The following is a 144,179-nucleotide window of genomic DNA, read 5'->3' on the forward strand; positions in this document are numbered from 1 at the left end:
AGCTCATGTGGAATAGGGCAAAGCTTATGTGGAGTGTTAGGCAATTTCAGAAAAGGCAGGCGGTCCCAGCACAAGCATCTATCTACACGAGTACTGAACTGAATGTTCGCCATGCCATTGCATTGCCTTTATTGGCCGAAAGGCATTATCTTTTCTTTCCAGTCATTGTGTAAGGGGCTATGGATACAGCCCTCAGCTGTGGGCTTGCATGTAGTACACATAAATTCATCCCTGCTCATCATCAGCATTTCCTCAACTGTTCACATGGATGCATGTGCCAGAGTGGGAGAACATCTCGCCTCTCGTGCTTCAGCTGGACTTTTATCGAACACTCTACATTTACAGCACACGCATTCATCAGTTTGATCTGCGAAGCGTAACTTAGTCTGTATTTGTTTTCACCAAATATCAATGCTATCGACACAGTCCTCAGATGCTAATATACTACTCCTTCTCCAGCACAGACATCTCGTCCATTGAACATAGTAAACAGTTGCATCCATCCTCCCAGTCCAGCAGCTACACACAGACTTGAGTCCTTTCTCACCATTTTTCCTCAGATCACCATCTTTGATTACGTCATGGGTGGGGAGAGGGGGAGGGACGACTGTGGTCTACGGTGGCGATACTGTGAACTTGGTCAATTGGACCTGGACCTCATGGTGAACATACTGTGTGGAGCTACTGTCTGTAACAACTCATACTATTTAAATAAACAATGCAATGCAAAATAGAGGCTAACGTCCATGCGATCCAGCAGCCCAGCATAGACTGAGTACTTCTCCTGCCAATTTCCAGATGGTGCAGGGGAATATAAGGCTGGTGAGGGGATGAGAGAGGGGAAAGGGGGCAGGGGGAGGGGAGGGAAAGTGAGTTAGGCTAGTGGAGATAGCCCAAATGTCCTATTTTCCCGTCAAAATTTGAATTTCCCGTCACAACGTCACTGCAACGTTGCCACAGCTATGGGTGTCATCTTGGATTCGCCATGTTGAATAAATTTGGCAACAATTCAGAGTGGGGTGACGCTGGCTTTGACCTACTACTACTACATGTTTTACTCTCACAAACAATTAAAATTTTAGTGATGTCTGATGACCTCTTCACACCAGTTTTTGTGCGAACAGTTTCCACAAGAAAATTAGATCTAGTAAAAGTATCACATTTAAGACACCCCTTGAAGTTTGATCTGTAGGTCTTATGAACAGTTGAATTCTCTCTTATACAAATAATGAAATTAATTTTGTTCTGCCGACTTCTGCGAACCACGAATTGCACAACCAATATATACTCCCTTCTTGTACTAAATTGTGCCTCCCTACTTTATCACATACATTTTAAATTCATGAATATATCATACAAAACAGAAACTCTTAAAAACTATACATGGAAAGACCCTTATTTATACACAATGTTTTTCACACTACACTCTTCATCCATAAGGTACAATTCGGTTGCCGTTGACACACATAATATTTACCTCCCCAGTTTGGATATCTTTTGAATCTCACTTTTTCCGCTTTTCGCCTGCTGTAATTCGAGCCCTCTTACCACCGGACTTTTGCGTTTACAGACAAATTTTGTGACTACCGCTGGAACACCATTTTTAGTTACGAGAAATCTATTTCAGCTGAATATCATCATTAGCGGATAACCCAACACATTTTATCTCTCTTGCTCCGTTTTTGTGGTTACGCTGCTTAAAATTACTCAGCATTTTATCCATATTAGTGGCATTTTTTCTATTCAAACGTCGAGAAGTTCGGCGATTCGTGGAATCGACATGTACCCCGTTTGCAGTATTTGTCAGCTGCTCTCTAAAATTGCGCTTTTCCCAGAAGTTTACAATTTTGCGTTGTCCGTCGATACGTGTATACATATAAATTTTTGACCAATTTGCATAAATCTTTCGTGATGCGTCGTTTTTTGTCTTAGAGTATATTTATGTTTTTTGTACACTGAAGTACCAAAGAAACTGGTATAGGCATGCGTCTTCAAATACAGAGATATATAAACAGGCAGAATACTGCGCTGCGGTCAGCAACGCCTATATAAGGCAAAAAGTGTCTGGCATAGTTGTTAGATCGGTTACTGCTGCTACAATAACAGGTTATCGAGGTTTAAGTGGGTTTGAACGTAGTGTTATAGTCGGCGTGCGAGTGATAGGACACAGCGTCTCCGAGGTAGTGATGAAGTGGGGATTTTCCCATACGACCATTTCACGAGTGTACCCTGAATATCAGGGATCCGATGAAACATCAAATCTCCGACATCACTGGGGCCAGAAGAAGATACCGCTAGAACGGAACTAACGACGACTGAAGAGAATCGTTCAACGTGACAGAAGTGGAACCCTTCTACAAACTGCTGCAGATTTCAATGCCGGGCCATCATATCATCGATATGGGCTTTTGGAGCCGAAGGCCCACTCGTCTATCCTTGATGACTGCATGACACAAAGCTTTACACCTCGCTTTGGCCCGTCAGCATATACATTGGACTATTGATGAATGGAAACATGTTGCCTGGTCGGACGAGTCTCGTTTCAAATTGTATCGAGCGGATAGACACGTACGAATGTGCCGATAACCTCATGAATCCATCGACCATGCATGTCAGCAAGGGAGTGGAGGGTCTGTAATGGTGTGGGACGTGTGCAGCTGGGGTGATATGGGACGCCTGATACGTCCAGAAAGGAGTCTGACAGGTGACGCGTACGTAAGCATCCTGTCTGATCACTTGCATCCATTCGTGTTCATTGTGCATTCCGACGGACTTGGGCAATTCCAGCAGGACAATGCGACACCCCACACGTCCAGAATTGCTTCATAGTGGCTCCGGGAACGGTCTTCTGAGTTTAAACACTCCCACTGGTCACCAAACTCCCCAGACACGTACATTACTGAGAATATCTCGGATGCCTTGCAACGTGCTGTTCAGAAGATGTTAAATCCAACCTTGTCGTCAAATATGGGTGTCTAGGAAACCTTCATTCTCGGATCGCTACACAACATTCAAAACAATCGTTTTAATAAGTTTTATTACAAGAGGAAAAGATTACAATACTTTGTCAGCTTCACAGATGTGTCGCAAGCAAAGGGTGACATGAAAAATAAGCAATGTTGTTCAGTATAAACAATTCCCAAGTCTGTGTTACATAGATTGTACAAGCAAAGTAAGTAGAGTCGATGCTGCTACAGAACTCGCTAATCTTGGACTCTTCAACTGGGCCGCGACCAGTCGGGAGCGTGGACGCCTTGACGTCCTGATGAGCTGGAAGCTGTGGCTGCAGGGAACCTCACTTTCAGTCGTACCCCACCACCCGGTTTTCGCTCTGTTGGAAACGTGCCTGGAAAACAACAAGAAGCGTACGCGTCCACCTCTTGAGGCCCATAGCTAGATGTAAAGGGCGTCGGTTGCTGCGGCGTGGACGGCTCCAGGTGCATCGGTAGGACGAGAGGAGGCGAAGGCTCCGTCTCCACGGGATCGTCCCGCGTTGTCGTGATGACACCGTCTGGCGGCTGCTGTGGCCGCGCCGTCTTCATAATACGTGAATCTGGGGGAAGAGACACAGGAGGATCACCGCACACATGACAGTGGCGAAACTGACTGTGATATCGGCGCTGCAATCCGTCTGGGCCTGAAATAAGGTACACGCATGCTCCAAGTTGACGAAGGATCTCGCCTCGCGCTCACCGTGTGCTGCGGCAAAGAACCCTGTAAAAGACAATAACACACGGCACGAAGCGGCACTTGCGACCTTCCTTCGGCGCCGGGCTCAGAGGAGGGTGGAACAGGTAGAGCGGTGTCCGATGGTGGCGGCTGTGACAATTCCGCCGGCGATGGTCCATCTCGTGGATGCGAACGATAAGAGGCGAGAAACAGTTGCAATGCTTGATCCCTAGTGTGTGCGGAGTGAAGCTTAGCAGTCTGCTGCTTGAGGGTTCTGACAAAACTTTCCGCTTCGCCGTTTGACTGTGGGTGGAACGGTGCACTAGTTAGATGCTGTATGCCATTGGGCTGCGTTCACAGAATGTTTCAGATTCATTTGACGTGAACCGAGTGTGCCGTGCGCGACTCGTGTTCGCTCCGTATCTTATTTTAAATCCTGTTTCTAACCATACTGACACCTCGTTATGTTAGTTTCAATTTCTGTTGTCACTGAGTTGTTGCTTTGCCTGCCCTTGAGCGGCAGCAGCAGTGCTTATCGATATAGCCCTGCCGTATTATCTTTGCTGTCTGCTACTACTTCCCAGTTGACGTCTGTCGTGCAGCGTGTACGAATGCGCCTGCAGTGCAGTCCGGACGCGGCAGCCGTAGAGTTGGGACGCGGTGGAAGTCAGTCGGGTTGGAGCAGTAGTGAGGCTTCGACAGCCGTGACTCACCCGGCCGTCGCCGGCACACGTGGCTTGAACTGGGGACGGTCTCGATTCATCGTCGGTTGGTCGTCTTACCAGACGACGTGTATTTGCTCTCTGCGGTTGGTTTGTGAGTTGGCGGTGTGTGTCTCAACTTGTGGGTCGACCGTGTCATTGCTCGGTCACTGCTTTTAGCATTGGTTGCGTTCTTCGTCCTAGTGTTTGTGAAATTGTGTGTAGCTTGTGATCTCAGCTGCTCTGTTAGTTTAGTGCTGTCTCCGTGCTGATGTGCGAGCAGTCGGTTGGTTGGTGTGGGTTAACCAGGAAATTCCGCGCGGCACAGTGGGCAGGGCCCGCTGGCGGTCTACACGCAGTGTCGGAGTGTGTGGGAGCTGTTCCGATTGCTACGAGGTTCGTGGCTCACATCGAAGCCAGTCTGTTCACATTGAGCCGTTGGTTTTCATGGTTGCCTGTTCCAGACTGAAGCGAGGGGCCGGTCAAAGTCTGTGTCACGGCTAATCGGAAGACGTGAAAGTGCGTCCGCATTACCATGTTTAGCTGTCGGCCGATACACAATCTCGTACTCGGATTGAGACAACAACTAAGCCCATCTTTGCAGTTTTTGGGCGGTTCGCGCTGGATGCAACAAGGACTGCAATGGCTTGTGATCCGTTACTAAGCAGAATTTTCTGCCATACACAATAGCCAATGCCTCTTTCTCTACTTGTGAATAGTTACACTGAGCCTTGGAGAACACTTATGGTGCGAAAGGAATACGCCTATCTTAATCACCAGTTCTGTGCGACAGCACTGTTTCTATTCCGTAAGAGGAAGCGTCGTCTTGCAACACAACTGCTTTGTCAGAATCGGAGTGAACCAAGCATCGATCACTGAGCAATGCTTCTTTAAGTTTTGAGAAAGCTTCTTGGCACTCATCTGTCCAAACAAAGGCGACGTTCTTTCGACGCAAGCGATGCAAAGGAGCTGCGATTTGTGCAGCATTCGGTATGAACCGAATATTATAGTTCATTTCTCCTAAAACTAACTGCAATTGTGACATTGCGCGGAACTGGCAGGTCACGTATGGCTAACAAATGTGATTGTAGAAAACGTACACCGTGACTGTTTATGACATGACCAAGATACTGCAACACTTGTCCAGTCTACATTTTAGTCCTGCATCAGGTAACACTCGAAACAAAGCAAGTAAACTTTCAATACGATCTTCAGGTGTACGGCCTGCTACGACTATATCGTCTAAGTAGTTTGAACAGTTGGGCTCTTGTGCAGTCAGCTGTTCCAAATACCGTTGGAAAATGGTATGTGTGGAAGTACTGTCAAAGGCAAATACTGAAATAAGCGCAAATGAGTGTTCACAATACACACTTTTTGACATTCTTCATCTAGTGATATTTGAAGATAAACGTCGTGCCAATCAATTTTTAAAAAGTAGCGACCAGCACTTAAGCTGTCCATGAGATCCTCTGGGCGTGGCAATGTATAAGTATCATTGACAGTTAGTGGGCTGACTGTTTACTTAGGCAACACAGAGGTGAATGCGACCTAAAGGTTTTGGGAGCAAAACCAGTGGACTTGCCCATCGACTAGCTTGTGCAGGCGCAGTAGCTTCACTGCCTTCCAATTCTTTGAGTTCCGCAGCGACTTCATCACGCAATGCAATTGGAACAGTTCTGGCCCGATAACATTTCGGCTGCGCATTGTCTTTCTTACAAGGGAACCTCCCCATCGCACCCCCCTCAGATTTAATTGCAAGTTGGCACAGTGAATAGGCCTTGAAAAACTGAACACAGATCAATCGAGAAAACAGGAAGAAGTTGTGTGGAACTATGAAAAAAAAAAAAAGCAAAATATACAAACTGAGTAGTCGATGCGTAAGATAGGCAGCATCAAGGGCACTATAAACTCTGAAGCGCCGTGGTCCAGTTGTTAGCGTGAGCAGCTGGGAAACGAAAGGTCTTTGATTCAAGCCTCCCTCGAGTGAAAAATTTTTTATTTTCAGACTATTATCAAAGTTAAGGCACTCAAACATAATCAACTTCGCCCCCCAAAATTCCAGGACATGTTCAGATTTGCTTGGACACATGCAGGATTTGACGGTCTACACACGGAAAAATTTGAAAACAAAAAACATATGTTTTGACATAGCACAGGGAAAATTGTGCGACTGTGAAACTGTTGCATTCATTTGTTGCAGTTCATGCGACAAACTTTTTTTTTGTTTTGGTTTTAGGGCTCAAAACTGCTATGGTCATTAGCGCCCGGTCAATGACTTAGGAAACCGTAAAAAACCGAAATTGAAAACCAGCAGCAATGGGAACGAAAGTCAAAAAATTATAGAAACTAAAAGCAGAAGGAAGGCTTAAAAATCCACTACAGAAAGGGGTTGGTTGTCCCCAAAAAAAGCTTCAAATGACTGACGTCATTTCACTGGCACTAATAAACTGGAGAACGCGGTCGGCTGAGCGCGTGTCATCTGCTAAAATCGACGATATATCAGGCGATAGCTGTAGACGGGAGCGTAACGGATTAAAATAGGGGCACTCAATTGAAAGGTGTCTTACCGTTCACAGCTGTGAGCAGTGGGGGCAGAGTGGGGGAGGATCGCCGCTTAAAAGATGTCGATGGCTAAAAAAACAGTGCCCTATCCGGAGACTAGTTAAAATTACCTCCTCCCGACGACGCGTTCGGGAGGAAGAGGTCCAAGCACAAGGAAGAGCTTTCACGTCTCGCAATTTATTATGGGGAAGTGTCGACCAATGCGCGTGCCATAAATGAACAACATGACGACATAAAACGCTCCGTAGATCGGCGAAGGGAATCGATTGAATAGCTGGCCGAAGAAGAGAGACTGCAGCCTTGGCTGCAATATCGGGAGCCTCATTTCCACAGATACCAACGTGTCCTGGGAGGCAGAGGAACGCCACTGAGACCCCCCCCCCCCAGGTGGAGCAAGCGCAGACAGTCCTGAATCCGGTGGACCAGAGGGTGCACAGGATAAAGAGCTTGGAGACTGAGGAGAGAGCTGCGAGAATCTGAGCAGATAACGTACTGTATCCGCTGATGGCGGCGGATGTAGTGGACAGCCTGGAGAACAGCGTAAAGCTCCGCAGTATACACCGAACACTGGTCGGGAAGCCGAAAGTGATTTGGGGTGTCGCCAACAATATAGGCACTCCCTACACCTAACGATGTTTTCGAGCCGTCGGTGTAAATAAATGTGGCGTCCGTCATTTGTGCACATAGAGCAGCAAATGCCCGACGATAAACAAGTGAAGGGGTACCATCTATGGGAAATCGACAAAGGTCACGGGGCAGGCAAATCCGGGGCCGGAACCAAGGCGGTGCTGTACCCCAAGTTGTCAAGAAGGTTTTAGGAAAGCGGAAGGAAAGAGAATGGAGCAGTTGACGGAAGCGGACTCCCGGTGGTTGTAGGGAGGAGGGGCGGCCTGCATACTCTACATCAAAGGAGGCGTCGAAAAAAAGGTCATGGGCTGGATTAGCAGGCATGGAAGACAGATGGCTAGCATAACGACTCAGAAGGACTGCTCGCCGATTGGACAGCGGAGGTTCAGCAGTCTCAGCATAAAGGCTTTCCACAGGGCTGGTGTAAAAAGCTCCAGACACTAAACGTAATCCACGGTGGTGGATAGAGTCGAGACGCCGAAGAATAGACGGCCGAGCAGAGGAGTAGACTATGCTTCCATAGTCCAATTTCGAGCGCACTAAGGCGCGATAGATGCGGAGAAGGACCACTCGGTCCGCTCCCCAGGAGGTACCATTCAGGACACGGAGGGTGTTAAGGGATCGCAGACAGCGAGCCGAAAGGTAGGAAACGTGGGAAGACCAGCACAGTTTTCTGTCAAACATAAGACCCAAGAATTTAGCGACGTCTGAAAACGGAAGGTTGACAAGACCTAGATGTAAGGAGGGCGGAAGAAACTCCTTACGTCGCCAAAGATTAACACAAACGGTCTTACTGGGAGAAAAACGGAACCCGGTTTCGATGCTCCAAGTGTGGAGGCGATCGAGACATCCTTGAAGACGTCGTTCAAGAAGGCTGGTCCGTTGAGAGCTGTAGTAGATCGCAAAACCGTCCCCAAAGAGAGAGCCCGAGACATCAGGAAGGAGACAATCCATAATTGGATTTATGGCAATGGCAAACAGTACAACACTCAGCACGGAGGCCTGGGGTACCCCGTTTTCTTGGGAGAAAGTACGGGAGAGAGTAGTGTTCACCCGCACCCTAAATGTGCGCTCTGCCATAAATTCGCGAAGAAAAAGGGGCAGCCGACCTCGAAAGCCCCAAGAGAACAGTGTGCGGAGGATGCCTGTCCTCCAACAGGTATCGTATACAATCTCCAGATCAAAAAATATTGCTACTGTTTGGCCTTTACGGAGAAAATTGTTCATGATATAAGTGGAGAGAGCAACAAGATGGTCAACTGCAGAACGATGCTTTCGGAAATCGCATTGGGCAGGTGTTAGAAGACTTCGGGACTCCAGCCACCAATCTAAATGGTAATTCACCATAAGCTCCAAAACCTTACATACACTGCTCGTGAGAGCAATGGGGCGATAGCTAGAGGGGAGATGTTTGTCCTTTCCAGGTTTCGGAACAGGAACGACGATAGCTTGCCGCCATCGTCTGAGAAAAGTACTGTCGGTCCAAATTCGATTACAAAAGCGAAGGAGGTAACGCAGACTATGGGGTGGTAAATGCAACAACATTTGGACGCGGATACCATCCGGTCCTGGGGCGGAGGAGCGAGAAGAAGAGAATGCATGTTGGAGTTCCCGCATGGAGAAAACAGTATTGTAGCTTTCGCGATTTTGAGAGGAGAAAGCAAGATGTCGCACTTCCGCTGCACGTTTCTTCGGGAGAAACGCTGGCTTGTAATTTGAAGAGCTCGAAATCTCAGCAAAGTGCTGACCCAGTGAGTTAGAAATTGCGACGGAGTCCAGTAATGTATCATGCGCGACAGTGAGCCCAGAGACCGGGGAGAAACTAGGCGTGCCTGAGAACTGTCGAAGCCGATTCCAAACTTCCGAGGAGGTAGTGATGGTGTTAAATGAGCTAATAGAGAATTTCCAGCTTGCCTTCTTGCTATCGCGGATGACACGTCGGCATCGCGCTCGGAACTGCTTATAGCGGATACAGTTGGCCAAAGTAGGATGGTGGCGGAAAACGCAGAGAGCACGTCGCCGCTCACGTATTGCATCACGGCATACCTCGTTCCACCAAGGAACTGGGGGGCGCCGGGGCAATTCGGAGGTGCGTGGTATTGAATGTTCCGCAGCTGTAAGAATAAGGTCGGTAATATGTGTGACCTCATCGTCGACGCTGGGAAAGTGACGGTCATCGAATGTCGCTAGAGACGAAAAAAGTGTCCAATCGGCTTGGGCAAACTTCCAGCGTCGCGGCCGCATATATGGCAGTTGAGTCTGCAGTCTAAGGACACATGGAAAGTGGTCACTTGAGTGTGTATCATCAAGGGCGAACCATTCGAAGCGCCGAGCTAGCGGAACAGTACCGACCGCAAGGTCCAAATGAGATAAATTTGTCGTGGAGGCAGACAAAAATGTAGGGACCCCAGTGTTGAGGCAAACTAGATCCGCTTGGTGGAAGACGTCTAGCAATAGTGAGCCACGTGGACAAGGATGTGGAGATCCCCAAAGCGGGTGGTGGGCATTGAAGTCCCCAACCAGCAAATAGGGGGGTGGAAGCTGACCATGAAGATGAAGGAGATCAGCTCGTGCCATTGGTGTAGACGATGGAATGTATACAGTACAAAGAGAGAATGTGTATCCGGAAAGGGAAAGACGGATGGCGACAGCTTGGAAGGAAGTGTTTAAATGGATTGGGTGATAATGGAGAGTTTCATGGAGAACAATCATGAGTCCCATGTGCTGGAGTGCCTTCAGCAGAGGGAAGATCATATCGGATGGACTGAAAATGAGGGAGAACAAAGCAGTCATGGGGACGCAGCTTTGTTTCCTGAAGACAGAAGATGACCGGCGAATAGGATCGCAAGAGGATCGACAATTCATCCCGATTGGCTCGAATACCGCGGATATTCCAGTGGATAATGGACATAGGGTGAACAGAAAATGGAGGAATGTGACCAAGGTCGCTGCCAACTCAACGACTGCTCAGAGCTTGCGACCGATAGCATGGAATGGCATTCAGCCGAAGGCAGAAGATCCTGATCCATAGGTTGGTCAGGAGCAGCTCCTGCCACAAGCGATCGGCCGGTTGATCGGCCGCTAGCAGTGCGCCTCGGCGACACAGAAGACGACCGAGGGCGATATCCGCCAGGTGGTGCTGTAGATGGGACACGCCTTGGCGGAGAAGGAGATGAACTGGGTTTCTTTGTAGCCTTCTTGGAAGTATGATGTTTAGATGAAGGAGGAACCGATGGTTGGGAAGTTGCGGTACGTAAAAACTCGCCACGAGTATGCTCTTTTTTCGAAGTCTTGGTGTCTGACTTTTGGGCTCGAGATTTAGCAGAACCTGACGAAGAGTGAGCCAGAGAGTGGGCAGGCGAAAGTGGTGAGGTTGAACGGGCGATCTTTGCGCTGGCTGATCTGACGACCGTGGTACTAAAGGTGAGGTCGCAAGAGAAGCAAGGACAGTGCTGTATTTTCCTGTCTGAGGCACGGTGGGCTGTCGACTGGCGAATAATTTTCGAGCATCAAAGGTCGACACCTTTTCCTTCACTCTAATTTCCTGGATGAGCTTTTCGTCCTTAAAAATGGGGCAATCTCGAGAGGAAGCAGCGTGGTCACCCATACAGTTGATGCAGCGAGGGGATGGAGGTGGACAAGCACCCTCATGGGCATCCTTGCCACACATAACACATTTGGCGAGATTGGAACAGGACTGGCTGGTGTGATTGAACCGCTGACACCGACAGCAACGCGTAGGGTTTGGGACGTAAGGGCGAATGGAAATTATCTCATAGCCTGCTTTGATTTTCGATGGGAGTTGAACTGTGTCAAATGTCAAGAAGACAGTGCTGGTTGGAATGATGTTCGTGTCAACCCTTTTCATAAACCTATGAACAGCCGTTACGCCCTGATCAGACAGGTAGTGCTGAATTTCTTCATCAGACAATCCATCGAGGGAGCGTATGTGAACGACTCCACGCGAGGAATTTAAAGTACGGTGCAGTTCCACCCGGACAGGGAAGGTGTGTAGTAGTGAGGTACGCAGCAATTTTTGTGCCTGGAGGGCACTGACTGTTTCTAACAACAGGGTGCCATTCCGTAATCGGGAACAAGACTTTACAGGACCTGCAATTGCGTCGACACCTTTCTGAATAATGAAAGGGTTGACCGTGGAGAAGTCGTGACCTTCGTCAGACCGAGAAACAACAGGGAACTGTGGCAACGATGGAAGAACTGTCTGTGGCTGAGACTCAGTGAACTTACGCTTGTGAGCAGACATAGTGGAAGGTGAGGAAACCATTGCGGAAGAATCCCCCATGATTACCGGCGTCTCCGATGGCGCGCTCCTCCCTTGTGGGGGCCCTCTCTGAGGGCACACCCGCCTTAGGTGATTGTTCACACCTGAGGTCACACCTCCCGACAAACGGACGGAGGGACCAATCGGCACTTTCGGAAGGTATCAGCTCGGGTAATCACCCCTCCCTGGGCCTGGCCGTTACCAGGGGGTATGTACGTGTCCTACCTGTCTACCCGGGGCGGGGAATTACGCGTTACCCCCGTCACCGGCTACGCATGGAAGTGCGTCGGTCGGCCTTCAGACACGCACAGGGAGGAAAAAAGAGAAAGGGAAAGGAAAGAAGAGGGGTCTCAAACGCCGCAGCGGAGAAAAGTGCAAAGAGAAGAGGGAAGGAAAAGCGAAGGACAGAGGAAGGACAAAGACTTGCTAGTATAGAAAGCAAGGAATTTGTAACAGTTTCGAGCGTCCTTCTCCAGACGTAGGCACAAACCATACTCCCAGAGGGGGAGGAAGGGAAGGAAAGAGCCAGAGGTGAGGGGTGGGGGGAAGATGGGGGACAGGGAAGGATGCGGAAAGGGAGGGTATGCAGCCTGAAAAGGAAGGAGGACCACATTAGCTCGGGGTCCCGTGCTCGCTACGCTCGTATCCACAAAAGAGTTGTGGACCCCCTGGGGGGATTACAAAATCTGAGGGGGGGGGGGGTGCGATGGGGAGGTTCCCTTGTTAGTAGTATGTGCAACAAAACTTTCAGCCTTTCCTAAAACTTCAGGAAAGAGTTCAGGGAACTCTTTCAGTAACTGAGCTACACTCTTTGGCATTGAGTGCAGTCATTGACAACACATTGTCCTGAATTTGAAAACAAAACAAAACAAATCAAATGCATCAAGGCGAAATACATTCTCATAATCGCGTGATTGTAGCACAGTGAAAGTCACAGTTCGCGTATGCGAGTGATACACGGCAGGCAAAGTACATTTTCCGAGAAAGAGAATGTCTTGTCCATTCTGAGCCATCAGTTGCGTGCTAGTTTTAGACAGGCGTAGGGAGCCTAACAGTTCGTGTGTGTTCAAATGGCTCTGAGCACTATGGGACTTAACATCTGAAGTCATCAGTCCCCTAGAACTTAGAACTACTTAAACCTAACTAACCGAAAGACATCACACACATCCATGCCCGAGGCAGGATTCGAACCTGCGACCGTAGCAGTCGCCCGTTTCCAGACTGAAGCGCCTAGAACCGCTCGACCACTGCGGCTCATCTATGTTACACAATTCAGCAATGTAACAGAGACACCCGTGTCCAACTAAAATTTCACACATTTTCCACCAATATGCAAATAAACAAAGAGTTTGTTGAACTGGCGTAGCTTTGAAGAAACTGTTTCCTGGCTAGTTTTTATGAATACACTTTGAATACACTGCATTGATCACATCGGCCTTGTGACGAGATTTTTGTGAGTGAGCAGAATTCTTGTTTGTTCCGTTGCAAACATGCGGATTTACGTAACCTTGCTTGCCACAAGCCTAACACTGTGCTTGCCTGGATGGGAGATTTTGGCGTTTGTGCCGTGAATAGCACCGAGCGCACGACCTAATTCTGTTCACCTGTGTAGGGAAGTGTTTAGGTGGGGTGGCTCAGGTGGGCTGTTGCTATCTAATGGGCAGGTCGTAAGCAAGGGATGACAAATTGGTGGCTGCTCAAATTTATCGGCTGCTGCTGCTGTTGCTGCACCTCAATCACTCATCTACAGATTTTACAAAGTGCTGAAATGATGGATCTGACTGTTTCACAACTTGTTCTCTAATCCTGATTTAAGTTACGTTGTACATGATCGCATCACGCAGCATTTCATCCCAATATAAAGCACGACATGTACATCTGATTTTGCATTTCCTCGTCACACCGTGTAAATCTGTTACCCACTCGCGATGAGTTTGTTCTGACCTTTTCTTGCAATTAAAGAATTGGTACCTAGCTGTCACCACATTCACTTGTTGGTCATAATAGCTAGTTAGGGAATCTTCAAACTGATCATAGGAAAGTTCACTCGGAGTGGCGTTAGGGAATCAATTCTGTATGAGGCGAAAGACTGATCTTCCTATCATGGGCAAAAACTAATGTAGGTTCACAGCACCTGGTACATTATGAACGTGGGCTCCGTCTGTCCCCGGTAGCTGAGCATGTTCGGTCAGAGAGCTGGTTGGCCTCTGTAATAAAAAACTACGTGGAAGGATCAACAAACGAACATGAACGGATGTCATGTGACGTCCGCAACAACCAAACAACGAAAAAAAAAAAAAAAAAAAAAAAAAAGCGGTCACCGCGACAGAATGCCAGAATGTCAATACTAAGGGCCCGGGTTAGATTTCCGGGAGGGTCGGCGATTTTCTCCGCTCAGGGACTGGGTGTTGTCTTGTCCCAATCGTCATCATTTCATCCCCATTGCCCGCAAGTCGCCGAAATGGCGTCAAATGGAGACTTGCACCCGGCGAACGGTCTACCCGACGGGAAGCCATAGTCACACGACATTTATTTTGCGGGGCTTCATATTATTGCTACCACTGGAGCCAGTCCTCGAATTTTTTGTTAGACTGGTGTAAAGGTGGAATGACCGTCGGAGCCACAATTGTTGCCTGTTGCTCTGTACTGGCGGCCTGATTGGTGAGCAGCTGCTGTACCATGTTTAGCAGCGTGGCGACCTGCTGTGTCTGCATTGTATCTGTCGGTTGCAGCTGTGGCACCTGAGCAGGGGGTGGGAGGGGTGGGTTGTTCATACTGCAATAGACAAATGCAATAAACAAACAATGTAAACAAGGAAAAGAAGCACACAAGCAAAGAAAATTTCTGCAACGCCCACCTGAAAACACTGACTAGCAAAGACACTATAAATACTGCAAAGAAAAGACCAGGTTAGAATTAAAGCACAAGCAAAACACCAAAGCCCACAACAAAAGAAAATTCATGGTAGCCAGGCTCTGGGATCTTCTTACGCCTCGTCGCCAATGGTTAAATCAAGCTTAGTCGTGAAATATGCCAGCGGCCTTGTCGCAGTGGTAACACCGGATCCCGACAGATCAACGACGTTAACCGCTGTCGGGCTGGGCTAACACTTGAATGGGTGCACTCAGTCCTTGTGAGGCAAAGTGAGGAGCAGTACTTGATGGAGACGTAGTGGCTCTGGTCTCGTAAACTGACATACGGCGGAGCGGTGTGCTGACCACATGCCCCTCCGTATGCGCATCCAGCGACGCCTGTGAGCTGAGGACGACACGGCGGCCGGTCGATACCGTTGTGTCTTCGTGGCGTGTTCGGGCGGAATTTAGTTCGTTTTAGTCGTCAAACACTGTGTGTCGAGGAAACCTGCTTTCTTGGATCTCCAGACAACATTCAAACAAATCATATTAATGAGTTCTATTACAAAAAGAAAAGATCACAATACAAACTTTGTCAATTACACAGATGTGTCGCAAGCAAAGGGCGGCGTGCAAAATAAGAAATGTTCTTAAGTATAAACAATTCCCAAGTCCGTGTTATATAGATCCTACAAACAAAGTAACTAGTGTCGATGCAGCAATAGAACTCGCTAATTTTGTAGCTACTCTCCAACTGGGCCGCGACCTGTCGGGCACGACGCTTATGTCCTTTTCCCATAGGGACCGCTGCTGTCGCATTGTCGTCCTGGAGAGGGGTCAGTCAGCGTGCTATTAGCTGACCTCTTCTCACAGCCATCTCTTCTCTGTCGTTCCCGACTGGCTCTCCGGCGCTTGACTATACGCCGCAACAGAAGAGATCTCCATCGCCTCGTGCTTTTACTGATTTATGGCTAGCCCTACAGGATTCATAGTGCCAGTTTCCTCCGGAAATACTTCAGACATAAGTCGAGTCCATGTCACGTCGTGTTGCGGTATTTCTGCGCGCCCGCTTGGACCCTACACGATATTTGCCAGGTGAACCAGTTTCTTTGGCTCTTCGGTGTATATAACTTATGTTTTTCTCGTACTAATTTGACAAACACTATATCACCATGAGACGGCACTTGCATGATAAATTTCTTATCCTAATATTAGTGGCATGGCTTTTAACTCCTAACCATTAATAGACTTCGTAATTATGTTCATCGTTTCTAGCTTCGTTTCGTAACGTTACCTGCAGTGCCTAAGTGGTGTGAACGACTACAGAATAGGTCTATCAGTACATCAAGTTGGAGATCTCCGTCGCCATTTTACACATTGCGGTAGTCATCAAGGCATGGAATCGCTTGTGTGCAACAGCGTCCCCCGAGAAACGATTCACGTGACCTGAATACATGTGAGGTCTTCTAACAGTTGCTCACTGTCGATGCAATGTTAGCTTTGCTTCTGTCCAGCGTTTCTTGTCGCGTGCATTTAACCGTGATCTTCCTTTGTGGTCACTATCCCCCAGTGCAACAGTATTCAGTTATGGCTTTTCTTTCTGGGATATCTTTTGTAAAAAAAAAAATGTACAAACATAGCTGTCGATAACCACTCTTCCATCGTCGCACCCGTAAATACTACATCAACAAATGCATCTACATAGATACTTCGTAATCCACCATACAGTGCGTGGCGGGAGATACCTTGTTCCACTACTATTTTCCTTTCCTGTTCTACTAGCAGACAGAGTGGGCGAAAAACGACAGTCTACATGTCTCTGTACGATCAGTCATTTCTCTTACCTTCGTGACCCTTACGTGAAATATATGTTGGCGACAGAAGAATCGTTCTACAGTCAGCTTCAAATGTCGCTTCTCTAAACTTTCTCGATATTATTCCTTGAAAGAAAGAACGCCATCTTCCCTCCAGCGATTCCCATTTGAGCCCAAGAATCATTCTCCTAACACACTATGTGATCTAAAGTATCCAGACACATGGCTGAAAATGACTTACAAGTTCGTGGCGTCCTCCATGGGTAATGCTGGAATCCAATATTGTGTTGGCCCACCCTTAGCCTTGATGAGAGCTTCCACTCTCGCAGGCATACGTTCAATCAAGTGCTGGAAGATTTCGTGGGGAATGGCAGCCCATTTTGACAGAGTGCTGCACTGAGGAGAGGTATCGATGTTTGGTCGGTGAGGCATGGCACGAAGTAGGCGTTCCAAAACATCCCAAAGGTGTTCTCTAGGAATCAGGTCAGGACTCTGTGCAGGCCAGTCCATTATAAGGATGGTTCAAATGGTTCGAATGGTTCGAATGGCTCTGAGCACTACGGGACTTAATATCTGAGGTCATTAGTCCCCTAGAACTTGGAACTGCTTAAACCTAACTAACCTAAGGGCATCAAACATCCATTCCCGAGGCAGGATTTGAACCTGCGACCGTAGCGGTCGTGCGGTTCCGGATTGAAGCGCCTAGAACCGCTCGGCCACAGCGGCCGGCTACAGGGATGTTAGTGTCGTGTAACCACTCCGCCACATGCCGAGCATTATGAACAGGTGCTCCATCGTTTTGAAAGATGCAATCGCTATACCCCAAGTGCTCTTCAACAGTGGGAAACAAGAAGGTGCTGAAAACATCAATGTAGGACTCTGCAGTGATTCTGCCACGCAAAACCAAAAGGGGTGCAAGCAAGGTGTGGGTGATTCGTCACTCCACACAACGTTTTTCCGCTGTTCAATCGTCCATTGTTTACGCTCTTTACACCAAGCGAGCCGTCGTTTGGCATTTACTGGCGTGATGTGTGACTTATGAGCAGCCGCTCGACCAGGAAATCCAAGTATTCTCACCTCCCGCCTAACAGTCATAGTACTTGCAGTGGATCCTGATGCAGTTTGGAATTCCTGTGTGATGATCTGGATAGATGTCTGCGTATTACACATTACGACCCTCTTCAACTGTCAGCGGTCTATGTCTGTCAATAAATGAGGTCAGCCTGTACGCTTTTGTGTTGTACGTGTCCCTTCACGTTTTCACTTCACTATCACATCGGGAATAGTGGACCAAGGGATTTTTAGGAGTGTAGAAATCTCGTGTACAGACGCATGACACAAGAGAAACCCGATCACCAGACCACGCTCGAAGTCCGTCAGTTCCGCTGAGCGCCCCATTTGTAACACCATATCTCTCATACTCTACTGATTTATTTTGCTTTTGTTTTATTTAATGTTACGTCGTTGAGCTTCTGTAAATGTTTATTGATTGAATTTACAACACGAAACTGTATACTCCTTCCTTTGTAAGAACTTTGATGTCATGGTTTGATTCTATGCAATGTAGTGTATCTGTCATTTAAATTGTTTGTCCTATTTGGAGGGAACAAAACGTACTATATATAATTGTAATTTCTGTGTGAATAATTTTTTGTAGAAATGTCGATATGTGCAAATGTTCTGGTTTATTGAAAATGTTTGTTTGCTGTTATGTAAACTGCTAACCTTCACTTTGGATTTTTAGTTAGTTTGTATGTAAAAGGTGTAGTGGTTCCCCTCCGGAACGGAACAGTGTAGCGCGCGCAAATTGTGGCTGGCCTAGGTAGAAAAGGTGGAACCAAGAGTCAGTCGGGGACGAGCTACCAAACTGTGCACTGCCTAAGTAAAGGTTGCATATTGTGGTGGTTCCGAGAGAGGCTTTTTCTGCTACTTTCCAATGCCTCGTATGGATGGATAAATAGCTGGAACGATTCTAGAATTGGTATTCATCATCGCCACCAAGAAGGGCCAGAGTCCAGCAATTCTGTCTGCAAATCCGCCTACCAACATACAGTTGCCACCACATTGCGCAATCACTGTAAAGGAGTGCTATAATAATGTACAGTGAAGGATCAGCTTATTGGGCGATTTAGTGTGCACAAATATAAGGTAACTTATAACAATTTATGTACCTACCTTAATTTTTTCCCTATTACAATAGCTCTGAGGCTCCTCTCCATTTGAACTATGATTACCGAGTGTCCTAGTTTGTGTAAAAAATGAAAGCCTAAAAAAATTAAATGATGTTTGATCTTTGGTAATAAGAGAGTATTCAGGTTTACTGTGGATTTCATGAAATTATGGGAGGTAGTAAATGTAGTTTTGTGAAAGCCTCCCAGTGATGGAAATACACTCCTGGAAATGGAAAAAAGAACACATTGACACCGGTGTGTCAGACCCACCATACTTGCTCCGGACACTGCGAGAGGGCTGTACAAGCAATGATCACACGCACGGCACAGCGGACACACCAGGAACCGCGGTGTTGGCCGTCGAATGGCGCTAGCTGCGCAGCATTTGTGCACCGCCGCCGTCAGTGTCAGCCAGTTTGCCGTGGCATACAGAGCTCCATCGCAGTCTTTAATACTGGTAGCATGCCGCGACAGCGTGGACGTGAACCGTATGTGCAGTTGACGGACTTTGAGCGAGGGCGTATAGTGGGCACGCGGGAGGCCGGGTGGACGTACCGCCGAATTGCTCAACACGTGGAGCGTGAGGTCTCCACAGTACATCGATGTTGTCGCCAGTGGTCGGCGGAAGGTGCACGTGCCCGTCGACCTGGGACCGGACCGCAGCGACGCACGGATGCACGCCAAGACCGTAGGATCCTACGCAGTGCCGTAGGGGACCGCACCGCGACTTCCCAGCAATTTAGGGACACTGTTGCTCCTGGGGTATCGGCGAGGACCATTCGCAACCGTCTCCATGAAGCTGGGCTACGGTCCCGCACACCGTTAGGTCGTCTTCCGCTCAAGCCCCAACATCGTGCAGCCCGCCTCCAGTGGTGTCGCGACAGGCGTGAATGGAGGGACGAATGGAGACGTGTCGTCCTCAGCGATGAGAGTCACTTCTGCCTTGGTGCCAATGATGGTCGTATGCGTGTTTGGCGCCGTGCAGGTGAGCGCCACAATCAGGACTGCATACGACCGAGGCACACAGGGCCAACACGTGGCATCATGGTGTGGGGAGCGATCTCCTACACTGGCCGTACACCACTGGTGATCGTCGAGGGGACACTGAATAGTGCACGGTACATCCAAACCGTCATCGAACCCATCGTTCTACCATTCCTAGACCGGCAAGGGAACTTGTTGTTCCAACAGGACAATGCACGTCCGCTTGTATCCCGTGCCACCCAACGTGCTCTAGAAGGTGTAAGTCAACTACCCTGGCCAGCAAGATCTCCGGATCTGTCCCCCATTGAGCATGTTTGGGACTGGATGAAGCGTCGTCTCACGCGGTCTGCACGTCCAGCACGAACACTGGTCCAACTGAGGCGCCAGGCGGAAATGGCATGGCAAGCCGTCCCACAGGACTACATCCAGCATCTGTACGATCGTCTCCATGGGAGAATAGCAGCCTGCATTGCTGCGAAAGGTGGATATACACTGTACTAGTGCCGACATTGTGCATGCTCTGTTGCCTGTGTCTATGTGCGTGTGGTTCTGTCAGTGTGATCATGTGATGCATCTGACCCCAGGAATGTGCCAATAAAGTTTCCCCTTCCTGGGACAATGAATTCACGGTGTTCTTATTTCAATTTTCAGGAGTGTAGTCCAATTTACAGTTTTGTGGAGTTTCAAAGTCACCTATTTAATCATTTATTTGCAAGTAGAAGACATTGGTAATAAAGACAGTTTGCTGTTTCTTTTAAAGATTAGAAGTTCATAAAACTGAGGCTTATAAAGTTTTTCTAAGCAAATGATCAGATTGCTGCCTGTAGTAAATTTTAAAAGGTGAGTCAGTTTCTTGCAATTTTGTCAACATTGTGTTTCACTGTAGTAAAAGTGGAAAACTGCAATAGCAGAAAATTATATGTTCATGATTGCTAAGTGTTTGTCTCTCTTGTGTATTATAAGTGCATATTAATAGTATAACAGGATCCACAGTTTGTCTATTGTACTAATGCTAGGTAACAAATAACGGGAAGACCACTATTAATGAAAACCATAATTTCTTTATTCGAAAGAAAGTGAGAAGCAACCTGTTAGTAGATCCCAATTAGCTTTCATTTTAAATAGTAAAGTATTTAACTGAGAGAGACTTAACCTATGTCCAATTTATGGTCCTGCAGTGAACGTTAATAGTAATGTTATAAAGACCATTCACTTTGAACAATCTCTGAATGTAATAGTGTGTTTCGGTATCTGTTATATTTTCGCAAATAATTTGTGCTGCTCTAGCTGTTAGTTTCAATCTTATCGTACACATATGTATGTGTCAGGGTTCATTGCACTCGCGTGTGGCCAAGTATAGGTTGTGTTTGTCCGTTAAAGTTGCTCACACCTACTTTCTTAAACGAGAACGTTCATCTTTCTCTTGCCTAATTAGGCTGGCGACCGTTTTCCTTATTCTTTAAACAGTATTGCTAGGCAAAAATATTGTTTGTTACTGTTCAAATATTTACGTAATTCTGACTTTCACTTGCGATGTCTTCCTTCAGTCCGACCTGGCGACAATACCAAACGCTCTAGCAGTTCTCAAGAATGAGTCACACTAGTGCCATGCCGGCAGCTGTGGCCGAGCGGTTCTAGGCGCTTCAGTCTGGAACTGCGTGGCCGCTACGGTCGCAGGTTCGAATCCTGCCTCGGGCTTGGATGTGTGTGGCGTCCTTAGGTTAGTTAGGTTTAGGTAGTTCTAAGTTCTAGGGGACTGATGACCGCAGATGTTAAGTCCCATAGTGCTCAGAGCCATTTGAACTAGTGCCATATATGCGCCCTCCTTTACAGACGAACGACACATTCCTAAAATTCTCCCAATAAACTGAAGTCGGCCATTCGCGTTCTTCATGCCATCCTTACACGCTCGCTCCATTTCATATTTCTTTGCAACGTTATGGGTAGGTTTTTAATCGACGTGACTGTCAAGCAGCACACCACTACCGCTGTATTCAAACATTATGGGTTCGTTTCTCCTACTCATCTGTATTCTATTTCTTTAGATTTAGAGCTAGCTGCCATCATCACACCGATCGGAAATTCTGTCTTATCTGGCGTCGACTCACAGTCACTCAACCACGACACGTCCCTGTACACCGCAGCGTCATCAGCAAACAGCTACAGATTGCTGCCCATCCGTTCCGCCAGATCGTTTACGTAGACAGAAAGTGACAGACGTCCTATCACACTTCTCTGGGGCAATCCTGACGATATCCCCGTCTCTGATGAACGCCCGCGGTCAGAGAACTACGTAATGGATTCTGTCACTTTATAAGGCTTCGAGCCACTCACGTCTCTGGGAACGTATTCCGTATACTCGTACTCTTCGTTAACAGTCTGCAGCGGGGCAGCGTGTCGAACGCTTTTCGGAAAGCTAGGAACATCGAATCCACCTGTTGCCCTTCGTCCATTGTTCACAGGATGTCACGTGAGAAGATGGCACGCTGAGTTTCGCAGGAGCGAAGGGCTCTAAAATCCTACTGATTCGTGGACAGAAGCTTTTCCATCTCAAGTAAATTTATTATATTCGAACTTAGAATATGTCAAGAATTCTGCAGAAAACCGATGCTAGAGTAATGATGTGTAATTTTGCGGGTCCGTTCTTTTACCCTTGTCATATACGGGAAACACATACTGTGTTTTCCTTCGCTGGGCGAGAGATTCGCGATAAATGCAGGCTAAGTAAGGAATCATTACCGTAGAGTACTTTGTACAAACGGACTGGATATCCATCCGGACTTGGCAACTTATTTGCTTTCAACTCTTCTAGATACTTTGCCACGCCGCGGATGCGCATTACTACGTACTCCAAGACCGTCAAACAGCGGTATGTTTGTACGATTCTGCTACCTGAACGATATCCTAAATGTGAAATTTTAAACTCGGGTTTTCCTTATGCTATCTTCTACTGCCCCACCAGACTGGTCAACGAGTGACTGGATAGAAGCGTTGGACCCGCTTAGCGAGTTTACTTACCAACAGATTTTTCTCGGTTTCTCGATAAGATCTTTTGCTAAGGTAAGACGGTGGTAGTTGGCTTATGCTTGGAGCATCGATCTTTTTACAGCCGCAAGAATTTCTACAAACTATTGTCCCTCTGTTCTATGCGAGGGTAAATGTTGTCGGTATTTAAATATTTGAACTACTGGGTTAGTTACTTAATTTCTTTGTTCACTTGTAACTAGTTTTAATGCACGACTACGTTCCCTTTAATGATGCTGATCGGTCATAGCGTGTAATTTAAGGACCGATGTCATCAGCACCTCATGCATAATTAAGTTTGGTTTCTTATGTGTTATACATTTCTAAACAGGCGTGAATACAAAACTCCTGCATCACGTCACCAGTAATAAAAGCTTCCGGGTGAGGTCTGTGTAACTCAGGATATTTTTCTGCAGTGACGATCCCTGGGAAAGTTCGCAACAATGCACAGTCGGTGTAAGGGGTGTGTGTCGTTGATTAGCAATACTGCGATTTCAGCAGAGGCTGTAACAGCGGCGTTGCGAAATCGTGCGCTTACTGAAACCGAGAAGAAGCTGTCGATGTTGCTCACTGAAGTGATACAGCTTATCTCACAGCACGAGAGCCGCTCTCTTAAAAACTCTTTTCGGGCTTGGGAGCTTTTCAGGAAGTCTTAGCTCCACCTTTTGGGCCGCGGGACACATCAGTGCTGATAGGTACGACCCAAGAAGCTTGCTGTCAGCCTGTTATTCTTCTTACAACACGAGTTATAAACAGGGTGGTCCATTGATAGTGACCGTGCCAAATATCTCACGAAATGAGCGTCAAATGACAAAACTACAAAGAACGAAACTTTTCTAGCTTGAAGGCGGAAACCAGATGGCGCTATGGTTGGCCCGCTAGATGGCGCTGCCATAGGTCAAACGGATATCAACTGCGTTTTTTTAAAATAGGAACCCCCACTTTTTATTACATATTCGTGTAGTACGTAAAGAAATATGAATGCTTTAGTTGGACAACTTTTTTCGCTTTGTGATAGATGGCGCTGTAGTAGTCACAAACATATGGCTCACAATTTTAGACGAACAGTTGGTAACAGGTAGGTTTTTTAAGTTAAAATACAGAACATAGGTACGTTTGAACATTTTATTTCGGTTGTTCCAATGTGATACATGTACCTTCGTGAACTTATTTCTGACAACGCATGCTGTTACAGCGTGATTACCTGTAAATACCACATTAATGCAATAAATGCTCAAAATGGTGTCCGTCGACCTCAATGCATCTGGCAATACGTGTAACGACATTCCTCTCGACAGCGAGTACTTCGCCTTCCGTAATGTTCGCACATGCATTGACAATGCGCTAACGCATGTTGTCAGGCGTTGTCGGTGGATCACAATAGCAAACATCCTTCAACTTTCCCCACAGAAAGAAATTCCGTTTCCCAATAGTGCATATTATGCCGGTTTACGTTACCGCTGTTGGTGAATGACGCTTCGTCGCTAAATAGAACGCGTGCAAAAAATCTGTCACGTCCCGTAATTCGTAATTTCTCTTGTGCCCAGTGGCAGAGCTGCGCACGACGTTCAAAGTCGTCGCCATGCAATTCCTGGTGCACAGAAATATGGTACGGTTGCAATCGATGTTGATGTAGCATTCTCAACAGCGACGTTTTTGAGATTCCCGATTCTTGAGCAGTTTGTCTGCTACTGATGTGCAGATTAGCCGCGACAGCAGCTAAAACACCTACTTGGGTATCGTCATTTATTGCAGGTCGTGGTTGACGTTTCACATGTGGCTGAACACTTACCGTTTCCCTAAATAACCTAACTATCCGGAGAACGTTCCGGACACTTGGATGATGTCCAGGATACCGAGCAGTAAACATAGCACACGCCCGTTGGGCATTTTGATCAGAATAGCCATACATCAACCCGATATAGACCATTTCCGCAATTGGTAAACGGTCAATTTTAACACGGGTAATGTATCACGAAGCAAATACCGTCCGCAGTGGCGGAATGTTACGTGATATCACGTACGTATACCTTTGTGGCTATTACAGCACCATCTATCACAAAGCGAAAAAAGTGGTCCAACTGAAGCATTCATATTTCTTTACGTACTACACGAATATGTAATAAAAGTTGAGGGTTCCTATTTTAAAAAACGCAGTTGATATCCGTTTGACCTATGGCAGCGCCATCTAGCGGGCCAACCATAGCGCCATCTGGTTTCCCTCTTCAAGCTAGCAAAGTTTCGTTCTGTGTAGTTTTCTCGTTTGACGCTTATTACGTGAGATATTTGGTCCGGTCACGATCAATGGACCACCCTGTATTTGCAGTCGTCACAACGTAGATGCTTCTCTTTGACTATGTGTATAGAAAGTTACTATTGGTAAACTAAAGGTTTGTTTTCGGATGCAGATGAAAGTTCCAGACACCTATTGGTAACTTGATTTCGTATGATAAACTTTTAAGTCAGTTTTGTACATTGCAGCACTTGTTGGTAGCTCGTGACTCAGTTGGAAAACTTCGTTGTTTGAATTTGTGTGACCTGCTTACTAAATTTGTGACTGTATATATGTAATGTATTCGATTATCATCAAATTGTGTCAGACGTTTAATGGCATAAAGTGGGAATTGAGACACTGTATGTCTACTCGTATATGGTCAGCGATGTAATCAGCAAGGTGACTGTGCATCAGACTATGTATTCAACGCGATAACAAATTTCTGGCAATCTTTTGGACTGTTAATGAAAGGTTGAGTTTTCATTACAGGAATTATATCAAGACGTGAATGAGAATATTAGATACAAATACGGTATTCAGTCTTAGATTAATAGTACGAGACAGAGAAGACGAATCGAGTACAGCGAAGAAAGCTGCACAGCGGTGCAAATTTTTATTTTTACCACAGAACACTATCGTTCCTAACACATTGCCAAGACAAAACAATTTATCTCGACATCAGCAAAAATGTGGAGTCGAACAACGCCATAGAGCATTTCAGTTCTAAGTGTACTACGCGAGGTGACGTCACAAGAAGTCAATAATATTCTGTCACAGGTCAAAACTGTGTATTTAGTAGTATCGCAAATTGCTCTTTAATCTTTTCAAGTTGTCATACTGCCATTAGCCGTTTCCCCTGGTCGATGACATACGGATAATCCATGTGACCATTCTTGCACCGCGATACTGCCGTTTTCTTACATCTGTCAAGTGGTAGCCATTACAGCTGGATAGCGCCATGTCGAGTTGAACCGAAGTGTTTTCAGCTGCAGTCAAATAGGCGGCGAGAACATTTGCCACAAAGTTATCGGGGCTACAACAGCGGTGGTGAGCACTGTGCCAGGTAAATGTTCTTTATTGCCACTTTACTGGGCGTTTTCTCACTGCAAAATTCAAGTATTTTGTCGCGTGTGTAGATGTTGTGCCTGCACGGTGGCGAACGTTTCACTCGGACATAGGGTCGACACTGTGTTCTTTGGGAGTACTCTGGGAGACAGAGCAGGGTGGGGTGTAGGGGCCGGCCATCGGCAGTGCCGCGAGTGCCCAGCCAGGCCCTCCAGACGCCGTGGAGACGTCCGTGGCTCGACTCGCTGACCTGTGAGCCCACGTCCCATGGAACACGCTGCCAGCGGTTCTGTCAAGTCGCGGCACCGCTCTGACTCGGCGGCGCTGTGATGAGCGGTGGCACGTTAACGCACGTCTCTAGGGAACTTAGACGACTGTGGCGTTATGCTAAGGTTTCGCTTTTGGAAACAGATGCATCTCCAGTTGTAGACGTCTTTGCGTACCAGCTATAATTACTCGGGGACCTCCAAATAATATGGAGTCTATAGATGCGTAATAAATTTTAAAGTGTGCTGACGAGAAATATGTGCAGTTTCTTCGTGATACATAAATTAAATGGGGTTAGTGGTAAGGGGTATCGTCATCTAAATCTCTGTTTTATTTCAGTTTCCATCAACACCGAATAATTTTGACACAATCGCTTCTGCCATTCATTGCATAACTCTTATGAATCTGTGTGAAAGATCTTTACCCGTAACAGATGGGGTGATTTCTGTCTGGTTTCCTTGGAAGAAGCTGTTCCATAGCCAGTTAAGGCAATTTTTATGTTATTCTTTAGCTTATTACACATACATATTTATATACCACCGTATCCTGACGCTTTTTTTTCTTAATGTTGATCAGTTCATGTGTTCAGAATGAGATTTTCACTCTGCAGCGGAGTGTGCGCTGGTATGAGACTTCCTGGCAGATTGAGATGTGTGCTGGACCGAGACTCGAACTCAGGACCTGTGCCTTTTGCGGGCATGTGCTCTACCAACTGAGCTACTCAAGCATGACTCACGCCCCAGCATCACAGCTTTACTTCTGCCAGTACCTCGTGTCCTACCTTCCAAACTTTACAGAAGCTCTCCTGTGAACCTTGCAGAACTAGCACTCCTGAAAGAAAGGATATAACCTCTAGTGGCAGTACTGTGTGCTAGGCCAGCTGGACTCAAGACCTTATAACGAACACACTGGATAGAGCTGCAGCCTATGAAAACTCAAATTGTTTAAATGTATACTTCATGCAAAGTGAACACTTACAGCCATCCTATCCAGCAGTCCAGCAAGGCTGAGTCCTTTCAATGCCAATTTCAAGGAAGAGGTGGAGGGTGGATGACTTAGGTTAGTGGAGGTAGCCCAACTGACCTCTTTTTAGCGTCAAAATTTGAACTTCCCGCCATTTTGTTTCTGAACAGAGTGGTGGGATGGGAGGAGATGGATAGGTTAGTGGAGGTAGCCCGGTTGACCTGTTTCCACGCAAAAATTTGAACTTATATCATGACATCATTGTGAATTTGCCACGTCCGTCGCCGCCATCTTGGAACCGCGATCTTGAATAAATTTGACAACAGTGCAGAGTGGGGTGATGCCCCTCTTGTCCCACTACTTGGGTATCTGAGAAGTGACAGGTAGGAGTTTATTTTCTCAAAATTATACACACCAGAAGGCAGCCCATTGGATAACTTGTAAAACACTTGCAAAATGGTGTGTTGGACTAGCTGGCCAATATTTAGTAGAGCCTTCTCATTGGTGTACTATACTTTTGCACTGGTTTTGTGCAGAACCTAGAGGAAACAAAGAATTTTTTTTGGATGGATGGAGACAGGGAAGCAGATGTTCGATGCTTCGAGATGGGCAAAAGCAGACGTTCTGACTCTGCTGGCACTGCAGAGGCCGGACTCGCTTTTCTGGGGGTCAGCCGATCACACGGCGGGCGGTGACCAGCGGCTAGCAGCAGGCTCCGCTGTGTGACGAGCTCGACGCTCCGACACGTCGCCTGCAGTGGGAATATCTCCCAGCGCAGCCTGACTGGGAAGGAAAGCAGCATCGCGCTTTTCGGTCTTGCTTCTGAACCTGATTAGGTTCCGTCATTCAACGCTAGATCAAGAATTCGAGTGCTCCTACGTGACTGACCAGCTTTTGTCAGTTGCATGCACAGAACATCTTTCTTGCACGATCAGCGCGCGGTGTAGCTGCGCGGTTTGCTGCGCCATGTCACGGATTGCGCGGTCTCCCCCGCCGGAGGTTCGAGTTCTCCCTCTGGAATGGGCGTATGTGTTGTTCTTAGCGTAAGTTAGTTTAAGTTACTTTAAGTAGTGTTTAAGTTTAGGGACCAATGACCTCAGCAGTTTGGTCCCTTAGGAATTCACACACATTTGAACATTTTTCTTTTTCTTGCACGATGGAGTCAATCATTGCACAGACATATGTTTTATATTTTAGAGAATGATCTATTTCGACGATGGTCACTCCCAAACAACTTGTTTCTTACGGACGTTGCCAAAGCAATCCACCTCTGGTTCAAGTGCGCCTCGTTGTTCGTAATTCGTAGTCCCTCTAACCTCGTAATTCGTTGCTCACATCAATATATAATTATTGCTTTCTTGCTTGTCTATGTACTTACATGGAATGATTGTAACATATTGGGGTTAATTCGGTAGTTCGATAAATCCTCTTGTAATTAATTACACGTTTACTTATCTGTGGAAGAACTGACATCCAAAAGTCATTTACGAGGGCCATTCCATTCACAAAATTCAGGCCGTTGTGTGACAGTCATTCCCATTTCCGAGTTCGTGGGGAGTGATTTTCTCTCGGTCGTCACAGCAGCCAATACGGCTTGGTAGTTCGGTTGGCATCTTAAGCTGCGAAAGCTTCATCTTGACACAATTTTTGAGACCGCTCACCTATTCGTTACATTAAATTGCGAAGTTTTACTAACTGGTACAGAACATAAGTGGCTAGAAAACATGATTCTACCAACATACTGTCAATCTCATGTGAACCTACTGCATCTCATACAAAACGAACAGTGAGCGAGACACAATTATCTATGAGCATTACAGCTAGTAGTAACAACTCTGTTAGCGAAGTGCACTTTTTCCTGTTGTATGGAAAGAACCTCGCTGAGGGAGTTTAAATTTTTTTTACAGTTAACTCCCCTGCCCCGTTTTAAGCTCGTCATGGCTGATATGTTCTTTTCTTTAAACACAGCAATTACCGTTACGTTTGTGACACATTTGAATGGAGGATGTGTTTACATCACTTGGATTTCCGTGAATTTGATTGCGGGAAGCAGAGTACCTATCGCATCTAGTACTTAAGGCAACAGTTAAAGTAGTAAGCATGGAACAGGGAACCTCACGCATACTTAGCAAGAACAAATCCGCCAAAGCATTCGCAGCCCGATATACAATGCGGAGAACTCAGTCCTCACGACGATCGTCATGTACTCACATCACGCATCTTTTCCAAAAATCAGGCACTGATTTGAGAAGTGCGAACAACAAAACCAAGGATGCTGTGTAGCATGTAGGAAGTAACATTTCGTGCTCAGTATTCGAATCATCGACTTTCTTAACTTAGTCGCAATCGTAACGTGTGGAAAAAAAGAGAGTTGAATGATTCGCACGCTGATCTCTTAGATTCGGAATGTGAGACTTAGTCTACTGCACACGCTTATATACGAGGGGTCTCAGGAAGTACGTAGAAACCAAAACCAAGATTTCTTGTCAGCGGTCAAAGGTTAAGTCGTTTCGGATGGCGTATGTCACTTCTGGATAAATGATATCTTCCTCCATTCGCTCACGCATTCGATTCACTTTTAAATATACTTCAAGTTCATGGCCTAGACTTGAAAATAGGTAGAAGCATAAAGCACAATTTTGTATCAGTCTCGAGAAAATCTCATTAAAAATTATTGATGCTGTTCGTAACAGATAATACTTTAAGATTATGTTTGGAGATTTGGTGGCGCGGATATGAATGTATCTATGTGTAAAGCAAGGTCCTAGGATCGAGCCCGACCACCGGTAGGTTTTTCTTAAAATGTGGACACATTTATTCGAGTAAAATATTTTCACTCCATATGTTTGATATTTAAAATACATAACCATATGTCCAATAACCACTTTTTAAGTTCACACAATGGATCACGTAATCAAATATTGGACTAATAACCGAAATACGTTTTTCAATGCTAGATGAAAATAGTGTTGTTACTTCACTCTCCACTGCGTATGCAAAATCTGTTTGTGGGCGGATGTTCTGAGCAGATCACCACCACAGAAGGAATGGAACGGAGATACTATGATTCATAGTATGAATAAATAGATAAATAATATATATCACTTTCTAAGAAATATTTATAAATCATATACACAAACCTACCCCGTGAACCAATCTATTAACTAAAGCCATACCAAAATATTTACAGTGGTCCCTGAGAATTGCCTGAAAATAGACATAAGCTGCAGTGGTTGACTTTAATTTATTATTAAAAGAAATAGATCGTATCCGTACGGAACTAACTTTTGGCATGTGTTTATTCCATGTCGTTATGTATAAAAAATAAATAATGGGAGTTAGATCGTCACAAAATGGATCATTCGCTTGTATGCAAAATTACAGATTATAAGTTGTTGTTATACCCAATAACGTGGTTACAGGTTTGAGGGTCCTTGCTGCTGTTGGCAGTTTCCACGAGAACATTGCAGTCGTGCAGTTGAGCGACTGAGAATCGAACAAGTGTGTCTCCCTGTGACAGTGCATTCGCAGCAGATAGTGTTGACTGAATCCTCCAGTGCATTTAATAAGCGCCTTATTTGGCTGAGGCAGCAAGGGTGCTGTGACAGCACTACAGGAGTAACGGTTTCCGTTCGAATGGCTGTAGGTCAGTGACTGTGGACAAGTCTGTACTTAGGATTCATGAGACGCCCCTGAGCAAAAACATCTCTGCTGCCGCCGCCCACCACCACCACCACCACCACCACCACCACCAACCCACCGATATGAAACACAGATAATTATTTAAGATTGACTTTCGAACTTAAAAGAGTGATTTTAATAAAAATACGAACAGAAAAAATTAATAAACATTCACACAATACATATAAATGTCAACATTGAAATTGTGCTTTTACTCAAATTAAACAGAAACAATACAAACAATTTGCATTACATTTAGGAAGGTATCAGGACGCAAAACACTGACTACTGAAATAAGAAGGGATTTTGTCCTGCCGGCCGTTGTGGCTGAGCGGTTCTAGGCGCTTCAGTCTGGAACCGCGCGACCGCTACGGTCGCAGGTTCGAATCCTGCCTCGGGCATGGATGCGTGTGATGTCCTTAGGTTAGTTAGGTTTAAGAAGTTCTAAGTTCTAGGGGACTGATGACCTAAGATGTTAAGTCCCATAGTACTCAGAGCCATTTGAACCATTTGATTTTGTCCTTGCTCTGTCATTGGAAAACAAATTTACGATTTTCGCTTACTTCAGTTTCACTGTCAAATCTGACTCGACAGTAAAGCCACCGAAATAATTAAGACGATCCTGTTTTTGTGATTTTCTTAAATAATTATTTGTGTATTTTACAGTGGAAGAAGACCTTACTGTGGAGTGTGCCAGAGTGTATTTGAAGAGCAATGTTCAGTTTTGGCTAAAGATTCGCCAAGTTGCTACCTTTTGGCATCTCGCAGAATCCTGAAAGAGTTTGACTCACTTTCATTCTTTACTTGAGAGGTGTCGTGTATGAAGTGCAGTATCTCGAGTACAAATGCTTGTGGGGACGACGGCGTCGCTGACCAGTGAAGGCAGCTGTGTGGACTCGCTCTGACTGTTTAGTTCGCGCAATCCTCGGTCGTGTCAACATGTCCCGTGACACTTGTGTCGACAACATCATTATTACTACATGTACGGGGTGTGTACCGCGTGTATTGTGTACTAAACTGCGGTCCTAGAAACGACGGAGACGGTTCTTCCCGCCGTAACACCCAGTGGTCCACAACCCCACAGCAGTCCACCCCTCCGCCGCCCCACACTTAACCCAGGGTTATTGTGTGATTCGGCCCCCAGTGGACCCTGCCCCCCCCCCCCTTCCCAGGAACATCTCGTACCTCGTACCACAAAAGTGGAACCCGAAATGTCTGTGTGGTAGTGTAATGATGGTGTACGCGTACGTGGAGACAGTGTTGGCGCAGCAGTCGCCGACATAGTGTAAGTGAGGCGGAATAAGGGCAACCAGCCCGCAATCGCCGCGGTAGATGGAGAACCGCCTTAAAAACCATCCACAGGCCGGCCAGCAAACCGGACGTGACACGAATCGGCCGGACTGATTCGTGCCGGGGACCGGCACGCCTTCCCGCTCGGGAAGCACGGCGTCAGACCGCGCGGCTAGCCGGGCAGGCGTGTACCTCCTACTCTACACCCGTCCTCCACTGGTGGCCCGCAACGCAACACTCGAGCCGCCACGGCAGCCACTGTGACCCTCCCACACCTCCGACGTCACGGACCAGAGGAGCGCCCCCTTGACACGCCTACAGGACCTGCAGCGCCACTTGTTCCTCCTCCTCCTCCACCTCTGCTGGTCGCCTCGCCGCACAGTGCTCCGGCCTCCAGGCAGGCGGCTCTGTGCAGACACCCGTCCCAGAGCGACCCGACATCTTTGTACGAGGGCCGGTGTGGAAGCTCGACGAGACAGCGCGACGCGACAGGGCTGCGAGCTGGACAGTGCGGTGGACCAGACGCTGTGTACCAGTGCTCGGTTTAGTTTTCCTTCCAGTAACTCGTACTGGCTCCATGTGGGTAAAGAGACCGACTTATGTTGTTGGTGGCTCAGGCCGAAAGTGGTTCATTTGCTAAACAGAAGGTGTATATACGTTTCTTTCCCATAATTCTGTAAACATGTTTAGGTGGTTGTGTTTTTTTTTAAGTCAATTGAATTGTTGTTCAGAGGTTACTATGTATGGCCATTAACTTATGCAGACATTTAATAGCAATGAAGTGCACTCATTTCTGGTTTCAAGTTGTGGATTATGTGGGAAAATTGCTTTGAACAGATATTAATTAGTAAACAACTGAATGCTATTTGTGAGTTGAAGTTTATTGTGTTTCAAAACATATTAACGATTATTTTTAGTAGTTCACTTATGCAGTTGGGCGATTTAGAAGGCGCTACGGTCGCAGGTTCGAATCCTGCCTCGGGCATGGATGTGTGTGATGTCCTTAGGTTAGTTAGGTTTAAGTAGTTCTACGTTGTAGGGGACTGGTGACCTCAGAAGATAAGTCCCATAGTGCTCATAGCCATATTAATTTACAAGGCCTGTTGTGTTGTTTCCTTTTAAAAGTATTATCAATGTTATTAATAAAGAAGTGTGTTGTAAAAAAAATAAACAGTGAAGGAAGTACCTCAAATGTCCTTGGTCCACACCTTCCGTCATTCACCCTTGGGTGGTATTAACAAACCATGGAACCCCATTTCAGTTCGCAAATCTTGTTTCTTCTCCGTGGATTTTAATTCCTACTGCAAATTTTTCTTTTATTTCCTTTACCGCTTGTTCAATATACATATTGAATAACATCGGTGATAGGTACAACCCTGTCTCACTCCTTTCCCAACCACTGCTTCCCTTTCATGCCCCTCGACTCTTATAACTGCCATCTGGTTTCTGTACAAATTGTAAATAGCCTTTCGCTCCCTGTATTTTACCCTTGCCCCCTTTAGAATGTGGAAGAGAGTATTCCAGTCAACATTGTCAAAAGCTTTCTCTAAGTCTACAAATGCTAGGAACGTAGGTTTGCCTTTTCTTAATCTTTCTTCTAAGATAAGTCGTAAGGTTAGTATTGCCTCACGTGTTCCAACATTTCTACGGAATCCAAACTGATCTTCCCCGAGGTCCGCTTCTACCAGTTTTCCATTCGTCTGTAAAGAATTCACGTTAGTGTTTTGCCGCTGTGACTTATTAAACTGATAGTTCGGTAATTTTCACATCTGTCAACACCTGCTTTCTTTGGGATTGGAATTATTATATTCTTCTTGATGTCTGAAGGTATTTCACCTGTCTCATACATCTTGCTCACCAGATGGTAGAGTTTTGTCGGGACTTGCTCTCCCAAGGCCGTCAGTAGTACTAATAGAATGTTGTCTACTCCCGGGGCCTTGTTTCGACTCAGGTCTTTCAGTGCTCTGTCAAACTCTTCACGCAGTATCTTATCTCCCATTTCATCTTCATCTACATCCTCTTCCATTTCCATAATATTGTCCTCAAGTACATCGCCCTTGTATAAATCCTCTATATACTCCTTACACCTTTCTGCCTTCCCTTCTTTGCTTAGAACTGGGTTTCCATCTGAGCCCTTGATATTCATACAAGTGGTTCTTTTCTCTCCAAAGGTCTCTTTAATTTTCCTGTAGGCAGTATCTATCTTACCCCTAGTGAGAAAAGCCTCTACATCCTTACATTTGTCCTCTAGGCATCCCTGCTTAGCCATTTTGCACTTCCTGTCGATCTCATTTTTGAGACGTTTGTATTACTTTTTGCCTGCTTCATTTACTGCATTTTTATATTTTCTCCTTTCATCAATTAAATTCAATATTTCTTCTGTTACCCAAGGATTTCTATTAGCCCCCGTCTTTTTACCTACTTGATCGTCTGCTGCTTTCACTACTTCATCCCTCAGAGCTACCCATTCTTCTTCTACTGTATTTCTTTCCCCCATTCCTGTCAATTGTTCCCTTATGCTCTCTCTGAAACACTCTACAACCTCTCGTTCTTTCAGTTTATCCAGGTCCCATCTCCTTAAATTCCCACCTTTTTGCAGTTTCTTCAGTTTCAATCTGCAGTTCATAACCAAGAGATTGTGGTCAGAGTCCACATCTGCCCTGGAAATGTCTTACAATTTAAAACCTGGTTCCTAAATCTCTGTCATACCATTATATAATCTATCTTATACCTTTTAGTATCTCCAGGATTCTTCCAGGTATACAACCTTTTATTATGAATCTTGAACCCAGTGTTAGCTATGATTAAGTTATGCTCTGTGCAAAATTCTACAAGGCGGCTTCCTCTTTCATTTCTTCCCCCCAATCCATATTCACCTACTATGTTTCCTTCTCTCCATTTTCCTACTGACTAATTCCAGTCACCCATGACTATTAAATTTTCGTCTCAATTCACTACCTGAATAATTTCTTTTCTATCGTCATACATTTCATCAATTTCTTCATCATCTGCGGAGCTAGTTGGCATATAAACTTGTACTACTGTAGTAGGCATGGGCTTTGTGTCTATCTTGGCCACAATAATGCGTTCACTATGCTGTTTGTAGTAGCTAACCCGCACTCCTATTTTTTTATTCATTATTAAACCTACTCCTGCATTACCCCTATTTGATTTTGTATTTATAACCCTGTAATCACCTGACCAAAAGTCTTGTTCCTCCTGCCATCGAACTTCACTAATTCCCACTATATCTAACTTTAACCTACCCATTTCCCTTTTTAAATTTTCTAACCTACCTGCCCGATTAAGGGATCTGACATTCCACGCTCCGATCCGTAGAACGCCAGTTTTCTTTCTCCTGATAACGACGTCCTCTTGAGTAGTCCCCGCCCGGAGATCCGAATGGGGGGACTATTTTACCACCGGAATATTTTACCCAAGAGGACGCCATCATCATTTAATCATACAGTAAAGCTGCATGTCCTCGGGAAAAGTTATGGCTGTAGTTTCCCCTTGCTTTCAGTCGTTCGCAGTACCAGCACAGCAAGGCCGTTTTGGTTAGTGTTACAAGGCCAGATCAGTCAATCATCCAGACTGTTGCCCTTGCAACTACTGAAAAGGCTGCTGCCCCTCTTCAGGAACCACATGTTTGTCTGGCCTCTCAACAGATACCCCTCCGTTGTGGTTGCACCTATGGTACGGCCATCTGTATCGCTGAGGCACACAAGCCTCCCCACCAACGGCAAGGTCCATGGTTCATGGGGGGAAATTGTTGAATGGTTCAGGATTCGATCCGGCGACCTTCGGATTACGAACCTCAGCGCTTACCGCTGCACCACGACGCTGCGGAATACATATAGCTCACTGAAATCCTTATAAGACTAAAAATTCTTGTTCTGTTCTTCAGCCAGTTTATCCAAAATCAAAAGGATATCTGCACCTCATCTAATCCATTAGCTTCTTTGATATCCGAATCATATTCGTCGAACAATTTCTTCGTTTTTCTTATCGTGTTTCTTGTCCTAACTTCACTTTCTCGAACTTCGAGCAATTTTACGAAGTGATTCAAATTTCTTCTGACATTGATTCTTGAAAAATTGGTATCCCATTTTAATTTCTTCCGAGAGACTAACTACGGAACTGTGCAACTGCGGAACACTGGCTGACTTACAACACTGAACCTTTCGAGAATTGTACCCCAACTCGCAATCGCAAAGGATGTTTCAAAACTACACAATTTCTCCGTTATGCCTTTAGCTTCAGAGTTCAACAAAGGCTACACACTTTAATTCCCAATAATTGACTGTGATGCTCTGACCACTGCCTCGCTATCTATGTTCGAAGTTTTGCAAACTTTTTCTCTTGCAGCCAGCCTGTCCAGTTGTAGAGAGGGATTTAACAGTCAAACTGTATTTGACGAAAAATGTGCTTAAGTATTCGATCGCTGACTACAAGCACTGAAAGAATTAAATACAGCGTGTCCATAAGTTTTTACCCCACTTTGTATATTAAATATCTATGATGGTATTTTTTTGTTACAGGTCTGCTAGGGAACCCATTAAATTTCTATAGCACTGTGTCTCATTCGACACTTTTGCGAAAAGTAGCGCCTTGTGAGCTACAATGTAAAAACGGTTCCCCCCGCCACCACAGAAAACAGTGTGTTGTGTGGCTAGAAGAAACTAAATCATCGAACACAGTGAAGCGAAACTGTGTCCCATTTCAAAAAAAAAAAAAAAAATCACCTCAAGCTGCGGCAGACCACTTGTTTCGGGTGATTCTGGGCAGGTAGCTCAAACTGCATTCACGAGGTCGCCACCGAAACCGATTAGACAAGCTTCGATCGCCCAAGAATACAGTTCATAAAGCTGTTCGCAAACGTCTTAATCTTTATGTATACGAGGTCCCAATTTTTCACGCAATATAAGCAGATGATGACCCAAAACATGAACGATTTGCAGTGTAGATGCTGAACGGTTTGGATGAGGACAATGATATCTTGAAGCGTATGTGTTTTTCCGATGAAACTACATTTCACGTTTGTGACAGAGGTAACAAATGTAATGCCCGGATCTGGGGATCAGAAGATCCTCGTATTGTACGAAAACAGCTTTGGGACATTGGAAACGTTATTTTGCGGTGTGGGTTGTGTGTGATCGAGTGACTGGCTTAATTTTCTTCCTCGAAATCAATGTAAGTGAATATGTAAACCCCCAGACATGCTGGTGAATTATGCCGTACCCCATCCATGGGATATACAAGACACTGTCATCTATCAAGGAGATGTCGCTCCCCATCACTGGGCTCCAGGGATCCCTTAATGAAAGCCTCCCAACAGGTGGACAGGCAGAGGGAGCCCAGTTCCGTGGCCGCCGCCGTCACCTCATCACATCACCATCGCCTTAGATTTCTTTCTTTGGGAATGTGTGTACAAAACAGCAGTTCGTGATATTGTGACAATGTAACACCGCATCAGAGAAGCCATTAGTACAATCACACCACACGTGGTGTAGAATGTGTGGCAAAAGATAGAATACTGTCTCGATATTTTGCGTTTACCAGTAGTGCACACGGTGAAGTTATTTCAGTGTTGAAGTGAATACCTATATTAAATGTCTATGTAATGTTCGAACCTTGATGAGTAGACACCCATGTGGATACCAAATCTTTCATTTGTCGTATTCAGTGAAGAGTTACACTGTTTGTTATCAGGGTAAACGATGGATTTATCACAAAATGTCAAAAAAAGAAGTGGAATGATAGCAACATTTTACTGTACTTCAGCCCACTAAATAGAATGTGTGTGCTGAATAAGGAATATAGTGAGTGTACAGAGAGACAGTTTTAATTGTCGCTTCCAAGACAGGGTAAATACAGGGTGATTTTAATTAAAGTGCAATTACTGCTGGAGGTCCAGTGCGGGCTGTAATTATCGCATGACAACGAAACTTGTACATATTCTAATGCGTTAATGCGAAACTGATTTACACGGGAAAAAATATTTGTTTTTTCCTTCAGGTGCAAATCTGGTGCTGCAAACTGTTTGTATGAGAGTATGACAACCACGCTCTCATCTGGCTAGCCATAACGTGAGTGAACAGTGTGGCTATGGAGACGAGAAACAGTGCATTGTTAGTGAAAGTGGAATTTGCTGCCGCTCGCATAAAACAGTGTTGCATTGAGAGAGCATCGCTGACGGAAAGGTCTGGGGACAGGCCTGATGTCATTACATGGTATAATGAAGGTGGTAATAAAATTCGGAAACACGGCTGAGCTTGATGTGGCATCTGGAAGGAGAAGGCCTCCTACCACAGTGGAAGTTACTGATGAGGTTGTTGCTGCTGCTGCTGCTGCTGCTGTAACTGACCACGCAGTGTGTCTGGGAAGTGCTAGTGCATGTGTAGTGTCACGAGAATCATCCATATCATGGTCAACAGTACGGAAAGTTTTGCGATACGTTTTCCCTCTAATTCTCTCCCACGACCCCAGAGACCTTGGACTTGGTGCGGAGGCTTACGTGCGTCAGGGATAAAGATAGCCGTACCGTATTTGCAGCCACAACGAAAGGGTATGTGTTGAGAGGCCAGACAAACTTGTGGTTCTTGAAGAGGGGCAGCAGCCTTTTCAGTAGTTGCAGGGGCAACAGTCACGATGATTGACTGATCTGGCCTTGTAACATCAAGCAAAACGGCCTTTCTGTGCTGGTGCTGAGAACGGCTGAAAGCAAGGGACTGCAGCAGTTTTACTGCATGGTTAAATGATTGCGTCCTCTTGGGTAAAATACTCCAGAAGTCAATCAGTCCCCCGTTCGGATCTCTGGGCGGGGACTGCTCAACAGGATGTCGTTATCAGGAGAAAGGAAACTGGCGTTCTACGAATTGGAGCGTGGAATGTCAGATCCTTTAATCAGGCATGCAAGTTAAAAAATTTAGAAAGGGAAATGGATAAGTTAGAGGTAGATATATTACAGTGAAAACCCGTTGTTAGTTAGAACGCGTTCTTACTAGTTAAAACTAGTGCATACTGAGCCACTTCATCAAAACGCGTTTTGCCTAGTTAAAACTAGGCTTAACTGACTTTCGCTTTTGACCAGCAGTAAGTTCTAGAGGTAACTAAGGCTATCAGTATCAACTAGTTTCACCTAGTAAGAACGCTTCCTAACTAAACTAGACAGAACTAGTTTTCATTAAATTTATTCAGGGGCAAATATTAAAAGTAAGAGTAACTACTTGTTCGTCGAAATAAAAAAATAAAAACATTTTTGTATTGTGCAATGCAATATTTATTGAGAATATTGATAATATATCTAAGTCGTTAATATTAACTACAGCAATACAAAAATAACCACACACTGAAGAAACATTTGAAGGAAAATTACAGCCATTTTAACAATATTAGTTACGAAAGTGGAAACAAAATAATCATACAGTGAAAGTATATAAATTACTGATACATTTGACAAAAGTTGCCACAGTCTTAATAAAGGAGAAACGTGCCAAAAAATTTTACAATTAAATTTTGATTATATGTTATTGCAAGGCAAACTGTCTTGACATTTTGAGTTACAAAGTTTTCCTTTTTCCCAAGAAAAGCACCTTTTTTAAATACATGCCTTCTTACACACACACAGCGAACAAATTCTTGTCCTGCTCCTAAGGCTGCCATCTTGGCAGCAGTTCTTAATGATACCTTTGTCTGTGGCACGTCTTCCAGCAGCAAGAATTTCTCTTTGGACACGTCGAATTCGGATCTGGAAGAGAACTTTTAATTAGTTTGTTTGAAAGGCGATTAGGTACTTAATACATATAGAATATATTACAACGTAAGTATTCAATCTTAAAATATGAATGAATTACTTGAATAGTTAGCGACGTTTTCGGAGCATTAAATCAATTAAGTAATGACTGTCTAACTTTTGTCCTTAATTATTGAAATCAATTCAGAAATACATACCTGCAATACAATTTGTCGAGTATCCCATATATCTTTCTAATCTTGTGCAAGCCCTGTTCATCATTCTGAAGAACAACTTCAATAAGATTGGGGAGATCTGCTTTTGCGCTGTCGATAACAGGAATCGGTATAATTATATTGTCACAGATTTCTAGAGTAGCGTGTATTCATTGTGAAGCCATCTTCATCCTTTTGGCCTGTTTCGTCAGGTTTTCATGAGCGTTTTCTCTAGCTGTTCGTATTTGAGATTGTCGTTTCGTAATAGCTTCAGCTTCTGGTTCTTTGTGACAAGCTGGAGTTATCTGAGGCTCCGCACTCTTACTAGCTACGGCTTCTGGATCCTCTTGCTTGGCTACTGCTGTTGTTGGAGACTGTATACGTGTACTGGGCAAAGCTGCTGCATCATCTTGTCTGGCTGCTGCATCATCTTGTCTGGCTGCAGCTGTAATCCGTCCATTGCCACTAACCATAACCGCTATCTCCTCTGAGTCGTGTGAGGGTTCCAGTTCGTCAGGTGTCTCATTTTCTGCGTCTACCACATTAATTTTATTTAAAGCCTCTTTAAGATCATCTTCATCTTTTATCTCCTTAATAACATCTAGAGCCAAACTCGAAGTCATAAACCCTACTCGTGGTTCTGTGCCAAACACAGCTTTGTAATGTGTTTGTTTGATACCAGAATGATATGCCCGATTTTTCATAAACTGTACAAAGCGAAGACCGTTTGACCAGTTGGTGGTAATGTTGTCTTTCATACATGAAGAAAATATTTTTTTCAACGTCTTGGTTGGCGCGTTCAACAATACCTTGCCTTTGGCTGTGCGTCTGTGGTCCGTGAACCAGTTTACACTCAGGCCAAAATACAGCCAGCTCGTTTATGACAGAATTAACATATTCTCTGCCGTTGTCAGAGTGGAAAATACAAGGAGCAACAAATGTCAAAAATATATCTGCTAAATGATGTGCTATTTCCTCTGCCCTCTTGCTTTGCAGTGCACGTAACGAAACAAATTTTGTCAAGTGGTCCTGATACATCATTATATACTTAAATCCGCGACCTTCTTGAGTCTGCATGTCCTTTTTTGTGGTTTTAGGGCGCACAACGTCAATGGTCATTAGCGCCCAGACTACGTTAGGAATGCACCGCGAGGCACAAGTTTAAAACAGCAACTAAAAGGGAAAAAGATAAGACAGACTGACAGGCACTGGATTAAAAAAAAAAAAAAAAACAGCATAATCAAATGTCCTTAGAGAGGTTGGTCAAGTTGATAAAACGAAGAACGCGAGCAGCTGCTCGTGGGTCATCCGCTAAAATGGCATCTAGACTACATGGCAGGCCAAGATCAAGACGCAGTGTGTTAAAATCCGGAAAGGACGTTAAAATGTGGCGGACCGTCAGCAGTTGCCCACATGGGCAGAACCAGCACCCCCTATAGAGGAAAGCCTGCGCGCCCGCTCAGTGACGTCACGCACGTAGTCTGGTGCCGATGCTCGCAGTCCGTTTGGCCACAGCAATAGACTGTTGCGGGAACCGCACGAGGAAAATTCGTAAAGAAATCTGACATACCTCTCTCATGAATTACAAGATTTCCTTTCTCAAATGACCCAGTTCTTTTGTGTGTAACTTATTTCTGCATACCTTTTAGCCCCGATGTAAAAAGTGGCTGTAATAACTTTCATTATCTGAGGCATCAAAACTCCCAAATGAATGGACCCATTTCATTGTAGTTTATTTTAAAGTTGCTTTAATGCGGATTGTCACGACTTGTTTGATGGCAGTCTGGTTAGCCGTTCAAAGATCGTCAGCTACAAAAAGTGCAAGTGTTTGCCACCAGTGTGCTCTTCCCAATACCATTCCTAAACTGTAAGTGCTGTAGTATAAATTGTAAATCTCGAAAAGGCCAATCTAAACGTCTGCAACGGTATACATTTATCTTTTATGGCTGACCACCATTCACCATTCTTCCGTTTTGCAGTTCCTGTGTAAGACGATTTTGAATGACAAAAATTTTGATTGAAAGCCACCCGCGAAAGATTCTCGTATACTCTCGCGGACTTTCTTTTAGGGGTTTTGTTCTGTTTTTTAAGTTAAATATTGCATCACTTTGAAGCAGGTCTAACAATGTGGACGGCACTTTGCAAAGTAGCACACTGGCAGCTAACATTTTACGGACACTGTTATTGCCGCTGTTTATTCCTTATGTAGCAAAATCCATTTTAAAACCTGATTGGATGATATACCTGTGAATTAAAAAAAGAAACACGAAAATTGGGCAAATAGTGTTCGAATTATAACACCCCCTATAGAGAGGCACTGGTAATAAGCAATAGTATGAGTCGTTTCAAAAACTAACACTGCCCTGAAAGACATGTTCTACATATGTTTTAGTCCACCATTTCAGCAACCTCGTATTCATGCTTTTTTTTTTATTTAAAGAAATTTCTCCTGTTAATATTTTTTAAGTGAAATGCAGTTCTAATGAATGATATGATATCTCTTCTCAGTTTGTGCACCTTCCCCTAAGAAACTTTCTTTCCATTAAGAAAATCTCACTGACCTGAGATGAGTATGTAATGGTATTGCCATAAAGTTTTGGTATGCCAATACAAATTTCAATGAATTCTCTTTTCCCAGTAAGTTAACTAAATTTCCATTACGTATTCAAATTACAAGAGGTCTCAAAATACAGATTACCAGGTTACAATTTCGCTGCTCTAAACTGAATACCTTTGAAGAAAGAATGTTTCTGTACTAAGAAGTATATACTTTGAAACAAACTGTTTGCATGAATTGCACATAAATAAATTTCAACACAAAGTAAACTTTCATTTCATCTGTTGAGAAGTTTTATGACGTGATGTCACCTGTGATGAAATAATTGTGAAAAATGAACACTTACCTGCATTTAGCATCACATTTGGGCTGCACTCACCAGTGGCTTAAATACTTCATCCTTCCGTAAGTTTGGGGAAAGGGGTGGGGGTGGTGGTTCAGCTCTATTTAGTTGCAATACTTTAACAGATCATCATTCCAAAATATATATACTGGTAATTGTTTAAAAGTGGAAAACAAGTTTCATCTACTGACCATGCTGATATGAATGAATGCAAATTAAGTAAAAAAATTCTGTGTATGAATGAATTTATTTATTTCTTTTGTTCATCTTCCATACACTCTTGTCAATAATCACTAACACATGGAATGAGAAAAATTTTAGATTATAGTGGTTCACAATAGAAAATTATAGATGTACAGCATGAATACTATGTAGGGACAAAATAATTAAGACTTATGGACACCAAGGCCAAACATTAACAATAACCACATTCTTGAGACTTAAGTTTCATAATTTTAGGAATAATAATGATAAATTTTGAACAACATTAATTATTAAATTGCTATTTTATAATCTCCAGGGTAGTAATGGAAGGTCTTTAAGTGGGACACTAAAAGAATGCAAATAAAACACTGCACCATAAAGTTTTGTGTAGGAAGAATGCATATGAAAGCACTGTAGTAGAAAAATGGCGATGCATATAGATATTATATTAGGTCACCCTGTAAATTGCAAGTAATTACCAACTGTAAGTGTATGTTATGTGGCAAAAATGTGTCAGGTGTTGTTGGAATATGATCTGGTTACATTAATTAGATTAGGTGAGTGAAAAGCAATTGTGACAGGCTTAAGCTTTTTTAATATTCTTTCATAAACAAATATATTCAAAAAGCCAACAGAAGGGCATACCTGAGAGTCCACCTCAGATATTTTTCTCCTCAGCAAAGATGAGCTAACAAGAAGGCACTTTATGGCACAGAGCAAGCATCTATTTAAAGAGCTCAGTAATTAGTCAACCTGAGAATTAGTGGCACTCAATAGTGCTTGTAACAGAAGTGAGAGCTGTTCCACAATTACATTACTATTAGATGAGGAGACCTGCCAATCATTATACACAAAGAAGGCCATGAAAGTACTGCAAAGCCCTCCCCTACCAGCTTCTCCATTTGTATTGGTAGTAAAATATATGCAAACATGATCTACATAAGAAAATGTTGAGAAAACAACAGTTATAACAGCTGCAGAGAAAGTAGTAAATTCAGAAAAAGAGAGGCAATTGTCACAGCATGCACATCTGCACTCATAACAGTGACAGTAGTAGAAGACAGAGGAACACCACAAACACTACGTGAAATCGAAATTTGTCTACCTAAAGAATGCATAAATACTATAGTAGCTTTTTCAACAGTAACAATTAATGAATCATTACAAATCGGCAGATTTCTCACATGTATCACAAGCTGAAGTAATAACTTCAGTATACAAAGAAAAGTGTTGCAGAGAATGTAGAGAACTACAGAGCAATTTTGCTCTTGTCTCCCATTTATCACCAAGACAAACTAACCTTGTTTGCAAAAAAAGTGGAGTCTGCTATAGCACAGTTTGTGTAAGTTTTTCTCAAAATAATAAAGGAAGGTGATCAAAATGGCGTTGTCTTGTCATTGTCAAAGGCATGTGCCATATTGGGCCACATAACTTTATTACACAAATTAGAAATACTATGAATAAGGCATGCAGCAAAGAAGTGGTTTAAGTCATACTCGGAAAAGCAAGCGAATTGATTTCTAGGTTTCACATACTATAAAAAGATTACTATTGGTCCTCCCTCCTGTATATATCATTTACCACCCAACTTCAACTGAGAAAAAATTAGTGTAAGATTCTTTATATTAAAGATTTATTTCTTTGATAAAAATTTCACGTTAGGCTATTAGTGTTGATAGCTGTTAACAGCTGTATATTAAAATATTTATACAAACTCTCAGCCATAAGTTGCAATTTGGTAAGTTTGACTAGTTTCAGATTAACCTGACTAGTTCAGCTTAAGAGGCATTTGTTGATGTAGCAATATTACTGATGACAGGTTTTGTATTAATGATTTAAAAAGAACCTAAGATAAAGATTTCAAAGTTATGTTGTAAGAGTTTGCAGTTTTCACTGAGTTTTTTGAAATTTTTTTTCCATTAACCTTTTTACAGTAGTTGTTTAAAAATATATTGACACCAACCCAAACAACACTTTTCATTATTGCCTGGGATGAATGTCCATTGCAGCATACCCCATCAAATAATAAAAAGTCATTTTCGTGAAGAGTAGCAGGTGCTACTGCACAGGCAATAGCACGTTGATTCGTACAGGCAATAAAATCTCTTTCATGATCTTTGAGAAGTTTGCTGATGACAATATAAGTGTAGACAATCATATTTAAAATAGTGTCTGATGGGTATTTTAGTCCTCCATGATCAAGTCTCTGTATCAAACTAAAATATTCGTTTATTGGCAACTCCTTTTCAATCACAATTTCATTAAGGCAACTCTCACATTTCAGCTTCTTAATCACTGCATGAGCACAGTAGCCTGCAATGAAAGTTAAAGACGTTGCAATATCTTTCACTGAAAGAACATTGTCTTGAGTTACACTGACTTCTATGTCTAATGTGTCTATTTCTTCAACTTCAGAAAACATAAAAATTTTTATGGCCCCTACTGTGATATTGCCATAGGAAGGAGAACATAAAACTAAAGGCATTACGCTTTGAATTCGAAGCTTCTTTTCTGCTTCATAGACTTGTGTCACTGAAACATTGTATTGGGAACCTGCAAGCGGTCTATACTTTCCAAAACGCCGCTCAAGCACATCTGTTTGTAGCTTGGCTGTCAGTAAATAGCTCATACCTAGCTCTTCAGTACAGTATCGAGCAATCTCTACAACGGCATATGTTGTATGCTGAATAGCAAAAAATGTTTCTTTTGTCAGAAACCCACTTGACAAACCTTTTGCTTTCCACACATCAAGCCAGTCTAGAAAATCTAGCAAAAATTGCATAGAAACGCTATCAGTTGTCAACGGATCCATATAAGGATCCTGTTTGTGTTTCCCTTTAAACACTGATTTCACATTCATGACATCAAACCCCCCCCCCCCCCCCCCCATGAACCATGGACCTTGCCGTTGGTGGGGAGGCTTGTGTGCCTCAGCGATACAGATAGCCATACCGTACGTACAACCACAATGGAGGGGTATCTGTTGAGAGGCCAGACAAACGTGTGGTTCCTGAAGAGGGGCAGCAGCCTTTTCAGTATTTGCAAGGGCAACAGTCTGGATGATTGACTGATCTGGCCTTGTAACAATAACCAAAACAACCTTGCTGTGCTGGTACTGCGAATGGCTGAAAGCAAGGGGAAACTACGGCCGTAATTTTTCCCGAGGGCATCCAGCTTCGCTGTATGATTAAATGATGATGGCGTCCTCTTGGGTAAAATATTCCGGAGGTAAAATAGTCCCCCATTCGGATCTCCGGGTGGGGACTACTCAAGAGGATGTCGTTATCAGGAGACAGAAAACTGGCGTTCTACGGATCAGAGCGTGGAACGTCAGATCCCTTAATCGGGCAGGTAGGATAGAAAATTTAAAAAGGGAAATGGATAGCTTAAAGTTAGATATAGTGGGAATTAGTGACGTTCGGTGGCAGGAGGAACAAGACTTCTGGTCAGGTGACTACAGGGTTATAAACACAAAGTCAAATAGGGGTAATGCAGGAGTAGGTTTAATAATGAATAGGAAAATAGGAATGCGGGTAAGCTACTACAAACAGCATAGTGAATGCATTATTGTGGCCAAGGTAGATACGAAGCCCACACCTACTACAGTATTACGAGTTTATATGACAACTAGCTCTGCAGATGACGAAGAAATTGAAGAAATGTATGATGAAATAAAAGAAATTATTCAGATAGTGAAGGGAGACGCAAATTTAATAGTCATGGGTGACTGGAATTCGAGTGTAGGAAAAGGGAGAGAAGGAAACGTAGTAGGTGAATATGGATTGGGGCTAAGAAATGAAAGAGGAAGCCGCCTGGTAGAATTTTGCACAGAGCATAACTTAATCATAGCTAACACTTGGTTTAAGAAGCATGATAGAAGGTTGTATACATGGAAGAACCCTGGAGATACTAGAAGGTATCAGATAGATTATATAATGGTATGACAGAGATTTAGAAACCAGGTTTTAAACTGTAAGATATTTCCAGGGGCAGATGTGGACTCTGACCACAATTTATTGGTTATGACCTGTGTATTAAAACTGAAGAAAGTGCAAAAAGGTGGGAATTTAAGGAGATGGGACCTGCATAAACTGAAAGAACCAGAGGTTGTAGAGCGTTTCAGGGAGAGCATAAGGGAACAATTGACAGGAATGGGGGAAAGAAATACAGTAGAAGAAGAATGGGTAGCTTTGAGGGATGAAGTAGTGAAAGCAGCAGAGGATCAAGTAGGTAAAAAGAAGAGGGCTAGTAGAAATCCTTGGGTAACAGAAGAAATATTGGATTTAATTGATGAAAGGAGAAAATATAAAAATGCAGTAAGTTAAGCAGGCAAAAAGGAATACAAACGTCTCCAAAATGAGATCGACAGGAAGTGCAAAATAGCTAAGCAGGCATTGCTAGAGGACAAATGTAAGGATGTGGAGGCTTATCTCACTAGGGGTAAGATAGATACTGCCTACAGGAAAATTAAAGAGACCTTTAGAGATAAGAGAACCACTTGTATGAACATCAAGAGCTCAGATGGAAACCCAGTTATAAGCAAAGAAGGGAAAGCAGAAAGGTGGAAGGAGTATATAGAGGGTCTATACAAGGGCGATGCGCTTGAGGACAATATTATGGAAATGGAAGAGGATGTAGATGAAGATGAAATGGGAGATAAGATACTGCGTGAAGAGTTTGACAGAGCACTGAAAGACCTGAGTCGAAACAAGGCCCCCGGAGTAGACAACATTCCATTGGAACTACTGACGGCCTTGGGAGAGCCAGTCCTGACAAAACTCTACCATCTGGTGAGCAAGATGTATGAGACAGGTGAAATACCCTCAGACTTCAAGAAGAATATAATAATTCCAATCCCAAAGAAAGCAGGTGTGGACAGATGTGAAAATTACCGAACAATCAGTTTAATAAGCCACAGCTGCAAAATACTAACACGAATTCTTTACAGACGAATGGAAAAACTAGTAGAAGCCGACCTCGGGGAAGATCAGTTTGGTTTCCGTAGAAATACTGGAACACATGAGGCAATACTGACCTTACGACTTATCTTAGAAGAAAGATTAAGGAAAGGCAAACCTACGTTCCTAGCATTTGTAGACTTAGAGAAAGCTTTTGACAATGTTGACTGGAATACTCTCTTTCAAATTCTAAAGGTGGCAGGGGTAAAATACAGGGAGCGAAAGGCTATTTACAATTTGTATAGAAACCAGATGGCAGTTATAAGAGTCGAGGGGCATGAAAGAGGAGCAGTGGTTGGGAAAGGAGTAAGACAAGGTTGTAGCCTCTCCCCGATGCTATTCAATCTGTATATTGAGCAAGCAGTAAAGGAAACAAAAGAGAAATTCGGAGTAGGTATTAAAATCCATGGAGAAGAACTAAAAACGTTGAGGTTCGCCGATGACATTGTAATTCTGTCAGAGACAGCAAAGGACTTGGAAGAGCAGTTGAACGAATTGGATAGTGTCTTGAAGGGAGGATATAAGATGAAGATCAACAAAAGCAAAACGAGGATAATGGAATGTAGTCGAATTAAGTCGGGTGATGTTGAGGGTACTAGATTAGGAAATGAGACACTTAAAGTAGTAAAGGAGTTTTTCTATTTGGGGAGCAAAATAACTGATGATGGTCGAAGTAGAGACGATATAAAATGTAGACTGGCAATGGCAAGGAAAGCGTTTCTGAAGAAGAGAAATTTGTTAACATCGAGCATAGATTTAAATGTGAGGAAGTCATTTCTGAAATTATTTGTATGGAGTGTAGCCATGTATGGAAGCGAAACATGGACGGTAAATAGTTTGGACAAGAAGAGAATAGAAGCTTTCGAAATGTGGTGCTACAGAAGAATGCTGAAGATTAGATGGCTAGATCACATAACTAATGAGGAAGTATTGAATAGGATTGGGGAGAAGAGAAGTTTGTGGCACAACTTGACCAGAAGAAGGGATCGGTTGGTAGGACATGTTCTGAGGCATCAAGGGATCACCAATTTAGTATTGGAGGGCAGCGTGGACGGTAAAAATCGTAGGGGGAGACCAAGAGATGAATACACTAAGCAGATTCAGAAAGATGTAGGTTGCAGTAGGTACTGGGAGATGAAGAAGCTTGCACAGGATAGAGTAGCATGGAGAGATGCATCAAACCAGTCTCAGGACTGAAGACCACAACAACAACAACGACATCAAACCATTTTGTTATTATTCGAATGTATTCGGCTGTTGATGGTGCATGTCTCAAATCAAATTTATCACTAGCTACCTCAAGGCCTTCTGACATGTCGATTGAATATCTGCAGCACTAGTTTCATGCTCTGTTTTTCTAATGATGTAGGGCAAAGTGATTTGAGAGACAATGTGTGACAATATTTTACTAAACAAATGGAATGTATGTCATAAATCTGTTTCAGTGTTTTAAAAGAAGCTACAGAAAACTTATTTTCTTCCACTTCTTTTCTAACTGGAAACTGAGGATAAAACATATCTTTACCATAATTTTTTTGGTTCAGCCACACATTTCTTATTCATTTAACAATGTGTATGACATCAATTAAAAAGAAAAGTGGGCGATTAGGATCAGATGGATGTTTAGAAACTATATTAATAGCTTTATCCAGAGAAAACATTGACATGGTTTTGCTATTGATTTTGTTGTTGTCAGTTACCACACAAAAAACCCTATAGCCTATTAGTTCAAGGCCATTTATTACGGCCAGTAGCACATCGTATAATGCATTAGATGAAATGGTTTTCCACCGGTAAAATGTGAACAACATCCCTGTACAAAGACTTGACACTCTGCAACATAAATACAAATGCTGAATTTGCAGCACATTCAGAGTTATATGACATGCCCAAAACACTACCTCCTTTATATTCGAAATAAGAATTTAGATGAATTTCATCTACACTCAAAACAACATTGACATCATCGCTGTTCAAGTATTGAAATTTCTGTCTTGCATAGGACAGGAAATTACTTCTCCCAAGCCTTTCGTGAGATGGATTCACATTAAATTTGCTGCAGATACTACGCAGAGTGCTTGGATGTGGCATTTTCATTAATGAGCTGCTACGTAAAAGATTGTAAGCATGAGACGAAATTGAAAATAGCAAACAACACAGTATGATAAATGTAGAACTAAACCTATGATTAAATTTCTTTACATTTATGAGACTAACTTGTTCATATATAAAGTCTACCATCTCCTTTTCACTCTCCTGTAAACTGTCTTTCAGCACTCCTACTCTGTCTTTCACTATCTCTACAATACTATCTATAGAAGTTTCTGAGTGCCCACAATCTGTGCCTAAAACCTCCTGCAGTACACTGACAATTTCCTGGATATTGGTTACAATTACAGGAAAAGATCTTTTTCCTAATGTCTTAATTTGTACATCTTTCTTAAACAATGAAACATTTAAATTACTATCTATAACGACAGAATGTGTGATTAATGGTGCTGGATTTCTTATCTTTAAAAAACAAACAAAATCACTGTGTTTTTCGATCACACTCCACTCGTTGGGCAAATCCACTTCCTTCGTACGCAACATCAACTCTTCTAAAGAACTGAAGCTGAAATTGTTTTCATGGTCCTTCTGTGATGCTAAACTATATTGTAACGCTGCAGCTAACTGCTCATTTTCAAGCCTTTGCTTTTTCTCCTATGGCCCTTCACGTCTACTTTCTTCCTTTGAAAGGTACGAAGGACAGTCTGGGAGTAGTGATGGAACTGCATCTGGTCTCAAACGTGGTTTGAGTAGGGGGGCTCTTAATAACTGAACAGTCCTTTCATCCAAAATTTGTGTTTCCCAAATAACATCATCCTTGTGGAAGTGAACATGACATACCTGTAATTAGAAATGAATAAAAAATGAAAAAGGTGCTTACAACTGAATGTGATGACAATATTAATAGTGTGAAAATAATTTATGAATATAAAGTTAGTTTCTAGTTCTAAAATACAAATAGACTCCCAACTAAAATGCAGAAGAATACTCAAGCGATAAATGTGGCCATGGCATAGTAACTCTATAAAACAATAACACTACAATATCAAAACACATGCAGTTACATCTCATGGCAACAAGCTCTTAAAGAGATGGTGAAATGAAGAAAGTACTTTCCCCATCAAAAATTACAAACATTGACTAATGTTTGTAGCATAATTCAATAACAGTGACAATTTTTTTATAATTTAGCCTTGAAGCTCATATATTCACAAGAGGGGTGGGATTTTTGCATAATGTCTTGCTCTATTCCCCCCCACCCCCCACCCCCACCCCACACACACACACACCTCAGGCACAAGAAAGCATGATGACACCAAACTCGCACAGGTGTAATCCATAGAAGCAACTGTGACACAGTAACAGAATAATACAAAGTAATTGTCAACACTGTGTAACCTTTAGAACTATGAAGTACTTAAAGGTAGTGCTTTTTATCAGACACTGTTTTGCTTTTGATATCAGTTCATAGCTTACATAAAAACTGACAGTATGATGAACTAATACATTGCCACTTATGTGCTACCTATTAGGCTAAACATGAGCACACAATTGCTTTGAAGTACTTTAGCTGTGTATCTATAAGACAGCTGTGTAGGCCACTGGCATGTATCTGAAATTCCAGACCCAAAAAGTAAGAATTTGTAAAATCAACAAGTATTTTTTATATGTTTTCACAGTTTCTCCCTTTGCATTTTGTGATGGCCTGTTAATCCATTTATGTACTCATTCATTTTTCCTGTCTATGGTTCACTGTTAAGTCTAAAGCCTACTATATTCCCTAATAGTAACATTCCTTGCAGTGACTTCAAATTCCCACCAATAATTTATTAACAACAAGCGACTGAGACACTGTTTTTACTTCATTTTCAATTTCTGGGTACACCACATTACTTGTATTTGAACAGGCAACTTCCTAAAGACTTTTACAGCAAAAAGAAACACTAAATACAGAAGCAGAATACATCGAAAGTCGTCTGTATCTTAAGTGCACGTACTTAATTATAAACCGACTTTTATTCCTAACAGGCAGCATAAACAGTAAGTATAAAGATATACTGAGATATTTAACTACGTAAGTATGACTGTGCTTAGGCTATACTGGTTGAACTTGCAGAATACAGAATTCATATAACCTATACCAGCTAAACTGTAGAATTACCAGCAAGAAAACGAAACGCTATTTTCTTCGGCACTTATTCAGTTAAGATCTGATATATTACTCAAAATGTCGCTGACCTTCCTTACTTCATAAGTGCCTATTCTTTGTTAGCACACTTAACCTCTTATGAAATAAAGAAAATAAATACTTACTCTTGAACTTGAAGGAGTGAAGATATCTCTGCGAATATTTGACAACCATTTCTTCCTCGTTGCTTCATCCTCCGGAAATTTAAACACGGTTACTTTTGGTCCACCGTCGTAATTTCCACTACAATTCGGCACACAACAACGATACGGCATTTTGCAGGCAACGAAATTTTCACAGGCAAGAAAAACAGATCACCAGTTTAGTGCACAGAAACTAAACAACCAAATCACGTACACTAACGCAGGAACACCATTCACTATAATAGTAAACTGACGCGAAACTCGCCGAACGACTATTCACAAGCACTGTTCCGTGAAACTGTTGAAGAAGGGACTATGTGTGTAGCCATCTTGTGACGTCACGCACTACGTAGACAGGCTATCTTTTACAGGTTTATTTTTTGTGGTTTTAGGGCGCACAACTTCAATGGTCATTAGCGCCCTGACGACGTTAAGAATGCACCGCGAGGCACAAGTTTAAAACAACAACTAAAAGGGAAAACACGATAAAAGACAGACTGACAGGCATAGGATTAAAAAACAGCATCAAATGTCCTTAGTGATGTTTGTCAAATTGATAAAACGAAGAACACGAGCAACTGCTCGTGGGTCATCCGCTAAAACGGCATCTAAAGTACATGGCAGGTTAAGATCGAGACGCAGGGCGTTAAAATCCGGACAGGACATTAAAATGTGGCGGACCGTCAGCAATTGCCCACATGGGCAGAACGGCGCCGGCGCAGCCGTCAGCAGATGGCGATGGCTGAACCGGCAGTGTTCAATTCTTAACCGTGCCAAAACTACCTCCTCCCGCCGAGAAGTGCGTGAGGAGGACGTCCAAGCCAGGGGAAGTGGTTTCAAGGCCCGAAGCTTGTTGGCTGGAAGGGCAGCCCAATCGGCATGCCACAGCGATAAAATGCGCCGACAAATAACCCTGCTAAAATCTGACGAAGGGACACAACAAGAAGCTGTCTGAGGCTGGAGGACCGCAGCCTTGGGCGCGGCATCTGCAGCTTCGTTCCCAGGGATACCGACATGGTCAGGGATCCACATAAAGCTAACCGGAGAACCGACGTCCACCAGCTGCCGAAGAGAGCGTTGGATCCGGTGCACGAAAGGGTGAACCGGATACGGATCATTGAGGCTCTGGATGGCGCTCAGGGAGTCGGAGCAGATGACATAAGCAGAATGTCGGTGGTGGCAGATGTAAAGAACAGCCTGGTAGAGGGCAAAGAGCTCAGCTGTGAAGACCGAACAATGGCCATGGAGCTGGTATTTGAAACTTTGTGCCCCGACAATAAAAGAATACCCAACCCCGTCATTGGTCTTAGAGCCATCTGTATAAATGAAAGTCATATTGATAAACTTCGAACGAAGTTCCACAAAACGGGAGTGGCAGACCGAACCGGGGGTAACCTCTTTTGGGAGCGAGCTGAGGTCAAGGTGAACACGGACCTGAGCCTGGAGCCAAGGTGGCGTGTGGCTCTCGCCCACTCGAAAGGTTGCAGGGAGTGAAAAATTAAGGTGTTGGAGGCGACGAAAGCGAACTCCAGGGGGTAGCAGGGCAGAGACATACAACCGGTATTGACGGTCGAGAGAGTCGTCAAAAAACGAACGATAAGACGGATGGTTGGGCATTGACAGTAGCCAACAGGCATACCGACAAAGCAGTATATCGCGCCGGTAGGTGAGTGGCAATTCGCCAGCGTCAGCATGAAGACTCTCTACGGGACTAGTATAAAATGCTCTGATCGCAAGTCGTAAACCCCGATGTTGTATGGAGTTGAGGTGGCTTAAGATGGATGGCCGTGCAGAGGAGTATACGAAGCTCCCATAATCCAGCTTGGAACGGACGATCGACCGATATAGACGAAGTAGGACGGTTCGATCCGCTCCCCACGACATACCACTGAGAACACGGAGGACATTTAAAGAACGAGTACAACGGGCGGCCAAATATGACACATGTGGAGACCAGCTAAGGTTCCTGTCAAATGTAAGGCCTAAAAATTTGGTTGTCTCCATGACTGGGAGAGCAACGGGACCGAGTCGTAAGGACGGTGGGAGAAACTCTTTGTAGCGCCATAAGTTAATACAGACCGTCTTCTCAGCAGAAAAACGGAAGCCATTGGCGACACTCCAGGAGTAAAGACGGTCAAGAGAACGCTGAAGACAGCGCTCCAGGACACGTGTACACTGTGCGCTGCAATAGATGGTAAAATCGTCCACAAAAAGGGAGCCTGATACATCAGCTGGGAGGCAATCCATTATTGGATTGATCGCGATGGCGAAGAGAGCGACGCTCAAAACTGAGCCCTGTGGCACCCCATTCTCCTGGCGAAAGGTGTCTGACAGGACAGAACCCACACGTACCCTGAACTGTCGATCCATTAAAAAGGAAAGAATACAAAGAGGGAGGCGACCACGAAGGCCCCATGTATACATGGTGCGGAGAATGCCCGCCCTCCAACAGGTGTCGTAAGCCTTTTCCAAATCAAAGAACACAGCCGCGGTCGGGCGCTTCCGCAAGAAGTTATTCATAATGAAGGTCGACAAGGTAACCAGATGGTCAACAGCAGAGAGGCGCCTACGAAATCCACATTGTACATTGGTAAGTAGGCGTCGAGACTCGAGCAGTCAAACCAAATGAGAGTTAACCATTCGCTCCGTCACTTTACAGACACAGCTGGTAAGCGAGAGAGGTCGATTACTGGAAGGCAAGTGCTTGTCCTTCCCCGGCTTAGGAATCGGGACAACAATAGACTCGTGCCAGCATGCGGGAACATGTCCCTCAATCCAGATGTGATTGTATGTACGAAGAAGAAAACCTTTACCCGCAGGAGAAAGGTTCTTCAGCATCTGAATATGAATAGAATCAGGCCCTGGAGCGGAGGACCCTGATCGGCCAAGTGCGTTTTCGAGTTCCCGCATGGTGAATGGGGCATTATAACTTTCACGATTCGAGGAGCGGAAGTAAGGTGGCCTAGCCTCCTCTGCCCGTTTGCGGGGGAAGAAGGCAGGGTGGTAATGATCGGAGCTCGAAACCTCTGCGAAAAAGCGCCCGAAGGCATTGGAGACATCCTCAGGGGCCACAAGGACGTCATTCGCGACCGTCAAGCCAGAAACTGGTGAGTGGACCTTAGCGCCAGATAGCCGGCGCAGGCTACCCCAGACAACAGAAGAAGGAGTAAAACTGTTGAAGGTGCTTGTGAAAGCAGCCCAGCTGGCTTTCTTGCTTTCTTTAATAATACCACGACACTGAGCACGTAATCGTTTATAATTGATACAATTCGCCACTGTGGGGTGGCATTTAAAGGTGCGTAAAGCACGTCGACGAGCACGTAAAGGGTCTCTACATGCTGCGGTCCACCAGGGGACCGGCACGCGACGTGGAGAAGAAGTAGGATGAGGGATGGAATATTCAGCAGCAGCGAGAATGACTTCCGTGAGGTGTGCGACCTGACGATCGCAGCTTGTGAAGGTTTGATCCTGAAAGGTCGCCCTGGAAGAGAAGAGCCCCCAGTCTGCCTTGGAGATGGTCCAACTAGAGGAGCACGGAGAGGGGGTATGCTGCAGGAGATGGATAACACACGGGAAGTGGTCGCTCGAATATGTATCAGAAAGGGCGTACCACTCAAACCGGCGTGCAAGTTGGGGTGTACATATAGAGAGGTCTAAATAGGAATAGGTGTGAGATGTGTCCGAAAGAAAAGTAGGGGCGCCAGTATTGAGGCAGACAAGATTGAGCTGGTTGAAAAGGTCTGCAAACAGGGAGCCCCTCGGGCAGGATGCTGGAGAGCCCCAAAGGGGATGGTGGGCATTGAAGTCTCCAGTTAACAAAGATGGTGCAGGTAGCTGAGAAATAAGTTGCATCATGTCTGCCATGGTAACGGCAGATGACGATGGAGTGTAAACGGTACAAATGGAGAATGTAAAAGTGGGGAGAGTAATGCGGATGGCATCTGCCTGCAGGCCGGTGTGCAACGTGATGCGATCGTAGTAAATATCCCGGACCAGCAACATAACCCCTCCATGAGCTGGGATACCTACCACAGGGGGTAGGTCAAAACGCACAGAGGTGTAGTGTGCCAAGGCAATTTGATCGCATGGGCGTAGCTTCGTTTCCTGGAGGGCTAAGACGAGCAGACGGTGCAAGTGGAGCAGCAACTTCAAGTCCTCTCGGTTGGAGCGAACGCTGCGAATATTCCAGTGAATAAGTGCCATCGTAAGAAGAAAAGGAAGATGAAAGAAGGGGTCACCTCGAAGGCTGCTGAGGGCCTGGCTTCGAGCGAGCACTGCCGCCGCTATCAGTAGGCGGACAGCCGTCGTCCATTGGTTCTATAGGTTCATCGGCCATTTTGGTAAGATAGCCGGGAGGGGGAGCTTCCTCCGCTGGTGAACGGCCAGATGTTTGGCTACCAGCGGTGCGGCCAGGCGAAATGGATGACGGCCTGGGGCGGCAACCGCTGGGTGGTGCAGGAGAAGAAATGCGCTGCGGCGGAGAAGGAGAACTGTGCTTCCTATGAGCCTTCTTGGAAGGTCGTTTGGTGGAAGTACTGGTCGATGGCTGGGAGGTCGAGGTACGTAGGAAGTCTGCACGTGACGGTTCCTTCTTGAAGGCCCATGCATCTGACTTCTGGGTCTTCGCCTTAGCAGAAGCTGATGAAGGGGCTTGTGTCTTTGGGGTGATGGGAGGAAGAGGAGACGTCGACCGCGCGATCTTAGCACTGGCTGAACGGACGACCGTGGTGCTGAAGGTCAGATCGCATGTCTGGGTTGCCACCTCCCTGGTAGTCCGTGGAGAGGCGAGGACTGTACTGTATTTACCCGCTGGGAGCAGCGTGGGCTTCCTACTAGCAAATAGCTTGCGAGCAGCTGAGGTGGACACTGTCTCTTTGACCCGAATTTCTTGGATACATTGTTCTTCCTTATAGATGGGACAGTCACGGGAGGACGCTGCATGGTCACCCTGACAGTTCACACAATGAGGAGACGGAGGTGGACAGTCACCCTCATGGGCATCCCTGCCACAAGTGACATTTAGCCGCATTGGAACAAGACTGGCGAGTGTGATTGAAACGCTGACACTGGTAGCAGCACGTAGGTGTCGGGACATAGGGGCGAACAGAAATAACCTCGTAGCCCGCTTTGATGCGCGATGGCAGCTGAACACTGTCAAAGGTCAAGAAAAGTGTCCGGGTCGGTACAAGGTCTTTGTTGACCCTTTTCATGACCCTATGGACAGCCGTCACGCCCTGCTCAGCGAGGAAAGACTGAATCTCCTCGTCAGTCAATCCCTCAAGAGATCTAGTATAGACCACACCACGAGACGAATTCAAAGTTCGGTGAGCCTCCACCCGGACAGGGAACGTGTACAGGAGTGTGGCTCGAAGCAATTTCTGTGCCTGAAAGGCGCTCTCAGTTTCTAGTAGCAAGGTACCATTACACAACCTTGTACAAGACTTAACAGTACCGGCTATGGCATCTACGACCTTCTGGATAACGAAAGGGTTGACAGAGGAAAAATCCTTTCCATCCTCAGATCGAGAAACGACGAGGAACTGTGGGGCAGGCGGTAGCACTTTTGTCACTGTTGGCTGGTCATGTTTCCGTTTGTGGGCAGAAGTCGAGAGAGAAAAAAGAGAAATCCATTGCGGAGGAATCCCCCATGATTGCCAGCGTCTCCGATGGTGCGCTCCTTCCTTATGGGGACCCTCTCAGAGGGCACTCCCGCCTTAGGTGAATGTTTACACCTCAGGTCACACCTCCCGAGAAACAGACGGATGGACCAATCGGCATGGTCAGAAGGTATCAGCTCAGGCGATCAAACCTCCTTTGGCCTGGTCTTTACCAGGGGGTACGTGCGTGCCTTACTTGTCTACCCAGGGTGGGTAATTACGCGTTACCCCGTCACCGGGTACGCGTGCGAACGCGTGGGACGGCCTTCAGGCGCGCACAGGGAGAAAGGAAGAAGAGGAAAGGGAAGAGAGAGAGAGGACAGACTGTCTCAAACGAGGAGGCGAGGGCGGAGGAGGCAAGGGAGAAGAAGGCAGGGGGAGAAGAAGGCAGGGGGGAGAAGAAGGCAAGGGGGGAGAAGAAGGCAAGGGGGGAGAAGAAGGCAAGGGGGGAGAAGAAGGCAAGGGGGGAGAAGAAGGCAAGGGGGGAGAAGAAGGCAAGGGGGGAGAAGAAGGCAAGGGGGGAGAAGAAGGCAAGGGGGGAGAAGAAGGCAAGGGGGGAGAAGAAGGCAAGGGGGGAGAAGAAGGCAAGGGGGGAGAAGAAGGCAAGGGGGGAGAAGAAGGCAAGGGGGGAGAAGAAGGCAAGGGGGGAGAAGAAGGCAAGGGGGGAGAAGAAGGCAAGGGGGGAGAAGAAGGCAAGGGGGGAGAAGAAGGCAAGGGAGGAGAAGAAGGCAAGGGAGGAGAAGAAGGCAAGGGAGGAGAAGAAGGCAAGGGAGGAGAAGAAGGCAAGGGAGGAGAAGAAGGCAAGGGAGGAGAAGAAGGCAAGGGAGGAGAAGAAGGCAAGGGAGGAGAAGAAGGCAAGGGAGGAGAAGAAGGCAAGGGAGGAGAAGAAGGCAAGGGAGGAGAAGAAGGCAAGGGAGGAGAAGAAGGCAAGGGAGGAGAAGAAGGCAAGGGAGGAGAAGAAGGCAAGGGAGGAGAAGAAGGCAAGGGAGGAGAAGAAGGCAAGGGAGGAGAAGAAGGCAAGGGAGGAGAAGAAGGCAAGGGAGGAGAAGAAGGCAAGGGAGGAGAAGAAGGCAAGGGAGGAGAAGAAGGCAAGGGAGGAGAAGAAGGCAAGGGAGGAGAAGAAGGCAAGGGAGGAGAAGAAGGCAAGGGAGGAGAAGAAGGCAAGGGAGGAGAAGAAGGCAAGGGAGGAGAAGAAGGCAAGGGAGGAGAAGAAGGCAAGGGAGGAGAAGAAGGCAAGGGAGGAGAAGAAGGCAAGGGAGGAGAAGAAGGCAAGGGAGGAGAAGAAGGCAAGGGAGGAGAAGAAGGCAAGGGAGGAGAAGAAGGCAAGGGAGGAGAAGAAGGCAAGGGAGGAGAAGAAGGCAAGGGAGGAGAAGAAGGCAAGGGAGGAGAAGAAGGCAAGGGAGGAGAAGAAGGCAAGGGAGGAGAAGAAGGCAAGGGAGGAGAAGAAGGCAAGGGAGGAGAAGAAGGCAAGGGAGGAGAAGAAGGCAAGGGAGGAGAAGAAGGCAAGGGAGGAGAAGAAGGCAAGGGAGGAGAAGAAGGCAAGGGAGGAGAAGAAGGCAAGGGAGGAGAAGAAGGCAAGGGAGGAGAAGAAGGCAAGGGAGGAGAAGAAGGCAAGGGAGAAGAAGGCAAGGGAGAAGAAGGCAAGGGAGAAGAAGGCAAGGGAGAAGAAGGCAAGGGAGAAGAAGGCAAGGGAGAAGAAGGCAAGGGAGAAGAAGGCAAGGGAGAGAGTAAGGAAGACAGTGAGATGGAGAAGAGGAAAGAAAGGAACCAACCAAAGGAAGGAAGAAACGAGAAGTGAAATACCTAAAATACCACAATTATAGGTCGTGGAACCGTCCGTCTCTGGACGCAGGCGCTAACTACCCCCTTGAGGGGTATGGACTCCTTTTAGTCGCATCTTACGACAGGCATGAATACCGCGGGCCTATTCTAACCCCCGAACCCTCAGGGGGAAGTCTGCATGTCGATCAGATCAACTTGGCAACGACTGTTCATTTCTGAATGAAGTATGGGTTTCGACATGTGCCCCCTTTCCTTAATGCTCCTTTTGCGCTGACAAGTTTCACACATAGACAGATAAATGTGTATCGTGTCCACTGTTGCGCTTTCGTATTTTCTTGAAGTTTCAACGTTTAATCTGTGCTGCTTCAATAATGTCGAAAATTTCTTCGACACGTAAGTAGTACTCCACAGGCTCTCTTCTTGTCACTGACTTGCTGGTCCCACAAATATTAATAACCTTGAATCGATTTAATCTTATGTACTGCTTCTGTGTCTTTTTCTTATCATATTGTGGTTCTTCAGTCGCGTCCACTAATTTATCGTAAGATCCTTTTGTCGTAACATTGTAATGGTTTCCTCTTTTGTCGTGTTCTTCAGTCTGTAACATCCTTCTCACAAATTATTCTTTCCATCGCCATTCTTGATATAGATCTGACATGATAAATACGTACAAACTGATCTGCACGTGCTTGGCCCCTCTACCGTGTTGTTTGTTGTGGCGAAAAGCGCCCACTGGCGGGCTGGGGTATTGTCGGCCGCTGAAGCGCTGCCCAGGCGGGGGGTTTTGGCGCCTGGAACTGTCCGTGTCGGCGCCTTCTTGTTTTCACTATCTGGAAGTGTTTGGATGTATGATCAATATTCCAATAAATATTACTTTGCACAATACAAAAAAGGTGTTTTTATTTCAATCAGTTGCTCTTTATTTTAATATTTGACCCTAAATAAATTTAGTGAAAACTAGTTCTGTATACCAGTAGCTTAATTAGAACGCGTTCTTACTAGTTGATACTGATACTCTTAGTTACAACTAGAATTTACTGCTGGTCAAAAGCGAAAGCCAGTTAAAACTAGTTTTTACTAGGCAAAACGCGTTTTGACCAAGTGGCACAGTAAAAACTAGTTTTAACTAATAAGAACGCATTCTAACTAAAAACGGGTTTTGACTGGAACAGATATATTGTGGATTAGTGAAGTTCAGTGGCAGGAGGAACAAGACTTCTGGTCTCGTGAATACGGGTTATAAATACAAAATCAAATCGTGGTAATGCAGGAGTAGGTTTAATAATGAATAAAAAAGTAGGAACGCGGATAAGCTACTACGAAGAACATAGTGAACCTATTATTGTAGCCGAGATGGACATGAAGCCCACACCTACCACAGTACAAGGTTATATGCCAACTACCACTGCAGATGATTAAGAGCATGAAGAAATGTATAATGCGATAAAAGGAATTATTCAGCTAGTCAAGGGAGACGAAAATTTAATAGTCATTGGGGAAAGGAATTCGTTGGTAAGAAAAGGAAGAGAAGGAGAAGCAGTCGGTGAATGTGGATTGGGGGTCAGGAATGAAAGGGGAAGCCACCTGGCAGAATTTTGCACAAAGCATAACTTGATCGTAGCTAACATTTGGTTTAAGTATCATGAAAGAAGGTGCTATACATGGAAGAGGCCTGGAGACACTGGAAGGTTTCAGATAGATTATGTAATGGTACGACAGTGATTCAGCAACCAGATTTTAAATTTTAAGACAATTCCAGGGACAGATGTGGTCTCTGACCACAATATATTGGTTATGAACTGTAGATCAAAATTGAAGAAACTGCAAAAAGGTAGGAATTTATGGAGATGGAACCAGCATAAACTGAACGAGACAGAGGTTATAGAGAGTTTCAGAGTGAGTATTAGTGAGCCATTGACAATAACAGAGGAAAGAAATACAGTGGAAGAAGAATGAGTAGCTTTGAAAGAAGGAATAGTGAAGGCACCGGGTAAAAAGACGAGGGCTAGTAGAAATTCTTGGATAATAAAAGATATTGAATGTAATTGATGATAGGAGAGAATACAAAAATGCAGTAAATGAAGCAGGCAAAAAGGAATACAAAGTCCCAAAAGCGATATCGACAGAAGTGCAAAATGGCTAAGCAGGGATGGCTAGACGACAAATGTAAGAAGCATGTAGAAGCATGCATCACTATGAGTAAGGTAGATACTGCCAACAGGAAAATTAAGGAGCCCTTTTTAGGAAAGAGAACCACTTGTATGATAATCATGATTGCTGAGATGGAAAACCCATCCTAAGCAAAGAAGGGAAAACATTAACGGGGAAGGAGTATATAGAGGGTCTTTAAAGGGGCGGTGTACTTGAGGACAGTATTGTGGAAACGAAAGAGGACGTAGAAGAAGATGAAATGGGAGATATGATACTGCGTGAAGAATTTGACAGAGCACTAAAAGACCTAAATCGAAACGAGACCCCTACTGATAGCCTTGGGGGAACCAGCCATGATAAAAACTCATCTACAAGGGTTGGAACTTTAATAGTGGTAACTATTTATTTACAGCTCCTGTGTTTCAAAGTTTGACTGACCTTCAAAGTAGTCACCAGCATTGTGTATGACCCGTTTGCCAGCGATGTGGAAATCGCTTGAATACTCTTAGCAGTGCCAGTTGTGTTGAGAGTTCGAGCGGCGCGGTCTATTGCTGGACGAATTTGTAGCAGTTCTGAAGCGAATGACGTTAAGTGTTTCTTTCAGTTTAGAAATCGAGTTGAACTCACAAGGGCTTAAATTAGCGGAGTGCAGTAGGTGGTATAGCACTTAGCAGCGCCATCAGTCAAACAAATCAGTAACATCTTGCACTGTACGTGCTTTAGCATTGTCCTGCAAAATGATGGTCAGGTCCTGCAGAAAGTGTCATCACTTCTGTCTCTAAGCTGGTTGTAGGTTGTGTTCCAAATTGGACAGCAGAACAAAAGAAAAGTTTGGAGTAAGAATTAAAACCCATGGAGAAGAAACAAAAACTTTGAGATTTGCCAACGACATTTTAATTCTGTCAGGGACAGCAAAGGACCTGGAAGAGCAGTTGAACGGAATGGACAGTGTCTTGAAAGGAGTATATAAGATGAACATCAACAAAAGCAAAACGAGGATAATGGAATGTAGTCGAATTAAGTCGGATGATGCTGAGGGAATTAGATTAGGAAATGAGACACTTAAAGTAGTAAAGGAGTTTTGCTATTTATGGAGTAAAATAACCGATGATGGTCGAAGTAGAGAGGATATAAAATGTAGACTGGCAATGGCAAGGAAAGCGTTTCTCAAGAAGAGGAATTTGTTAACATCGAGTATAGATTTAAGTGTCAGGAAGTCGTTTCTGAAAGTATTTGTATGGAGTATAGCCATGTATGGAAGTGAAACATGGACGATAACTAGTTTGGACAAGAAGAGAATAGAAGCTTTCGAAATGTGGTGCTACAGAAGAATGCTGAAGATAAGGTGGGTAGATCACGTAACTAATGAGGAGGTATTGAATAGGATTGGGGAGAAGAGAAGTTTGTGGCACAACTTGACTAGAAGAAGGGATCGGTTGGTAGGACATGTTTTGAGGCATCAAGGGATCAAAAATTTAGCATTGGAGGGCAGTGTGGTTGGTAAAAATCGTAGAGGGAGACCAAGAGATGAATACGCTAAGCAGATTCAGAAGGATGTAGGTTGCAGTAGGTACTGGGAGATAAAGGAGCTTGAACAGGATAGATTAGCATGGAGAGCTGCATCCAACCAGTCTCAGGACTGAAGACCACAACAACAACAGGTACAGCTGAACTGCATGAGCCCAGTCAGTTGTACTCTGTACTGAAAGGATTTCTAATTTATAAAATTCTTTGGCAATTTTCCTTAATTTCCCATATTTTTGGTATCTTCCCAATTTTACGCATTTTTCGCCCATTTTCGTAATTTTTCGGGCTTCCCTAAATTATAATTATTGCGTCGAATCACACAAGATCCACCCCACTGTTTCGACGTCTGGTCAATTTCTTGATGCCCTCAGGCAATCACAACGAAGCATAGGTCTTATTTATTTATCATTGCTAAGTCACCACTCCATCACTAGTGTGTGTGTGTGTGTGTGTGTGTGTGTGTGTGTGTGTGTGTGTGTGTGTGTGTGTGTGTGTGTGTGTGTGTGTGTGTGTGTGTTTTTGGGACGTCATCGTGTATGTGTTAGAAACTAATGTATTGGTAGAAATTATGTCATAGCAATTTCTGTAAGCGCTACAGATGTCTAACCAAGTATGTAACATAAGAAATACCACACTCCAATAGACAAACCCCTTCCAAACCACCACTACATTACTATATTGTGTGACGACATAATAAAATACCGATGCCTCCAACGGAAGATACTGTTTCAGATGCTGTACAGCGCTATAAAATACGCACCTAGAGATACAACCGTCCAATAACTGAAACCACCTCAGCGAACATCAGTTCGCTGACGGTAGCTTACCCCTTTGACTGCAAACTGTGGATGGATAGCCGCGGAAACTGCTGTTTGGAATATGACCGCGAACATGCGGAGCAACTGCTGAGAACGTTGGGGTGTGGTCATCTCCAGCCTGGTGGCTGACACTGCTGCCGTATCAGTTTTGGCCGAAAAGTCTCCTGCCCGCTGTAATATAAAAGCAAACAGATCCCAACACGTCGGTGTAAATTCAAAGAACGCTACTAATACATACCTGGATGACGAGGATCTCCTCCCCTGTGTTCACTGGATAATGCCAGCAGGGTACCGAACTCCCTGTGCGGTCGCGGCCACAGAGTCACGAATGGGAGAACACTGCATGTCTGCCTAACACTACACCAGACCGTCTCCCCAGGTGTGGAGCAGAAATTTGCGTTATTTAAACAATACGTATCTGTGCACACGCAAGAGACCTAGTGGCTGCCACAAATAGCACTCAGTCACTGGGGGAGAGGACAGTCCGCCACAGCAAACCTGTCGTAATGTACCGACGACCTTGCAGATAAATGTTGCTAACAAATTTAGCGCCGAGTACTCCCTTTCCCAACCCCTTTTCTCTAGACCAATCAGAAACAGGTTTGCTCTGCTACTGCCTACCATCATTCTTTTAAAACATCTGTGGGCTACTGCCATTGTTGTGTCCATTTTCCATTTTATATGGCTTTATGCCAGATGGATTACATATACAGGTTCTTTTACACAATCTGGTGATGCCACAAAGCGGTGAAATGCATCGTCGATGTTAAATAATTTCGCAATCCAGTTTGTTATGCTGAAATTGTATGGGTGACTTCATTTTCAGCCAGGTGGACTCCCATGTTGAGTGAAGACAAGTGATTACGATGTATAAACAAAGTAAACTCTGCAATATTGTTTCTATATGCGAGATCACTGTAAGTCTCGTATATTTACCAGTGGAAAACCAGAGTTTGATCATTCCTACTAACATTATTTGACTGATTCATAGAAATACAAAGACACACGCTGGAAAGCTAGTACATTGTAGTATTTAAACATTTATTGAACGTAACTTCTACAATACAATAGCTGGCTGTATAATAGATGTAGACGTCAAACGATCTAGTCAGATGTGGTTCCTCTCGGTCGACTGGTACTTCGATCGGCGGTGCAGTACAGCGGCTCTGGTGATATCTTCTCACAGACTCTGCTATAGCGGTTGCCATTAGATGCGGACGAAGACTGATCTTCCTTCGACTGGCCGGGCCTATATAGTGAGCTGGAGCCAATAGAAACCCAGTGTAGGAATCTGTGGCTGGCTATCTCGCGGTGACCTCTGCAAGGAAAGGTTCCTATCAATCGACTGGAATCTTTGACGTGTTTACCTGATGTCTTCGCCTGTTGGTTTGTTTCCCCTCATAGCGTGGCTGTTATGCGGTGCTGCCTGCCATTTAGGGGAACCCGATGGCAGACAGTACACACCTCCCTTCCTGGGGGGGGGGGGGGGGGGGAGAGGAGGGCGACGTCGTCCTACTCAGTCTTGGCGGCCTCGTGTAGGAGGCGGTGAAAACTCGGCCCCGCAGAGTAGGGCGCGGCGTGGCAGGCCAGACGGGTAGAGCTGCGTTGTGGAAGAGGCGGGGAAGCCGGCCGCGATGGTTCCAGGGGCATAGGTTCATCGACGTCCGCGGGATGCTGCCCGAAAAGTGGACTGCGTGGGCGTCACTGGCTAGGCTGCGACACCGGCGGCGGCGGTACCAAGGTCACGGGGGCATCGTCAACGCTGGCGGATGGCGCAGCCGGTCGGGCCGGCGGAGGAGCCGGTGGAGCCTGCAGCCGCTGTCGAGATGACTGCTGTTGCTGCTAGATGGGGTCTGGCATCCCTGCACGCCAACCACAGGCGGAAGAGATCACATCCGGGCGGCCGGAAGAAGGCGGCAGAGCGGTTTGCCGGGAAGACCCTGATATCAGCGCTGGAGTTGGTTGCGGTGCCGGCAGACCACTTTGTCGGCAATGCGGACATCATAGAGCTGACGGCCTTGCGGCTGGACGATCACATCCTCAATCCATCCGGCTCTCGGGCCGAAACCTCGCGCCTAGATAAGGGATCCCGGAACAAAGGGAGCCTGTGCAGTCGGAACCCATTGTTTGGGTCCGGGCCGGAGGAGGTGCCAAAGGGTACGAGGTTGCCGGCCATGCAGAAGTTCAGCCGGACTACGGGAGCCGATGGGCCTCGACCGATAGGAACTGAGGAACAATGTCCGCGACTCGTCCAAAGTGTGGGTGGAGGCATATTTTGACATTTGGGCCTTAAATGTTCGGACGAGGCGTTCGGCCTTGCCGTTCGATTGCGGGTGAAAGAGCGGAGTGAGGACATGTTGGATGCCGTTGGCAGAACAAAACGTCGCGAATATCTGGCTCTGGAATTGAGGGCCGTTATCGGTAACAATTGTTAGCGGCAACCCTTCCAAGGAAAAATCTTTCTTGAGAGCAGCGAGGGTCGCTTCCGCAGTGGTGCTGGTACGACGGATAACGAACGGAAAACGTGAAAAAGCATCGGTGACGAGAAGCCATTGGTAGCTGAAGAAGGGGCCGGCGAAGTGCAAATAAATGCGATCCCATGGACCCGCCGGCTTAGGCCAAGAGAGGAAGGTTTGAGGGGCGTTATTTGTAATTGTAATCCTTAAGTATTTAGTTGAATTTACAGCCTTCAGATTTGTGCGACTTTTGGCGCAATCGAAACTCAGCGGATTTTGAGAGCTCGTTTCTCAGAATGGAGCAGGATAAGGTTACGATTGTGGATGGAGCCGTAATCAGTTACTCTCAGTTGCACAACAAATACGTAAACTTTATTTATAGAAATTTAAATTTTAAAACGATCTCTTAAAAAGACGACTGACTGTGTGATAGCACAGAAAAAAATATCCACAATTTTAGGGCCGAAGGCCACCAACAATAACCTCAAACAACAAACGGCTGAAGGCCTGAATTAGAAGTCAAAAGAACAATTCCAAATTGCACTTTTAAAATAAATACGTTGCTTTTAAAACAAGTTTGCTTAAAAAAACTTATTGTAACACGGCTGAAGGCCTTATCACCAAAGAAGTTGCTGAGGCCTTCTCCACCCGACATAACGGCGCCTAGAGCATCAGCAACGAAACTGACAGCCTGCAGCCGCGGGTTGCCCGCGTCGCGGGCAACCCGAAGCACTACACGACCGGCAGGCAGTATTGATGAATGGCCACAGCAACAACCACAACACCAACACCACAGCAAAGACACCAGCAGACACCAGGGGCCACTACCGGCCCACATAAACATAAGGAAGAGGTCGCTGCAGATCCCGGAACTATTTTCACACGTCAAACCACGTGACGGAAAATAGTTCCGAGGTACTCATCCGCCGAAGCGCTATAAAGGCCGGCGCTCGGCCACACACCGGCAGTTCATCGACCGCCAGCAGACGTGGATGGCTGCCGCCGCGGCAGCCCGGCTTTGATCTTCTCGCTGATCTCTGGATTAGGCTCGGTATATCGGAGAAGTCTCTGGCGGAGACTAGGAGGATATTATTTCAGTTGTTTTCTACCTTATTGTTGTATGTAGTTGTGATTCGAAGACGGATCACTTTTGTGTGTTGGTGTTATACTTGGAGAATTTGTTTTGGTTAATTGAACAGCCCAATAAATTCTTTTCGGACTTTGATCGTTAGTTTCTTCTGCTTACGCAGACACATCAGAAGTGAAATTATTGCTCGGCCGAAGGCCACATCAACAATAATTAGTGAATTACAAATATCCTTAAAACAAAGACCACAATCTAAGGAATCAGGACAAGCAGTTCTCAGCAAGTGTTCCAAGGGTCGGCCTGGGAAAGTAATTCAAACATAAGGTAGGGTGAGACAGGCAGTGAAGAGTAGTAGCGACGCAAGAGGATAGCAACTAAAACTACTCAAACTAGGGGCAGGTTAAGCGTAGACCGACCGACTAACCAATGCGCCTAACGTCCAATCACTGGTACAACGATGGAATATTTTTAGGCAAGGGCGAAGACAGACAGCACTACGTCTTCACAAAACACCCAAGGGCGAAGGAAACACTAGGACCGACGTAAACCCCCCAAATTTATATATATATATATATATATATATATATATATATATATATATATATATGCGCACAGTACAATACAAGAGGTTGTCAAACTACACGCCGTGTCGGACAGCATCAACACGACGAGGAAGGGCACACTGCCGGAAAGGCACACTGCCGGAAAGGCACACTGCCGGAAAGGCACACTGCCGGAAAGGCACACTGCCGGAAAGGCACACTGCCGGAAAGGCACACTGCCGGAAAGGCACACTGCCGGAAAGGCACACTGCCGGAAAGGCACACTGCCGGAAAGGCACACTGCCGGAAAGGCACACTGCCGGAAAGGCACACTGCCGGAAAGGCACACTGCCGGAAAGGCACACTGCCGGAAAGGCACACTGCCGGAAAGGCACACTGCCGGAAAGGCACACTGCCGGAAAGGCACACTGCCGGAAAGGCACACTGCCGGAAAGGCACACTGCCGGAAAGGCACACTGCCGGAAAGGCACACTGCCGGAAAGGCACACTGCCGGAAAGGCACACTGCCGGAAAGGCACACTGCCGGAAAGGCACACTGCCGGAAAGGCACACTGCCGGAAAGGCACACTGCCGGAAAGGCACACTGCCGGAAAGGCACACTGCCGGAAAGGCACACTGCCGGAAAGGCACACTGCCGGAAAGGCACACTGCCGGAAAGGCACACTGCCGGAAAGGCACACTGCCGGAAAGGCACACTGCCGGAAAGGCACACTGCCGGAAAGGCACACTGCCGGAAAGGCACACTGCCGGAAAGGCACACTGCCGGAAAGGCACACTGCCGGAAAGGCACACTGCCGGAAAGGCACACTGCCGGAAAGGCACACTGCCGGAAAGGCACACTGCCGGAAAGGCACACTGCCGGAAAGGCACACTGCCGGAAAGGCACACTGCCGGAAAGGCACACTGCCGGAAAGGCACACTGCCGGAAAGGCACACTGCCGGAAAGGCACACTGCCGGAAAGGCACACTGCCGGAAAGGCACACTGCCGGAAAGGCACACTGCCGGAAAGGCACACTGCCGGAAAGGCACACTGCCGGAAAGGCACACTGCCGGAAAGGCACACTGCCGGAAAGGCACACTGCCGGAAAGGCACACTGCCGGAAAGGCACACTGCCGGAAAGGCACACTGCCGGAAAGGCACACTGCCGGAAAGGCACACTGCCGGAAAGGCACACTGCCGGAAAGGCACACTGCCGGAAAGGCACACTGCCGGAAAGGCACACTGCCGGAAAGGCACACTGCCGGAAAGGCACACTGCCGGAAAGGCACACTGCCGGAAAGGCACACTGCCGGAAAGGCACACTGCCGGAAAGGCACACTGCCGGAAAGGCACACTGCCGGAAAGGCACACTGCCGGAAAGGCACACTGCCGGAAAGGCACACTGCCGGAAAGGCACACTGCCGGAAAGGCACACTGCCGGAAAGGCACACTGCCGGAAAGGCACACTGCCGGAAAGGCACACTGCCGGAAAGGCACACTGCCGGAAAGGCACACTGCCGGAAAGGCACACTGCCGGAAAGGCACACTGCCGGAAAGGCACACTGCCGGAAAGGCACACTGCCGGAAAGGCACACTGCCGGAAAGGCACACTGCCGGAAAGGCACACTGCCGGAAAGGCACACTGCCGGAAAGGCACACTGCCGGAAAGGCACACTGCCGGAAAGGCACACTGCCGGAAAGGCACACTGCCGGAAAGGCACACTGCCGGAAAGGCACACTGCCGGAAAGGCACACTGCCGGAAAGGCACACTGCCGGAAAGGCACACTGCCGGAAAGGCACACTGCCGGAAAGGCACACTGCCGGAAAGGCACACTGCCGGAAAGGCACACTGCCGGAAAGGCACACTGCCGGAAAGGCACACTGCCGGAAAGGCACACTGCCGGAAAGGCACACTGCCGGAAAGGCACACTGCCGGAAAGGCACACTGCCGGAAAGGCACACTGCCGGAAAGGCACACTGCCGGAAAGGCACACTGCCGGAAAGGTACCCTAACCTCCAGGGCAGGTAACTGGGGCGTTAGCGGCCACAAGGCAGAAGATGTCACTGCTTGTACTTCACTAATAAGAGTAATACTAAATTCAGTGATGAATAACGAATAGAGAAAGCGGCTGCAATATTTCACCGCCTCTAATCACTTCACTCGTAGCCGCCAGGCTCAGCGGCCCTGGGAGCAACAACCCGCCTGCCAAAGTCGAGATCTCAGAATAGTCAAGGTTGCATTAGCAGTTAACTCTTCACTCAAACGTCCAGGGTTCGGTGTACAACGAAGTCGTCGCTCTCACAGCCGCCCCTCCTCGATCCGGCAGTGGCAGCACGCCGCCAGCAACCCCGGCTCGCCCCCGCGCTGCACGCACCTGCGCCCCCTAACGACCTCATGTCCGTTCACCCTCCCACTGACACCAAATCCAGTTCGCAGACAGCATTAAAACAACTGCTCATTCAAAACCACAAGATCACAAGATACACACGGAGCCCGGAAAACAATTACGACAACAACTCACAATACTAAAACCAGTCACTAAGAAACAACATGGACGAATTACAAGTCGGCACAGAAGTGGTTGGAACACCTAATGTACGTCGTCCGCTGCGACGACCGAACGACCAACCAACGGTCGTCTCCACTCAAGTCAGGTACAGGAAAGATCCCAGTATAAATCATCGACTGGCAACTTATTTCCATGAGATCACTTCGACGGCCAGAGACAGGCGCGCGCGCGCACGCGCACACACACACACACACACACACACACACACACACACACACACACACACACACAAATAAAATATCACGGTCCATTCAACTAAACCTCGCTGGATCCGGTCCTTGACGTGGCCGTGCACTCTCGCGACCACATCCTTCCGCCGGACAGTGGATGTGTGTCGCGAGCGGTCGGGCGAGTACTGGCTGTCCAGACCTCACTGCTGCTCTCTCCCAACTCCTCTTGTTCGACACACGACGACCCGGAAATACTAAAGGCTGCTCCAAAGATGGTACCACAGTAAGCGCTATCGATAAGCGCTGCTGCTGCTGCCACTCACGGACAGACAACGCGAGCAAACGTAGCGGCGACAGTGAACACACTAAGAAAACTAGGCGCCACTCGCTATTACAAGATGCCAAGCTATGATCCTGATCAGTTACCGCTTAGCAGCCAGCTATTGTTGCCCGAACATCAGATTAGCGAAGCTGTTACTTCACGTCATCAAGAGAAACAAGGATATTCCTATCTTCAGTATCATTGTCGTCCAATTGTTTTTATTGTGATTATTGCGTCTGCTGAATCATCAAGTAAATATAGTAGTCGTAGTGATGGGAGTGCAATAAAAATGAAGGTAATCGCGGGTAATGCTGTTCAGATAGTTTCAATTAAATGTACAAGCTGTATATTTCGGTTTGTATAGCTCTCTATGGATCGGAGTGTGGAAACAGATCCCTTAATCTGGGAGGTAGGTTAGAAAATTTAAAAAAGGAAATGGACAGGTTGAGGATAGATATAGTAGAAATTAGTGAGGTTTGGTGGCAGGAGGAAGAGGGCTTCTGGTCCGGTGAATAAAGGGTTATAAATACAAAGGCAAATATGGGTAAAGCAGGAATGGTTTAATAATGAATAACAAAATAGGAATTCGGGTACACTACTGTGAACAGCATAGTAATGCATTGTCGCTGATAAGATACATTGAGGTAAAAAAAAAGTCATGGATAGCAATGTCAACATATAGAGGTGGATGTAGTATCGCGTACATGAAGTATAAAAGGACAGTGCATGGATGGAGCAGTCACTTGTAGCCAGGTGATTCATGTGAGAAGGTTACAGATTTCATAATGGTCACACGACGGGAATTAACTGACACTGGAGCGTAATTTGAGCTAGACGCTTGGGATATCCACTCCGAAAAGCGTTAGGAAATTCAATATTCCGCGATTCACGGTGTCAAGAGTGTGCCGAGAACACCACATTTCAGGCATTACCTCTCATCACGCACAGTGCAATGGCGACAGCCTTCACTTAACGACAGAGAGCAGCACTATTTGCGTACAGTTGTCAGTGCCAACAGACAACCAACATTCCGTGAAATAAGCGCAGAAATCAATGTGGGACGTAGGACGAATGTATCCGCTAGACACAGTGCGGAGAAATTTGGAGTTAATGGTTTACAGCAGCAGACGACCGATGCGGGTGCCTTTTCTGACAGCACAACATCGCCTGCAGCGCCTCTCCTGGACTCTTGACCATTTGGGTTGGATTCTAAAGGACTGGAAAACTGTGTCGTGGTCGGATGAGTCCCAATTTCAGTTGGTAAGAGCTGATGGTGGGACTCGACTATGGAACAGGCCCCACGGACCCAAGTTGTCAACAAGGCGTTGTGCAAGCTGGTGTAACGGTGTAGGCTGTGTTTACATGGACGGACTGGGTCCTCAGGACCAACTGAACCTATCAGTGACTGGAAATGGAGATGTTTGGCTGCTTGCAGATCATCAGCAGCCACTGACTGACTTCATGTTCCAAATAACGGTAAAATTTCTATGGATGACAATGCGCCACGTTATTGGGCCACAACTATTCGTGACTCGTTTGAAGAACATTCAGGACAATTCGATCGAATGATTCGATTGCCCAGATCGCCTGACACGAATCCCATTTAGGGGACAAATAGATCAGTTCGTGCACAAAATCCTGCACTGGCAACACTCCCGCAATTATGGGCGTCTATAGAGGCAGCATGGCTAATTATTTCTGCAGGGGACTTCGAACATCGTGTTGAGTCCATGTCACATCCAATAGCTGCATTACGTCAGGCGGAAGGAGATCCGAGACAATATTAGGAGGTATCCCATGACTTTTGCGACCTCCGAGTAGTGACGAAACCCACACCTCTCTCTCTCTGAATTTATAGTGAATGTGAATATTCTGGGAGAAAACTGGTAAGCATAGTTTTCCCAGTATGTCACGGTAAGAAAATTGTTGGCTGTTTTACCCGTCTGCGACGGGCGGGAGGAAACCATAGACGACAAACGTAAGCAAAAAATATGAGAAAATGAAATTAATTACACTACTGGCCATTAAAATTGCTACACGACGAAAATGACGTGCTACAGACGCGAAATATAACCGACAGGAAAAAGATGCTGTGATATGCAAATGATTAGCTTTTCAGAGCATTCACACAAAGTTGGCGCCGGTGGCGACACCTACAACGGGCTGACATGAGGAAAGTTTCCAACCGATTTCTCATACACAAACAACGGTTAACCGGCGTTGCCTCGTGAAACGTTGTTGTGATGCCTCGTGTCAGGAGGAGAAATGTGTACCATCACGTTTCCGACTTTGATAAAGGTCAAACTGTAGCCTATAGCGATTGCGGTTTCTCGTATCGCGACATTGCTGCTCGCGTTGGTCGAGATCCAATGGCTGTTAGCAGAATATGGAATCGGTGGGTTCAGGAGTGTAATACGGAACGCCGTGCTGGATCCCAACGGCCTCGTATCACTAGCAGTCGACATGACAGGCATCTTACCCGCATGACAGGGATCGAGATGTGGCTGCACCATCCGTTACAGAGTCAACAGATGGGGACGTTTGCAAGACAACAACCTCCTCCACGAACAGTTCGACGACGTTTGAAGCAGCATGGACTATCAGCTCGGAGACCATGGCTACGGTTACCCTTGACGCTGCATCACAGACAGGAGCGCCTGCGATGGTGTACTCAACGACGAACCTGGGTGCACGAATGGCAATACGTCATTTTTTCGGGTGAATCCAGGTTCTGTTTACAGCATCATGATGGCCGCATCCCTGTTTGGCGACATCGTAGTGAACGCACATTGGAAGCGTGTATTCGTCATCGCCATACTGGCGTATCACCCGGCGTGATGGTATGGGGTGCCATTGGTTACACGTCTCTGTCACCTCTAGTTCGCATTGACGGCACTTTGGACAGTGGACGTTACATTTCAGATGTGTTACGACCCGTAGCTGTACCCTTCATTCGATCCCTATGAAACCCTACATTTCAGCATTATAATGCACGACAGTTTGTTGCAGGTCCTGTAAGGGCGTCTCTGGGTACAGGAAATGTTCGACTGCTCCCCGGCCAGCACATTCTCCAGATGTCTCACCAATTGAAAACGTCTGGTCAATGGTGGCCGAGCAACTGGCTCGCCACAATACGCCAGTCACTACGCTTGATGAACTGTGGTATCGTGTTGAAGCTGCATGGGCAGCTGTACCTGTACACGCCATCCAAGCTCTGTTTGCCTCAATGCCCAGGCGTATCAAGGCCGTTGTTACGGCCAGAGGTGGTTGTGTTCTCACTTTGAAATGAACGAACAGTAGAAACTGCGTAGAAACTGCGTATAAACTACATTAAACAACTGACCAGACAAATATGCCAAGGAAAACTATTCAGCGCCGTGTAGTGGATAACAAATGTTTTGTCTCTGTGATGCTGCACTTAATTTGTTTTGTATAAACGATGCTATGTTGCACATAGTTCAGCTCGTAGCTGACCATATTACAAAACTGTCTACGACAAACGGTAGTTTAGCGTTCTCGTAGGGCACAGGTTATTTATTCAGTCTTTAAAGTTTTTGTACTTTAAAGAAGTACAACCATACGTGACAATAGTGGACTTGTTAAGCACTGTGTCTATCCAAACGATTTTAATTACAAAACATTTCTTCGTATAAAAAAACAGAAAACATTTTTCGGTACTATAAAGTTCAGTATTAATAGACTTCTATAAATACGTTTTCGAAATCACTTTGGGGGCATGGCATAAACGTCTTTCACAGATAATGAGGATATATAATGTGTTGTAAGCCGAATGAATGAATGATGTTATACGATCAACAGAACATACTTCATGCATTCGATCAGTTACCAGCTAGTATTTAATTGTTCTCTAAATATTTTTCAAAAGAATTTTACTCTTTTTTAATGTATTGGTTACGATTTTCTGATGGCAAATTATTTTCAGAAATATTCTCATTTGCTATAGTTATAAAATAACCAAATAAAGTTTACTTGCACACTGATCAATAAACTGTCATTATTATAAGGCTTAGTTTTCAGGATTGCATGAGAACTTTTTTTTCAATATTTGCATTTGACTGAGGCAAAAGTGAATAGTTGTGTTTACGTGGCATTATACTTTGTTTCCAATCCTCCGAACTTCGGCGTAGCCGACGGGAAAACATGCCTCAGCAAAAAAAACGCAGCGAGGGATAAAATTTCCATCCACTTTTGTTTAACATAAAGTTCGCTTCATGTTTACAACCGCTACGTAACAGAATTACACACAAAATTGTTTTGTTTTAATTATGTTATCAAAATTATTGTACTGATTGTTTTCAAGTCCGAGCTATTTTTGGCTCAACAGTTTACAAATTGTAGTAAAGTTCTTAAACTTAGTGTGACACACGTCAGCGTTAAAGTCTTCATCGTAAATTTCATTTGATACGACTATGTAATTGATACGGAGCTCACATCACACGGTCGGCGGCTCCTATCACCTTTTCTGTTGCGGTTCTGCCGCCACACCAACTGCTTCATAGGAACAAATGCCTGCTGCTGGTACCAAGGTTTGCACGATGTGTCGCGGGCTGCGCTTCTGCTTTTCACCTCAGCATCGTTTATACAAAACAAATTAAGTGCAGCATCACAGAGACAAAACATTTGTTATCCACTAGACGGCGCTGAATAGAGTTTTGCTTAGCATATTTGTCTGGTCAGTTGTTTAATGTAGTTTATACGCAGTTTCTACTGTTCGTTCATTTCAAAGTGAGAACACGTTTCCTTGTTTTACGTTGGCAACACTGTCACCGGTCAGAGCGCGGCATGACATCCACTGTAGAATTACTGTTAACCTGTTGCACATAGTTCAGCTCTTAGCTAATCATATTACAAAACTGTCTACGACAAACGGTAGTTTAGCGTTCTCGTAGGGCACAGGTTATTTATTCAGTCTTTAAAGTTTTTGTACTTTAAACAAGCAGAACCATACGTGACAATAGTGGACTTGTTAAGCACTGTTACTGAATACCACAATGGCAGACATCAGTTCGCTTTGTTAGTACCACGTTTACCAGACGCGTTTATTTGTTGTCCCGTGCGAGAACACTTACGAAGATACACTTGGTTAAAAGCGTTCGTGCATACTTCATCCGATTACCTCCATAATCAGACGCAGCAGAGGTGAGTACAGATTAACGTACTACTATGGGCTTTCACATGTTTTATTTGCTTATGCTTGCACAGCCTTTAAGTATCACTTAAATAAGTGTGCTGAGTTCCACAGTGGGTTTTAAACTGCAATGAATACAGAATCGTTGTGTCTCTTTTCTCAGGAGTTTCTGTGTACATTGACAATCAAATAGTTGCTGTGCAAGTATTTTGTTCTCACGCAATTTTGAATTAACTATTGTACTGTTCAGAACATATTTAAAATTCCTAGCTTCACACGCCACTGTGGTTAGTCCATGAAACAAAGCGTACTTCTACTGCTTCAAAGCTTGTGTCCAAATCTTGATGAGTTGTTATACAAATATATTTTCATATATACATTATTCCACGAGATTAGTACAGCCGATCATCTGTCTGAGACTCATGAATTAAACAGAAATATTTACTATCTATAATTACAAGAAGTTCACTTAACTTTGAAGAATCATGCTTTAAAGTCAGAAAAGTTTTTTTTCATTTTTAGAAGAGAAATTTGCCGGACTGACTACAAAATGCCATCATAACTATTAATACTATATATGAAGCTAAATTAAGTAGAAATTCCACCGCCTCTCCTTAGGCCCAGGGAAAGTAATACGTCACATGACAGTACTGTATATGCAGACGAAGTTGGTAGTCGGCGCAGTGACCGGTGTGAGTGACCTAAAGGCATTTCCCATTTACAGTTGCCACTGCGCGCTGTGTGAACTTAGTTTGCGCCTAGGATACATCTGATAAGGGACTACCTGTGCATGATATTCGTACCCCTTGATGATGCCAGGCTTATGTGGTAAGACATTTGAATATTTATTTAGCAAATCAGCTAGGTCAGCCTTTTGTTGTTATGTTAAATGCTCTGATTCGCCTATTTTCGTTTGAATGTGGGATAAAATATCCATGGCATCTCCTGTATTCTGACATTATAGTGCATTATGAACACAGTACTGCCCATCACTAGTGGACAGAGCCTTAGTTTTTATAGATTTGAGACTTTGACCTTCACTTTTTCGCTATACCTACCATGACATGAGGTTTTCCTCAAGAAACTTACAACTTGTTCCGTTCAGAAGGTCGATCTTTGCGTCCCCTCTTCGCAGAAATCCCATGCCTACCAGACAGGAAACAGACAAATTCTTGACACAGAGAAACGTTGAGCCCGGGCCGAATAACGCTGCGAGAACGGCTGGGCACGTTTGGGGAGAGTGGTGGTGGTGGTGGTGGTGGTGGTGGTGTGGGTTACGGGCACGCCCTGTAGAGGAACTTTAGAGCGTTGGAGGTATAGTGCGTTCTAAAGTGAAGCGTACGCTCAAAATTTTCGTTTAGTATTAAGTGGAGCCCTCACTTGTATGGTGACCATTCGGAAAGTTCTGCCACCTCTGCTTTCGTCAATATCAAAAAAGAATTCCGCTGAATTGGTTTTCGTCTGGTTTATTAACCATTTGTAATTTTCAGAGAAGCATCATGAGTGCCGAATTTTAATAAAACCTGTACTTTTAACTTGTTGCCCTGTTAAAACTTGCTTCTTTTGCCAGAGCACAGCAGAGTTTACAGTTTCACCTCACAAACATGTTGTGCAGAGACAATTCCGAAACAGTAGCTTATGAAGTTTAAGTAAGGAACTGAGGAAAAGTAAGATCGGTAGCTTATGGAAAAGCACATCCGCGGTACAAAAATAAACGTGTAATATCTTCACTTATGTTGTTCTGAAACCTATAGCATGTGCTTTCTTCGAAAAATTCTGTAGTTCGTGGAATAACACCGTAAATGAAGACGTTCTGCATAATAAACATAAGGAAAAATAGTCTCTTTGCGTTTTATCATTTGCCATAATCTCATTTCGATATCTCAAACAGTTGTGGAAATATAAGAGATGATGTAGATATTACACTGTGGCTTCATTGATTCGTCAGAGCAGTTTTTTTCGAGATCGATGACAGACACCAAGTCCCAAGTCTAAAGAAAAATTCAGTATGTTAGCTAAATTTAATACACCGCTATAATATAATGTAGTATGCACCGACTCGTGTTTTTCAACAAAGAAGTGTATAATACGCGTAAGCTGTGTGGGTGCATCGTAATAATTCCCGATTATCGGCCAGGAAATCAATTCATTAACTAATACATGAATTGAACATACATGGTCTTTTACATTTTTCCGAAAAACTAAAAAAGGCGCGAAAACTGCCACTTACATAAAAATGTGAAATGCAAACTTTTTTGAAACTCGTGCAGCGCCTTACTTCCATGCAAATATGCAACTATGACTATTAAGGAAATTACGTGCACACATTATCATGTAGCTGATACTACTGTTCGGACCTCTCATTCCACACTCACCTAATTGTCCCTTGACGCCAGTAGCACCGGAGACTACACAGTTTTGGAATGGCATTATCGGTAGACGAGTTTTACTAGTCACACTTTTGAAAATTTCACGTCACGGAAGTTAATACCTGCTCCTCTGTCCAGTACAACTGCCGTGGGTATGCTCTCCACTACAGAATTCACGGCTGCCTGAACTAGTTCTTTAAGTTTCATGCACGATTTAAAATCTCACAGTTCTTCTCTAATATCTGTATCCTCTTTATATCGTAGCATATGAAACTTTTCATCAGGTTTGCTCATAGGTTTATATTCTGGGTCTTCACAAATTTTTGAATTCCGGTAAATATGTCTGTAATTAATAGCATCTACTGTAAAACAGTTATGCTTATCAAGATATTTGTACAACTTCCGCCACTGTCTATAATAATAATAATAATAATAATAATAATAATAATAATAAATAATAATAATAATTTTCAACTTGTCTGAAAAAAGTTGTGTATGTGGTATTTTGTTATTCTGTATATTATTTAGTGCAGTCGATGGCAAGAATGAAACAATGTTTAGGGTTTCACTACTCTCCATTTCACATTTCTATGTAAGTGGCAGTTTTCGCGCCTTTTTTAGTTTTTCGGAAAAATGTACAAGATCATGTATGTACAATTCGTGTATTAGTTAATGAATTGATTTCCTGGCCGATAATCGGGAATTATTACGATGCACCCACACAGCTTACGCGTATTATACACTTCTTTGTTGAATGTTCGCTTCTAGTCACGCTTACTTGATTTCCTCACTTTCTCAAACAACGAATGTCGGCTGAGAGGCCCTGCTTCCTTTTCCTGGTGATTCTGTTTTCTGTTAGCGTTTAACACAGGTTCAAGGGGCCCAGGTTGGATTCCCAGCTGGAGCAGAAGATTTTTTTCCGTTAGGGACTGGGTATTGTGTTTTCATTTCATCCCCATCTCCGACGCGCAAGTCGCCCAATGTGGCGTCGAATGCAGTAAGTACTTGCCCTCGCCGGCCGAACTTCCCCAAATGGGGGACTCCCAGCTCACAATGCTGTACGCTCATTAAGACAGGTTCAACACAGCTGATGTTGACACTGCACAAGAAAGCCGATTCATGCGCAGTAAACAGCGAACTCCAAACACACACTGCCTTTCATGGAAACTATTAAATTCAAATAGTGCTATCTACCAACGAGTTCACTTGACCAGAATACAAATGAGGCGCTGAGAGCCACGAGGGCCAAAAGCACACTGTCCTTGACCCCCAAATTTAAGTGAATACTAGAGAAACCAGTGAGACAGCTTTTCTTGGATGTTCAGATATACATGTAATGTGGGCCCACAGTGCAGATATACCTGACCCACCGTAAGCTCAACAGACTTTAGAAGCATTGAATAAATGCTCCACTCTCACAATTGACAATCATGTGCTTTATGGTTCTGAGTGCCTCAAACGGATTACTGCTGGATAAAATCCAAAACTTATTGTACTATATCTCATTCAGAATCTCACAAAATAGGTGTTTTTGTCAGTATAAAATATACTAACGTCCGATCTAATGTTACCATATAACGAGTGAATTGGCGTATCTGCGCAGTGTGCTAACTGCCTCGTGGGATTTATGCCACGCAAACGACTGCTGCAGTGCGCTATCACCTGGTGGTATTGATGTAAACTTTTAGTTGAGTGCTGTAAACCGTTTACACTGCTCATCAAATCCGTATATATTTGGCCCGTGAATGTGCGCCCGTGATCGTGATCCCAAGTTTCAGTTTCACTGAGTCGGGGAACAATGTAGCGCAGCGCGGTAGGTGCCATTTATTTAGGGTTACCCCATCTACATTATGTTTAAAGCCTTCAAAGAAAAATAAGGAATAAATCAGCAAGGTGCCAAAAGTTACGGTGTTCACGTGCTCTTGGGCTCTTACCCAACAGCTGCCACTGCTCTTCATGCCGTCTATCACTTCCAATCCCCCCCCCTTTCTACATCTACATCTATACTCCGCGAGCCACCTTACGGTGTGTGGCGGAGGGTACTTATTGTACCACTATCTGATCCCCCCCTTCCCTGTTCCATTCACGAATTGTGCGTGGGAAGAACTACTGCTTGTAAGTCTCCGTATTTGCTCTAATTTCTCGGATCTTTTCGTTGTGATCATTACGCGAGATTTATGTGGGCGGTAGTAATATGTTGCCCATCTCTTCCCGGAATGTGCTCTCTCGTAATTTCGATAATAAACCTCTCCGTATTGCGTAACGCCTTTCTTGAAGTGTCCGCCACTGGAGCTTGTTCAGCATCTCCGTAACGCTCTCGCGCTGACTAAATGTCCCCATGACGAATCGCGCTGCTTTTCGCTGGATCATGTCTATCTCTTCTATTAATCCAACCTGGTAAGGGTCCCATACTGATGAGCAATACTCAAGAATCGGACGAACAAGCGTTTTGTAAGCTACTTCTTTCGTCGATGAGTCACATTTTCTTAGAATTCTTCCTATGAATCTCAACCTGGCGCCTGCTTTTCCCACTATTTGTTTTATGTGATCATCCCACTTCAGATCGCTCCGGATAGTAACTCCTAAGTATTTTACGGTCGTTACCGCTTCCAATGATTTACCACCTATGGCATAATCGTACTGGAATGGATTTCTGCCCCTATGTATGCGCATTATATTACATTTATCTACGTTTAGGGAAAGCTGCCAGCTGTCGCACCATGCATTAATCCTCTGCAGGTCCTCCTGGAGTACGTACGAGTCTTCTGATGTTGCTACTTTCTTGTAGACAACCGTATCATCTGCAAACAGCCTCACGGAGCTACCGATGTTGTCAACTAAGTCATTTATGTATATTGTAAACAATAAAAGTCCTATCACGCTTCCTTGCGGTACTCCCGAAATTACCTCTACATCTGCAGATTTTGAACCGTTAAGAATGACATGTTGTGTTCTTTCTTCTAGGAAATCCTGAATCCAATCACAAACCTGGTCCGATATTCCGTAAGCTCGTATTTTTTTCACTAAACGTAAGTGCGGAACCGTATCAAATGCCTTCCTGAAGTCCAGGAATACGGCACCAATCTGCTCGCCAGTGTCTACGGCACTGTGAATTTCTTGGGCAAATAGGGCGAGCTGAGTTTCACATGATCTCTGTTTGCGGAATCCATGTTGGTTATGATGGAGATTTGTATTATCTGAGAACGTCATAATACGAGAACACAAAACATGTTCCATTATTCTACAACAGATTGACGTAAGCGAAATAGGCCTATAATTATTCGCATCTGATTTATGACCCTTCTTGAAAATGGGAACGACCTGCGCTTTCTTCCAGTCGCTAGGTACTTTACGTTCTTCCAGCGATCTACGATAAATTGCTGATAGAAAGGGGGCAAGTTCTTTAGCATAATCACTGTAGAATCTTAAGGGTATCTCGTCTGGTCCGGATGCTTTTCCGGTACTAAGTGATAGCAGTTGTTTTTCAATTCCGATATCGTTTATTTCAATATTTTCCATTTTGGCGTCCGTGCGACGGCTGAAGTCAGGGACCGTGTTACGATTTTCCGCAGTGAAACAGTTTCGGAACACTGAATTCAGTATTTCTGCCTTTCTTCGGTCGTCCTCTGTTTCGGTGCCATCGTGGTCAACGAGTGACTGAATAGGGGATTTAGATCCGCTTACCGATTTTACATATGACCAAAACTTTTTAGGGTTCTTGTTTAGATTGTTTGCCAATGTTTTATGTTCGAATTCGTTGAATGCTTCTCTCATTGCTCTCTTTACGCTCTTTTTCGCTTCGTTCAGCTTTTCCTTATCAGCTATGATTCGACTACTCTTAAACCTATGATGAAGCTTTCTTTGTTTCCGTAGTACCTTTCCTACATGATTGTTATACCACGGTGGATCTTTCCCCTCGCTTTGGACCTTAGTCGGTACGAACTTATCTAAGGCGTACTGGACGATGTTTCTGAATTTTTTCCATTTTTGTTCCACATCCTCTTCCTCAGAAATGAACGTTTGATGGTGGTCACTCAGATATTCTGCGATTTGTGCCCTATCACTCTTGTTAAGCAAATATATTTTCCTTCCTTTCTTGGCATTTCTTATTACACTTGTAGTCATTGATGCAACCACTGACTTATGATCACTGATACCCTCTTCTACATTCACGGAGTCGAAAAGTTCCGGTCTATTTGTTGCTATGAGGTCTAAAACGTTAGCTTCACGAGTTGGTTCTCTAACTATCTGCTCGAAGTAATTCTCGGACAAGGCAGTCAGGATAATGTCACAAGAGTCTCTGTCCCTGGCTCCAGTTCTGATTGTGTGACTATCCCATTCTATACCTGGTAGATTGAAGTCTCCCCCTATTACAATAGTATGATCACCAAACTTCTTCACGACGTTCTGCAGGTTCTCTCTGAGGCGCTCAACTACTACGGTTGCTGATGCACGTGGTCTATAGAAGCATCCGACTATCATATCTGACCCACCTTTGATACTTAACCCAGATTATTTCACATTCGCATTCGCTAATAACTTCACTGGATATTATTGAATTCTTTACTGCTATAAATACTCCTCCACCATTGGCGTTTATCCTATCCTTGCGGTATATATTCCATTCTGTGTCTAGGATTTCGTTACTGTTCACTTCCGGTTTTAACCAACTTTCCGTTCCTAATACTATATGCGCACTATTTCCTTCAATAAGAGATACTAATTCAGGAACCTTGCCCTGGAACTCCTGGAGTTTACCAATATTACGTTAACTTTTCCTGTTTTTGGTCTCTGAGGACGGACGTTCTTTATCAACGATGATAATGTCCTCTCTGGTAAGCCGTCAGGTATTTTATCGTTTCGCCCAAGGGGGGGTCCCTCTAACCTAAAAAACCCCCGTGTGCACGCCACACGTACTCTGCTACCCTAGTAGCTGCTTCCGGTGTGTAGTGCACGCCTGACCTGTCTAGGGGGGTCCTACAGTTGTCCACCCAATAACGGAGGTCGATGAATTTGCAGCCATTATAGTCGCAGAGTCGTCCGAGCCTCTGGTTTAGACCCTCCACACGGCTCCAAACCAGAGGACCGCGATCGACTCTGGGCACTATGCTGCAGATATTAAGCTCAGCTTGCACTCCGCGTGCGATGCTGGTTGTCTTCACCAAATCAGCCAGCCGCCGGAAGGAACCAAGGATGGCCTCAGAACCCAAGCGGCAGGCGTCATTCGTTCCGACATGTGCTACCATCTGCAGCCGGTCACACCCAGTGCGTTCAATAGCTGCCGGAAGGGCCTCCTCCACATTACGGACGAGACCCCCCGGCAAGCACACCGAGTGCACACTGGCATTCTTCCCCGACCTACCCGCTATTTTCCTGAGGGGCTCCATAACCCGCCTAACGTTGGAGCTCCCTATAACTAATAGGCCCGCCCTCTGTGACTGTCGGGACCTTGCCGGAGAATCGGCCACTGGCCCAACAGGCGAGGCATCCTGTGGTGGCTCGGAAACGATGTCATCACCACTAGGAAGCACCCCGTACCTGTTGGAAAGGGTAAGGCAGCTGCCATGCGGCCAGATCCCACCTTCGCCTTTCGGCCAGGCACGCGGGTGCCCACCACTGTCCGCCATTCACCCTGGAGTGATGGCTGACCGGTAAGATGCTCACTGCCGGAAGACGCAGCGACATCAGGGGTTCCATGTGATTCCAAGGCCACCGAAGTAGGCATAGGTCTCACAACAGTTGCCCCAACGCCACTACGAGCCGACGCCTGCGCCTCGAGCTCGATGAGCCTAACAGACAAAGCCTCCACCTGCCCCCGAAGAGTGGCCAATTCTCCTTGCGTCCGCTCACAACAACCACAGTCCCTACACATGACTATGTTTACCCTACTCTATACGGTGACAAATTCCCAAGATAATCTTCTGATGAGCTACTCTGATAATCAAGAAACACTCACTGAAATACGAGACGCGAAAACTACGCTAGGTTTTCCCAGAAAAACTATTTAAAAGCTAAGCGCAGCAAATAAGTACAAAAACGCTTTATACAAACAGTACTCGCTGCTGCTGGTGCTCTCGCTCTGGCTGTCACAAGACAACTGCTGATTCAAGTGACTAGTGGCTAACGGCCGCGAAACAAACAAAAGACGGTTTTAGGGCGCTTTCTGTTCTAAACGATCAAGAAGACACTAAGAAATCTAACACGAAAACTACGTAAAGTTTTACCAAGAACTGTTAGTTACTATGCAGAGCAGATAAACACAAATAGAATCCCTTCCTTAGTGGAAGGTCATAAACAAAATGCAAAATAAACGCTTTATACAAACAGTACTCGCTGCTGCTGGTGCTCTCGCTCTGGCTGTCACAAGACAGACCGTCGCAGTGAGTACGATGGGGGCGGTTTTAGTATGACCCGCCGGCGTTGCTAGAGGACCATTCCTCGGACACCTCTAAAGTGCTCACGGTAGGATTTTGCGGGGTTGGCGTCCAGTTAGGCGCAGGCCCCGTGTTTTGTCCCGATATACTGCGTCCATTATTTCTGTCATTCTTATTCAGCGACAGTTTCCTGGAATGTGATTGCAACCTATGAATTCTGTTCCGAGAGCAGCCATATCCTGGAGTAAATCAATGTCCAATACTTTGGTTACGATGTCGGCCGTTGCCACACTCACCCTAACAAACAGTATTTACAATTAGTCCAGTAGATTTAGCATTCCAATCGGAAATAATTGCTACAAAAATTTTACTGTTTTAATGGCTTTGTTTGTGTCCCAGTATGACTATCCTACGTTTTCCCCCACGGCGGAGTTGTGGAAAAGTGCTGGGGGGCAAAAATGTACCCGAAAGAGGGGTATTTTTCGCTTTCGAGATTATCTCTTAAATGACTTACAAATCGAAAACACAGCGCAATTAAAAATTGTAGGGCATGAAATTCTGCATTGAACGAGACCATCCGTATATTTCTTGGACCACCCGTTTCCATACTAGTGTTCTTCAAAATTAGACCAATTTCACATGCTCATAAAAAATTTTCGTTTTAACCTCTTTTTTGTAATATCGTAGAAACTAACCCACCTATCAATAATGTCGTTCATAAAAGAGATATGGTGAGAGAAATTTGGCATTCGATGAAACCAGAAGTGAATTTTTTGAACCACCCATTTGTGTACTGCTCCCCATTAAAGTTGGACCATTTCTCATCATACATTTCAAATGTAGTTCTTCAGTAATTCTTATGTACACTCTTTTAAACACAGAACTATAGCAACCAATTGCCTTGCACTTATTTAATATAGTAATAGAAAAATTCTAAAATTTTGTAAAATTTGAAACATATTAAAAAAGTTTTTCATATGTCGAGGGTTAAGAACTGAGACCTCGTATCTGACAGATGTCAGAAAGTTCTGACTCAAAAAAACTTGTAAGTGTAAAAAATACATGTTATAACAAAATGATGCAAAAAAGACAATGCACAACCTGTGAGTAATAAGTGTTTATCTCTAAATAAAAAATCAAAACAATCAAAATTTTTATTAAAGGTTATTTTTTCAGCTCCCTTGTGAAATTTGTCTTGTCAGGTACGTGGTCTCCGTTCATAACCCTCAATATAATATAGTGATACCCATTCAATTGATATGAAGGACGCAGGAAGAGACACTCCTTGAAATTAAGTAGTGATTATTATATTTCGTAATTACAGAATTTTACATAAATGTATGAGATGAAAAGGTAAAAGTAGGTACGTACACAAATTTCACATACGTCAACGTTTGACTGTCATTGCACCACTCAGCTTCTCAAAGTCTGAAATTTCCGAGTCCGACGCCCCGTCACTCGGCTCCTCAAAGTCAGTAATTTTCGTCACCTCATATATACAATCCAGGTCTTCGTTAACATCTTGTTCGTCGGTTTCGTCTGGTTGGAGGGAGCTAGTTCATGAGATCCCCTTGCAGTTTACACAAATTAATGAGCACTTAATACCAGCCTTCCGACACCCACAACTACCTACACAGCACTTGTTGCATTTGCAGGAAATTGTTGAGAGAAGAGACTGTGGAGCTGGTTCTTTGGAGGTAGGAATGAGGCAAAGACAAAACTCTGAAGCCTGCCATCCCCGGAGGAGCGGATCCATCTGGTGTCCTATCCACATTTGTACTTTTAAGTAGGTCCACAAGCAACGCTGGCGAACTGCTTCCGACGTTGGTGGTAGGGATGCTAGGGTGAATCTAAATTTCACAATCGCTTTGGAAAACAGGTCGAATCGCAAGTTGTCTGAAGTCTCTCCTGCCATACCTCCGTAAATCGGAGGTCAGCTTCGACAATAGCTTCAGCTTGAGTGTCATGCTGTAATAATGATTTGATATCTTCCAGAAGACATTTATTTTTGACCAGTAGATTGACCACCTTCTTGCCCTGACCGAAGAGTGCTGAAGTTGTGTCATACACACTTATGGCGTAAAGAAATACGAGTGACCTGATCTTTGCCAGTTTGGAACTGTTAGAAACAAATATTTCTGATGAGGTCTTTTCTCTTCCAAATTTCAAGAAATTTATATTTGCTGATGGTGTGGCTAGGGCATTGAGCATGATGAGAAGGTCCGTATCCTCAACAACAACCACAACCTTCTTATGCTCCTGTGAAACCTCAAGCACTGTGGTAACAATTAAGACAATTAAGTGGTCTGCGTCTTCAGTGGCTTGCCTTACTAAGAAGCCTTCATCTTCGAGCCTCGAAATAAGCAAGCTAATGAGATGTGCTTCATTTCTGGAAAGGAATTGCTCCTGAGTCAATCACCATCATTAGCTCGGTAAATATGACCTCAGGAGTAGTGTGTCTTTTGCTTCGGCAGAGGTGCTCAGCATATTTGATTTTCTTTGTGGGCAGGTCTTCTGGGTAGCCATCTACCACCACACTTGTCGCACTTCCGCTGTAGTGTCTTCTTAAGTATTCAACGTATTTGGTTAGCATTAACTTAAGTGTTTCACCATTCTTCCATACAACGCACTGGAGAAGAAATCCACCATCGATGACAAGTGCTTCTTCCAGGTTTACATCATTCTTTGGTGTGAACAAGTCGTAACACTGACTTGGGAGTCTCCCTCATTCCAGACGCATTGAACAGACAGAGAGAGAGAGAGAGAGAGAGAGAGAGGGATGATAGGGTGCCATCTCATATTGGAAGAATTATTTAATAAAATGAACAAACCGCCTTCAGTCACAAGTTGCGTTTATTTACTGCACTATGCATTTCGAGCACTGGAGGCTCATCTTCAGGTGCTTGTTAGCGATTTGCATCAGGTTTTTTAGTTGTTTGCCTGTTATTACATTTTTCTGTTACAACATCGTATATTCTAGATGTAAGTTTAACAGCGTTAATAATGTGAAAATAAGTTACAGTTTAACATTGTATTATGTCTGCTTCTGTTGTGCAGTTGGTATACACAGTATACATCTTTACTTTTGCAGTGCACACTGGGATACACACAGTCACACACTTTTTCGCACATTGTAGTAGCAGAACGTAAACATGCCAAAGATTCTCGTTCATACAGATGTTCTACTTCTAAATATAATCGATTTTCTTGTTTCACAGAAGATAATATGATAGTATTATTAGTACACAGGTATCATTAAAATAATTATTTGGCACCATGTTGTAGGTTGTCGACTGTTCGTACTCTTATGGATTTGATTTCTTAGGAAAAAATAAACTTTTGAAGGCGTAAAAAAATGTGGCTGTTAAACTTGTTCATTCAACAAGTTTTCGGAATATTTTTCTTTGTGTAGCATTATTTCTAACTGTTCTAGTAGATTAAATTTTTTACTGTTGGGTCCTGTGTGAAGCACAGTTAGGCTGTTGTGGATGCCGTCAAGTGTGTTTATTAATATACATGTGAAACTTCCTGGCAGATTAAAACTGTGTGCCCGACCGAGACTCGAACTCGGGACCTTTGCCTTTCGCGGGCAAGTGCTCTACCATCTGAGCTACCGAAGCACGACTCACGCCCGGTACTCACAGCTTTACTTCTGCCAGTACCTCGTCTCCTACCTTCCAAACTTTACAGAAGCTCTCCTGCGAACCTTGCAGAACTAGCACTCCTGAAAGAAAGGATATTGCGGAGACATGGCTTAGCCACAGCCTGGGGGATGTTTCCAGAATGAGATTTTCACTCTGCAGCGGAGTGTGCGCTGATATGAAACTTCCTGGCAGATTAAAACTGTGTGCCCGACCGAGACTCGAACTCGGGACCTTTGCCTTTCGCGGGCAAGTGCTCTACCATCTGAGCTACCGAAGCACGACTCACGCCCGGTACTCACAGCTTTACTTCTGCCAGTACCTCGTCTCCTACCTTCCAAACTTTACAGAAGCTCTCCTGCGAACCTTGCAGAACTAGCACTCCTGAAAGAAAGGATATTGCGGAGACATGGCTTAGCCACAGCCTGGGGGATGTTTCCAGAATGAGATTTTCACTCTGCAGCGGAGTGTGCGCTGATATGAAACTTCCTGGCAGATTAAAACTGTGTGCCCGACCGAGACTCGAACTCGGGACCTTTGCCTTTCGCGGGCAAGTGCTCTACCATCTGAGCTACCGAAGCACGACTCACGCCCGGTACTCACAGCTTTACTTCTGCCAGTACCTCGTCTCCTACCTTCCAAACTTTACAGAAGCTCTCCTGCGAACCTTGCAGAACTAGCACTCCTGAAAGAAAGGATATTGCGGAGACATGGCTTAGCCACAGCCTGGGGGATGTTTCCAGAATGAGATTTTCACTCTGCAGCGGAGTGTGCGCTGATATGAAACTTCCTGGCAGATTAAAACTGTGTGCCCGACCGAGACTCGAACTCGGGACCTTTGCCTTTCGCGGGCAAGTGCGGAATTTGGTGGGAAGTTTGAATTTTGGCTGGAAGATAGGTCAATTGGGCTACCTCCACTAACCTAACCCTCCAGAAAAAAATTGGGTGGGAAATTCAAATTCCAGCAGGATAATGCATCACACCACGAAAATGGCGGGAAAATAGACCAATTGGGCTACGTCCACTAACCTATCCCCCCAAGCCCCTAGAAAATGGCGGCAAGCTTAAATTCCAGCACAATAATGGCACTAAAACCTGACTTGTCTTTATTATTACTTCAACAATATCTTGCAGGTGTGTTCGCCACGAGATCCATAGTCCAACTGGATAAGTTACATTGCCACCAGCAGAGGATGTCATTCAAGATGTCGGATTTTGGCGGGAAGAAGGCCAACTGGACCACATCCACTCAACTACCGTTATCCAGGACGGCGACTTATTTTGTTTCGCCACTCAGATGACCTGATTGGCGGTGCACATTTAGTCTTTGCTCTGTTATCATCAAAGCATCGTCACATGTTCGATCATCGAGATGAATGCAGATGATGTAGACATTCAAAGGAGGACTAGCCACATTTCACTACATCATTTATAGAAGAGAGTGATATTGCAGATGGCAGTTATAAGAGTCAAGGGGCATGAAAAGGAAGCAGTGGTTGGGAAGGGAGTGAGACAGGGTTGTATCCTATCCCCGATGTTATTCAATCTGTATATTGAGCAAGCAGTGAAGGAAACAGAAGAAAAATTAGGAGTAGGTATTAAAATCCATGGAGAAATAAAAACTTTGAGGTTTGCCGATGACATTGTAATTCTGTCAGACAGCAAACGATTTGGAAGAGCAGTTGAACGGAATGGACAGTGTCATGAAAGGAGGGTATAAGATGAACATCAACAAAAGCAAAACGAGGATAATGGAATGTAGTCGAATTAAGTCGGGTGATGCTGACAGAATTAGATTAGGAAAAGAGACACATGGTCGAAGTAGAGAGTATATCAAATGTGCTGGGGGTCATAGTATTTTCATGCAGCACTCGACTGTTGATAACTTATTCAATCTACACATGGCAGTAACTAGTACTAAATAGATGGCGCCAGTGTGTTCAAGGTGTATACAATAACATCATTAACTGGCTTCAGACATTTAGCATTCACATAGAAGATATAGACCATTGTCTTAGCACCTGTATAACTCCAGTGCCGAAGTCTTGTGCTATTCCTCAAATAAGTGTTGAGAATGTTGAACTCAAATTTACTGATGGGACACCCAACTATTTCAATGGGTCTATAACATTATGAGATACACGTGTTGAATTTGAGGGACATAAGAAACAGCTATTTTCGAAATACTATACTTCTGCTGCACCATTTGAAAAAGAATGAACTTTTTGTTTTCCATGCTGATCATAATTTTATGTCTCGAGTAAATAAATGTATTTATAATATTAAATTTCTCTGTCTTTTTCATTTCTCTAGACAAAAATGTCACATGTTAATGCACGTTAGTACACCTTTATGTACGTTAATCTATGTGACACACTTCCCTTTAAATATACCACGTGGAATTCATTCTGTCGTGTAGCTGTTGTAGCTCAGCTGATAAGGTGATTGCACTATAGTGGCTACACACACACACACACACACACACACACACACACACACACACACACACACACACACACACACACTCTATCATATAAAAGCCTATTGCACGCCAGTACATAGCACAATAGGTATCATGGCAGGCTGGGTGATGCACACTTGCTGCAAGGACTTTGTTGTTGGTGACCGGTCCTGTGATGATCAAGACCAGAAGACCAAGAAGAAGAAGAAGAAGAAGAAGAATGTAGCACTCCTTCCCAACAGCATACAAGCTATAATTGTAGGTCCTTCCAACTGTGGTTAGATAATGTCTTGATGGCTGTGTCAACACACACAGACTGAGTCCGCTTCAAGCACTTTTTCATCTACTCTGAAGCACTGCTTCAACCCAAATACCAGTTACTGCATAAAATATTAGATGGGGTAGATGGTGTAATGTACAGAGCATTTAGTGAAAGCGACGTCATCCCCCCTTAACCTGAAAATGTAAAGCCTAACACCGTCTTCATATTTGACTATGTGGCTGTTGAAAAGCAGGATCAAATTCGTAGATATTTCTGCTTTGGTCGTCATATGGGTGTTGACGTATTTTGTCTGAGACATATTCCAGCATCCCAACACAGTTGGTGAGGGATAACGCCAACCTCATAGCCTTCAAACAAGACAATCTCAATTTAAAATACATTTACCACGCTCATGTAGGGACTGTCATGTCATACAATGAATTTGTAAACGTATGTGCTGATTGTTGGAATCACTCACAATCCCGTTTCCTCGTTATTGATAAAAGGCGGAAACTGAATGATGGTAGTTATAGCCGGAACTTCCAGGAGTTTCTATTGTGTCTAGACAAGACAGTCTAGACACAGGGTGAAGTTACCGAAAGGGCACGCGTCAACTCACGCCGACTGGCGTGAAGTCTGGAACAGGATAAGTTGTGAATGCTAATAAGAAAAGTATGCAGCTAAGTTAATACTCATCTTTAATCCATCATTGTGGTACATCGCTCTTTTTTTTGTGGTTTTAGGGCGCACTACTTCAATGGTCATTAGCACCCTGACGACGTTAAGAATGCACCGCGAGGCACAAGTTTAAAACAACAACTAAAAGGGAAAACACGATAAAAGACAGACTGACAGGCATAGGATTAAAAACAGCATAATCAAATGCCCTTAGTGAGGTTTGTCAAATGGATAAAATGAAGAACACGAGCAGCTGCTCGTGGGTCATCCGCTAAAATGGCATCTAAAGTACATGGCAGGTTAAGATCGAGACGCAGTGCGTTACAATCCGGACAAGACATTAAAATGTGGCGGACCGTCAGCAATTGCCCACAGGGGCAAAACGGCGCCGGCGCAGCCGTCAGCAGATGGCGATGGCTGAACCGGCAGTGTCCAATTCTTAACCGGGCCAAAACTACCTCCTCCCGCCGAGAAGGGCGTGAGGAGGACGTCCAAGCCACGGGAAGAGGTTTCAAGGCCCGAAGCTTGTTGGCTGTAAGGGCAGCCCAATCGGCATGCCACAGCGATAAAATGCGCCGACAAATAACCCTGCTAAAATCTGACGAAGGGACACAAGAAGCTGTCCAAGGCTGGAGGACCGCAGCCTTGGCCGCGGCATCTGCAGCTTCGTTCCCAGGGATACCGACATGGCCAGGGACCCACAAAGCTAACCGGAGAACCGACGTCCGCCAGCTGCCGAAGAGAGCGTTGGATCCGGTGCACGAAAGGGTGAACCGGATACGGATCACTGAGGCTCTGCATGGCGCTCAGGGAATCGGAGCAGATGGCATAAGCAGAATGTCGGTGGCGGCAGATGTAAAGAACAGCCTGGTAGAGGGCAAAGAGCTCAGCTGTGAAGACCGAACAATGGCCATGGAGCCGGTATTTGAAACTTTGTGCCCCGACAATAAAAGAACACCCGACTCTGTCTTTGGTCTTAGAGCCATCTGTATAAATGAAAGTCATATTGATGAACTTCGAATGAAGTTCCAAAAAACGGGAGTGGTAGACCGAACCGGTGGTAACCTCTTTTGGGAGTGAGCTGAGGTCAAGGTGAACGCAGACCTGAGCCTGCAGCCAAGGTGGCGTGTGGCTCTCGCCCACTCGAAAGGTTGCAGGGAGTGAAAAATTAAGGTGTTGAAGGAGGCGACGAAAGCGATCTCCAGGGGGTAGCAGGGCAGAGACATACAACCCGTATTGACGGTCGAGAGAGTCGTCAAAAAAGGAACGATAAGATGGATGGTCGGGCATTGACAGTAGCCGACAGGCATACCGACAAAGCAGTATATCGCGCCGGTAGGTGAGTGGCAATTCGCCAGCGTCAGCATGAAGACGCTCTACGGGACTAGTATAAAATGCTCCGATCGCAAGTCGTAAACCCCGATGTTGTATGGAGTTGAGGCGGCGTAAGATGGATGGCCGTGCAGAGGAGTATACGAAGCTCCCATAATCCAGCTTGGAGCGGACGATCGACCGATATAGACGAAGTAGGACGGTTCGATCCGCTCCCCACGACATACCACTGAGAACACGGAGGACATTTAAAGAACGGGTACAACGGGCGGCCAAATATGACATGTGGAGACCAGCTAAGTTTCCTGTCAAATGTAAGGCCTAAAAATTTGGTCGTCTCCACGATTGGGAGAGCAACAGGACTGAGTCGTAAGGACGGTGGGAGAAACTCTTTGTAGCGCCATAAGTTAATACAGACCGTCTTCTCGGCAGAAAAACGGAAGCCATTGGCGACACTCCAGGAGTAAAGACGGTCAAGAGAACGCTGAAGACAGCGCTCCAGGACACGTGTACACTGCGCGCTGCAATAGATGGTAAAATCGTCCACGAAAAGGGAGCCTGATACATCAGCTGGGAGGCAATCCATTATAGGAATGATCGCGATGGCGAAGAGAGCGACGCTCAAAACTGAGCCCTGTGGCACCCCATTCTCCTGGCGAAAGGTGTCTGACAGGACAGAACCCACACGTACCCTGAACTGTCGATCCATTAAAAAGGAACGAATAAAAAGAGGGAGGCGACCGCGAAGGTCCCATGTATACATGGTGCGGAGAATGCCCGCCCTCCAACAGGTGTCGTAAGCCTTCTCCAAATCAAAGAACACTGCCGCGGTCGGGCGCTTCCGCAAGAAGTTATTCATAATGAAGGTCGACAAGGTAACCAGATGGTCAACAGCAGAGCGGCGCCTACGAAATCCACATTGTACATTGGTAAGTAGGCGTCGAGACTCGAGCAGCCAAACCAATCGGGAGTTAACCATTCGCTCCATCACTTTACAGACACAGCTGGTAAGCGAGAGAGGTCGATAACTGGAAGGCAAGTGCTTGTCCTTCCCCGGCTTAGGAATCGGGACAACAATAGACTCGCGCCAGCATGCGGGAACATGTCCCTCAATCCAGATGCGATTGTATGTACGAAGAAGAAAACCTTTACCCGCAGGAGAAAGGTTCTTCAGCATCTGAATATGAATAGAATCAGGCCCTGGAGCGGAGGACTGTGATCAGCCAAGTGCGTTTTCGAGTTCCCGCATGGTGAATGGGGCATTATAACTTTCACAACTCGAGGAGCGGAAGTTAGGTGGCCTAGCCTCCTCTGCCTGTTTGCAGGGGAGGAAGGCAGGGTGGTAATGAGCGGAGCTCGAAACCTCTGCGAAAAAGCGGCCGAAGGCATTGGAGACAGCCTCAGGGGCCACAAGGACGTCATTCGCGACCTTCAAGCCAGAAACTGGTGAGTGGACCTTAGTGCCAGATAGCTGGCGCAGGCTACCCCAGACAACAGAAGGAGTAAAACTGTTGAAGGTGCTTGTGAAAGCAGCCCAGCTGGCTTTCTTGCTTTCTTTAATAATACGACGACACTGAGCACGTAATCGTTTATAATTGATACAATTCGCCACTGTAGGGTGGCGTTTGAAGGTGCGTAAAGCACGTCGACGAGCACGTAAAGCATCTCTACATGCTGCGCACCACCAGGGGACCGGTACGTGACGTGGAGAAGAAGTAGGGTGAGGGATGGAATATTCAGCAGCAGCGAGAATGACTTCCGTGAGGTGTGCGACCTGACGATCGCAGCTTGGGAAGGTTTGATCCTGAAAGGTCGCCCTGGAAGAGAAGAGCCCCCAGTCTGCCTTGGAGATGGTCCAACTAGAGGAGCACGGAGAGGGGGTATGCTGCAGGAGATGGATAACACACGGGAAGTGGTCGCTCGAATACGTATCAGAAAGTGCATACCACTCAAACCGGCGTGCAAGTTGGGGAGTACGTATAGAGAGGTCTAAATGGGAATAGGTGTGAGATGTGTCCGAAAGAAAAGTAGGGGCGCCAGTATTGCGGCAGACAAGATTGAGCTGGTTGAAAAGGTCTGCTAACAAGGGGCCCCTCGGGCAGGATGCTGGAGAGCCCCAAAGGGGATGGTGGGCATTGAAGTCTCCAGTTAACAAAAATGGTGCAGGTAGCTGAGCAATAACTTGCATCATGTCTGCCCTGGTAACGGCAGATGACGATGGAGTGTAAACGGTACAAATGGAAACCGTAAAAGTGGGGAGAGTAATGCGGATGGCAACTGCCTGCAGGCCGGTGTGCAACGTGATGGGATTGTAGTAAATATCATCCCGGACCTGCAACATAACCCCTCCATGAGCTGGGATACCTACCACAGGGGGTAGGTCAAAACGCACAGAGGTGTAGTGTGCCAAGGCAATTTGAACGCATGGGCATAGCTTTGTTTCCTGGAGGGCTACGACGAGCGGACGGTGCAAGCGGAGCAGCAACTTCAAGTCCTCTCGGTTGGAGTGAATGCTGCGAATATTCCAGTGAATAAGTGCCATCGTAAGAAAAGGAAGATGAAAGAAGGGGTCACCTCGAAGGCCGCTGAGGGCCTGGCTTCGAGCGAGCACTGCCGCCGCTATCAGTAAGCGGACAGTCATCGTCCATTGGGTCTATAGGTTAATCGGCCATCTTGGGAGGATGGCCGGGAGGGGGAGCTTCCTCCGCCGGTGAACGGCCAGATATTCTGCTACCAGCGGTGCGGCCAGGCGCGGCAACCGCTGGGTGGCGCAGGAGAAGAAATGCGCCGGGGCGGAGAAGGAGAACTGTGCTTCCTATGAGCCTCCTTGGAAGGACGTTTGGTGGAAGTACCGGTCGAAGGCTGGGAGGTCGAGGTACGTAGGAAGTCTGCACGGGATGGTTCCTTCTTGAAGGCCCGTGCATCTGACTTCGGGGTGTTCGTCTTAACAGAAGCTGATGAAGGGGCTGGTGTCTGTGGGGTGATGGGAGGAAGAGGAGACGTCGACCGCGCGATCTTAGCACTGGCCGAACGGACGACCGTGGTGCTGAAGGTCAGATCGCATGTCTGGGTTGCCACCTCCCTTGTAGTCCGAGGAGAGGCGAGGACAGTACTGTATTTCCCTGCTGGGAGCAGCGCGGGCTTCCTACTAGCCAATAGCTTGCGAGCAGCCGAGGTGGACACTTTCTCTTTGACCCGAATTTCTTGGATACAGCGTTCTTCCTTATAGACAGGACAGTCGCGGGAGGATGCGGCATGGTCACCCTGACAGTTCACACAACAAGGAGACTGAGGTGGACAGTGACCCTCATGGGCATCCCTGCCACAAGTGACACATTTAGCCGCATTGGAACAAGACTGTCGAGTGTGATTGAAACTCTGACACTGGTAGCAGCGCGTAGTGTCGGGACATAGGGGCGAACAGAAATAACCTCGTAGCCCGCCTTGATGCGCGATGGCAGCTTAACACTATCGAAGGTCAAGAAAAGTGTCCGGGTCGGTACAAGGTCATTGTTGACCTTTTTCATGACCCTATGGACAGCCGTCACGCCGTGCTCAGCGAGGAAAGATTGAATCTCCTCGTCAGTCAATCCATCCATCGAGGGAGCTAGTATAGGCCACACCACGAGACGAATTCAAAGTTCGGTGGGCCTCCACCCGGGCAGGGAACATGTACAGGAGTGTGCCCCGAAGCAGTTTTTGTGCCTGAAAGGCACTCTCAGTTTCTAGTAATAAGGTACCGTTACGCAACCTGGTACAAGATTTGACAGATCCGGCTATGGCATCTACGCCCTTCTGGATAACGAAAGGGTTGACAGAGGAAAAATCCTTTCCGTCCTCAGATCGAGAAACGACGAGGAACTGTGGGGCAGGCGGTAGCATTTTGTGGCTGGTCACGTTTCCGTTTTTGGGCAAAAGTCGAGAGAGATGGAGTAGAATCCATTGCGGAGGAATCCCCCATGATTGCCAGCGTCTCCGATGGCGCGCTCCTTCCTTGTGGGGACCCTCTCAGAGGGCACTCCCGCCTCAGGTGAATGTTTACACCTCAGGTCACACCTCCCGAGAAACAGACGGAGGGACCAATCGGCATGGTGAGAAGGTATCAGCTCAGGCAATCACCCCTCCCCAGGCCTGGCCTTTACCAGGGGGTACGCGCGTGCGTTACATGTCTACCCAGGGCGGGGAATTACGCGTTACCCCGTCACCGGCTACGCGTGCGAACGCGGGGGTCGGCCTTCAGGCACGCACAGGGAGGAAGGAAGAAGAGGAAAAAGAAGAGAGAGGGAGAAGGAGGACAGACTGTCTCAAACGCCGAGGCGGAGACCAGAAAAGGCAAGGAGAAGAAGGCAAGGAGAAGGAGGCAGTGAGAAGGCAAGGAGAAGAAGGCAATGAGGATGCAAGGAGAAGAAGTCAAGGGAAAGAGTAAGGAAGACAGTGAGGTGGAGAAGAGCAAAGAAAGGAAGCAACCAAAGGAAGGAAGAAACAAGAAGTGAAAAACCAAAAAGACCACAATTATAGGTCGCGGAACCGTCCGTCTCCGGACGCAGGTGCTAACTACCCCCGTGAGGAGGATGGACTCTTTTTAGTCGCCTCTTACGACAGGCAGGAATACCTCGGGCCTATTCTAATCCCCGGACCCGCAGGGGGGGACATCGCTCTTGACGATACAAATGAGACTTTGATTAAAATCACTGTAAGGCTAATGGCGCCTTGCTAGGTCGTAGTCATTGACTGAGCTGAAGGCTATTCTAACTGTCTCTCGGCAAATGAGAGAAAGGCTTCGTCAGTGTAGTCGCTAGCAAAGTCGTCGTACAACTGGGGCGAGTGCTAGTCCATCTTTCTAGACCTGCCATGTGGTGGCGCTAGGTCTGCAAGTACTGACAGTGGCGACACGCGGGTCCGACATGTACTAATGGACCGCGGCCGCTTTAAAGCTACCACCTAGCAAGTGTGGTGTCTGGCGGTGACACCACAGTTTCTCCATATATAAATGTACAAAATAGCTGAGTGCGTCAGTAGACACTACACCATGGACAAATTCGCACGCTTGGCGGACGCTCAATCTGAGAGGTTAGGTGTGCATAGAATGCTCACATGTATACCGATATGAAATTTACGAATCTTGAGGCAAGACTCGGTAAGCTTGTAAGGGAATTAAAGGACACTCCTAAACTTCTTGCACTTAACCAAAATTGGCTAGAGAATAGATTTAGCGCAATTGGAGTGAAGATAGAAGCTGAGGTGGTTGTTATTGAAGGAGGTGGTGTAGGGAAGAAGAAGAACGACAAAGCATATATAAAACCACGTGATATGCACAGCTCTGATTAGTATGCTCCGAGATGTCGACAAAGCATTAAGTCATTCAGGCACACAAAGTAGTTCCAGAGAAATTGGGGCATATGGGTTGCGAGCAAACATTAAGAGAAACTTTTAAACCTGTTACCGAATCTATCAGTAAGATGGCTTCGCGTGATAATGATTCAATCGCAGAATTCACCAACCAGTATTGGGCGGGTAAGATAGAACATTCGGTGTCAGCAGGGAGAGACCATACATGCTAGGCTCTCAAACTAAGTTTATCCGATAGCACGACACGCCTCGGGGATACAGAGTTTAGAAGAACACCTGGCTTAATGAATCTAATGTTCCTAAGGCCCTCAAAAAACTTAAAATACTCTACCAATAATCGCAAAGTGTATGGTGAAATACTGCAATTGACTGAGCTGTATTAAATTCCTGACAGAACACTGAGAAACCTGCAAAACTAAATACAGAGCCATTATACAACCTTTAGTGAATGAGCATCCTAAAAGCATTGGTGAGGGTGTAGACTTTCAGCATAAAGGCGTGAGCAATCAACTCCCACAGTATATATATTACGATGAGCCGGATGAACTAATAGGCTTCGACTGTTGATGGCTTCGGCTGCTGCAGGCAGTACAGCTCATTCGAATGAGGTTGTTTCGATAATCTCTGAGCTTTGAGAGAGAGGTATTATTTAATAAGTATGAAGACGGTAGTTCGAGAATTGCACAAGCCACCACGCAAAACATATGCTCCGAGGCATGTCATGATTAAGCGGCTGGATGACTTGTGGCAGGCCAATCTTGTATATATGAGTCAATATTCACACGAGAATAATGGATTCAAATACATTTTAATGGTTATTGATATATACTCTAAATTCGCATGGGCATTACCTGTCAAAACTAAAACCGGTATAGATGTTGCTGTAGTGTTTGAGCGTTTGCTGCAGACAGGATCGAATCGATGCCCAGACAATCTTCAAACCGATCATGGTGGTGAGTTTTACTATGAACATTTCAAGACTGTGATGGAGCGGTACGGGATACACGACTACTCGACGTTTACCCACCTGAAAGCTAGCTTCGTGGACAGTTTGAACAGAATGGTGAAAGCTCAAATGTGAATACCGTTTAATCTTCGCGGTTCTTACAAGTGGCTAGATATCATCCCACAAATAATTGCGCGGTATTATCGAACCAAACATAGTACAATAAAAATGAGACCGACCGATGTTCGCTATAATTCACTCATGGACGAAGTATATTTCCACATTAAATGCTGGACCCGCGCAAACAGAGGTTCAATGTAGGCGACTTAGTACATATTTCAAAATACAAGACAGCGTTCGAGAAATCTTACTTACCAAACTGGTCAGCGGAGATATTCACAGTATCCAAAGTGCACAGAACGAACCCTAGGACATATATCCTAAAGGATGGCAAGGGTGAAGAAATTGCTGGATGCTTTTACACAGAAGAATTGCAGTAGAGTTCTGCAGCAGATGTATTTCTCATCGAACGCGTGATAAGACGTCGCGGGAATAGAGCGCTAGTTAAATTGTTAGTATTTCCATCATCAGAAAATAGTTGGATTGACGCTGACGAGTTAGTGTATAACAGGAAGCGTAGACCTCTGTCTCCTCAGTAGCGTATCATGCATGATAGGCAGCACACCATAAGAGGTGGAGGTGGTATTTTTGAAAAATTGCCTTTTGAATTGCACATTCCGGGGTACAACTTCTGTGGGCCTGAGACAAAGCTTCAGAAACGCCTGGCACGCGGTGTTAGCAGTATTAACCTACTAGACGAAGTCTGTCTTGAACACGACCTCGCATTCGCTGCAAATAAAGATCTCCCAGCATGCCACGTTGCCGACCGAATATTAGCCGATAGAGCTAAGCAAATAAGACGAAGAAAAGATCTCTGAATATGTCAACACATTGCTGCATTCGTAGTTGATAAAACCATGCGTGGAAAAATTAAATTGGACATGGGGGTTATGAATTACAAACTAACTATGAATGCAGCGCGAACAGCTTTGGGGGCGAAGAAGGAGGAACCAGGTGATGTGTCGACAGAAGTGCCGACACAGTGTTATTTTGAGGGGGCCGATAGGCACGCTATCTAACGAAGACGGGCGTGAATTCTGGAACAGGATAACTATTGAATGGTAGCAAGAAAAGTACGTAGCTGCTTTATACTTAACTTTATTCGTGGATGAATACAGCGTTCTCCTGGAGACATTTATACTATAACTCTCAATCTATGTAAGGCTAATGGCGCCTTGCTAGGTCGTAGCCATGGACTTAGCAGAAGGCTATTCTAACTGTCTCTCGGCAAATGAGAGGAAGGCTTCGTCCGTATTGTCGCTAGCAATGTCGTCGTACAACTGGGGCGAGTGCTCATCCGTATCTCGAGACCTGCCTTGTGGTGGCGCTAGGTCTGCGATCACACAGTGGCGACACGCGGGTCCGACATGTACTAAATGGACCGCGGCAGATTTAAGCTACCACCTAGCAAGTGTGGTGTCTGGCGGTGACACCACATTCCTCCCCCGCAAATCGGCGAACGGTCGTGAGATAAGGCTTCCGCCCGCCGTGAGGAGGACCCCATGTTGACGTATGCGATGAGGTGGGGAGCCTAACAACAGGCGAGGCTGTGCCACCCGCACCCGGCCATTCAGTCCGAGGGGAGCTAGGAAACGAGTGAAAACCTAGTCCAGGGTGCACGTCAACATGCGGTGTATGCGCCCGTAAAGAGACAGGAGGGGCCGAAGGGTCGACCTCAATTGCGTCGGGGTAGCCGACGCGCGATGACGTCATGTGGTCCGGAGCGGGCGGGAGTTCCATGGCGGAGGACAGCTGGTCACGGGAAGCGATCGGCGGCGCGTGACCCTGGGAGGCGCTTGGCGGCTGCAGCGAAGCGTCGAATGCGGGCGGCGCCGGCGGGAGAACAGGCGACGGCGGCGGCGGCGGCGGCTGCGGCGGCGCGTCGCCATGGGGCAAAATGGAAGGCATCGTCGGTAACACCTGGGGATGAGGCGAGCCAGTAGATGGGTCCCCAGGGCGTTGACCGGACGGCACCGTCGCTGAAAGCAGACGGGGAGCGGCAGAACCCGTGCGACGACAGAGGCGCAGCTGATTGAGATGCCGACGCACCTCACCAGAGGCCCCCAAAACCAAATACATCGCGCGGCCGAGGCAGCGAAGAATGCGCCCTGCGAGCCAACGCCGTGAACCTCGATAGTTACGATAAAATACAACGTCGCCTGGAGCAAAAGCAGGAGTCTGCCGCTGCACAGGAACCTGATGCGGCGGATGTAGCAAAGACATCAAGGTGCGATGAGGGCGACCGTGGAGCAACTCAGCCGGCGAGCGATCCTCTCGGGGCTGAGAGCGATACGAAGACAAAAAGAGCAACAACGCGTCCTCCCGAGAATGCAACTCTTTCAACTTCAAAATCTGTGACTTGAAAGTCCGGAGCAATCGTTCAGCGGCACCGTTTGACTGAGGCGAAAACTGCGCGGATGTCAGATGTTGAATACCATTGGCCTGGCAGAATGACTGAAATTCTGCGGACATGAATTGTGGGCCATTGTCGGAAACAATAGTCTGCGGAAGACCTTCAATGCAAAAGATAGACAACGCTTGGATGGTGGCGGAGGTCGTCGTGGAAGACATCCGGACAACAAAAGGAAAATTACTGAAGGCGTCGACCAGAACCAACCATCAAACATTCCAGAATGGACCAGCAAAATCAATGTGCAAGCGTTGCCAAGGGGAAGTGGCTTTTGGCCATGCAAAGACTTTCCGCGGCAGTGCGGATTGTTGTTCGGCACACGCCATGCAAGAAGAACACATATTCGTAATCGCAGCATCGATTCCGAACCAAGTACAGTGCTGACGAGCAAGTTGTTTCGTTCGCACTATACCCCAATGTCCTTGGTGAAGAAGCCGTAAAACAGGACTGTAACGAACGTGGGACCACGACTCTGGACTGATTATCAGAACGCAACAACAAAACACCACGTCGAACAAAAAGTCTCTCCTTGTGAGCAAAAAATCGGCGAACCAACGGATCCTCGATCCGAGACTTTGACAAAGGCCATTGCGTAGCAACAAAACGCAAAACGGTAGCAAGGACAGGGTCAGCAGCTGTGGCTGTAGCTACACGACGAAAATCAATCGGAAACGATTCGACCACTTCATCTGTTTCCGAATCAATGAACATGCAAGCAAGATCGGAAGAATCGAATGCTTTATCCTCAGCAACAGGCAAACGGGACAACGCATCAGCGTTGCCGTGCCTAGCAGTGGACCGATAGAAGATATCGTAGCGGTACTGCGAGAGAAAAATAGACCAGCGAATGAATTTCTGCGCTGTACGCGGAGGTACAGGCTTGTTCGGATGAAAAAGCGATGTCAAAGGTTTGTGGTCTGTGATGATGGTAAAGTGACGACCATACAAGAAATCATGGAACTTAGTAACACCAAACACGAGAGCCAAAGCTTCTTTCTCTATCTGTGAGTAATGTCTTTGCGCAGATGAGAGCAATTTTGACGCAAAGGCAATAGGGCGATCATGCGAGCCAACTTTGTGCGCAAGCACAGCACCGATCTCGAAATCCGATGCATCTACCATCAACAAAAGGGGTTACCGGGGATCGAAAGGCGTGAGGCAAGTATTAGAAAGCAACGCCGATTTCAACTGGCGAAAGGCGCGTTCGCATTCCGTCGTCCAGACGAACGGAACACCTGTACGGCGTAAGCGATGAAGCGGAGCTGAAAGAGAAGAGGCATTGCGCACATTCACTCACACCTTGTGATTCTAAATCGTGGAATGTTCGTGCGACCTCATCACGCAATGCGTGAGTAACATTGCGCGCTCTGAAAAATTTTGGTTGCGCGTTTACTTTCAGTTCCAAACGTGCTGCATAGATTTTAGCGCAACCTAAGCCCGGTGCAAAAATGTCTGCAAATTCGTCACACAGACGAGAAACACTGTCTGAAGGCACAGGTTGATTCACTGATAGGACATGATTTACTATAGAAATGTTAAACAATTGAAATAAATCTAAACCAAACAAGTTCACTGCAGAAGAAGAACGAAGAATGTGAAACGACACAAGTTTTATTTGTCCCTTGTATGTGGCAAGAAGGCTGCACTGTCCTAACACAGGTATATTCTGTCCTGAATAACCATGTAACTGAACATTTGCGGCACGCAACGGAGGTGTGCCGAGTTGTTTGTACGTGTCGTGATTGAGCAATGAAACTGCAGCTCCGGTATCGAGCTGGAATGGTATGACCTTGCCATTAAAGTCCAAATCTACAAAAAGTTTATTGTCCTGCTGACGACAAGAGCGACTGTCTTGTGCAATTTGAACAGACACTTGTACAGAATCACTTGCTAATTGACGTGATTTCCGGCGACGTCGACGCACAGTTTTTGTGGGACGAACACAGTCACTGTTAGAGAAAGTGGCACTGGACGAATCAGAATTAACTACATGAATGTCCATGGGCGAAGGTCCACGATCCTGAGTGTCCTTGGTTCGATTCCGGCGCGAAGCAAAGTGCCTGGAATGATTGTGATTGTCAGATCGGAGCTTTTTCTGGCAAACACTTTGAACATGTCCTTTCCTATTACAGAAAAAGCAAATAGCTTGGCGCGATGGGCAATGTTCACGCGAATGTCTAGTAGCACACCGCGGGCATGATTTCACTGCATTTGTTGGCTGGCGCGGCACACCTGGTTTAGAGCGCGGCGGCAGCTGCGTTTGTGTGCGCGAGGGCAGTTGACCGGGCCGCGCAGCTCACCCGGCGGGCCGGTTAATCTTACACACGGCTGGCGAAGTTTCAAAAGATTCCTGAACACAGTCAAGTGTGTCTTGTCTATCCAATATGTCTATCACTTGTTGAAGGGAGGGATTAACTAGTTTCAAAATGTGCTCCCGTATGCGAACATCAGAAACGTTCTGTGCAATAGCATCACGTACCATTGTATCTGAATAAGAAGGCCACAGTCACAGGCACAGTCCCTAGTAAGTCCTTGCAATGTTGCTACCCACTCCCTATTCGTTTGACCGGCCGTACGTTTTGTACGAAAAAACGTATACCGTTTTGCAACCACATTAACTGTGTCTTTGAAATAGGCATCTAAAGCAGACAAAATTTCCTCGTAGGACAGAGTTGCTACGTCGCGTCGGGGAAACAATTTCACTATCACATGGTAGGTGGACACACCGACACAAGAAAGCAAAAACGGCTGCCGCTCATTACCTTGAGTTCTGTAGGCGGCGAGATGGAAGGCGAACTGTCGGGACCATTCTGGCCACGACTCGTGCGCCGCATTAAAACTGCGAAACGGCGGTGCAACAGCATGTTGTGGCTGCGGTAGCGGTGAAGCGGCGGCTGGCGCATCGGTTTGAATGGCACGTTGACCCTGGACGAGCTGTCCAAAGGCATCCAATAACACCTGCGTCTGCTGATTCTGCAAGCGATAAAATTCAGACAGTACATCTGGAGATTGTGGCGAAGCCATGACAAATCAGAGCAAAGCAATGAGTAAGAACACGATCCGTTAAGCCTCGGCGCCAAATGATGTGTGGACAGAAGTGCCGACACAGTCTTATTTTGAGGGGGCTGATAGGCACGCTATCTAACGCAGACAGGCGTGAATTCTGGAACAGGATAACTATTGAATGATAGCAAGAAAAGTACGTAGCTGCTTTATACTTAACTTTATTCGTGGATGAATACAGCGTTCTTCTGGAGACATTTATACTATAACTCTCAAACTATGTAAGGCTAATGGCGCCTTGCTAGGTCGTAGCCATGGACTTAGCAGAAGGCTATTCTAACTGTCTCTCGGCAAATGAGAGGAAGGCTTCGTCCGTATTGTCGCTAGCAATGTCGTCGTACAACTGGGGCGAGTGCTCGTCTGTATCTCGAGACCTGCCTTGTGGTGGCGCTAGGTCTGCGATCACACAGTGGCGACACGCGGGTCCGACATGTACTAAATGGACCGCGGCAGATTTAAGCTACCACCTAGCAAGTGTGGTGTCTGGCGGTGACACCACACCAGGTTCTTTGAAAAACTGTATTCTCACTTCGATGTGTACAGCTAAACGTGTGTTGAAGGGGGGGGGGGCGGGGGGGGGGCGGGGGGGGGAGTCGAAGAAGACTGCAATTAAACCACCTAGAGTCCTACCACTACCAAACACATCAGGTGGAATTATTCCGTTCCTCGTTCCAGCCCTTGCAGCTCTGTCGGCGGTAGGTTCACTCACAGGTGGGGCTGCAGCTGTAGCCAGAGCGTCAAAAATGCACAGGCATCTAGAGGAAGCCAGAAGACATAATCGGGCCACGGAAGCAGCAGCTATCGGAAAGGGTCTCTACTTTAAACCATACAGAAAAGGACTAGGTCTCTTCATAAATAAAAAAAGTTCGTTAGTTATCCTACCTGATCGAGCACTCACGAATAAAGATATTATTAATATTGTTAAAGAGAAACATCACATTCCTGGATTCCGTGGCGTCTTTATGCGGGATACATTACCGAAGAGTATGTGGCGGACTAATGAGTGCGGAATTGTAAATTTAGATGTTGCTGGGGGTCCAGGAATCCATTGGGTGGCGTATGTTAAGGAAAGTGCGAATACAGTACAATATTTCGATTCATTTGGGGATTTACAGCCGCCTGAAGATTCACAGCGCTACTTCACCAGCAAAAGTCGTGTTTTCTACAATCTACGGCGATGTCAGGACTTTAACACATACCTGTGCGGGCATCTCTGCATTATGTTCCTCATCACAGCCATGGCAAATTAGCCTTCGCCTGTATCAGCGAACTTCTGGAATGCGCGCTATATTTAGACTGAACGGTGAGAAGTCTGGAATGCCCGCTTTCTCCTCTCCTTGTCAGAGCCGGTGTGCGAACATCCACACATATGAAACAGCCATAACTGAACGCACGCCCATCATTTGAGGTTTAGATGCTATGTCATACACACTGACTTTAAAAGAGCGAGTATCAGCATTACGTGCAGATTACTTTCCGCCGATTTAAGTGCAGGGGACTGGCGTATTGCTCTGATTGGTCTGGAGGCGTATAACAGCATTCCAAATTTCACGAAGAGCATCTGGAAATTGACGGTCGGAAGGAGAGTCTACAAATACAACTTGGTGCCTACGATATTGATGATTTAAACGAAGTGTTAAAACAGTCAGGAAAAAGGTATTGAACTGCGGGCAAACATTAATATCCGTAAATCAAATACGGGCAGAGAGCTACGATCGACTTTAGACAGATTCAATAGGTCCACTGCTAGGTTTTGCAAATGATCGTGTTTTGGTGAGGGACGCCAGTAAATTTTATGCATCGGATCAAGCTGTAGGTATACTACCAGTCAGCACAATCCACGTTGAGAGCAATATTGCCACAAACTCATACCTCAACGATAAGTTGATTCATCCCTACAGTCGGCACTGGGTATAAAATAGTTCAAGCCCACACAAACTATATATGTCCCAGTAACAGTTCAGATATTGGATTACCTAGAATTGCGTGTTGTTGACCAGAGTAATCAGCTTGTTAGCTTTCGAGGAGAAGAGATCATTGTACGCTTGCTCAATTATTGGAAGTATCACAACACATGGTGCAGAGTTGTGGGAACTAACTCAGAGGCAGAAAGATCGCCTGATGGCTGTCGAGATGGATTTCTGGAGGCGAAGTTGTGGATACTCCAGACTTGACCATATTGCAAGTGATAGGACCAGAGAGGTTATGAATGTCAAAAGCACAATCCTAGACTAGATAGAAAGGAAGCGCCTACTCTGGTATAGTCACTTACAGCGTATTCCAGACACAAGATGGCCAAAACGGGTATGGTAATGGACTCCACATCAAAGAAGAAGGCGCGGTAGACCTGCGAGATGTTGGAAAGACGACGTCAACGAAGCAACGGCGGCAAGAAGTCTTAATGAAGGAGACTGGATAGACCGTGAACGATGGTGATTGGGATAAGAGAGGGGGCAGCAGCCGTAGAAACCTCGCTCATCTATATATGAACACCTAATAATGCCTAACCGGAGAATAAACGCCGGATAACTAAACCGTTGATTGTGGCAGGGTTAGTGAAGCTAACCGGAGAATAAGTTACGTAATTAGTCACGACAAGAATGTTTATTAGAACGAAGAAGCAGAAACGGGGACGTCACACAAATTATGTAAGAATAAGACGATTCCAAAAAAATGTTGAAGTATGTGTGAAATCTTATGGAACTTAACTGCTAAGGTCATCAGTCCCTAAGCTTACACACTACTTAACCCAAATTTAGCCTAAGGACACACACACACACACACACACACACACACACACACACACACACACACACACACACACACGAAGGAGGACTAACCTCCGCCGGGACCAGCCACACAGTCCACGATTGCAGCGCCCATAGACCGCTCGGTTACTCCCGAGCAGCGACGATTCCAATTTTATACAAAAATTTCGTACTACTACTTTCGATCTCATGCTTGGGAAGCTGGAGCATATGAATGAAATGTGAAACTACTTCCGAACATGAAGCTTTTTGCTTGTAGTAGGCTTGATAAGCATTTGATATTGGTACTTCGTGAATTATATTTTCTCGTGTTATAAAAATGACCATTTGTGCCAAAACTGTCTCGTTTATTTGGTGTTTGTTAAGATAGCTACAATATTAGACAGGCTTATTTTGTTTTATCTAGCAGTGACAAACACGTTATCAGATTGAGAAATCACCAAGTCTTGGGTATTGTATGTACTAACGGCTTTTTCAGTATTAGCCAAATAATTTCTTTTTTCATGTAGCAAAACATTTGACGATCTTTGATGAGGTAATAGATTCTTTCCCAGAAAGGAAAGCACGTCATGTAAATCTGTAACAAAGTTAGAGAGTAAAAATGCTAGGTTTAATGTCTGACGAAATGTACTGTCTTGCTTGTCTCTTCTACTGGTTTCATGTATCCTATATTTAATTTTATATCACACAAAAAAACGAGTTATTAGCTATAGGCAATAAATAATGCAAATTTTCTGAAGAGTTCTTGTTCTCCCGGTTACAAATTATCCCATCCAATATTGATTGCGAGTTTTTTTCTGATGCGCAAAGCAGTCTCAGTTATAGTGGGAAAGGTGATAATCTTCACACGACCGACGTTTACGTTCAGTGATTTTGCTGTTTTCTCTTCGTTTATTGCTCTCACGTCAAGTGAAAACAAAATGGATTTCTGTGGCTGAGAGCTATCAAGTGAATTAAAATACATTGACAGGAGTACGGAAGGCTAAATTATGTTATTAGTTTCAGATTTTATTTTATTTCCATCTTTCTGACAGTCAAGCATTAATAGCCTTACAGAACAATGAAGTTATATTTGTCGAAGAGATTTGGCTTTCATTAATCTTTTCCACTGAGGCAGTCAATTTATTTGAAACGAAGTGTTTAATTCCACACTACTGGCTGGTTTCAACGGTTTGCTGCATTTCGAAAGTGCATGTTTTCATCTTCTAGCACGTATGAAATTATGTCATAATGAAGAACCAAAGATGAAATAATACATTACTGGTACTCCAAGAAAATTTACATCCGAATCTGGACATAGGAATGTCCACATCAAGCCGAATTACGCGTTTTAGTGTGGTTCACGAAATTCCGATGCACTTTGAGTATACTCTGATGTCTTTTTCTTTTATGACAATGTAAGATCGTTTAATGTCTTACACCTACGAACATACGAGCTTCCAGAATCCTAGTAGCTGCGCAAGCGCGGTGACGCCTGTTATCTGGCGCTCTGGCAACTACTGAGGCGAACCTATTTATAACAGGTCGCGGGAAAATATTGCGAATGGTTGTTTGAAAATCGTTACTTTCAAAGTAAATTTCCTTTTATGTAAGTTGTACTATGTGCGAGAATTTACGATGAACTCCTTAAATCACAGAGCGTTTGACTCATTTAAAAATCAAGTCTGGTACGAACATTTAGAAAAATTTCGAGCTCAGAAGATCAGTCATGTCCTTTGTGGGAAGTGTGTAAGTGTAACGCGCAAAAATCAATATGGTATGTGAAAGCTTAGCTTCTCTTGCAGCTTATTAATCTTAGAGACCAAGATTATATGTGAAAACTTTGCTTTTTTTGTAGTAACAAGATGTATATTAATTTGAACCATTATTAACGTTTCCTATCTGTGAACCCACTACTGAACAGTGGTATTGCTATCACGTGTCATATGCTCGAATATCCGCTGTCATCGCCTGGCGAGATCACGTGACATGAGCTATGACTGGTTACAAAAGCGCATTGTAATCTTTATTTCAATGCTTCAGAAAGTGACATGCGGCGTTTGGTGGAATTTAAATGTACACTTCCGTAATACGAAAATATGTAGCGTACACGTTTCCAAATTCATGTATTTTTTTTACTGAATGTGGCTTTCTAAAGGGCCGAGAAGTACTACGCTGGTGTATAAAGCCATAACCATTCAAAGGATTGATAAATTTTACAGGTTCGAGGAAAAGTACCCTGTCACTTAACAAGGAAAAAGTGTATTTTCACCCAGGAGAAAGTCTAATTTTCACCGAGAAATCCTGGAATTTTTTTTCTCATCCTCGTATACACCCTGTATTTACTCCTGTCAGCTTAACGTCTGGGAATTCGGTTATAAATCGAATGTTATTCACAAGAGACCAATATGTGCTTATGTGCTGTGTCGAATAATGCGCCTTTTATACGAATCAGTCCACATATATCAACCGTCGTAGAGAATTTTGTATTAATAATTTTATAACAGAAGATTATAATACGGTTTCGGACTGCAAGAAGCCTCTTCTTTGACATGCATACTTACAGTAGAAATATTTGACGTAACATCTGAAACGCCGACTTCTCGATAATTTGCACCTAGATGAATTAATTCTTAGCCTATTTCTTTGGAACTGTCATCAGAAACACCTCTCACCTCTAAAACGTGTCACCTTTTTAGCACACATTGCAACAAACTTCGCTGTTTTTTATTACAACCTAAATTCCTGAAGGAGATAGTGGGGGATTTCATACAACTGTATTTCTTTAAATGAGTGTTCGCAACTGGAAACACAAACGATCAGTTTACGCGTGACATGCTGTAGAATTTGTTTCAGTTTACAACAAATATTTATTCCTTACTTCGCTTTTTGGACTATCCCGCTTCCTCTACGTTTACGCATTGGTTTCAGTTTTACTTGTTACTGCAAATACTTCCTCACTCTGCATGATTACAAATACATCACGAATGAGAATCCTGTGGTGGATGTAGTTGCGCAGGGGTGAAGGTACGTTTGACGTTTTTGGAGTCTAACATTACGTATGACTTGGCCATGGCCTCTACGCTCGGCCACTGGTGCGGGCAGGCTGTCTAGGTAGGCTGTGCTCAGCACACCTCTCATTTTGTGCTCTATTACTCCGTCATGCAAAACTAGCCCGCCCCAACATCAACCGCTCTACTACACACAGTTTATTGACCGACCGACAAATTTCGTAACAGTCTACACAACACACGTCCCGACCGACTACATGATTTCAGCGCCCCCCTGCTCCTAGAGCTGGTTATGACGTTCTGTTCTACGCGATACCGCTTAGTATTCCACAAGTAAATAATTGGGATTTGGCTTGGCTGTTCGAACTAACAAGGCCAGAAAAAGCCGTGATAAAGCTGTGGTTAAAGAAATGGCTATTGCAATGGACCAAATGCTTTGTTACTTACGGAGCTGAGACCCGAGGATTTTCGGAATTATTTAAGAATGAATGTAAAATGCTTTTCGGAGCTCCTGAACGTCGTCATACGATAGCTAATACGATTTCTAGCCACTGGCGGAACTCAGCGCAATTAATCCCCAAAATTATCTAAAAGGATTCATGAAATCTGCAAGGTGTTTAATAGTTGCTTGAGGAAATACTCGTGATAAAGCAGAAGCGAAACGATAATTAAAATATATTTATGTAAACTTTATGAATTTATGTTCGAATGTAATAATATCCCCTGTAAGTTCAAGAAATTCATTTCAGATTAGAAGGACGACTGCAAATGGCGGCGGCGCGTATTATGTAATAAATTCAGCAACATACTCATAAGAAATGAAGCACTTAACAGTTGTTAGAACTTGAGAAAAGCTCTTCACTTTGCTCTTCATAGCAGGAGGGGTGACGATAGGTTGAATTTTTGTAACACTTCTAATAATGAACCAAATGTGTCTGTAATTCGGCTTTTAGTTTTTATTTTCGCTACGTATCGGAAATTAAATAAAAATCCAATCTGTCTGTATTTAAGATTATCAGACTTCCTTTCCGATGAGTATAGGAAATAAAATCGAGAAACAGACAGATGATTAACAGTTATTCACAAAAATGTGCATTTTAATTTCTCTGTTTGCCACATGAAACTACTATAGATTCGTTAAAAATGAAAGAAGCACTTCACTTCTTACCCTCTATTGCTATACTGCTCGCACGGCATGTCCCACAGACGTCTGAAGACTCGAAAACTTTCCAGGAACTCTCTCATACAAATTTCGTCTGCCTCGCACACTGCAGTGTTAGCCACATTCGGAGTGCACTGAACCCCGCGCGTGGTGACTGAAAAGGAACTGTTGTGGGGCGGCTTGCACGACAGACTACACGATTTGCACGGCGAATGGGGTCGCGGGCAGGCAGGTGCGGCTGTCTGCTAGTCTTAGCCAACCAACCCACCGCAAAGAAAAATCTCTCTTCAGACCAACAAGCCTACAGGCGTACTGTTAGTCGGTCGGTCGGTCAACAAGCTACACGCGCACAATTTATCGGTCGGTCGGTAAACCGGCGCATGTGTAGGGTAGGGTCCTTTACTGACAGTGAGACACTGATAGTAACTGAATGAGAGAAAGAGCTCGAAAATATAAATTTCGCAATAGCAGATTCCGATGTCTCATAACAGGCTTCCGACTTCAGCGTTGAAAGATTTCAATACTATATGTAGTATACCGAAGCAACATTACGACAGATCACTGGCGACACACTAAGGGGAGTTACTGGCAATGCTTGAGGAAAGTTCGGTTGAGTGGCTGACCACGATTTCTCGCGGAGGTTTGCTTGTAACCTCAGAATCGCTCCTTCAAACTACTATGAAATTATCGAGTGAGGTAACGCAGTGGTTAGAACACTGGACTAGCATTCGGCAGGTTTACAGTGCAAACCTGCGTCCGGTCATTTAGGTATGGGATTTCCGTGATTTCCCTAAATTTCTTACTGCAAATGTCGGGATGGTTCCTGTGAAAGGGCACGGCCGACTTTTTAGTCCACCCTTCAACAGTCCGAGCTTGTGCTCCGTGTCTAATGGCTTCGCTGTCGACAGCACGTTAAACTCTAACCTCCACCTCCCAGCTACGAAATTTTTTTTGTCCAGATCTATGGAACCACAAATTCTCCACGGAAATTGGTGTCACTAAGAACCTGTGCTCCATACTTTGGGAACAATTGTCCATTTTTCATCCGGAAGTAATTAAAATTTGCGCCAGAGCGAAAACATCTATCCAGCTGCGCTGGCTATCATCAAAGACCAGGAAAAGGAAACAGAGGCAGCTCAGCGTCGAGAAGCAGAAAATACGGATTTGTCATCGGTTTAAGGTCTCAATGAACAGTATTTGCGTATACAAGGCTCCTACACACACACAAATTTATCGGATGACAGAATGACCAAATTGGTCGCAGCCTACACACGTCCGAACCGACTGTACTCGGCGATTATAGTGCCGCCCTGTTGTTTGTTTTATCTTCAGTTAATTCCGTTTTTGTTCTACGAGATCTCGCCTGGTTTTTCAGAAAAATAATAACGCGGTTTGCTTTGGCTGTTTTAAAGATGAGAAGGGAAAAAACAGAGAGAAAGCTGTGGGCAAAGAAGTGGCCAACGCAAGGGAAGAAATTCACCCATGTTCAGGCTGGGAGCTTATAATTTTCCTGATTATTTAAGAAGGGGTGAATCATGCATTTCGGGGCTGCTGGACTTAAAGGAGAAATAATGCAGTCCTGAGAGAGGTGCTAAACTCCGAGGAGAGACTGTTAGTTGCATTACGATTTCTCGTCACTGGCGGCAGACCTAAGATTCAGTACTGTCATACCGCTGCAATTATTACCTAAAATTATTCCTGAAACGTGCAACGTGATCTATAGTTGACAGAGGTAATAAATCATGATAAAATAAATAAAACAAAACGTTATTAATTTATTTACGGATGCTATACAAAAGATGATCTGCAAATTTCAGAAACTCATATCATATTTGAACAAGAAAGACTACACATGACGGTGGCGCGCATCATCTAGTAAATACAATGGATACGTAAGAAATGAAACATTTAGCGACTGTTAGAATTGTACGGTTGGGTTGTTTGGGGGAAGAGACCAAACAGCGAGGTCATCGATCTCATCGGATTAAGGAAGGACGGGGAAGGAAGTCGGCCGAAGTCGGCCGTGCCCTTTCAAAGGAACCATCCCGGAATACGCCTGGAGCGATTTAGGGAAATCACGGAAAACCTAAATCAGGATGGCCGGACGCGGGATTGAACCGTCGTCCTTCCGAATGCGAGTCCAGTGTGCTAACCACTGCAACAACTCGCTCAGCGTTAGAATTGCAATAAATAAATAAATAAAAATTAAAGATGCCACATTTGGTCTACAGGGAAATTAAAATCTAAAAACATAAATAAAGAAGATCAACAGACTTAATCTCGTGTTGCACATAGAGAAACCATTATGGATTCGTTAAAAAATGAAATAAGTGCTTCATTTCTTGCACCTCTATTGTTATACTCCTCACACTATGTGTCGCGAAAAGATGTACAGTCTTTGAATTTCTCTAAAAACTCTGTCCTTAAAGTTTCGTCCGCCTCGGACGTAGAAATGTATATTACAACAGTATTTAATTCTGAGAGCTGTGTCAGAACTGGTGTTTTAGTCATGCGTTTGTCACGATCGCGATACACACGACACAATTTCTTGGGTCAGTTGTCGACTGGTCGGACGCGCCCGACAACCCGACAATAAAAATTCGTCGGTCGGTCAGTCAAAACGCCGACACACAGCCAATTTGCCAGACGGACGGTTGGTGGGGTGCCACGAGAGGCGCTGCTATCGAGTCATGTGACCTGCCTGACGGCTGCAACGGATGATACGAACAGCTGAGGGTTATTCGTCTTACGTGGTTAGATTTGATCACATCGAGTATTGAGCACGGAGTTGGCAGGAGTTGTTTTGTTGTTGTTGCTGTTTGGAGTGGAGTTTTGTTGTTGCTTTGGGAGGAGAGTTGTTTTGTTTCGAGGAGAGTTGTTTTGTTTCGAGGGGAGTTGTTTTGTTTCGAGGGGAGTTGTTTTGTTTCGAGGGGAGTTGTTTTGTTTCGAGGGGAGTTGTTTTGTTTCGAGGGGAGTTGTTTTGTTTCGAGGGGAGTTGTTTTGTTTCGAGGGGAGTTGTTTTGTTTCGAGGGGAGTGAGAGTGGTGTTGAGGAGAGTGAGAGTGGTGCTGAGGAGAGTGAGAGTGGTGCTGACGAGGGTGAGAGTGGTGCTGACGAGGGTGAGAGTGGTGCTGACGAGGGTGAGAGTGGTGCTGACGAGGGTGAGAGTGGTGCTGACGAGGGTGAGAGTGGTGCTGACGAGGGTGAGAGTGGTGCTGACGAGGGTGAGAGTGGTGCTGACGAGGGTGAGAGTGGTGCTGACGAGGGTGAGAGTGGTGCTGACGAGGGTGAGAGTGGTGCTGACGAGGGTGAGAGTGGTGCTGACGAGGGTGAGAGTGGTGCTGACGAGGGTGAGAGTGGTGCTGACGAGGGTGAGAGTGGTGCTGACGAGGGTGAGAGTGGTGCTGACGAGGGTGAGAGTGGTGCTGACGAGGGTGAGAGTGGTGCTGACGAGGGTGAGAGTGGTGCTGACGAGGGTGAGAGTGGTGCTGACGAGGGTGAGAGTGGTGCTGACGAGGGTGAGAGTGGTGCTGACGAGGGTGAGAGTGGTGCTGACGAGGGTGAGAGTGGTGCTGACGAGGGTGAGAGTGGTGCTGACGAGGGTGAGAGTGGTGCTGACGAGAGTGTTTTTGCTTTGGGAGGAGAGTGCCATCAAGATAACAGCCATGGTAAGTGAACTCTGATATTTTTTGTAAATTGTATTTTGCTGGGATGTTAAGTTTTAAGAAAATGACGGTGTTCATATTTTATTTGATGTTCTTATTAACATGTTATGCATGTGAAATGAAAGTCCCCTATATTTATATATATCTCTCTCATTAAAACTTCCCTCTGATACAATTTGTATAATAGCATGCTCATTGCGATTATTTGTTTTACAATAACATCAAAAACAGACTTTTTACATTATTATTTTGCCTGTTTCGACTCTATACATGGTTGATTTTTTAATCTGCAGTGGCTGCGCTGTTTACTTTCGCATTAGAGGATTTCCTTCAGTCATCTGATTTCATATTTCGTATCCATCCAACTCGAAAATCTCTGGGTGAAGGGTGTAGGAAGATAAGTTTAGAAACCCACCAAACGTTGCATAATACGTTTTCAGAATTGTCAGGAAGAGGACAGGTAATTCATATAAATTTCGTTGTCTGTGATAAGGAAATTTACGAGTAGGTCATTGCTTCCTGCAGTGGGAGAAGTTGTCTGTGATAAGTTTCCAGCAGCTGTTTCGACCAATAACGAACGATTTTTTCCGTTAATTTAAGGTTGTTTTCTTGTTAGTGTTTGGCAAGAATTTCTACTTCTCGTGGTTGGCCCGTTAATTTGAGTTTTTAGTAGTGATTATTACGCATGTTAAGTTTGTTCGCGGATGCAATGAGTGGCACTATGAGGGACATATTCTTTATGCTTGAAACCCAGATGGCCGGTATTTTCATATCATGAGTCAAAGCAGACATGTGGGATCGCAACCTATTGGTAATCCCGTAAACAGTGCTGTGCAATGAACATTAAAACTATACTGGTACATGTTTACATCCTGTTACTTTAAGCACAAGGTTTGCAATTGTAGTTCAGGGATTATACGCTCTCGTGTTCTATAAATTGCAAGTAATAGGTTGGAGTGAATGTAACGGTTGCTGCTCTAGTGGATCAAAGATACGTTCTAGACGTTCAAGAAAACGGAGGGGGGATGGAAGAGACTGCCGATTTACTTCGATACACAGCTCTCAAGGGACTTGTACGAAGAGTTCATAGTGAGTAGAAAGATAGTGCAAATCAGAAATTTTTTCCCTTCATTGGAACTTTGAAGGAAGGATCTGTCTTAGGAAAAACGTGAACCTAAACGGGAAAAATGAACACCTCACGGTAAACCAAATAATATCCTTATAACCTTAGCAATATGGTGGAATGCCTCACATGAAGTGAAAGAAGCCCAGTATTTTGTTCTAATGTTTGAAGAGTCAAAAGGGTTTTCGAAAACTGAGAAAATATAGTCATTCGGTGCTATTTGGGTGGTAACGTATACGAAACGTCCCTAGTCTTCGAACCTGTAAAAACTTGGTAGTCTACATTAAGAAAAAACTACCAACCGTAATTTAAATTTCTGTTGCACAATCACATGACGGAGCTGCACCTACGAGTGATTTTTATGGACGTATTCGAGCTGTTTTAAGCAAACAAATCCCACAAGCCACCTACACACACTATCATCGTCCTTTAAAGGATGAGGCTGTTGCCTGTTACGACCTTTGAAACAAACTCATACCCATCTTTATCCAGGCCTTCCAATATCTCCCATTTCTGCTTGTAGTCCTCAATCGTATGAGGAATTCTGTGACCTGGAATTATCATGAGGTGTTTGCTCCCAATCTTCACGATATTTCTTTTAACTTTTTCATTCATGATGGAAATATTTCTCTTCTAATTCTTCGTTTTCAATCATATCTTCTTGTGCAGCTCTTTGTCTTTCTCAGGAACCCCATTTCTTCTGTTTGAATTTTATTTTCTTGTGGTAAACAAACTTTCGATTGTGTAAGATAACACCGGAACAGCCGTTACTTTATAGAATATCACGACTGTTTGTTTTTGTGCTTTATAAGCCAGTGTTCTGCTAGCGGTGCCACAGAGAGCTTGAAATTTCTGTATTTAATTTTCAATATCAGGGTCCAAATCAAAACTTCCAGCGGATCCTAAATAAGAGTTGAGACACTTGTTCTAAAACTCAATTATCCAAAACAATTTTTGACCTGACTGGAGATTTTCCTCAGAATGCCATTATTTTTGTTTTGTTACTAGAAATTCTAAAGATGTACTTCCGTTCTGCTGATATATTGATCTTTGTTAGCTGGTACACTGATCTTTGGAGGTCAGTCTGAAATACATTCAGATATTGCTCATTCGTTATGTTAATTCCTTTGTTTACTTTACATTTGCATTTGAGGTAATGTCATTGTAGCATTAAAAAGGATAGGTGACAGTCCACATCCTTATCTAACCCGTTGGTTAATAATTATTTCATCTAATCGATTCCTACCTGTGTTTACTGCATTGCATGTGCTATTGTAAAGACTTTTCACTACCTCAGTTAGGTAGTACGTATATCAATATTTGGACATAATCTTCCATAGGCTCTCACGGCTCACGCGTCCAAAAGCCTGGTGAAGATCGGTAAGGCCATATGGGTTTGTACATTAAACTCTGTCTTTTTCCTATCATGTTTTTAATTACAACCACAATGACTGTGCATAAACGACCTAAAACCATTATGTTCCTCAGAAATAATAGTTTCTGTAATATTCTGCATGTCATTATTGTTCTATCTATATAGTATGTAGCCAGTGTTTGGAAGACTTACGCCGCGATAGCTCCTACAATCACTGTGTTTCCCTTTCCTGGAGAGAGATCACTTCTGCTATGTACCAATGGTCTGGGGATCTTACATTTCGACCAACATTCATTTGTTAATTGTAAAGTCTTATTTAGTGGTAACCCTCCATATTTAATTAGCTCTGCATGTATTCCATCTATTCTTTTTTTTCCTGTATTTCATGCCTTTCAAAGCGTATTGTAGTTCGTCCGTAGTAATTGCGCTACTGATTCATTGTTCATACTTTCTCGAGTGTCATTTTCAGCATTCAGTGTAATTTATCCATTGCTTATAATGTTTAGTAAGGCAGCGTCTTTTTCTTTCTTGTTGAGCGCTTTCATGACCTCGTATGCACATTGCTGTCTGCCATGTACATCGTGTTCTAAGACGCTTATGAATGTAGTAGGCTGTTGGTGAGATTTGCACAGTAATTGTTGGGCAGCATTCCGCTTTATTCCGTACGTCTGCAAACTTTCTGACGTTTTCATCTGTAGAAACTTCGACAAGCTACGTATTGTTCTTTAATCACTTCTTTAATTTCTGTGTTCCAAATTGAGTATTTTCCCCATCTGTTTTCTTCCTTCTACCAAGTGCTTGTAGGGCTTCAATTATGCCGGTTTTGATATTCAATTCTATATTGATGTCTTTATTGACTGGTAATAAAACAAGCTTTCCTTGGAGTCAGTACTGATGAAGTTTCCTAATACTGTATTCCGACAGAAGATATATTTTGAACAACTCGTGGTGTGGTTTCTTTAGGAGTTTGTCTCCTTTCATTTTGGCAGTAGCCTTATCTTACTGCGTAGAGGGAAGTGGTCACTACCTATGTCTCGTCCTCTACAAACAAATATATCTTACATCAGATTATTCATTTTATCATTAATCAGTGTGTACTCAATCACAGACATTAATCTTCGTGCACTCCACGTAAACTTGTTACTGTCTTTGTCTGCAAAATGTGGTAGTAATTTTAAAATTGTTGGAGACAACTGTGCGTAGTTCATTTCCATTATTATCAAGGATCTTTCCTCCAAATAAGCCTGATATTACTGGTGTAGGTAGATTTCCAGCTCTGCATTACAATCACCAGCGATGACAACACGGTCTGTCGTGTTGATTTTTATTCACTTTCTGAGGATCATCCTTTCCTCCTCTGGGCTGTAGACAGTTTTTAGATAATCTCTTGGAATTTGAAATGGGTCATTATTCATAAGGTTGAATTGACGAACCTGCCCTCTCCATTTATCATTGACTGAAATTGACACTCCAGCACTAGCTCGTTTTCTTTGTGGGAACCCACTGTAAGCTATCGTGTAGTCCGTCACATCTTTTGTTTCTCTTGGTTTTTCCTAGTTTCTGTTACAGTGTATACTTCCCTCTCCTTGCGTACTTAGTTTAACTCGTTTTCTGTGTTGGTTAGTCGTCTAACATTCCACATTGCCAAAGACACACAACCTGCGCACGTGATGGGGCTGCCGCCTCTTGCTTGATTTTCTGTCGGGGTTGTCTGGCTTGGGAAGCTGGATGCACAGCGCCTCTAGAGCCCTCCCTTCCCTATGTATGAACCATGACTTGGTATGGTGACATGTAGACGGATCAAGTCGGCTGTAGATATTTGACACTGCAGTACTGTTTTTACAAGTGATTCGGCAGCGCATTTAATTTTGATTAAAAAATGAGAATAAAGACTTCTGAAAGACATTAAAAAGGGACACTAAATAGGTCTGTCAGTATGGTTCACGAATGGCTTTGAAGTTGACAATTTAACTCTGCTGAACATTCAGGCAGAAAATTCGGAACGAGCTGCAGAAGCATCAACATTTAGTGCAGAATTTTTCATTTATGTCTGTTCACAAGTTTTCTAGAAATGTGTAAGTTAATACTAAATTCCATTCAGGGGCTCGACTGTTACATTGTTGCTATAATCTTATTAGTAGGAGTAAATGAGATTATTTTTAACCAAATGTGTGGGTCAGACTCAGGTTTCATTTATGAATTGAAAGGAAATGGTGGGTAGATGTGGCAACAAAGTAGGTGCTGATATTCCCACAGCTTCGTGTTCTTTTCAAGGGTTCCGAAGTTGCCAAAATGTCTTGGGTAATATGTAGGTGAAATGGCGAATAAAAATGACCTTTCAAGATTTCGCTGTCAGTAGGGTGTGTGCGTGGATACTAGAAGGCACGGCAGGGATCACGAGGGGTGTCCACAGTAGCGAGCCCGGACAGCGCCTAGCAGCCCGGGACTGCCACTATGTTGTAATTGCGTTTCCGAGCGAAAACAAGGTTGCTTGCGTCAATGTGAATTTTTATTACTGACTGGTGATTGAATACAGAGTTACCACGTAATTATCGGCATGTTGAGGGATTTTTAGAGAAAGTTCTTAAGTGAAAAATAATGATTTGCTACGAGCCCTAGAAGCGGTGAGACAAAAAGAAAATAGACAAGTGTTTGAGACTTGCAGATTCGCTTCCAGTTGAAAATGCTCTTGTGGGTTGCGATTACGGAAGAGATTTGAAAAGAACTGTTGACTACTCGTTCTAAATGCAGGTAGAGTGATGCTGTTCCAATTCTAAATCCATCCACTGCTGATTCAGGCCGTAGTAATGAGCCTAATAATGAGAGAAATATTCGGGCACGAAAATGGAGCTATCGCAAGGAATTAGAAAATATTTTCCAGGAAAATAGAAGTAAATTAACGACTATGGAAGAAATTGCTACTAGACAAAACGTTAACGACGAAAACCCACTGCTATGTGACTGTCAATGCGTGCCTGCGCAAGTAAATAGAAATTATGAAAATAGAAACAAAGGATCTTCAGACAAAAGAATACAGGATATAGCACTGAGTTACGGAAATTAAAATATGTTCAAAAAGTGATTCAGGACTCTTTCTGTATCAACAACTGTTTATGGAGGGACAGCATACTAACTGGTCACTTTAAGATATTCCATAGTATGCGAAATTACGTTGCCTATCATATAAGGCGTTACCTTTTCTCTGATCTTTCCTGGAATGTTTCACAAGGGCACGCATTTTCTTCAGAATTAGAGCTATCAACAAGGAAAAAAATGTAATGATAAGTGAACTGAGAGGAGACAGAAACTGAAAACTGAAAGGTTATGTTATAACCTTCCAGAATAGCAAAGAAAACTTAATACAGTTATGGTTTAAAATGACGATATAGGGGGTTTCTCCGTACCACAGATTTGGGGTCTAAGGCTGTGTGAGCCTTTTTTAAAAATCTTTATTCACAAAAACAATTATTATACATAATAACCCACCAACTAAAACATTAGTGGGTCCTAAGTACATACAATGTACTGATTACCAATCAGCATTTACTATTCTTTTATCTACTAAATATTAACTACAGGATGGAGAGCTAGCTACTGTATGGGAAAGCCTACTATTCAACCTACTACTCTACCAAGCTACGTCCTGCAGCGTTAAAAGTGTGCCAGCAAAATACAAACCTCTTTCTTGGCCGTGCCCACTGAGCTAATCCCAGTGGGCGTACCCCTGACACTGGGCTGGCCTTAACTGGAAATCGCTGCAGGTCTTTCTAAATTATCCAGAAAAACTATATTCTACCAATGAATCCTAACTACTAGGGTCATAAACAGTGTGCAGTGTCTAATTTTGGTAAGTTCACACCATCCCCATAATCCAGGACGTGGCGGATTCCAATCGTCACGGCGGTCGGCCAGTCCGCGCGCCGTCGATGTGGGATGGCTGTGGGATGTTGATTCATTGCTCGCCACTCTCTCTCTCTCCCTTCGGTATACATGCAGGACGTTGGTGGATACCTCGCTGGCAAGTCTGTCAATGATGTTAAAGGTGACCGGATTCCTGATAAAGTGAAATGTCTGTCTTGGGTAGTTGGTTCCTTAATTCCGTGGCAACATCATCAAACAAGGGGCACTTGTGGACGACGTGGTCCGATGTACCTATCCCGGCACCACAGTCACACAAAGGAATTGCCCTTTTCCCAAACCGGCAGAGATATGCCGGATACGGACAACGCCCAATGAGGAAGTGCAGTAGTCCCTTACTAGGTTGAAAACGTTTAATTTGAAGACATTCCCTGATGTTTGGAAGTAACTGGTAGGTTCTTCTGCCTGTCTCGTCCCTATCTCAGAAGTACTGCCATAATTCTTCCCCCTTCTTCTAATCGACGGATCGACGGTTTGTCCCCCACTCGCACCCCCAAAATGCCCTCCATCTTTTCAACTTGTCCCCTTTTTGCCCAATAGCACGCAGCCTGCTCTCTGATTGTAACGTCTAGGGGGTACAGCCTCATGAAAATCAGCAATGCTCCCCCTGGGGATGTGCGGTAGGCTCCAATCGATCGCAGTAGCATGTTGCGCTGCACCCTCCTCACGGCCAAAGCAGGAACGACCCCTGTGAGCCCAGACTCCAGACCTGTAGCCCTCGATGAAAGCAAGGATAGTGTTTGATGAGTTGTGGGGAAAGATGAAATCGCCTGTGCCCAATCATTATAAGGTTGTTAAAGACCTCTAGCGACCTATGAGTTGCCACTTCAGTGTGTTGGGCGAAGCTCCATCTCTCATCCAGAATAACACCCAGGTATCGTGCCTCTCGATGGTGCATAACTGGTGTGCCCTCAATCCTGACGGTTGGGTTCCTGGTCAATTGGCATTTTAAAAGCAAGCAAGTAAATTGACTAGTTTGGCGCCATTTTAACTTTGATCCTGTAGCACCATTGCGACAATATGGTCATAGTTCTCCCGATGTTGGGTTCTAGTTCCTCTCGGCTTCAGCTGCCAACCAACAGGAGGTGGTCGTCAGTGTAGGCTATCACCTCTAGCACATCAGCGCTGCTCTCAAAGTTGTCTAGGAGAGGCTCCATATTGATGTCCCGAAAGAGTGACCCCAGGACAGAGACCTGTGGATACTCCTTCGTTATCCACTTACCCACTCTCCCACTAGGGGATGATAGCCAGACCTCCCTTTCCACAAAATTGCTCCTAAGACACCCATAAAGAGACCCTTGGCACTCTTCCTCCCACAAGCGGCAGAAGAGCGAAGGCCACCACAGGTTGTCGAAGGTGCCACTGATATCTATCGTGATGCCAACTAACAAGGGAACCTCCCCATCGCACCCCCCTCAGATTTAGTTATAAGTTGGCACAGTGGATAGGCCTTGATAAACTGAACACAGATCAATTGAGAAAACAGGAAGAAGTTGTGTGGAACTGTGAAAAAATAAGCAAAATATACAAACTGAGTAGCCCATGGGCGACATAGGCAATATCATGGAGACAATTTGCACACGAGCGCCGTGGTCTCGTGGTAGCGTGAGGAGCTGCAGAAGAAGAGGTGCTTGGTTCAAGTCTTCCCATCAAGTGAATATTTTACTTTCTTTATTTTTGCATAGTGTTTATCTGTCCGTTCGTTCATTGACGTCTCTGTTCACTGTAATAAATTTAGTGCCTGTGTTTTGCGGCCGCATCGCAAAACCGTGCGATTAGTAGACGAAAGGATGTGCCTCTCCAATGGGAACCGAAAACATTTGATCGCAAGGTCATAGGTCAACCGATTCCTCCGCAGGAAAACACATCTGATATATTCTATACGACACTGGTGACGGCATGTGCGTCACATGACAGGAATATGTTGTCGACCCACCTAACTTGTACACTTGGCGAATGGGTAAAAAGATTCTTCTACCTTGCCCGATTTAGGTTTTCTTGTGAATGTGATAATCACTCCCAAAAAAGTGATGAAAACATGAGAGTTTGTCACATAAACTGAAAATAAAAAATTAAACTTTTCACTCGATGGAAGATTTGAACCAAGGACCTTTCGTTCCGCAGCTGCTCACGTTACCACGCGACCACGGCGCTCATGCGTTTCCGGCGTCCTTGATGTAGCCTATCTTCCCATGAACTACTCAGTTTGTATTTTTGGTTATTTTTTCACAGTTCTATACAACTTCTTCCTGTTTTCTCAATTGATCTGTGTTCAGTTTTTCAAGACCTATCCACTGTGTCAACTTATAACTAAATCTGAGGGGGGTGCGATGGGGAGGTTCCCTTGTAAGTACTTCTGTGTGGATGACCTGCAGGCCTCAGCCGCCATGGCGATTGCGTCAGAGGCATATCGCCCTGGCCAGAAGCCGAATTGCCTATTGCTCATCCCACAGAGCACCCGGTGTGCCATCTGCCTGTCAGCTAGTAACCACTCCAACAATTTCCCAAGCAGATCCAACACACAGCTCGATCAGTAGGACTTGACTTCCTTAGGATCTTTATCCTGCTTTTCTTGATAATTACTACGTAGGCTTCTTTCTAGATTGAGGGAAACATTCTGAGCCTCAACCCCTTATTGTATATTCTTGTTAGAGGTGTTACCAGTTGAGGAGCGATGTATTGCACCACCTCCGCTACAATGCCGTCTGGTCCTGGGGCTTTACCTCTTTTAAGTGATTTAATGTGCGTCGCCACCTCGTTCTCGGAGAATAGATACACTATGTTGTTGTTCGGATATTCTTACCTACCTAATTAAGCCTTGTTCTTCAGTATCCTCCTTTTCCTTGTCGTCCTGGAGCAGGGATCGGCAATTTCCTGCCAAGACCCTGTCATCCGGTTCCCATCCTTAATAGTTGAAAGTACCATTGGTGACCGTATCTTTTCCCCTGTTATTTTTTAGGGTGTGCCCCAAGGGTCAATAGCCAATTGTGTTTGGACATACTTTTCCCAGTTTAGGAGTCTGACGTTTTTTAGTTCGCTTTGGAATTCTTCCTTGGTGTCCCTGTAAGTTTGCAGCCATCTCTGTTTCTCTTTTCAGACGACACTCACTGGTAGTACCTCCTCGGCCTCCTGGCAGACTGATGCGTCTGCCCTAGTTCAGCGGACCATGGAGAGGCAGTCACAGCCCTCCTCCTGGTTGGTACGGCTGCCTTAACTGCTCTAGTAAGCGTCCCACTAGCTCTTCTGGATGCTTATTGACTTCGTCACCATCTGGCCTTGTCAGGACGTCAAACTCTCTTGCTAGGCGCTCCCAGACTGTTGTAGTTGAGCTGAACATCCCAACCTATGTCCCAGTGGCATAATGTCAGAAAGCGTGAAGGTAATTAAGTTGCGATCACTAGTAGTCACCTGGTCTCTGACCATCCAGTTTTGCAAGTGGCCGGCAACGTTAGCTGACACTTACGTTATGTGTATGTTAGTAGCTTCACCTCCCCCGCCAGTATAGTATGCTCCGTGAACTTACATTGGATATTTTGATGGAAAGAAGGTGACGTTTTCACGAAACACTCTTGATATCTCCAGCTCTGTTGGCTATGATATACTGCGGAGACATGATCGTTTCCTTCATTTTTTTCCCTCTTACATCCAGAGTGCCACTGTGCCACAGGCGGATTTCGCATTTACGTCTGCCACCACCACTATCCTTCGACCTTGCAGCGCCGTGGTTATTTGCACAAGTTGGTCGAGTTACTCTTCTATATCGTCACAATACTGAAAGTACATGTTCACTAGGTGTATGACTCCCATGGGCGTCTGGAGCTCAAAGACAGTACAATGGTCATGTGAGAGATATGCATGCACTGTGACTTTTAAGGCTATGTTTAATATGATGGTGGCCTCGGGATCATTGCGGAAGCTTATTATTTGACAGTCTACCGCAGTGAAAGCTATATTTCCCGCAGGAGAGTATGAAGCTTGTAGACAGAGTACGTCAAGACTCATCTCCTCCACCACCCTCTGGAGCTCCTGCATGACCAGTCTACTCTTACGTGCGTTCAGCTGCCCCAGCTGAGTCGTAGCAGTCATGGAAAATATGTATGAACGTATGAATCAGGGACGGTCTTCCTCCAGTCATATGTTATCCTCCCGTTTGCTAAGACAGCCTGATTGTAGATATCATCAAGATCAAATGTTTAATTCCTTCTTCCAAATTCCTTTTTGACGAGGTCACGCAGGGCACCAAAGTTGGTGGGGAGATTCATGGTTCTTAACTGTATTCTGTCAACAGCCTCCGTGGTCGAGAAGGTGACTTTACGTCCGTACTTACGTCCTACCACACTATGTCCCTCAATGCTGTTTTCAGGACAGCCAGATCCTCCAGACAACTGCAAAGAATGTGCCAAATTGGGATAAATTCTTATGGGGTCAACTTCCAAGCGTTAGACCGAGGGCTGCTCTAGGATAGCAATGGCATTCGTGCTACTAACTGCATTCATTTGCACTGGTTCTTCAGGTGTGAGCAATAGCCCAGGTGGCGAGTTCATTTTTCAGTGCCAATATAGCAATTTGGCTAATCTTGCCATTTTTAACATTGGACTCCAGTAACCGTGTGATCCATATATGCCTGTCGCTAACACTCCTGGATCTGCTCCATGTCCCCTGATGGTGCGGGAGCAGGAGGCATTGAGGCCCTCGCAGACGCACACGAGTCGCTTGTCTCTTCGTCAGCCATGTTTAGACAAGCGAAAACATGGGTTGGGGGCCCGTCTCTAACCCCGGACCGGCTCCTCCGGCATGGGGGGGGGGGGGGGGGGGGGGGACTACTGTACTGCAGCTCACCCACCGACCGCGTCGCTAGGTTAAGGGCACCCCTGAGCTACCGGGTTCAGCACACCGTTGCCAACGTACTCGTCCCCTTCAGTGGCTCCCTCATCGACGATTTCATGTGAGCTCGATGTATGAGCCTCTTCCCACAGGGAAAAAAGCCATGCCATCTGAGATTGTGAGAGAAGTTTATGTCCTTCTGATACTTGACAACAGCAATTCACCGACCGTGGAAGAAAATAGTTCAGCATAAAGTGGAATAATAATAAACTAAAAGGAAAATCTCGATTACATTGATACCTGCATACGAGTTAAACATGTGTGCGCCGTTTTCCTAAAGCTTCAACGCAGCGCGGCGTGGCGAGAGGGTTTAGGGCGACGTGGCAGCTCGCAGCCCACCCTCGCGTGATCCCTTCGTCTATTCTTGTATCGTCGGTGTATGGGTATCGGAAAAAGTGACTAATGTATATAGGCGTACTTCCATTTCCAAAAAAAAGAATGGAAATCTTTTCAGATATTCTGCTCCTGCTAGGAGCGCGTGTATTGGAAAATTTTATGTATGTACGTGTGCTGTAGTTTCTGGTGCTCTCTTTTTTTATCTTGCCCGCTTTGAAATCCCCATAATGTCGCTGGTCTCACGATAATTTGACTGGAATGGAAACAAATTTACATTTAGGGGAGAGTGACAAGAAGTGATGAAAGTAAGGTAGAGAAGACCCTGTCTATGGCCATAACAATTAAGAGAAATTGGAAATGTTGTAGAAATGACACATTGTTAAATTTTATTCCCATTTAAGTTGTTTTTATTAAAATTCTTATACAGTGCCACGTGTTACATTCTCGTCCAAGGTGGAATGGATTTTGAGTGGGTAACAGTACAGACATAAAACCCGGCAGCCGGGCGGCTGCCGTAGAGTCAGTAGAGTCGTTCACTCAAGCTGCCAAGTATAACCCTCCGTACCTCAGAATTCTAAATGCGGCCGTCTGCACAATCTGGCAATACTGCAGGATGCGCAAGTGTATGGAGTAATTTCTATCATACTTCACCAGCCATTTCAGGGGTATATCATGTGTTCTTCGTCTAGTGGTAAACGTCGCGCGATGTAAATACATAGTCGCGAGATAAACTCCTTGATGTTTTACTTTTAAATCATATTCGTGTCTGCTGATGTTACATCTGATGGAGTCACAAAGATAATCCTCTTCACTACATAGCCAACCAGTAATACCACAGTCTGGACTCTCGTGACAGCAGAAACTTCCAGAAACCATTCGCCCCGAACAGGTGGTGGCTGCGTAAACGTCGGAACAGATCACGCCCGAGACTTCCTCGCCGTGTATAGACTACCTGCCGCGTTCCAGGCGCCGTCCGCCAGGTTAACGCTGCGCGGGGCTGTGAGTGCATTTACCACCTGTCACTTCCTTACTTGAAGTTCTAGTGTTTATCTTGAAGTTGTGTGTTGGATTTTGCATGTTTGCAACTTAATCCATTATGCCAAAACTTTATTCTTCAATTTATTTCACTTTAAAGTGATACGTTCGTGATAAATGAAAAACTTTTCTGAAAATTTTTAATAGATGAGAATAGAACAAAAACTCTAGGCCGTCCCATTTCTGGGACGTTGGCAAAATTAGCCATAAAAAGGCGCGATATTACCACCTAAGCAGAAAACAAGAAACATAGTGAACAAAATACACACACTGTAATATTAGTGTGTCTATTCAGTGTGTAATGAAACAAAACACTTGGCATGTACACCAACAGAGTAGCTATGACACAGTTGTCATCTTTATGCAGTATGAAGACGTTTCCTATATTTTACTTAGCAGCTAAAGTGCTCACCTGTCCTCTCGTCAATTTTCGTCCTTGTGGTCTTCTGCATTTCGGTGTTGATCGTATGTTCTTTGAAACGCGCAACACCACTATTCCCCTTCAGTGAGAGCTTTTCATTTGGCTTAGAGATTTGGAACGTCCACCGTTGTGTTTACCATACAGATATGTCATCTGAGTGAATAGTGGCCACCACCGGTTTTATTTTTTTATCTTATCGTCCTATAAAGTGATATCTGCTTGTCCAGTACATCAATGCCACACATATAGGCGTTGTATTCTTCAAACAGATGTGGCACTGCAATAGACGTTTCCTTTCTCTTTGCCTGTGAGTAGCTTGCATCAGAGCTCAAAGCAGTAGTAGTACTGTTGTTTGTGGCTACACATACTGGTTTGCTATCCCTCAATTTCATTATCAGAACTTCATTCTCTTTGTCAGACTTGTAGCCATAGAACACTCATTTTCCTTCTCCTTTTTTTTGCATATCGACCTCGGGCATCTCTCATTTTCTAATTTTTCTGTGTAAGGCGTGTGTATGGCACATCGACGTAGGAATGCTAATGTAACACTTCGTTCTATTATTAGGATGGTAAGATGAACCGCTATTGCAGTTACTTCAGGAAATCTGAAATATACGGATTGTTAGAAGGGCATCCATACGTTCATAACACACCCAGGCAACTTAATCGCAATTGATTGTTGTGCAGAAACTACTAGCAGGCATAGAGTGCAGCCAAGTGCGAAACTAAAGAATAGGAACACTGATCTCTTTCCAGAAAAGAAAGGTTTATTTTTTCAATTTTCAGCCATTATAGAGCTCCGTCAGTTTAAACTTTTAGAAATAGCAATCAAGGCTAAAAGTTTCATTGATTGTGTAGAAATAATTATAACATTTGGGTGCTAAAAATGGGTTGAGAACGTTGTTAAATAGTTGTAAAATATTTTCAAGTGGAAAACGTTCTAACGTTTGTGACACATTATTCGCTTTGGGTTTAATAGAGGGATGAATGCAGCATAGACAGCTCTGAATCTTTGTATTGCGTGTGGGCGAGTGTCTTTGAGCGAAAGATTCCAGAAAAGGATATTGTTATTTCAAGAACGATCGTTCTCGCATGAATGATTTTCCACAGGATTAGAAGCCTGGCATAGGATTACTCCATGCTAAAACTGAAAGCAATATTTTACCCGAACGCGATCAATAAATACATTCAACATTCCTATACAGCACTCAGTGTGAACATAATTTGCATCTATGGAGGGTGGGAGGGGTGCTGTGCACTAGGACATAAGGCATACTGCTGATTTGAAAAACAAAACTATCCAGGAGGTGGTTTGGAAAATCATACCACACATACTTATTTTTCTGGTTTTGTAACGTCAAATGTTTACCTTTCCCACTCTTTATCAAACAACCGTTAAGAAAATTCGTTTCCAGACTAAAATGCGCTTCAGGCCTGGTTTGACAACATCCTTAACTTAGAACCAGAAGGTTTCTACAGGCGTGGAATTGAAGTACCTGAGCATTGTCAGATGGTTTCAGATAATGTTGTGGCTAGGAGAGGTACATCGCATTGTGAAGGAAGAGATTACTTACAGTTTCCACGTGGAATTATCTTCCGGGATTGAAAACCATAAATTGATAGCCTTATGTGAAAATCGCAAAGATTATTCAATGGAAATGACACGTGAAATAGTGAATTTAGCGGTATAGGTCTGTGCCGACCAGAAAGTAACTAGTCGCTCACAGTTGCCAAACTTGTATGCTTCTTCTATGTTATACTAGCAGCAGGAAGAAAACTAGTTAATATGTGCATTGAGGGGGCTCGGAAGTAACAACTTGCCTCTCAAAGACGTCGCTTCCTAGGGTCGGAATACCAAAAGTATATGTCCCTGAATTTTGTCATTTCCGTAAGTAGTGTATTTATTTATAATACTTACTGTAGGTGCACCAACTGCAAATTAAATGAAGTAAATAAATATAGCAATTGTTGGTATTTTTGTCACAAGGTCCTCCCCCCCCCCCCCGGTCGGTGGTTCGAGTCCTTCCTCCGGTGTGTGTGTGTGTGTGTGTGTGTGTGTGTGTGTGTGTGTGTGTGTGTGTGTGTGTGTGCGTGCGTGTTTCTTTTGCCCATAGCGTAAGTTAAAGTTAGATTAAGTAGTGTTTAGGCTTAGGAACCGATGACCTGAGCAATTTGGTCCCGTAAGACCGTACCACGAATTTCCAATTGCCGTAAGGACACTGATTACTGAAAGATCATTCACCACAAAAGATTCACATTTTTTTAAGCGTATCAGTGGTTATACTGCAGGCATTGCGTACACAACATGTCTTGAACATTATTAACTTTCAAAATATTTTTGAGAGAACGCTTGCATTGACTCTATCCTCAAAACAGAGGAATGCAGATGAATAGATAACAGAATTGATGGCAGAACGTTAACTTGAACACACACTTTAAGCTATGACTAACATAAAGTTGCAGAAGTAGTGGTCTACTGTTCACAAAAACCATGTGCCATGTTCAAAACAGCGATCTCGAAAACAAGTGGAGAAAATTGAATTAGCTAATACGAAAAGAGTAGTTGTCAGCAGAAATTAAACAAGGAACACAGAACATTGGCACGTCTAGAATAGTCATTCAGAAGCAAAACAGTCATTTCGTCTATAAATACCGAAAGAAAGAAAATGATCATATGATTACAGCATTACTACTTTTTATACATTGTCAGTAAAAGCCAAAAGCGCTTGTTTTGAAGAGCTTTTAAAGTTGCAGTACGCTTAAGACAGAGAACTCGAAATAACTGGTTACAAATCTGAGCGTGGTGCTAGGTTCTATATAGCATCTGCGCAGTGTGTTATAATTTAGCCCGTCATCCGAGGGACGAGTGTAGCGTACTGCAATATTCATATGAGAATTTTCGAGTTGTAATGCGACGGTGTAGGTGGGCAGACGGTTGTAGAATTTGCCGAAACTGTCCATTGGGGTGTTCCAGAGAAACTGATGTCCTTTGTTTCTAACGCATACCCTCTTATTTGTACAATGTCAAAACAGATGTAAATAAAATTTCAGAAACGTTGGACGCCGGCAACCCGTGCCGAGTTGTAAGTGGAACATGTCAGGTTGTCAGTATTTGCTAAGGCGGAAGCGCACTTCCGCGTCTGTGTTTTCGTAAATTGTTAGTAAACATATTGCTGTTAGTCGGTGAACATGTTGAGTGGCGTAGTGTTACGAAAAGTGAATATTGCAATGAAATGTTCAGAACCGCCCTCCGATGGAATGGTTGTGGCAGTTTGATTTTATAATATCCGTGAGATGAATTTAACTGTCAACGAACGTGCAAATCTCACTATTCACGAATGCCTTGTCCTTAGCGTAAAGGTGCGTGTACCTGCCAGATCTTTGCATAAGTGTGAAGAAACTAGCAGCCTACTCAAATACTGGAAAGAGTTAAAAAATGCACAAGAAACTTTAACGTATTTGAACAGCGCCGATGAGTTTGTCAACAAGTTAGGTGATTTGTTTGACATTGCATACGGCGACGCATCTCAATTGATGAAAAGAAATATAGACAGAAATGTCTTACAGCGACAGAGATTGAGGCAGTCTGATCTTCTGATGGTAATGAAAAGTACATGCATTTGCAAGATTATTTCCCGTCTGTGATTGAGAATATACAATTTGAAACCAGTGAAACAATTCTGCGAAAAAATCTCATTACTCCAAAATTAATAACAGCCCTGTATCTGTGTCAGTTAAGTATGAGAGATTCAAAGTTTATTCTAGAAACTGCCATTGAGACACTTGGATGCAATACTGAAGAACTTGGTGCAACTAAGAGCTCGATTCAAAGAATTCGTACGGGAGGAGAGTGTGGAAGCTATGAAAGCTAATTTAAAAGACAGGGTGTGGGGTGTTGCGCAATCACTGGAATGGCGAACTGCTGCCTGCTTTACATGATCAGAAATCAAAGGAACATCTTCCGATAGTTATTGCTCATGGAAATGAGAAACAAGCTATTGCTGGCAAACATAAGAAAGTTCCTCAGTATGCCAACAAATGGAGGGTGTTGGGAACGCGATTGTAGACTGGAATCTCGAAGCTAAGGCGCAGTTTGTTGCGACGCTGCGGCTCCGAATACAGGTCGTATCACTGGCGCCTGCGTGCTTCTCGAACAAAAACGTAATACAAATCTGCTTATTGTCTTCTTGCTGCCATCAAGTTTATGAACTGGTGTTAAAATACATGATCGAAGTAACTTAGTCAAAACAAATCCTGATGTTCAACTCAACTTTTTGAAAAGTTCCGGTATTACTGGAAAAGTGTCGATCCACATAAAACAGTGGTATAAAGGAAACCTTGCTCTACACTCGACTGTCTCCGAGATGGACAATCTGCTCGCGTCTTACCGAACTGAACGCGCCAAAGTAGTTGTCAGAGATGGCTATTGCGACTTGACAGTTTTTTGTGATACTCGGAGAAGACACAGAAAGAACTCCAGGTGCCATGTACAAGCGTAAAATAGATGGTAGCTGTTTTTAGTTCGCAAAAGAATCTACCCTATTTCTTGGGACACGCAGCTGTCAGTGCCCTGCTGATACTTAATGCCACTACGTCGGCTTATAGCACAGACGTAATTTCTGCCTGTGGAAGAACTGCTGAACAGTGGGTGAATGGCATCAGCCGTGTGCGGCCCACCCGCAACAGACCCGTTATATGCCAGTGAATCGCAGCAAAATACTCTGTGGTTGTATCTTTGTGCCAATGACTTTCTTTTGCAGCAGACTGTCGCCCCATTGTGGAGGTGAGAAGTACGTTCTACAGTATGTTAGACAGTTTTGTACACCCACTCCCTTCCTCTATCCGTCACACACACTGTGGATGTCTTAACTTACGACAGTGAGATGTAGATATATGTAGTTACAGCATAATTCCACGATGATCGTGCAAATTTTCAGGGATGGTGGAGAACAGTAATCGTATGAGTTTGAAGTAAATGACCCTAGTCAGGAAAAAGAGTAGAGAGTTATAAGCGAAAATCTTTCATACCTCTGACTAGACCTGTCAGCTCTTAAGTTTCTATATTTTGTGAATGTGTAGTATGGACTAAAACGAGAAAAAGTCTAGTGAACATGGACAGCCAAATGCACATCTGAAAAGCTTCGATCCCACGGTCACTGGAAGACTTCGTTCCACAATAGCAGAGATGAGCAATTGCTCATACGGCTGACTTCGCAACCCATGTTTACTACTACCACCTCTCATAAATTTGGAAAGCAAAGAGCTTGCAGCAGCAAAGGTCCACTGGTAGAGGTATCGAAACGGTTTTCGCCTGTAACTGATGACCTGGTTGTTTCCAGACCAGGCTCCCTTTCCTTAAATTAAAAAAAAAATTACTCTCCTCCATCATCCCTGAAGGTTTGTACTGCCATCACGAAATCGGCCAATAGGTATAAATCTGCGTTCATTGTCATAAGTTGTGAAACATCCACATTGAATGTGGTAGGTAGCGGAGGGTGTGGGCGTGAACGATTGCGGGTTAGGTGGCAGCACCTGTTTCGCGCCTCCACGACGGGGTGATACTCTGCTGTGGAAGAATTATGTCTGTGGCAGAAAGATACAAAGATACATTTTGCTGCGATTAATTGGGACGTAATGAGTCCGTGTTGTATGTGGGGCGCAGGTTTGTCGATACTATTCACCCACTGTTTAGCAATTTCTTCACAGGCAGAAGGTCTGTGCTAAAATCGGACGTAGTCGCAGTTTGGCGTTACAAATAAGCAGTGTACGGATAGTCTCGGCAAGTTTTACAACCATCTGGCCATTTGTGCCGTCGCAGTACAGCTCGACAGTTCTAACATGGATACTGCGGTAGCCTAGGGGCGTCGCTCACATGAAAGCGTCGGGCTAAATGAGAAAGCTGCTTAGAATCTCAGCATCACGCCCAGCTTGGTGTTGTTTCGGGTACTCCCTGTCTCAGTTGTCCTAAAATACGCGCTTTTCACTTTATTGGAAATTCATGTACTCGTGGCGAGTAGATGATACAAGTCGTTCTTCCACTGTTCATAGACTGAACGGCAGGTTTGCTTAAGGACGACTTCTTATAGTTATTTCCGTCAGCGTTTTAGGTATGCTTCTTCCGCCTTCTGATAACTTCTTGTTTGCAAAAGCTAGAATCGAACATGGAGTGCATGCATTCGCTGGTTATATTTTCAAAAGATTCTTGAGCCCACATTTTCTGCTATTGCGTACGGTTTCCTGCACAGTAGCATTTCTTGATTTACAACTTTGTTGATCCTAGTTTACGAAGTCTCCCTGTGGATGGGCATGTTTTAGATTCATTTCTGTATTATTGTATCTTTATTAGTGTGGTTATCTCTTGGGAAGAGTCACAGTGGCGTCTTAAGTACTTATTTTCTGGGTCTACAACTTTAATAAAGATGTACTGCCTGCTCATAATGTTTACAGTATAACCACTGGAAGCAGTATAATCACTGGGGATGCTCCAGATACGTGAATCGCGTCTGGTGAATGACGTTCTCAGTAGGCTTAAGACAGACAAACACAAATAATTGTGACATTTCTTCATTTGAGATGTTTAATTGACAGTCGATGCATCTGAGCATTATTAGTAACCATGTTCCATCTTGTTGAGATCAGCTGTCTTGCCATTGGTCTGCATCTTCCCCACACGATACTTTGACGCCATGTCAGGGAACACCTAATGAGGACGTAGTTACGGCGAGTTGGGAAGAAACGGACCTTTGGCAGAACACCCAATCTGAACGAGGTGACAACGAATCACTGGGAATATTAAGATATTAAAACTACGCTCTAGTCTCCAGACCTGGTTACTGATATGCAAATATGGCTCGATCACGTATCGAGTGTGTATTCCAGCCCTCAGCAGCTGCGTCCTCGAGACACCAGCTGTGCTCACTTCCCAGCATGTTACAGGAATCCATTGCCTGGTATTCTTCATACTAGTAGTATAACTGAATCTTGGGACCAACGCAAGATATGTTTGGCAACTCTGTGACCGACGAGTTACTTCCACGATGTAGCAGAATTATCCTGCTAAATTCACATGATATTTGTATAATTTCCATGGAAAACGCTGAGTGGTATTTACACAAGGTGTGAAATAAGGCGATTAATATATGGTTTCGAGCTCAGGAAAGTTGTTACAGACGATAGTCGCAACTATATCGTCGTTTACATTGTGATTTAACTGTCCTAGCCACCTCTAGGGAAATAAGGGATAGAAAAATGTATGACGCTTTGCTAGCTCTGTGGTAATGTGGTCGCCTTTAAAACGAAGGCTGCTTTGGTGTGTGGTTTCAGGCTCACTGAAAACTGGATTTTTAGCTGTTTCGTGATACAGCTACAGGGAGCCAAATCGAAAATCAATAATAGTCTTATTTGTTTATGACATGCCACATTTTCATACTACTTGAGTGACCCACGTCGGCAAGTAGACACAGACCGTTTTGAAGTCTGGAGTGAATAATTCGTGTTAATATAGGCACATTCTAGTTGCAGACACCTTAAATTTTATTGAAATAGACTTTCGTCCTAAGGTTATTTTGGTATTCTGTATTCCACTTATTTTAGTACAGTGCATATTTTAAGTGTTCCTTTAGTTTCTTGGAAAAAAAAAACAGTGAACGTCAGAGGGAAATAAAGAGTCACAATACATCTACGTTTATCTAAAACGGTCTGACAGTGCTCAGATATTTTACTGATTCCACTGGATCTGAGTTAAACATGCCTAAAAATCAGGTGGGAAGAGTATTTTCGCAGTGAAATGGATTTTCGTGACCGTTTTTCGTTACGGAAGGAGATTGAAACCATTTGAGGGCCTAACACGAGAAGACTAAATACATGAGTTACTAGCCAAATAATTTCTGGATAGTTTTGTTTGTGAAATAAGCAGAGTCCGTTTACGTGTAGCAATAACACGTGATGTAGTTTTATCGGTCGTTTTGTTTAACACTGCGACCATAAAGTGTCAAAAGTAGTTGTTAATAAATACCAGCTGAGATGGACACACCCCTGGGGAGGGATTTGTAGCACACAGAACCCTACTTTAGTCGTACGATGCAAAATTCTCTCATTGCCCTCCGCTGGAGTATGTATTTCGTTGGGACAGCTAATTAATTTCTTCATAAAAAGGTAACAAAGACGTAGTAACTCGCCACTAGTAACAATTTGCAAACGAATGCTCAGTGAGCTATCTGAGGATATTCGAGGAACAATGCAGTAACAGTCACCCCTTCGATTTTTGTTGCTCTGAATTAGAGCCTGCGGTACTCCTACTCGCAACTCCTGAACTTGGCTTATTCAATGCAAATGTCGCACAACACTTAAATGGTCGCAAGTAGTCACGTGTCAGTTGTTATGTTCGTGAATGTTTAAAATCATTCGTGCTAGAAAGATTCTTTTTTGTTAAGAAGAAAATGCTTTTCTGACGTATTTTGTACAAAAGCACTCGCCTCGTTCACACAATACAAGTTTAGCGCTCCCGCCGCTGCCTTCTGTGGTACCCAAAGTGAGTAATATGTTGCAAGCGTTGGACCTTTCTGCGCATGAGACTATTTTAAAAGCTCGAACAACATGGAGTTTGTGTTACAGGGAGGTTCTTGTAAAATACAGATACTTGAAATTAATAATTTAGATTAAAGGTGACTCCCTCACAGAAAAGCAGGCACACACGAAAGGGGCAAAACTTGCTAGCTTCAGGATTTTATCCTTTGACGAGCTAGAGCAATAAAAGTAAAACAGAGTAAATAAAATCCGAAAGTTAGCAACTTTTCGGCCTTTAATGTGTGCCTAGCAACAAGTCAACACTTTCGCTTTCCGCGGAGTGGTCTCCTTTAATCATGAAGAGTTTACATTCGTAAGTTTCAAATACGCAAACTCCAACACGCAACTGGAAGACAAATACTCCAAGCTTAAATAAGGAGGTGGCAGTTGCTAAACACACTCCTCGGAAGGCGAGTGACGTCAACGGTGAGCTGCGGCTGGCCGCTGCCACAAGCTGTTTCTGCACGTATTCGCTGGAAGGTGAAGCGACAGGCGGAAGTATGGAATGGAGTGAACGCTAAACTCCATATCCACATTGCGCGACGCCTACCACTTTTTTTCTACCGGCGATGGGAGCGGAATCTGGATTTTATTGTTTTTATTTCTAAACCATTTGCACGTATCGACACTTCCCACTTTTTTAAACAGGTGGGGACCGAGTGGGCAGGAGGCTTTCCCTCATGTCAGAATTCTTAGTATGTTGCTCATGGCGCTCCCTTTTACCACTGCTCAAAAATTTGAGACTTCACCGATTATTTCCATTTTCGACCGGCTCCATGGACTATTTAATTATTATTATTAATTTATGGACTTCATGTAAGCACATCCCTTAAATTTACGAAGGTTTATAGAATTTGTTGGTGGTGTTTTGCAATACAATTGTTCAGTAATAATTCAATATGGCGATTAATAACACAGTGGTTGTGCAAGTAGTGTTAAAATTTATTGTTACGTAAAGGGTGCTTTACTCTGTCTGGTCGATATTTCTTCGTTCTCTCGGATGTTTTCTTTCTTCTTACGAGACGACTCTTCCTGTAGTTCTTCCCCTCATCTTCGTTTGGGGTCTGGTTTGCCTGTCTTCCAGTATTTTGGTTTTTTAATTATCCTCTATAATTTGGAGTTCTTATGTGTTCCTAAATTTCTGTGACGCATTTAATGTTGCTCTTACTATTCAACAACTTTTCTATTACTCTTGTACTAATTCTTTTCTCTGGTGTTCTCATAATGTCTAAAGAACGATTCGCGATTCTTCCTGATGGTGTTCTTTATTAGTTCTGTTTTCTTGCGTATTGTTTACTTTGGAGTTACTATCAAATGATATTATGTATGCCTATGTACATTCTTCGATGCCCATTTAATGAGATATTGTTGGTCTCCTAATTCTTCTTTCTGTCTTTGGTCCATTTCTGCTGTAGTAGTTTTGAAGATTTTTTAGCTGCATATGTTATTTCTGGTCTTGTAACTGTTTCATAGTTCTTTAATTTAGCATCTATAGACACGCTTTTTTGTTCTTTAATAATGTATTTTTCTTTCTTCAATTGTTGTATTTTGCCATTTTCGGTTCTCATTTAGATTGTTTGTTACGATTTCACCTAAATATTCAAATTTATTAACAGTTTTGGGTAAAAGCTGCGTATTGGACACCCCCCGCCCCCCATCCGTTTTTCAATATGGCACAGACGTAGATATTACTCTCCGCTACTAGTTAATTTGTTACCTCGACCATACTTTCTACTGTCACATTAGTTGGCTTTGCCACCTTGTAACATAACCTAGACACAGGGCTGTTCTACAGATTTTTGTCGCCACGGCCACAAATTCAGGGGGGAGAGGAGGTGTCCAATACGTAACTCAGTTTCGATTCCCTGTTATATTGTAATTTAATTTGCAAGTCAGATAAGACAACGTAATCTTGTTTTCCAAATGATATTTTAAGGCCAATTTGCTGTGCTGTTTCTTGTAGCGATTTAACTTGCATTATTTCTTGATTATTGTTGGCTAGGTGAGCAAGAGCATCAGCAAATCCCAAGAAGTTGAAACTTCGTTTGTCGCACACACAATTCTTATTTTCTTTTGATTATCTTCTTACCATTCGCTCATTACATATTCCAGTGCACAGTTGAAGAGTAGTAGTGTTAGCCTGTCACTTTGTCTGAAGCCAGTTTTTATATGGGATGCTTCAGAAGTCACCCCTGTGAACTACTTTCGATGTGGTGTTGGGTAGAGTAAGTTCTGTTACTGTCATTAAGCTGGTCGCTTTTCCAAACGTCATTAGTTAGTTGGGTGATCAGTTAATTTAAATAATACATTCAGTAGTGATACACAATACATTCATCTTTACATATTACAATCGTGCCTTCAGCTTGGAATCCATTTAGTGCAAACACGTATTTACTAGGAAAGCTAACCCCCCTGTTTCACAAATTTTTAAAGTATGTGGCAGCTTGTTGAACCATACATACCTATTAAAACATGGACTATTCTTATATTTAATTTTGTCCTCTGCATGATCTTGTTATCCCACTTCTAGTGTCATAGTTGTGTGTATCACATTTGCTTGTTTTGTTTTTACCGTTCACAAAAAACTATAGTAAGTAAATACAAATATAAGGAATATATTGTTAAATATGTCAAACAAGGATTTCACACGAGGACTCTCCGGACCTTAGCCTGTGCGATAACCCCATTGACCCTGTTTACAGTACCAACTGTGTATTCAGGTGTAGTCCTGCCACGCAGCCGCACACTTCAGTATCGTGATTAACAAATTATCCCATGTTTAAGGATCGAGCTGGAACTGTTTTTGCCACTTCGCGTATCAGGTGGAACCTACCGCTTATTTTCTCGCACACAAAATATATGTGGTTTACGTGACGAAAACTTTAGTCCAGAAGGACACAAAGAAATTTGTTACCTATTTCTTCCTATGTAATATCACATATTAAAGCTAGGGGACAATGATACTGAGCTGTAGTTTGAAGCCTCTATTGTAGGTTACTTCGCTTCTTAGCACTGGTTTAACAGTGTTTATTTTTAGATTACTGTTTTTCTTAATACTACAGATTGAGGCCAGTTGTGGTTCCTTCTATGCACTTTCTTCAGGGCTCGACATAACAGCTGAGTATTTGTCCATTAATGTTAGGATTACCTTGCTTATTTCGTTTCCCTTAACCTCCTCTGGTTGAAATTTCACGGTTTTGAGTGGTGTGATTTGGTATCTGATGGTAGATGCCCATAAGAAGTATTGTATTTTCTGCTGGTGATACGAAATTCTTATTAAAAAGAATACATACTGCTTTGGATTCTTTTACGATATTACCGTACTGCACTATGCATAAAGGCTTGTTGACTCCAGATGCCTCAATCAGTTTTCAGAAGGCTTTGCTGACGTTAGTAGATTGCAATATTTCGGCACTGTTAATGTTTCCCAACGTTAGAAAGTTCTGCTTTAAACGTTTTGTACTGTTACATTTTATTAAAAAATATGTAGTTTTTTGTTTTGTACAGGACACCCTATGTTTAACAAGTTTGGCTGGATGTCTGTTTGTCATTCCTTCTACTCCGTGTGTGTTGGCTCTTATTTCTGTAATGGAGCATCAGCAGTCAGCATGCCGGTAAAATGGCGAAAGCTGATTCCGTTTATCTGACGCTTCCGCTTGGAATAGTGTATCCAATCCCTCCTTAGCTACCTTATTTTTAAAGAAATTTGAGCTTGCTGTTATTCAAAGCTCGTTCTTTTCAACACTATTTGTTGTTTTGTAAGAACTGTTATTTATTGTGTGTGTTGTGGAAGGTCGTTTGAGTAATGGGAGGTCCACGTTACTTAAGCAGTCTCACCAGCAATTTTGAGAATTGTTGCGTGATTTATCCAGGTAGATCTAGAAGCTGAGACCTTGGTGTCAAAGTATATTTTACGATTGTATGTTCTTAATATAGCTGAGTTTCATGACAGCTAATTTGCTGAAGCTGACATCAATGTTTGTCTCGAAGTACATTGTCATTGGAACCAGTCTGCTTAATTTCGTCACTGAAACTGTAGAATCTTCACAAGGTCGGTCTTGCCACAGAATCGGGGGTTTCATGCCAAAGGGACAGGTACTAAAAAACAATTCGTAAAACGCTGGTTTCAGGTTGAAATGACTGGTCTTTGTCGCTATGCCAGCCAAAAGCACATTAAAATCCGTTAGCTCGCATTTCAAATAAAATTGCACATGACACTGTCAACGTTTTAAAATTAAATGACTCATTTCAGCGAATTCAACTGCACGAGTGTTTCGTCAGAGATATAAAAAGCTTAAACAAAAGAAATAAACCCTTGGCCAAAGGCTCATTACTACGTATGCCTGAACTAAGTTAGGCAGAAAATCTAATGATTAAAATGTTTGAGAGAGATGCGAAGCTTCTAGACAAAATACTGTCTTGAACTACGGATGGAGGTACGACTACGTTGTAAAGAAAAAAATTCTCACGTCTGCTAATCGTATACTGCATGTGGTAGAAACATTCATAAAGTTTCGTCTTATTGTTGGGAGGATCTGAAGTGCGAGCCAACGGATTTTAATGCGTTTTATGGTGGAACAGCGACAGAGACCCTTACAAGGGCTGCAATTAATCACTTGACATACAGAATTGGCATCTGTGAAAGCTGTAACGTCATTTAACGGTGATACCAAAGTTAATTCATGTTTTTACATTTTATGTGGAGTGTGCTGTCTAGTGATATCTGTAGGTTGTGACAGTTACCACCGCTTTCATAAGTGACTTCTTGAAGCTGCTGCAACTTTCGTCATGTGACAATCAGGTAGCTTGAATATGAACAATGTGACAATTAGCTAATAGCGAAAAATCATGAAATAAGTGTTCGTTTCAAAATTAAAAATCGCATACTCAGGACAATTACTTGCTCAAGAAACTAACATGTTCGGAAATACATCTGAGGACAACTTAAACATTCAGCAGATTGCCTAAGAATCACCTAAAAAAATTTATTATGCTATATAGTACGCGGGTAAGTCCATAATTGTTTTGCTTTAGTTTGCGGTTCTGTTATTGACTGTGCAGAAGGAAGGAAATGAAGCTCAGGGGGTAGTTGAAGATGAATTTTTATTTTCCGCAGGGTATTTCAGAGGCAGGTGCACAGTTCGTGAATTATTCGATTCAATTTTAAGTTTATTTAAACTACACTGAAAGCAGGCATGGGATTGGTAGTAAATACGCTTACCCTCATTTTGCTCTCATTATGAGATTGACGAAGAACTAGGTAGTATGAGAAACCGAGAAAGTAGGTACAGACAAGACGAAAATCACAGTAGTATTTGGCCTTATTTGTCTCCCGAAAGCCATTATTCCCAGAAAGCTTGCAGCTCTTGGTTCGCTGACAGCTCCGTTCACTTTCAATAGCTGTAGTCCCTAAACGCGTCTCTCGCATCTTTTCGCGATACTGGCGCGTTTTTTAGTTTCCCTCGTTGCAGTGGAAAAGCAATTTTCTTTATTACATCCATCACGCTTGTGATTTGGCACGAGATCTCTGTTTATGGAATCCACAGTCACGCATCCCATTACCCATACAAGAGGACACGTTTTGAAACAGTAAGAAGTTATGGACTGAACACTTAGTCAGAACTGTTTGATACTGTGTTTGGGTTAAAGTACAATGGCTTTCTTAATACTCTAAAACTGATAACTAAAATGCCGAAACTTTTTGTAGAGTCGGCGGTTAAAAACACGCTCTGGTGCTGGTTGACGTCTAATAGGGCCTGGATTCAGCAAGAAAGAAAAAGCCGGAATTTCTTTGTATTTTGAGCATAGTCGAAAAAATAATGAACACGTATTACGCTACAAAGCAAATACAGAACCAGAACTTTCAAAAATATCAATGAAAAATTACCAGTGTTGGAATTCATTACAAATAATGAGATTTATTTCTTTTCCAGTCAGATTGTTTGCTTAGATGTTCACATTCCTACATGCAGATATTTAGCTTTCAGAGCACCGTAGTTGCTTCTTTAATGATCCTGCCGATTCTGCAAACAGGGTCGCGAAAGGGATACTGTAGGCTGCCGCACAAATCACATGAAAAA

General features: G+C 44.6%; 1 protein-coding gene across 1 annotated transcript; it reads left to right on the plus strand.

The window, feature by feature from the left end:
• The first annotated feature begins 52,934 nt into the window (after positions 1 to 52,934).
• Positions 52,935 to 116,453, plus strand: LOC124582596 (caldesmon-like). Its single transcript, XM_047131315.1, has 4 exons — positions 52,935 to 52,940; positions 58,984 to 59,976; positions 66,267 to 66,614; positions 115,809 to 116,453. Exons 1-4 carry the CDS (start codon positions 52,935 to 52,937, stop codon positions 116,451 to 116,453), a joined length of 1,992 nt encoding a protein of 663 aa, XP_046987271.1.
• The last annotated feature ends 27,726 nt before the right edge of the window (positions 116,454 to 144,179 follow it).

Source organism: Schistocerca americana, unplaced genomic scaffold (assembly GCF_021461395.2).
Source record: "Schistocerca americana isolate TAMUIC-IGC-003095 unplaced genomic scaffold, iqSchAmer2.1 HiC_scaffold_42, whole genome shotgun sequence".
In the NCBI taxonomy this organism is placed as follows: Eukaryota; Metazoa; Arthropoda; class Insecta; order Orthoptera; family Acrididae; genus Schistocerca; species Schistocerca americana.

Coding starts and splice junctions, on each gene's coding strand:
- LOC124582596 (XM_047131315.1), top strand. Junction 59,977..66,266: donor AGAAGGCAAGGGAGAAGAAG/GCAAGGGAGAAG, acceptor GTCACTGGCTAG/GCTGCGACACCGGCGGCGGC. Junction 66,615..115,808: donor TCAATCCATCCGGCTCTCGG/GCCGAAACCTCG, acceptor TTTTGTTTCGAG/GGGAGTGAGAGTGGTGTTGA.